This window comes from Hermetia illucens, chromosome 7 (genome assembly GCF_905115235.1).
Source record: "Hermetia illucens chromosome 7, iHerIll2.2.curated.20191125, whole genome shotgun sequence".
Classification (NCBI taxonomy): Eukaryota; Metazoa; Arthropoda; class Insecta; order Diptera; family Stratiomyidae; genus Hermetia; species Hermetia illucens.
Window position 1 is genome coordinate 13,350,510 of NC_051855.1, and position 144,179 is coordinate 13,494,688.

The following is a 144,179-nucleotide window of genomic DNA, read 5'->3' on the forward strand; positions in this document are numbered from 1 at the left end:
GATGTGGATTTACTCGGACTTGTATTGAGCAATGAACAATGACTCTCGCTCGCTAGCTCATCATCAACGGCGCAACAACAGGTATCCGGTCTAGGCCTGCCTTAATAAGGAACTCCGGGTTTGCGCCGAGGTCCACCAATTCCTAAAAGCTGTCTGGTGTCCTGACCTACGCCATCGCTCCATCTCAGGCAGGGCCTGCCTCGTCTTCTTTTTCTACCATAGATATAGACTTTCCGGGCTGGATCATCCTCATCCATATGGATTAAGTGACCCGCCCACCGGAACCTGTTGAGTCGGATTTGATCCACTACCAGACGTTCGTGGTATCGCTCATAGATTTCGTCGTTATGTAGGCTACGGAAGGCAAGATAGTCTATCGCGTTGTCTATATCCTCGTTTGTTTTTAATCTAATTTTCGGGCAGAAAGTGTCATCGAAGCTGTTGCGATATTTGACCCAATTTGTCCTAGTGCTCACTAGCCTTGGAGTCGCATAGGTGAGCGCAGGGGCATCGCTCAGAGTTATTATTGCTGGTGAGTGGTCTAATGAGAGATCGTTGGTTGTTACAATCTTGATTAGGTGTGAATTGATTTTTTTGCAATTCCAAAGTCGATGATATCGGGAATTTTGTTGGGGTCAGAAGGGCAGTAGGTGGGCGAGCCCCTTGATCTACAATGTAAGTTGTTCTTAAATACCGATTTAAGTAACTCTTCCCCTTTAGGGGGATGGGGATTTGAAAGCCTCGAGATTGCACCCAGATCAGGCATTCGATAGAGCCAAATGGCGAAGCCGATCACGACGAGCCGACCCCGCTTGTGAACGGGACACAGGCTGAAGAAAAAGAAGAAGAAGAGTCGGGAGCCCCTGTTGGGAGGACTTACCGTTATAGTCTCCTGCTGCAATGAATCTGGCTCCTAGTGAGCTAAACAGTTCATCGAATTGTTCCGGTGATATTTTGTGCTTGAGCAGGGGGAGCGATCTTGAATGTTAATTGCTGTGTAATGGATATTTTGCAGCTGTTTTTGCAGACAATGGGGAAATATTAGGTGAAGCGGCTTTACGCTTTCTTACCATGGCAGAGGCAAATCTTCAGACGCTGCCTCACCTTTGCCTTGGGAGCAGCGTAACCGAAGGGGCTCGCAGATGTTAAATGCTCCTTTATATAATTCGCAGAATACGACTAAATTGATCGTAAATCCGCCCATACTTTGGCGTAAAGCTTGACCAGAGGGAGTTGAGATTGCATCCAGATCAGGCATTCGATAGAGCCAAATGGCGAAACCGATCACGACGAGCCGATCCCGCTTGTAAACGGGACAAAGGCTGAAGAAAAAGAAAGATCGGAGTAAAACTGACGAAGTTATGAGTATTTGAACGTCTGTCGTTCTTGGTCGGAGTTTTTAGTCTTCAAAATTGTAAATCGCTTTTTTGAAACTTTTTTTAAGTCCGTGTACGCCATAACTCAAAATCGACGGTAGCAATCGTTTTGAAAGAAATTGCAAAAATAGTTTGAAGCACAGTTTATTGGTGGCAACCGAAGCATATTATTACAGATGATATAGGGCTTTTACTCGTATTTTAGTTGGGCCACACGTTGCCCTTAGTTAACTGCTTACTATTGATGTTTAGGGTAGGTAGGTATTAGCGGCCGCTCCAAGGAGCCCAACTAGCGCTTTGGTGCGCCGTTTTGAAACCACAAATTCCTAAGACCGTGACTGTTGTTATGGGAGCAGGGAGGCAGAGTCCAGCCGGCTCGGATCTTCAGAGCCAGCCCCTAGCGTTCACGAAGGAAAGAAGCGCTCCCACCCTGCAGCTAGCAATTTTTCTGAGGTCCCCAAAGAATGGTTTACCCAGTGTCCGCAGCCTGACTCTAGCCATAGCTGGGCAACCGCAGAGAAAGTGCATAAGGGTTTCCCTTCCTTCTCCGCAGCTTCGGCAATGCGAGTTGTAGGGTGTGCCGAGCCTAGCGGCATGGTCCTCTATGGGCCAGTGACCTATGCAGACTGCTGTAATCTTGAATGCATTTGCACGCGTCTGGCACAGGAGCTCTCGTGCTCGGCATAGAACATATTGATGTTTGCTTTGCACAATTTGCACAGCTATAGGCTTGCACTTTCAGTGATGGCTGCTGGAATGCAAATGGTTGCTTATCATGGTATCCAATTTTTTTTTGTACTGCTAGGTTGATTTTAAGGGGGCTTTTCAGGGTAAATTGGAATTGGAGGTATTTTGAGGCTTAAATTTCATACAGCACCATTATGACATTTTTTTCAGATTTTTCGGTTGGATAGGTTCTGAGAAGGAGACCTGTTATACTTTTCGGGAACCACATTTTGAACCTTCACTCCCCTATGTATCACTCAGTATCAGAAATAAGATCTGTTTCGAAAATTACTTACTGAGCCCTTTTATTTGCTACTCTACATGACCATATCCTGTGGAAGAAAAAAATTAACACCTCCCTTTCACACATATGGGGAACCTCCCTTAAATCCAACACAAAATGGCGCCACCTGCTGTATGTAAAGGGATTCACAGACCACATACTCCGAATTTTTCTTTGAATTTGTCTCAAATTCGTTATCCGATGTAACCCCCTACTCCAACTCGATGTTTTCTATCGAAGAACTACCTTTAAGTTTCTTTTTTAAGGTTTTGTGTAAACACAAAATCTTATTAAAATCGGTTTACTGTCTGTCTGTCGTTTTTTTTTTTTTTTTTTTTTTTTTTTTATATGGATGGAGGTGGAAATCTTAGAAAGACACTGCCGCGCCAGGTTGCAGCAGCGTGTGGGATTCTCACCCACTAAAACCACCCCCACTTTCTCCTTTTTCCTTCCCCGCGGGACCGCCGCAAAGCATTACTTCGCGGGGTGGACTGCGCTTTACGCGACCACGCCTTCCGTCCTCCTTGCGCGCTCCGCTCTTGCCAGTTCCTCTTGTATTCGTTTGATGGCGGTGTTCACCGCACACCAGTTTCCCTCCGATTTCAACATTTCCCCGACGATGTTCTGCGGGCTTAGAGTGGTTTTCAGGGAGTCTTCCAGACTCCTCCTTTCTGGGAGAAATCGTGGACAGTGGAACATAACATGCTCCGGGTCCTCAGGTGTGCAACTACATTCAGGACACAAGGGAGAATCATCCAGCCTGAATTGGTGCAGATACTTCCTGTAACCGCCATGTCCTGACAGGAATTGCGTCAGATGGTAGTTAATCTCACCGTGTCGTCGCTGGATCCACTCTTCAATACGGGGAATCAAAGTGTGGGTCCAGCGACCCCTCTGCGAGTTATCCCACCGTTTCTGCCACTTCTCCAGCGACTCCCGCCTTGCCGCCTTTCGGCATTCTGCATCCTTTTCAAGAGGATTCATCTTCCTTGTCTCGTACAGGCAGCGTGTCTCACTTGCCAGAATGTCTATCGGGATCATTCCCGCAATAACACACGCTGCCTCGCCTGATATTGTTCTGAAGGCGCTGCACACCCTTAGCGCCACTAAGCGGTAAGTCATATTCACTCTCCTACGATTACTCTCACACGCTAATGCTTCCTCCCAAACTGGTGCCGCGTATAATAGTGTGGAGCGAACCACTCCGGCTACAAGTAATCTGCGACTGTACCTTGGACCTCCAATGTTAGGCATCATCCGCGCTAATGATACGCTGGTATTTGCCGCTTTCTCACAGGCATAGTCCAGATGTCCCTTGAAATTGATTTTAGCGTCAATCATCACCCCTAGGTATTTGATAACCGGCTTCGAAGTGGTGACGTGACCACCAACGCGAATATTAATCGTATTCCTCTTCCTACGATTGGTAATCAAGACCGCCTCCATCTTCTGTTCCGCAAGGTCAAGCTGAACCATCTCCAGCCACGCTTTTATGGCGCTAATGGTTTCGTTAGCGTACATTTCAACGTCTTCAGGTTCTTTCGCGACGACAACCACAGCTAGATCATCTGCGAAACCGATTATCGTGGCCTCCTTTGGCACGGGAAGGACAAGGACCCCATTGTACATAACGTTCCACAGGAGAGGACCCAACACTGAGCCCTGTGGTACTCCTGCGGTGACGGTATACTGCTTGGATCCCTCATCCGTGTCGTACCACAGTGTCCTCTCCGAAAGGTAATTGTTGAGGAGCTTAGTCAAGTAACTGTCTGTCTGTCTGTCTGTCCGTCTGTCTGTCTGTCTGTCCGTCACACGCATTTTTCTCGAAGACGGTTATAGCGATTGACACCAAATTTGGTAGAAAGGTGGGAACTGTGAACGCTCACGCATACAGTGAACTACATCCTCTTATGTCGAATTTAAGGGGGGGGTTCCCATACATGGAAAAGGGGGATGTAAAATTTTTTTTTCATCAAATATAGTCACGTGGGGTATCAAATTAAAGGTCTCGATTAGTACTTTTCAAAGCCGATCTTAGTTTTGACATTCGTTGAAAGGGTGGGGAGCGCGGGGGGTTGAAAGTGGTCACTTCTTTAAGGGGGCCATTCTCAGAAACTACCAAACCGAAAAATCTGAAAAAAATCAGGAGGCTGCCACTATATGGTGTCTGGGCTCCGAAATACCTTCCATGCCGATATCTGTTTAAGTAAAGTTGATAATAGTGTATCACTATAATTTTTTGTAATTGTTTAGAAACCCCCCTTAAGTTTACCCTAGTACCATGAAATTTTGCAGTGATATAGGCCATAATATAGAGCATGATCTTACCAAGTTTGGTGGAAATTGGACTATTACTAACAAAGTTATAATACCTCAAATTTGTTGCTTCGTTGAAAATTGAAGACTATGAATGTCAATATCACCCGAAAGTGGATACTCTCACATAATATATGGATATATTACGTGCTACGTACTAAGAAATACACAAAACCTTTCGTACCTGAAGCGTCCAGCTTCCGGTTTCCCGACTTGTTTGCATATAATGGTCTTCCCAATTATCGGGGGGGGGGGAGCGTTATTTGGTGATAGTAAACCTAAACCTATGCTAGCTTGTAAAAATGAGAGGGGACCAATAAAAAAACTACCACTCCAATCCTCTTGGTTAATTTTATGAAAGATTTGTGAGTCGCAGTTGATAATACTTACATTAGGTACCAGCTGAACGTAGATATTGCTCAAGGGTATTCGACGGACCTGGAGGAGAACAATGATGAAAGAAAACAGTTTGTTTTTTTATTTTTCAATAAATTTATTATTTTTTCAGATTTTTTTTTTCTCATTTTCTCATTTTTAAGTTATTTTTTTCGTTCAATTATTTTATTTTGTTTTTTTTTTCTTTCTCTCATTATTTTTATTTATTTTAATACATGACTGCATTTACAGTTGAAGAGTTTGTCTTAGTGTGTTTTTCAAATTTTACAGGTATATTATAGTGAGTTTGTTTTTTATGACATATCTTTTTCTCTTTATTATATATATATATATTGTATATACATATATATATATATAGTTTGATGTAAGGTGCATTTTAGGACTTTCTTACCAATTATAGTGTACGATTTGTATGGCAGAAAAAACTCTTTAGATTCCATTTTTGAACCTGTTCGTAGTGAATTTCTTTTGAATTTTCAGATACATAATTTTTAAAGCTGATTTCTGATATTCTTTTATTTTATTTTATTTATCCCCCCTCCCCTGCCTGCTTTTATGGACTTAGATTATTCCTTTTCTCCTGCCGAATATATCATACAAAAATGTTAATCAAACTTTAAAATAATTTAGTTATTGGAATGGTTTCAACCGCACTCTCATTGCATCCATGAATAACGTAAATGGCAGGTATCGAGGGATGAACTGATTTGAATTGTGTTTATCTATTTTCCATAAATAGTAACACGATTTTTTCTTTTAAATAAATTAAATATATTATTATACTTCGCAATTCAATCAAACATATTTCAGAGCTATTATTTTTTTTAATTGTCAACTCAACTATAATTTCAATTTTAAATTTATGACGCTTTAGAATGTGTGGCGAAATTCGTGTTAAATTTATTATTTTTATCAGCTATGAGATATGTACATATATTTTTTTTTTCTAGAATACACACAAGTTAAAAACGAAATCGAATATTATTTAAAGGAATTAATTAGCTATTATTCGTAATTATATAGCATAACTATATTATACCATATAACATATATAATTTATATAATTTATCAATTATATTTGAGTCCTTTATGTTTTTTTCTTATCTCGGTGGCGTCGTAGACCATGTCGAACCTTAGCCTCCTATTTTTGAGTATTAATTGTAACTAAGCAATCTGAAAAGCATTCGAAACCAAACGAATAGTTTGAAGTTTAAGGACCATTCGGCTTATCCTTTTCAGAAAAACATATATTTATTATTGATAATTAATCTATATGGGATATAGATAAAACTAAATTTATCTATATAGAATATAGAATGTCGATATCTACGCAGAACTCTCAGATGCAACATATACACAAACTTGGGAAAATTTTAAAAATTTAGTCATTATAACACTTACAAATTGAAAAATGTATCTGTCGGTCTAAAGGTATATAATTTAGCTGCCTCAACGCGAATTTTTTTCATTTATGAAAAATTAATTAATTAAATTAAATTAAAAAAAAAAATTAAAAGTGGAAAATGAATTAGGAAAGATGGAAAAAAAAATTAAATAAAAATATTTAAATAAAGCAAACGTAATAAAATTAAAATCCCGAAATAATAATAAACAAATCTGGAAAAAAACTATATTTCAACTGCATCTCATACACACTATTATTATCATTTAAATTTTCTGATTCACTGAAATATATTTGACACTCATATCTTACCGTACAGGCTTTTAAAATATAAAAAAAAAATAGAAAAAAACATAAAAAACAATAAAAGGGGGATGTTATTTATTTAAATAAAATAAAATAAAATAAAATAAAAATAATAAAAGCAGCATCTGATAGACAATATTTTTTTAATCATTCAAATAATTTGACTCATATTAAATATATTCGACACATATCTTATTATATAGACTTTCAAGACTTCAAATATAATTTTTCAAATCTTATCAAAATTTTCCATAATAAACCGATAGCATTTTATTTTATTTAATCTTTTTTTTTTATATATACCGTTTCACTAATATTTGATTTATTTATTTAATTTTGTGCAAATATTTCCCTGGAAAATAAGATAAAATAAATATTCTTTCAAGTCTTTGTTTTCCAATTATTATTATTTTTTTTCATAGCTCTCAATTAATTATATATTAAGTTTAAATTTTAACACCAATGTCACTGAAGCCGAGACCAATATTGTGACGACATATCTGGAGGTTGGCCAGGGACAGCTATTGGAACAGACACTCCTGGTGATATTAAACCTAAATAATGCAACCCCATAGAAAGATGAGGGAGTAGAAAAGTATAAAAAAAAAGATATTCTTGTTTATTTTTCCCCGAAAGTTAATTAGTAACAAACTACACTACTAAAATAAAAACCAAATTCCTTTCTTACCTGCGCCACTATTATTATTTGAATATGCACCGGCAGTACTGCTACCAATCATTTGATAAGTTTGATGTGGACTGCATGGTGAATGTCGTGTCGGAGTCCCTGATACAGAAAGAGATCCCGGTGCTGAGGGTAGAGACGGCCCGTACTGACCTAAATTTAAGGACTCATAGGTGCTATGTGTGTGTGATGCTGCACCAAGTGGTCCAGAACCTGCAGAAGATGTATGATGGCTCAATGCAGCTGAGCTACCACTACCGGTTAAAGATCCTCCAACAGGTGTCAATGCACTCCTTGCTGCCATATGGCATTGATATGGTGATGGAGGTGTTAGGTTGCGTTGCTGTTGTAAACAACCTACGCTAGTAACGCCTGCTGGTACTACACCGATATTAGGAGATGATGGCATTGATGTTATTGACGGATGGGAAAATGAAGACATTGATGTCATAGGGCTAGGCGAGATGAAGAAAATAACAGGGGGTTGATCATTATCATGTTTAACTAAGCTGAGAAGCTATAAAAGCGTTGAACTGACTTTTTTAAAACTTAGAAAAGAGTAAAAAGAACCTTCAAAGTATCACTTGCAATGCAGAAATCCTGGCAACGAAAATCACCCTTTGCTGCACATTTAATTAAATACTAAAAACCCTATAATTTAAAAAATATAAATTACCTGTAAGAATCGCTCATTGGCATGGGCGGATGATGTATCGATGGATACATGCTACTCATGGTTGTACCAAAACCACTATTCAAATTCAAACGTGGTGACAATGATGGTATAGTTGGTAAATTATGATGATGATGATGGTGATGATGATGATGTCCCGGAATACCAGCACCCAATAGTCCGCTACTACCTGATTGTAAGTCAACACCACCAACTGCAAGTGGTGGCGGAGTTAAACCTGTTATTGCTGAACTACCACCAATTGAAGAGAGTCCTGTTGAATAAACCATAAAACTTTTAACAGATATTGCCTTGAAGCGCCTGGAAGACGCTCTTTGTTTTTTGATGTGTATCTAGGAGGCCCCTCTATATGATGGGGTACTCCGTTAGAAATTCAATAACGACCACTTTGTCTCCTCTGTCAACTTGAATCAACTTTTAGTCATGTTTCCTTAATTTTATATGAATTTTGAATAATTTTATACATGTGGAATGGGGAGAGTATTCTCTCAACATAGTTGGCGGGATACAAGCCATTGCAATCAGATTGACACCATGTTTCACAGCTGCCGAATGAACTCTATCAAAACTTGACACCATGTTTCACAGCTGCCGAATGAACTCTATCAAAACGTTTATTTGGACTGTCGAAGTGGACATATATTCGCCATCTGAAGAATTCTTGGCGGTCCAGCATTTAAGGAATTATTCATTCCATTTTTGAGCAGAATATCCTGCACTAAAGAAGAAGAAGACACATGGGTCCCGTGTACATATAGGTTTTTCAAGTCAAATTCAGAAATTTCCAAACTAACTTCAGACTTTTCCAAGTCAATTTAAGAATTTTCCATTTCATATTCAAAATTTTCCATTCCCAATTCAGGTTTTTACACAATATCCTTCCGTCAAGTTTTCTACCAACCTTTCACCACTGGATACGGGTTCTTTGAAAAAAATCTGGGCTGTCCATTAATTCCCTATCATCACTTGCTTCACTGAACTGGTCTGAGAATATAATGGTCCAATGGGGTCCTCTAGGAAGGACAAGTGTTTGAAGTAATAGTCGCGCCACAATTTAAACTCCTTGGGAAGTCCTCTCGGTTTTCTGTGGACATTAATGAGGTTCTATAGATCCTCCCACAGTTAATTGCAGTCACTACTACACGATTTTATATCTAGAGGTCATGAAAAAAAATAGCAGACCCTGCCTGAGATGGAGCGATGGTGTAGGTCAGGATGCCAGACGGCTTTTGGGGATATCGAATTAGTGGACCTCGGGGCAAAACCGGGGTGTCTGGAGTTCCTTACTAAGGCTGGGTTGCGTCGGTTATTGCGCCGTTGATGATGATGATTGATGATTTTCTCACAGACCGGACACCATGGTTCATTAAAATAAATAATGATAGAAAGTTGATGAGCTGTTCAGATTTTTTCCAAAGAACCCCAGCTCAGAAACTTGACAGAAGAGAACCGACAAAAATCGGAATTAGAAATGAAAAATTCTGAATTTGAAATGGGAAATTCTGAAATTGACTTGGAAGAGTCTGAAATTAGTGTAGAAATTTCTGAAATTGGTTTGGAAAAATCTGAATTGGTTGGGAAAATTGTAAATTTCACTTGCAAAACCTAAATACACACCCAAAATAGTGTATTTCGGCGACCATTTGTTCACTTCTTCAGCAGAAAAAGGTGCACTGAAGAAGGGATTAACAGGCAGGAGACTTGCTTCTTGGGGAAAAAGGTGTGAGACCTAAAGCTTGAAAAATGAGGACAAGTGTACGTGGAACCTAGCCGGGAGCAATGTTCAGACTCTATTGATTCTCTTATCCGGCACACCAAAATGAAGTGGTGAGCCGGAATAGGCTATCTTCCATTGATTCAAGTTATTAGAAGCTAGGAAATTTCGGACCCCACGTTGGGCGCCATTTGTAATGACAAAAATGGGATTGCGTTGGTCATGCGACCATCCTGAGTGGCCGGAGATGATCTAGAGGGAGGACCTAGGAGAAGGACCTAGAAGGCGCGTAGGTACGCACCGGAAGGCTCGACCACGCGCGAGGAGTCGTAAATTTTCCGACTCGAGGGTCGCGATTGAAAGGAAGGATCCACGATGGATCACATCCTCGATCATTGTTTCTTCTGCCTCAGATGTTCAGTGAGGGGCAGTCTTAGTTATTATAGGGGCGAACTTTCTTTGAACAGATTCGATTGCAAGGGGATGACCATGGAGATAATTGGGGTTTGTTAGATACAACGGGGTCCTTACAATGTAAATCGGGTGCTTTATGGGGCATTTATAGGCATGAAAAAAGAATTTATACATTACCTCCTCCACCTAATGATCCACCACTACTGCCTCCACTACCATCTGGGCCACCTCCACTTCCACCTGTACTATTCGTTCCATTACCGGTTACGGCAACCGTATTTGTACCATTACTCGATGTATTCGGTGTACGTCGTTGATTGCGTAATTTTTCTTCACGACGCCATTTAGCGCGACGATTTGAAAACCATACCTGTATACGTGCTTCGGGTAGACCGATTTTAGCGGCCAAACGTTCCCGTGCAAAGACATCTGGATAATGAGTACGTTCAAATTCTGAATTTAAACCCAGAAACATCGCCAGCCATCATAATTAAGAAAGTAGAGAAATTTTGGGGTAGGAAAAACGAAGAAAGGAAGGGAGGGTTGGAAAAAAAAATGAAATGAGGATGAGTATTGGCATTTAGTGAGGGGAAATAGCGGGGGAGGAGGGGAAAAAGTAAAAAAAAATATTGAAATTAGTAACGTTGCTGCATTTTTATATGTTTTTCTCTTATTGACTAAAATTTTAAGTAAATATTTAATTTTAACTTATCTCTATTAATCTTTTTAATTATCTAAAAAGTCTCCTTAAAAAATTGAACTATTTTCGTGACTTACAACCTGCAAATACCGATATTTCAGGAACCACTTGTTCCCTCCATCAGTGCTGACAAGCGCTATATAACAAGTTTGAAGGACTTGCAACTGGCAAATACCGATATTTCGGGAACCACTTGTTCCCTTGATCAGTGCTACCAAGTGCTATCTAACAAGTCTGAAGGACTTGCAGCTTGCAAATACCGATATTTCGGGAACCACTTGTTCCCTTGATCAGTGCTACCAAGTGCTATCTAACAAGTCTGAAGGACTTGCAGCCTGCAAATACCAATATTTCGGGAACCACTTGTTCCCTCCATCAGTGATGACAAGTGCTATATAACAAATCTGGAGGACTTGCAGCTTGCAAATACCAATATTTCGGGAACCACTTGTTCCCTTGATCAATGCTACCAAATGCTAGCTAACAAGGCTGGAGGACTTGTTAGCATCGATGAAGAGAACACGTGACTTAGATTTAATTCTAAGACCACATATTTTACTTAATTAGTTGCTGATATTACTTTAAATAATTTTAATTACCTTTTTCTAAGCTATCTATTTGATCATTTGTAAATGATGTTCTATTTCTTTGCAGTTTCCTTTTTAATCGTAAACGTGCCTGATCATCATCAGTTATACCAATATTTGATCCTGTATTGGAATTATCACCTTCACCTGATCCAGTTTCATCCGAATGATGACCGTCCAATTCTGTAAAGACACATAAACGTGAGTACGAATTAGAATTATTTCGAAATATGTAAAAAAAATATATATTTAGGTTAATACAGAAGAAGTGAAAGACTAATGGGGACCAGGGTCAGCTATTACTTTGTCTGACCTCACCTTTGGTCATCATATTGTAGTAACTCTAGCAGAAGTCACTTCGATTATATGAACTGGGCTTTGAAAACCTTCCACAAATATCAGCCCTCTGGGCTGCGGATCTCGGACAATGATTTAAAACGTGGTCTGCGTCCTCTGCAATATTGGGGCACTTTGGGGATCATCATGCCCAAGTCGATAGAAATATGCTCGATAACCTCCGCGTCCTCTCTAGAACTGGGTTAGGTCTACCTTGCCGTGAGGTCGCTCGATCCATTCCCGGATATTCCATATGATTCTGTGGGTCTAGCGGCCTTTTTCTGATCTGTCCCACTTCTCTGGCCATTCCTCGATAGTTTCACTTTGTACGAACTGCCGTTGTCCTACTCTCGCCAGAATCTCAATGGAGATCATTCCTGCTATCACACAGGCTGGTTCATCAGATATTGTCCTGTAGGCGCAATATGTTCGTAGTCCACTTACTCGATACGCATCCCCCACTGGGGCTGCATACAGTAGGATCGAAATAAGGAGTCGATGGCTCGGCCTTGGGCCACCTATGTTTGGTAGCATTCTCGCAATCAGTGCTCCAATATTCTATGCTTTGGCTGCTGCACACTTCACATGTGATTTGAAGTTTAGCCTCTGGTCCATGATTACGCCTAAGTGCATACTTGAGTGTAGGCTTGGAATGAATGGCTTGTGTTCCAACTTTTATCTTCATGGACCTGCACTTTCTCCGCTTGATAATAAGTACTACTTCTGTCTTATGTCCTGCGAGAAGTAGACCAGTGTTCTCTAGCCAGGACTTAATGTTATAGACTGCTTCATTAGCATAAAGCTCCACTTCTTCGAGTAGGCCTGCAACAAGCGTCACGCCAATGTCGTCCGCGAAACAAATGGAGGTCACACCAGTAGGGAGGTCTAGCATCAGTAATCCACAAGAGTGGGCCTAGGACGGACACTTGTGGAACATGCTGGCACATACTGTTTGATATAATTTCATTCCTTCATCTGATTCGCAGCACAGAAGTCTGTCGATCAAGAAGTCGGCAAAGATACACACAAGGTACCTCGGCCTGCTTAAGTTGATTAGGGACTCAATAATCTTGCTCACGGAATTGAAGGCGTTCTTCACATCAAATGTGATCACTGCACAGCTTTGTGCTCGTCAAGTGCGGTGTTAGCTGCGTTAGCCACTACCGGCTGACCAAATCCATTGTTGACCTTCCCAGTATCCAGGATCCCTTCCTCGTTTACCATTGGGATTTCGACAAGATCTACTTGGACGATAGGAAAGCTAGTGGTAAACACGTTTTGTGGACAAAGGTTCCGCATTATCCCTGTCTAGCAAGTTAGGGCAATTAATCAATGGAGAACGTTTGCCTTTGATTTTTTACATCATTGTTTTGTAGGGGCCACCCCGGAGTCCGAACCAGCTTCTTTACACAGCCGCTTGAAGTGTTTCACTTTACTCCTTACTAGAGCCACATGTAATTTTTCCCGTGCCTCTTTGTATAGTCATGTAGCTGCTCGTATTCAGATTGGTTTCTGTTTCATTCACTGCGTCTCCTGGCCTTGAGGCAGGTCTTGGAGTATTCTTCGATTTTAGGGTTCCACCAGAAGTTCGGTAAATACGAAAATGATGGTCTGATGGTCGCTGTGTGTGAAACTTTCACTAACGTGCCACTGAAGACCCTTCGCTAAGATGTCACTAACAAATGTGGTATCTATCACTGACCCCAGTTACCTTCTTCGGGAAGTCGTTTGTTGACGCATCAAAGAACAAGATTCAGACCAGAAAGAACTTCTAGTAATATACGTCTTCTTGCGTTCGTTTCTCGGTTGTCCCATTCTACAGGCTATCGGCTAAAGTCGCCGGATTTTAGGGTTATGGTCGCTTGTATCGCTCGCTAGCCTCTCCATCCTCGATTGGAACTCCTCTTCGGTAAGTCTTGGTGCCGCATAGCGGCTGTAGATGGAAATAAGACCTACTTTTGCTCGCGTGAAGCCACTCTCGAGAATCTTCATTGTTCCTTCTATGGCGCGATTTCCGCATGACCATATCATTGTTTTCCCACTTTTATCTGCAACCTAAATTCCATTGTGTAGGTCTTTGTACTATTCGCAGACAATGGTGCCGTCAATTTTACTGTCAATTATCGTTTGAAAGAGCAGGTTCTAAGCAGTGATTAAAATGTAGTTGTAAGAACGTCATTTGCGAATAGTGTTGACCACTTTTTCAACACCGGACATGTGCTACTGCTTGTGATGCGAGCGCTATTGATGCCCTTCATCGCAATTTTTAGCAATGTGACCTTCTTTCCAACATTTACGGCATAGCTCCGACCTGAGACCATTTGTACAATTTTGGCTATGGGCTCAAACTCTAGACACCTCAAACATTTTCCAATGAAATCTGCCCTCTTAACCGGCAGACGACCCAACCTATCCGGACTTTACTGGCAATAATAGCTCTTTTCGCCGCTTAAAAAGGTAAAGCTATCGCGCAGTCTGCGGGTCGCCATACGCCTCCCGTAGGTATAGAATTGACGATATACCTAGCTAGGACCGTGAAACTTGGCAAATTTCTTCCTTCATAGTAATCTCGTCTTTGTCTTTACATTTAATGACTACTTGATTTCTACGCATTTTGACTTCTGCCGTTTTCCCCAGTGATGCCTATCTGCTCGTCCGTCTGTCTGTCTGTCACACCATTCCCCTCAGAAACGGTCACTCCTATTGATACGAAGTTTGGTAGAAAGATGTGACCTGTGAATACCATTGCATGTAGTGCGCAACATGGTTCCAGGTTGAGTTTAAGGGGGAGAAGGTCCCCACATGTGCAAAAGAGGGTGTGTAAAATTTTTTTCATCGAGTATAGTCATGTGGGGTATCAAACGGAAGGTCTAGATTAGCGTTTGGCGGTTTTCCGACTTGTTATGATTTTTTGGATTTTCCAGATATTCGGAAAGTCTCCACAGTTTTCGAATCCTTCTGTAATTTTTGACATTCCATAGTTGTCGAAACTCTGTTCAATTTTAGAAGGACTTCACAATTTTTGAAATTCTCTGAAGTTTTTGAAGGTTATTACGAAATTCTCCACACTTTGTTAAGCTGACCTGAGATTTCTAAACTCTCCAAAGTTTTGATAGTCTACGAATTTCGTCAAATTTGGATTACTTATTTTAAAAATCACTAAATTCTCAAAACAATGTAGCCAACAGGCAAATTAGATAAACATCTAATTTTCAAAAGATCTTAAAAACATAAGTATCGCATAACACAATTTCTTAAACTCTCCACAATGGATACAATCCTGTGAAGAGGTTTCTCTTTTTAAATCGACATAAAATAAAACTAAGAAGCTTTAAAAATAGATTTCCACCAGTTGTAAGGGCAAAAGTTGAAAGCATTATATCTATAAGGGTGTGTAGAGATTTTTATACATCCCTCGCTTATACGGGAAAAGTGCAAAAAAATCATTCAAGCAGAAACTTGTGATAAGGAAAATTCTTCAGCAACAAATAAGAACCATATATAGAGACAGGAGTCATATAAATGGTATAACAGGAGGTAGATAGGAGCACAGGCAAAGCGAAGTGGAAGTTTCGTAAACGCGATAGGCGAGGCAATCCTTATGTATGTATAATAACCGAAGCGCAGTCTAAAATAATCTTAAATCTCTATACAGAGATGTAAGAAAGTATCAAGAAGCGTGTTTTCATAGCAGGGATATATGTATGTAAATATACAGCTCCTACATGGACTTTTTGCGTAGATTTTAAAATTCAGATATATGGAGACAGAAAGATATGTTAGACAGGGTGGGACCAGCAGAAGTAGTAAAGTATACAAGATTTTAGATATAAAACAACTAAGCTAGCCTAAATGGCAGCAATATATGTAAAATAACTTAAAATTTAATGCCTTGGGAGTCTTCCCTGCTTCTTTCGTTCTCTCTATCTCTTGATCATTAGAAACAAAGAGAGAGCCCACGAACACTAGATTGAATTCAAGCCTAGGTGGTTGCAATTTTCCATTATTAAGAGCTCTTCTTGCAGGACGCAGATATAACTTTAAAATATTTTAGCAGCATAATTAGGATTACTTAGAATAGTCAAGCCTGGCGAGAGGGGGGTGGATTCCCTGGGTTCGGAGTTTTCCCGGTGGCCAGTTGGGTAGTTTCTGAGACAGGGTCCGTTAAAGAAATCATAATTTTCGATCTCCAGCATTCCCCGTCTTTCCAGTAAATTTCAAAACTAAGGTTTCGAAAAGTACTAACTTAGACCTTTTATTTGATACCCAACATGGCTATATTCGGCGAAAAAAATGTACACCCACCTTTTGCATGTATGAGGACCCCCACAGGGGGACAGGTTTTCCGAAGGACCATGTATTTTATACGAGTGCATTTCAACTCATTGACTTTGATCTTCCAGTTGATCAGCCATTCCTTGATTCGATTTAAATGTCGCTGTTGAGTGCAAGATACTAATCGACTAATCATTATTGCTAGTTGGCATGTCTGATATGTAGATAAGGTACAGCATCGGTCCTAGTACGCTTCCTTGCGGTACACCAGCATTGATGTTGTGGTCACGCGCGATAAAACTTTTGTACCGAAATCTAAACTTCGGCCCAAGTAGATAGGATTCAAGAATCCTGTGAACATTAGCAGGAAACAGCTTCTTCATTTTGTGTGCCAGACCTTCGAATGCCTGTGTTATCTCCACCGCAGAACACTTCTTCTACTTCCTCTCCTCCAGTGCTCCGCTAATTTCCGTCAAAATTCTTTGAACTTGTTCCGTCGTACTATGCCTTTTACAGAAGCCAAATTGATATTGGGGAATCACTTTTTTGTCGATGAGAAAAGGTGAGAGTTTTGCCAGGAGGAGGCCTTCAAAAAGCGTTCACTGGCTGATATGAGCTTCATCATCATCATCGTCATCAACGGCGCAACAACCGGTATCCGGTCTAGGCCTGCCTTAATAAGGAACTCCAGACATCCCGGTTTTGCGCCGAGGTCCACCAATATGATATGAGCTTGCTAGCGTTAAATTCTTTCCAGTCTTGGGGGTCATTTTAACCAGCGATAGGATTGAATAGCAGATACTTGATAGCGTTAGGTGGTAACTCTTTAACCATTTTGCCGGTAATGTTGTCAAAGTCAGGAGCGTTTTTCCAATAGACTTTCTGCAGTTCGCAATTGAGGACGTCTTTCATTCTTATCCAAAATCTGCTTACTGGCCTAGCAGGGGGTAGCCTGGGTTTAAGTGGATCACTGCCCGAGAAATTTTTTTGAAAAATACCCTGCAGATAAGTCGCAAACACTGCTCCTTGGTGAACATCTCTCCTCGCCCGGTTTCCCTTAGCAAGCCTTAGTGATGGGTCAGCCTGCACAGGTTGCTTCAGTGTTTTTGGTTGCACTCTGTGCAGAATAGTCAGTTGCTGCGATAGGGACTGAGACTGCTCGCGAAGTGCTAGAAGTCACTTTTTGTTTCTGCTTTCAGAGGACTTCTTAGCTTCTTTGTGGCATTTGCGAGCTCTTGCTTTAGTCTCGAGTATCGGTGTTCCTGCCATTCCAGCCTCAAATTTGTTTAAATTGGTCGACAGCATTGTCGATGTCGTGGCAAGTTTGCCGTGGAACTCTGATGCGGGGATGAGCGCTGATGTATTTCTTGTACTTCAGTCAATTTGTTTCCAAGAGTACTGAAGGAATCAGTAAACTGTTGTGCCGTAATTTTAAACCTTGCAGGGCGTATATTACGCTGAAAAGATGATTTCGTCCCTAGATTCGGCACTGAACCCCCTTTCATGGATACTAAATGATGCCACGGAGCATGGTTTTGCAATAAAATATGGTCTACGTGCTAAGTGCGAGCTGACCTACTTGATATACTTAGATGACATCAAGTTGTATGCTGGTAGACGACCACCTCAGAAATCTGTTCCGAATAAAAGACATGTTCATCCGTGATATTCGGATGGAATTTAGATTAGACAAATGTCGAATATGTTCGCTATTCTTCACTGGCTTATGCATTCGGAATATTGCCGTGAACGAAAACTGATCTGGGAAACGTCCAGTGGCGGATACGGACTACTATGTCCAAATTCCGAATGCATCATCCAAACTCTGCCGTGGAGCCGATGAACCTGCTTCGCGACATCGGAGGTAGGGGCGTGGTTTACGTGGTGGCACAACATCACCGACAAGGTGACTCACTAAGCGCTTATTTTTACAGCAAAAAGCAGGCGAGTCCCTTGCATACGGCTGTTTGTAAGGCAGACTGTGGGCTGACTCCATTTAACTTGAAGGATCGATCTTTCAATCCTCTGAGTGGGGTCAAATCGGACCGCGGCAAGGTGCAAATAATGTTGGTGATATTTAAATATTCCCCATTTGCAGCGCCTTAAATTTATAAGGAGGCTGATTGCTGCGATGTTCCAACCACCACGAGCTTTCAGTAGGTTTGAAGCTGGGAGCCTCCATCTCCTCATTACCATAAAGTGTACTCCCTGCAGGGATGGGGCTGGAATTCTGAAAATTATTGAAAATGCCACCCTAAAAAACCGAACATGCACGGCAACTGTCAACCAGTAGAGTTGCTGAAATATCTGAAGAACATCTGGACAAACATGGAAAAAGTAAGATGAATGATTCAACAACCTGCGAGTTTGGGATTTCACTTTAAACGGTGTGGAAACATCGCTACAACATTATGTATGAGCTACGAAGCTTCGAAAAAAAGTGTCTACTTTCAGGGATGCTGCAATTCCCAAGAACAAGACACACAACGTAGTGAAGTTGAACGCTCATGACAGGTTCGATCAATATTGAGAAACGATCCTCATAAAGCAGTATTCAATTACAATGAAGGCTAAGATACAATTACAAAATGCACTGAAATGTCCTTATTGATTATATTGTCTATAAATTGAAAGAAGCGCAACAGTCCTCTGAAGGAAGTAAACGTAATGTTCCCCATCTACCTTTGTATAAATTAGCATATTTTCCTTCTAAGGATACACCCAAGACAGGAAGCCCTTTGTCCTTTGCCTCCCACACAACGTTTCTTCAGTTCCTCCTTGATAAGTTGTTCCCAAAATTTCTTGAAATTGCAACCCAAAAGATGGATTTTCCTTTTACCTTTTTCTGGGAAGTGCTTGGACTCATTGCCAGATTTAAGCTTAACCAATAAGAAATGGAGCAATAGGACATGCTATCCTATTCGCTAGTGCGGCTACGTCATATTAATTCAATTCTTGATTAATCGCTAGAGACACGGCAAAGATACAATTAGTTGCTTTTTCCCATCATAGATTTCCCTCGTTTCCCTTTCCCTTTAATTTTTCCAGCGGCAAATTTCTAATTAATCGGATTACATCGGTGATTACCACGTCAAAAGAGGGTTTACCTAAAGGATTAAGTGCGCTTATTTTACCACTTGGGCATTCCCTGTGGGTTTCTATTCTTGTTCATCACTTTTTCCAAAGTATCTTTTTCTTTACGTTTTTTTTTTTTTTTGCGATACTTTCATGTTTGTCGTGATTTTGCTTTTCGTCTAATTTTGTTATATTGGTTTTAGGGTTTCGAATTTCTGGTATTCAATGGCGGGGATGATGCGATAGCGTGACAATTCAGGATCCAAGGTGCAATTGCAAATATTATTGGTAATTTCTAGTTCGGAATCTGTGTTTTCTGTCGCTCCTTATTCTTTGAATTTGGGATCAAAATGCACTTTTCTTGAGCATGACATTGGCTGTATGACAGCCTATCCTCCATACTTCCTGTTCTCAATCATTACCATCGTTATCATCACCATCATCATCCCCTTGATTTTCCCCTTAACTAAATACATTAAGGCCCCCTCGGGAATACTTTGTGGGAGAATTTCAACGTCTAATCTGGAAGTCCTGATGTTGACACCGACGATTTTCAGGCGTTCATTCAAATTGTGAGTCCTTTTCGCTTCTGATATCCTTGAATTGTGGTTTATGCTCCCAAAGGGCATATTAGGTGGTTGGGTGGGCAGGGGTTGTAAGATATCTGGGAATAGAACTTTGTAACCGTTTGTAACAAATTAAAGCAAAGAAAATGTCACAGACAGATTTGTAGTGATTTTTGCAACAGGCAGCTATTTTTTAGGTTGAAAGGGGGAGGGGGAGGGATCCAGTACCGGATGAAAAAAAAGTTGGTATGTAGCAGGAGCATAGTTATAGAATGAGTAGGTTTGCGGCTGGAGTATGACTACTATAACTGGTCTACCCTTGTTAATTTATGTAGCCGGGAATATGAATGACACTGACCGCTCGTTAATCCTACCCTCCCCGCTGTAGGACTATTAGTCTAAGGGTTCATATGCACTTGTGGTGAACCGTCAGACGCGGTTGGGTACCGCGGCTAGCCACAAGATATAGTTGAAATGACTGGCGTTTGTCCAACCCCGTAACAGAGCGGTTATATTGGACAAACTCCAGTCATTTCAGAGCGGTAAGTTTACCGAACAAATTAAAATTAACTCCCAAATGAAGTGGACACCATCATCATATGTATATCATCCCGTTAAGGACAAGGTTGTTTTACCTGTGCTATGCTGATTAGTGATATACGCGGATATCAAGTTCCCTCTCTCCATTTTGGACATCATATCTTTTTAAAGGGGGCTGACCGTCAAGATTTTCAACGGAGCGTGAGAGAGGGGGTCCTCTGTTTCTTCATTGCCTCCTTTACCCTTGCAGGAATGGGGTTCGAAGTTAAACCCAACCGTTTTGACATGAAAATAGCGCCGATTTGAATTGCAATGACTTAGGAGTAGTAAGTGGGGACCTTCTTTTTTCTTCTTTACATCCTCCTTATCCCCTCTTCTCCCCCGGCTAGGGTTAAAAATTTAAGCCTTACCATGATTTCAAAAACCCCACCTTCAGAGGCCATTACCAACCCTTGAAAAGGTTGGTTGCCCCGGGTAGCAGCGAATCGCGGTTGAAATGATTGGTGGTTGTTCAACCGCTTAAATAGACCGGTTGGTCTACCAAACAGTCGACATCCTGTTCACAAAGGAACTGGACGCCCTTGAGTTAGCCGAAATTAAACAATTTGGAATTGAAAAAATAGGGAAGGTTTCGTCCAAGGCAGAGGCAACTCATCAGACGCTGCCTCACCTCTGTCCTGGGAGCAGAGATTCAAACTTTCGTAGGTGTATCGACTATAAATTACTCCGTGTCGAAATTCATCACTGTGAAGTACACCTGTACACTATTAACTGGTGGTTAGCCCGGACTGTCAGAAGGGCCGTTGAAAGACTATGGCGTGGTCGGGCTTGTCAAACCTGTCAAATTTTCGTCAAGAACAAACTGACTGTTGCACGGCTGAATTTTTGCATAGATATCCAGCAAAGACCTACAACTACGGGGACTATTGTGGTAATTAAAAGCTATTTGGCCTTCGTACCAGGGCAGAGGGAACTCATCAGATGCTGCCTCACCTCTGTCCTGGGAGAAGCGTGACCTAAGCGGCTCGCAGGTGTTATACCACCCCCTTTTATAATTCAACACAACAAGAGTGCGAATTATATCCAAAGTAAATCTACCTAGAGTTTGGACCAAAGCTTGACCGGAGCTAGACAATTTTTGCTTAGGGATTAAGGAGTCCTAAGTCCTTGATGTCGGACCGGACCAAATGGAGAGCAACTTACTCCCATTCTTTATGGTCCACAGACTCCTCATTTTGGGTTTATTAATCCCCAAAATTTTAAAATTAAAAGAGGGAGGGTTACGGTTTCGTACCAGGCCAGAGGCAACTCACCAGACGCTGCGAATTATAAAAGGAAGCGTATAACACCTACGAGCTGCTTCGGTCACGCTGTTGAGGCAACTCACCAGACGCTGCTAATTAGAAAAGGAAGCGTATAACACCTACGAACCGCTTCGGTCACGCTGCTCCCAGGGCAGAGACGAGGCAGCGTCTAATGAGTTGCGTGCAACTACTGAATGAATCAACGCGAGCTAGATTGGAAAGCGGGAATAAATGAATAATAGCTCGACCGCGTGGGTGAAGCCGTAAAACTCCGGATTCGAGTGTCGCAATCGAGAGTGAAGATCGCATCCTCAATCTATGCTTTTCCTGCCTCAGATGTGCGATGAAGTGCGGCTTTTGAGGTTCCCTTCCTATCTTGGCATCCTCAGGCCATCATATTGGAGGATGCCCCTTCTTTTGATGAAAATTTGACAGGTCCTATTCTTCCAGTCGGCCTTCTGACTGCCAGGCGGCACAAGGTCTAACTGACTATGGGTCGATGAACATGAGGATCAATTTCGAGAAAGCTTCCGACAGGGTCAAAAAGGAGTGCATCTGGAATACTTTACGTAGAAGGGGCAAGTAATAACTGTTATCAGAGTGACATATGACCACACAAAATGTCACGAATAGCATTGAGGTAAGATTTCAAAGGAATCGCTTTGTCGCCCTCCTTGTTGCTATGTTACAAGTGGGGCGAAAATACCACTTTTAAATTCGGAGAACTTCGCATATTGGAGATTTAATATTGAATGGAAAAAGTTCGTCTTCCTAACCCCATCGGTATTAACCGCTTTCAAGTGTCCCTATGATACAAGCCTTCCCCGCGGTTAGAACTGTTGAGAGGGGGATAATTTCTCACGGGTCTGGTGAGACTTTAACAAAAAGCGGCTGATTGTATTATGATGGTCTGGGCGATGGTTAAATGCCTGTCAGAGTCCATAACGATGAGCTCCCGGCCTTCCTTAAACATTTTGTGCCACTCAAAAACTCTTGTGCGGCTTAAAGTGTCATCCCCATAAGCCTGTTTAATGAGTTCAAGGGTCTTCGACGCAGGTTTCCCGAGTTTAACGCAAAACTTCACAGAGTAGCGTAGCTCAACGGTGCGCTCCATACTGGCGCGATGGCACCACAAAAAATCACACACTACCTGTCTGAACTAAAGCACGCCTGAGTGGCGGAGACCCCTCTACCGCGCTGACCGGTCGGACCCCCATTCATTGCTTTGTTGAGACTACAGCGAACCAGTCTCAATACTTATTGAACGGACCCTGTAGATTGCCTATGGTATGCAGTAAAGCATTTCAAACTGGGCAAGTATAGGACAGTTTGGAGCTAGCTACTCCACTTTTAAGCAGCGACCCAGTATGCCCCGGGCTTCTTATATTTACTGTCATCCTTGTCAGAGCCATACGCTGGGTAGGCCTTAGCACTAGCATGTTGCAAATGCTGCTGGTGTCTGATTTTAATATCCTCTGATGTGCACAGGTGGTGCCTTACATCTTGCCCTTTCCTCGTGTGGACTATCCCCCCCCCCCCCAGCTTCTAAATTTTATTTAAAGATGTGCGGGAGTCCTGAGCTAGCTTTTCCTAAATTGACTTAATTTTCTCTGGTGGGAGTGCGCGGTGTACGTAAAGTACTAAAGGTTTGAATTGACCTTAGTAAGGAACTCCACACATCCTGGTTTTGGGCCGAGATCCACCAATTCGATATGCCTAAAAGCTGTCTGACGTCCTGGGCTACGCCATCGCTCCATCTGAGGCAGGGTCTGCCACGTCAAAGGGTAGTGTAGGTTCCAGGACGAAACGTGGATTGGCATCCAAGATAGAGCATAAAACCTGGGAAGCACCTGCTGAACCCTATCTCCGCCTCGACCTGGTGATCGTTGGGAGTTCCTTTTTAATGAAAATCTGCAGACTGAGAAGGATGAAGGTGAGTCTTCCGTGCCTAAAAACGGGACAAATTGTACCAACTGGTCCTCCAGGTTGGGGGTTGGGTAGGACTTCTTACACGGAAGCCACAAAAGGAGCCTTGTACAGGATGGATTTCACAATGTCCCTCATTACCCAGGGAAAATATAACACCTCCAGAGTATCTTGCATTCACAAAGGACATTTCAGGCTCAAAAGCGAAGACCCTGCTCCCAAAACTATCACACAATTGGTTGGACATAAAAGAGAGCATAAACGTGAAAATTAGATCCGCTAATCACATCTCATTAATTAACTTCTAATAAACCTCCCTTATTTCTTACCCTTCTGCTCCTTTTCGCCACTTTTTCTGGCGTTCCCCCAACAGAGAATCATGTGAAAAGAATCCTCCAGACACTACGAGTAAATCTACTTTGTGGTGTTGTCTATTTAGTGGTGTTACTTGGGGGTAGCTACACGGTTTATTCCAAATCTGAGCAAATGACATTGTTAGGTTTTAGGTACGATAACAAATTTAGGCGCAAGTTTGCTCATCAGTCCACTAACAAAATTCGAATCTCACGTACTTAATCCTGTGTTAAATTTCTGTCATTCATTCTAAATCTTTTTTGAACTCCCGTTTCCCAAAATCCCACTCCACCTGCTGGCTTTCCACTCTGGTATCCCTTCCGCCTATTGATAACACTTTCGGTTAAAATCCAACCCTCTCTTTGACCCCGGTACAAATCATCCTTCGACCCCTTTTTGCGTTTTGAGAAATTTGAATTTCAATACGCTAGAATAAATGCTGTAATGCGTAGCGATACCGAAGAACAGGGATGGGGGGGGGGGGGGGGGTAGGATGTGGACAAATAGGGGAGGAGAGAAATTTCAAGGAATAAAATCGCGCTTCCTTCTTAATCTCGGTTCTTTCGTGAAAATAAACTGAAACAGAGCGGAAAACTTTTACTTGAATAGATGCAAAAATGGAAGGGTTAAAAGGATATTATGAAGGAGTGTATCGTCTTAGATTATTTCAATGACATAATCAATGTTATTTGCTCTAGTGGTTTGGAAGTTTATTTAAAAGTGGAGAGACGGTTATCGCGCAAGTTATAGTAAAACTGTTAATCGATTCTATTTCCTTTTCGTATTTTAATTTGACTCTAAAGGGATTTCATGGGGCTGGAAAACTCTTGGAAATCAGCACCGTTGATGGTAGGTTTATGAAATTATTATTGAGGAAACTTTGATCCTTGAAGGGAGACCAGTTAGTCCAAAAACACACGAAGTGCTAGTCTAATAAAAGAAGCCATTTTTTCGGGGCCATACTCTCGATGAATTCAGACAAATCCAGTCTATAATGCACCGAGGCGACGGCCGAGTTTATTGGAGTGTCAGCTTCACGGTCTTGGACTCGTCCCCCGGGTTCGATTCCTGCATAGTCATGTCAATTTCTGAAGCGCTCTCAGAAGATGGCCTTACGATTAAATCGGTATATAACATTAAGAACCAATTCAGAGTGGGATGATAGCAGGATAGCAGAAGGATGAAACGAAAAGGGCCTATACAATGCCTTAATTGTCAACAGTTTGGTCATACCAAATCATACTGGACACTTCAAAGTCTATGTGTCATATGCGGCGGCCTCCACCTCCAGCAAAATGCCCATTAGACAAAGAAGACCCCTTTCTCAAAAATGTGGTAACTGCGGGAAGAACCACACTGCCAATTACAAGGGATGTCCGTTGTACGTTGAAGTGAGTCATAGATTTCGACCACCAACCAAAAGAGCCTTAAAGGGTGATCTAAACCCAAATACTGTTTCCTGCGCTTCGAACAGACTTGTGCCTATTAAAACCCAGTGGACCTTGTGAAATGCTGTGAATTTCAATCGTCCCGAATCAACGCAGCGAACCGAAGTACATCATCATAAGCAGGGAGGGTAGCGCAAGCTGCCGAAGATTGTTGGAGGCGTTTGCCCAGTTGGATATAGTTTTGACCAGTGAAAGTGATACCAGCACCTTTCCCAAAGGGAGATCTTCCTTAATCGTAGACCTGACATTTGTCAGCCTTGCATAATTACGTGGTATGTTCTGGTACGTTTGTGAGGACTACACCAACAGCGATCACCAGACAATCGTTTTTGAAGAGGGAGCCAAAGACCAGGGAAACAGGATACCTAAATCCGAGAAGGGGAGAAGCTTCTTGGAAGTGTGGCTAGGCCAACCTACTAAGGCAGGTGGTCCCAGGGAGAGAGTTCCCCATGTCACACAACGACCATGACTAGGAGGTGCTCACTCCCCAATAAAAGACCCAACCACTGGTGGAGTAGTGAATTGGACAGCCTTCGATCAGCCTGCCACCGAGCCTAACGAACGGCTCAGAAGGCGTAAGTTAGAGTGATCAGAGACAAAAGAAGCAAGGTAGCCGACAAAAACGTCAACTTCCCATCTAGCGGAGCAAAGGGGTAGTTTGAAGGAAGCTACCCCTTGTCTATTAATTTTAGGCTAGACTAAAAATAGCTGACGAAGGGGAATGTTTTAAGGAGCTCTGCTTGGAAGCGAATGGAAATTCGTTGGGAAGCCCCCATAGAATTGAGGTTGAGAGACCGGTCATTCGCATAGATCAAGTGCCTTACTCTCTTGCTGAAAATCATCCAGGGGTTATTCCTCCAACAAGAGCGGAGCATTGACATATTTCAGTGATATCTGAATGTGACGGCAATTCTGACGAGCTGTTGGAGATCTGCAGCAGAACTGGTGACAACAAAGCTCCGGGCATGAACGTCATACTGAACGGAGCCCTTAAGCTTGCCGTAAAATCCAGACCAGTTCGAAGCGTGCATGTTCGAGGGGATTTTCTCGATAGCATGGAAAGCTGGTAAACCTCCAGGTGAACCATCCTCCTATAGACCCATATGTCTTCTAGACACCATGGGGAGAATATTGGAGTGAGTATTTTACAACAGATTACTCCCGATCGTCGAAAGCCAAGGGGGCATTTCCGGTTGGCCGTTTGGGTTCCGTAAAGCCTGATCAACCATTGATGCCATCAAAATAGTTACTGACTTAGCCGAAAATGCAGTTCACAGAAGGGGTTGTACCAGCAAATATTGCGTGGAATTGAGGAATGGATTTAATTCCGCCAATTAGAACCTACCTACCTCGCAGCTATTGTCGATAGCTACCTGCGAGAACGGATGCTCTGGTATGGCAACGATGATGGACCGAAGGAGTACGCTGCCTCCGCGGGTGTCCCACAGAGTTCCGTACTAGGCCCACTACAACACATCATCATTATGCACAATGATGTACTTAACCTTCCGATTTTGGAGAAGGCCACGGTTGGTTGGTTGTACTCGCAAAGCATCTAGAGGATGCTGAGTTATACTCTTGCGAAGCAATCAGTGCTGTTAAGGTTTGGTTAGAGAGCGCTGGACTGACACTTGCGGAGGGAAAAAAGGAAGCAGCCCTCATCACAAAGCGCACGAGGCGAAATTGTGCCCGAATTTGAATCGGAAATCGTAACACCGCTTGCAAGCCGATCATCAAATACTTGAGAGTGATGATAGATACAAAATTATGCTTGGGACAAGGGATCAACGAGAAGTGGCTTGGCAAAGATAATGTCGAACGTGGTAAGTCCATGGTATACTTGTTGGCTACTTATTGTCAGGGCGGTGAGCTCGATTTTGCGTTATGCCACCCTTATTTGGGGAAAGGCAGGTCGCATATCGTGTAATGCTCATAAACTAAGTGCGATCTATAGGAGGACAGCCCTAAGGGTGTGTTCTGTCTGCAGAACCGTCTCAGATGAGGCTGCATTCGTCATCTCCGGAATGATTCCAATAGACATCTTGGTAGATGCGATGACGAGTATATACAATCTGAAGTCAGTCTCTCCTTTGTTGCAGACGAAGAACGCCGAAAGGAAGAGATCTGTAAATAGATGACGGGAGTGTGGGGACGACTCGGGAAAGGGCCGGTGGACACATAGGTTGCTCCCAACTATCAAGGAGTGGCTGGGGAGACAATATGGGCTGGTTAATTATAATCTCATCTAGTTTCTGGCGGGACATGGAGGATATCGCCAGTACCTGTACAGGTTCAAATGGGACAATTCGCCCCGACCCTACAACTCGCATTGCCAAAGCTGCGGAGAAGAAAGGGAAACCCTCATGCACTTTCTCTGCGACTGCCCAGCTCTGCCTAGAGTCAGGCTGCGGACTTTGGGTAAACCATTCTTTGGGGAATTCAGATAGATTTCTAGCTGCAAGGTGGGAGAGTTGCTTTCCTTCGTGAATGCTACGGGCTGGCTCTGAAGATCCGAGCCGGCTCGACTCGGCCTCCCTGCTCCCATAATGACAGTCACGGTCTTAGGAGTTTGTGGCATCAAAACGGCGCACCAAAGCGCTAATTGGGCTCCTCGGGGCGGCCATTGATACCTACCTACCTACCTACCTACCGTAGAGGATCAGGTTGAAGAGTGTTTGGAGCGGTCTTCGTTTTTGAAAATGTTCCCGCAGTGGCGAAGGATTCTGCGCTCTTTCAGGCGGAGTCGTTCCATTTGGGATGGGGAGCTATTGGATCAGAAAATGACGCCGAAAATGAAGAGTGGTCGGATAAGCTATTTATAACAAAATAGCTTAATTTTTTTTTTTTTGGGAGTAGGGATATTGTATTTTAAGATAGGATATAGCGATCTGAAGGCATCAGTTGCACGGCTTAGTGCCTTCTCTCCCACGTCCTATGACAGGAATTCATTTTCACGCCGAGATATGTGACTTCTTTCACAGTAAGGATAGGATCGTTGTGGATGTTGGGTAGCGTCATCTTCATCATCATCATCATCAATGGCGCAACAACCGGTATCTGGTCTAGGCCCGCCTCAATAAGGAACTCCAGACATCCCGGTTTTGCGGCGAGGTCCACCAATTCGATATCCCTAAAAGCTGCCTGGCGTCCTGGCCTACGCCGTCGCTCCATCTTAGGCACGGTCTGCCTCGTCTTCTTTTTCTACCATAGATATTGCCCTTATAGACTTTCCGGGCTGGATCATCCTCATCCATACGGATTAAGTGACCCGCCCACCGTAACCTGTTCAACCGGATTTTATCCACAACCGGACGGTCATAGTATCGCTCATAGATTTCGTCATTGTGTAGGCTACGGAATCGTCCATCCTCATGTAGGGGGCCAAAAATTCTTCGGAGGATTCTTCTCTCGAACCAGGTTAAGGGCCAGGTTAAAGAGGACGCATGATAGGGCAAGGGGGTGCCCTATCATGCGTCGTAGACCGTTGTTGATGTCGAATGGTCTTGAGAGTTATCCTGCTGCTTTTATCTGGCCTCGCCCATTGGTCAGGGTCAGCGCAGTCAGTCTTATTAATTTCGTCAGGATACCGAACTCTCTCATGGATGTGTACAGTTTTACCCTGGCTATGCTATTATAGGCGGCTTTAAAGTCGATGAATAGATGGTGCAACTGTTGTCCATATTCCAATAGTTTTTCCATCGCTTGCCGCAGAGGGAAAATCTGATCTGTCGCTGATTGACCTGCAGTGAAGCCTCTTTGGTATGGGCCAATGATGTTCTGGGCGTATGGGACTATCCGGCCTAGCAAGATAGAGGAGAACTGTGATATCACCTGTGTGTGATATCTCCCTGTGTGATATCTCCCTTCTTATGTATGAGACAGATACGCTCCTGGTGACTTATGATTTTTAAGCCTTCTATGCTTGGTGGTGGCAGTATTTGTCCGTCGTCTTCAGTTGGCGGGACCTGCAACTCGCCAATGTTCTGTTTGTTCAGTAGCTTCATGCTTGCATGAAAGACGATGGTCTTGCATTTGTCGTGATATAAGGAAAGTTTCCAAGAATTCAGACGAGTTTCATCGTGGAAGAAGTATAAAGGATAAAGTCACCCGCGTATTGAAGGAGTCGGATAGGACACGGTTGTGGAGGAATGAACCCTGAGCAACTCGGCGACGGGGCAAGTATAGGATGGGGACAGGTGCTATTAGATATTTACTAAAGATTTCGGGAAGTAGCTTACATAGGTGTGAATGGAATTGAGGATCTCGGAAAGGTTATACCCGAGTCCGTATTGCCATACGGAGTCGAAAGCTTTTCTAGGTTAAGGAGACCCACTAAGATGGGTGTCCTTCTATTGATACCTAGAAGGATATCAGTCTTCAGGACGAGAACTGTGTTCTCAACCGAGTGTTTAGTTCGGTTGGCGAATTGGAACTCGAGAAGAGTGTCGTTGGAGTGCTCGTCGATGAGAGATTTTAATGGTCCGTTCGACCCCAAGGACCCAGGGCACATACTGTTGCTCCTTCAGGTTCTATATGGTTTTGGATCAGATTCAACGGCATAGATTGCAACTAGGATAAGCTAGCGTACTATGTAGAATACACACACCAGGCAATATCCTGGTACCACCCGGCTTGGCCTATTACCCCAGGTATACCTCCTGCAATTGTTCCGACCACACTTTGCTTTCCTAGCAAATTCACGCTTACCAGCAACCGAAGCTCCAATTTACTGTCCATTTAGCAGAGAAAAAAAATGATTCAACCCAAATCGGTCACGTAGGAACCTTAGGATGGTTTTTGGATCACCATCCAATATATCCTTAGAGAAGATATCTATGCACAGACACAGAGGTAGTATCAGACTGAAAATTAAGCAAGAGAAAACGAATGGGTGACTCAGTGAAATCGTAGAAGGCTAAACAAAAAATAAAAGGAAGAAACAGGAATAAAACGTGACTCCATTAGGATGTGAATAAATAAAATTTTCGTCCTTTCGTTACCGGTCGGTTAATTGTATTTCCATACAGGACACGTTTTGACTTTTCACCCTGATTCCCCTCTGTTAAGCTTTAAGTTGTCGTATCGAAACACAGGCGATGAGAGGACAAAAACAAAAGGATATCATACATCCTTGGTGACATATTACACCAAATCCTAGTCACTATTGAGCGAAATGTGGGAAGGAAACAATTCTTTTGCATTACCTTCACCATAAAATAAATCAAAAAAGATACAACAAAACATGGAGGCAATGCTGGCAACTTGGCTACAGAGGGAAGAACATCCTTCCTTCTCTCCAGGAAGATTCAATTCAATCTTCTATCAAACTGTATTATTGGAAAACACAATTCTGCCATGCTATGCTCGTTAGAATTCAAAAGAATACGTGAGTATGTATCTTGTGGAGATGTCCTTTTGACACTGACAATGGCGAAGTTACGAGGTTTTCCTGGAGAATGGAACTAACATTTTACTTTAGATTTTGCTTCCTGTATGTGAGCAGGGCATTGATTGAATAAAACATGAGAAGCGATTTTCCGAAAACATCAATTCTTTGCCTCGTTTATTGTGGTAAAGTCCTGAGCGAGGAAGAAGGTATTCGCAGGATATACATATATACACAGCTTTGGCTAAAAGCAGTAGGCACCCTGTACTTTCATTTTTTCTTTCTTGTTCAGCGTATATAATGAAACTTATCTAGTGACTTAAAAGATTGCATTATCTAATTCATACCACATTACTTCGTCCTTATGGCATCTCGTCCTGGCTTAAAACGTTTTAAGGCTTTGTCGAAAAGGAAACCTTATTAAACTCGGTTCACTGTCTGTCTGTTTGGCACACGGACTTCTCCCAGAAATGCTTGGTATTGGAAACTCATAAGCCTGCAGTGAATGATATCAGTCTATGTTGAGCTTAGCCCGGGGGGGCTTTACATCCAAAGAGGGGGTGTAAACCGTTTTTTTTCTCAGTAAATGTAGGCTTGCGTGGTATCAAATGAAAGGTCTAAATTCGTACATCCCGTCTTATTTTTCATGGTAGTTCCAAATTGGAGGAGTGAGGGGGTCAGAAAGGGGTCACCTAAATCAGGGAATCCTTCTCAAAACACCACAAAATCTCATATGGCTTAACAAAACAGGCTTCAGTCTCCCCCATGCCGGAAACGGAACCAACGTTTGGAGTGTCAGCAGCACTGGTTAATTCTGCTATCAAAAACTGGGAACAGGCTTCCTATAAGGCCAAATGGTGGAGCTTATATTCCGCTAGACGAATCAGACTTTTTCTGTCAGGACCAAACTACTTCTAAGTTTGTCGTGTTGAAAAGCGTCAAGATTTCTAACTGAGAGACTACGCCTCTTCTTCATCCTACATATACACAAAATCAGGCTTGACCAAATAGGGAGGGAAAGGGGATGATTACCCTTGGTCCGGATTTTTTTTCAGGCGCCAGGACTGGAGGCATACAACGAAATAGCTAAAGCTAAAAGGATTTTTATCCGAAAGCAATAAAACAATGAGATCGGCGAAAGCAACAGGAATTAACGACTTCGCATCTGAGTTCTGGAAAGTGAAGGACTGGGACCCAACAATGTGGCCATGATCGGGTTATTGAGGAAGATAGAACACCATTTGACTGGCGAAAACATCTACCATTCCAAAAAGAAAGGTAGTCCAGCAGAGTGTTCTCATCACCGTCCGATCCGGTTGCTGTCCCATACCATGAAAAGTTTTGAACTCGTTCTTGACAACCGTATTCCTGACGTCGTTGAAATAACCGGGAATCAAGCCGGATTTGTCAAGAACTGCTTACTCATGGAGAAACACCGTGAACAGCATCGCCCTCTTCACATTACATTTCTGGACCTAGAGAAAGCGTTTGACCGAACTCATCTGGTAAGCTCCACAGGAGTACCTAGTGGCAGGCGAACTCGTGCGCTGGGTTCAATTGGTCTACCACGAATCGAAAAGCAAAATTCGAGGTGTTCATCAAGGAAGCGCCCTCTCACCACTCCTCTTTGTTCTTGTTATGGACACTGTCACACGGGACATCCAACGTCCAGCGCTCTATACACTGCTTTATGCAAACGATGTTTTCCTGGTCTCAGACCTTGTTCAAAAATGGAATGATCGCCTCATCGCCGGTCTCAGATTGATTCTGAATAAAACAGAATTTTTGTCGACCGATACCCATGAAACAGGCACTTCCAGTGGCATTGTCAACAAGATTTCTCATTTAGAAATTGGTCGTAAACCCCGAAAATGAGAGAAGAAGACAGAAAAGCGAAGGCCACTGTACAGTGGAAGGTTCGTTATTTTTTTCAGATTTATTGGTTGCGTAGTTTCTGAAAATGGGTCCGTGAAAGAAATTATCCCTTTCTAGTCCCCATACTCCCTCCTTCTGCATCAAGTGTCAAATATGTTTGGAAGGTATTAATCGAGATCTTTCATTTGATACCCCACATAACTATATTAGGTAACAAACATTTGACGGACCCCAGGAGTACGTTGCCTCCACAGGTGTTCCACAAGGCTCCTTACTGGGCCCTCTACTGTGGGTCATCATGTGCAATGACGTACTTAATCTTCCGTTTCCTGAGGCGGCTATGAAAGTGGGTTACGCCGCTGACATAGCACTGGTTGTAGTTACAAAGCATCCCCAAAATGCTAAGTTGTAGTTATGAGAAGCAATCTCAGTGTTGTTAAGGAATGGTTAGAGAAAGACACCCCCCCCCCCCCCCCCGCCGCTTTGTCTAAAATTGGGAATCATATCTTCACTGGAAAGCGGGTCATCAAATGCTTGGGAGCGATGATGGATGCTGAACTCAATTTGAAGCAGCACGTAGAGCAGACTTGGGAGAAACCATTGACCACGGGTATGGTCCTAGCAAGACTGATGCTGCATATAGGAGGGCCGCGGCATATTTGCAGGATTGCAGGCTGCTTTTAGGTGGTGAGTTCATCATGCTGAACCCAGTGCCAGTTTGGGCAGCAACGTTGCATAGTTTATGTAACGCTCATAAATTGAGTGCGCTCTAGAGAAAAACAGCCTTAAAGGTGTGTTCTGCCGTCAGGACCATCTCAGGTGATGCCACATTCGTCATCTTGACAGATGAAATGGTGAATATATACAGCATGAATTTCATCTCTCCTTCATCGGAGGCAAAAAAAGAAATTTATTATTAATTGGAGAAGAAATGGAATCAATCAAAAAGGGGTCAGTAGACACAAAGGTTGACCCCTGTCATCGGGGAGTAGTGACTAGTCGTACTTAGTTTCTCACCCACCATGGAGGATAGCGGCAGTACCTGTACAGTTTTAAATTGGACGCACAATCCAATTGTTCAAACTGCGATGGGTTCCCGGATTCCGAACGTAGGTATTCTTCCAATGACCGAGGTTCGTGGAAGAAAGAAAAAACTCAAGTCGAGCCAACCTCGGTTGATACCCGGTGTTACCTAGGACTAAGACGAAATGCTAAGTGGATGGGCCCAGATCATCAGAAGTAATGGTTGGGCTTTGGTGACGACGACCAGTGGTAGATTCCTAGGGAGATCTGCCGAGCAATCCCGCCACAATGAGCACGTTTGCGGAATGGTGTGCTTTAGCATGGCTTGAACCAAATTATTTGACAGTGTCCCGACATTAAGGGAGGCCGAGAAGAATTTAGGCACTATACATGTAGCTGGCTGTATTATTGGACCGCCCTCTCAGGATACCGAATTTCTTTGATTTCCCGAACGAGCAGTTCATAGCTGACTTTCTTCTCCATGGATTTGTCGAACCTCCTCTAAACTCTACCTCAATATTCGTTTACTTCCGCTTGCGAAAACCGTGCTGTCTGAACGATCTGATGTGATTCCTTTAGTGACCTGACAAGGTTTAGCTTGTTTCTTGTGTGCTTTGAACTCTCAACCCATCTGGATTGATTCTTGCTATATCTGGCTTATACCATGAATCTATTTCCGGAAATTATATTCATGATTCTTAGAGTCCGTTCTGAGCCTCAGCGGAGGATTCAGTCTGACGGTGAAGGACAGTGCTTCAAAGAGTACTAAAAATATTGGCTGGAGTATGACGTGGTGTCGTTGATGCCGTCGCTTCATAGGGCAGGATTTCGGGGGTGAGGGATTTGAGGTTTAAGGTGGTAACTACAGAGTACTATGGGTTGCCAGGTAACCCCGCTGAGGTTGGATTCGTGGAGGTTGTGGTTGCGGAGAATCAGGTCCAGCAGTTATACTGAGGGGACCAACATCCTTTCATAAGTTGTCAACCCAGCATACGTTCTGCTGCAAGGCGAATGGCTTTATTCAAAGAGGATGCTATCCTGCGGGTCGTCTAACTTCAGTCCCAGTCCCAGGATGTTAGGCTCCTTTTTCTTCCTTCTATTAAAGTCATGGTAAGTTGTATTCCTATTTTGCAATAGTTACAATGCAGTAATGGCAAAAGGACATAACCGGATGTGAATTTTCTACCTCTACCTCCTTCTATCCTATCCCTGACCATTTTTAACTTCAAGGACTCTCAAATTCCTTTGCTGGCTATTCTCATCTTACAATCTATGTACTCGCACCTCGTCTGACAAAGTATCTATGATAGAATGAGCACTAACTATTAGAGACTTCTATTTTCGTTTTGAATGACCTTCATGGGGTGTTTGAGTGGAAGGAAGTTGTACAACACCAAATTTTTCAGTAAACCTCCCCAAAGTGCTTGCTTGCTCATTGTCGTCGTTAATTGTGTTTTGTGGTTTTGACTTGGATGACTATCTAGGAAAAGCTGTGAACATAATTCGGAAGAGGTAGGCGAGGGAGGAAGCCTAGAAGCAAAACATCACACATTTTACAGGTAGAAGGGGGGGGGGGGGTTGGAAAAGAATGAAGAAACTTAATAGACTCAACGAATATACAAAGTATGAATACCTAACCATTCATAGGTGGGCGCTAAACCATAATTTGCAATGTTTCACGAGAGGATTTTTGCCGCACTTAAATGGTTTGCCTCTTAGTGCGTGTATTTATTGTTGCAGGGCTGTTGAAGGGTTGTTAATAGATGGTCATACAAACCAACTTAGAAGACCTGAAATCGGATTTGTTAATGATTTCGTTTGCTTCGTGTAACGCGAAAGGTTTCAGGTCGACTTTAGGTGAAAAAATGTTTATGACACTTGAACTTTTCATCACTAACTCGATAAGGAAGGGTAAACTCTCAATCAACGTGCCTGCTCATCACGTCCCATTGCTTTCTCAGTGGTATGTCATTCTGCTCTGAGACCTATTTAAAAAGCTTCACTCACCTTTCTTGGCACTGAGGTCATCCGATAATATCGTACAAGTTGCTGCCGATGCAGATGGGCTAAGTGATTGCATTGGAAAGGGTGAGCCGCTACTATTCAACGGGGTGGAATACCAGGCATTAGGTGCACGAGGCCAACAAGATCCGGCCCCTGATGGCCCAGTTGATTGGTGATGATGATGATGATGGTGATGGTGTCCATTTAGCAGACGTAGTTTATCATAGACAGAATCACTAGAGTTACCTCCGGCACTTCCACCGCTACCAAGGGGTGCGGCTATTTGAGAATTTGGAACGGATGTTTGTGATTGTTGCTGTTGCTGTTGTTGCTCCTTTTGGGCAGCTAAATTTCGTAGAACTCGATTAATTGATGAAACCTGTAAAGATATGAGAGAAATGGGAGTTAGTTACTCAAAATTGTTTTCTAACTAAAGTAAGTGGAAATTTATATGTAAACTCAATGGTATAACAGAAGCCTACACTAAACATGGAGAACCTAAACAGTTCGTATTTTCGCTCAGGAAGCTGGTGGAATGCGATTTCGACCATTACCTTGATTTTGACTTCCTATAGATGGGCAAAACTAGGGACAAAACAACGGAAGTGTCTGAAAGGGGTATGTATAAGGGCAAAGCTGACGTTATTTAAAGTACTTAACAATCTAGGGGTCTATAAGTGCTCATTCGACAGAAATATATATGGATATATAGTTGCCATTCACCCCTTGGTGGGGTATAGCGCGTCAACCATACCTGCGCATCATCGGTAGCGGCTTCCTGAAATGCGCTTCAGCTTCCCCCATGACTTCCCGAGACGTTCGCACTCCTCCTCTACATTTCTCCGATAAGCGTTCTTGGGGCGACCCACCCGTCGGCCATCTTGAGAGAATGGATTCCACTCTATGACAAAGCCCACAATGCAATTGTCGCCCCTCCTTAAAGTGTAACCTATCGACTGCCACTTCCGTGTTCCAATCACAGTGCGTACGAGTGGCAAACCTGTGCACCGACCAATTTCTTCGTTTGAGATAGTGTTTGCCCAGCATAGTCCAACTGCATGACGCAGACAGGTATTGACGAAAGCTTGGAACTTTTTGGTAACAGTAGAGTTCACTTTCCATGTGCTACTCCCATATAGCAGCACATAACAGTCTCAACTTGATCTTAGTGTTGAGATAACTGAATTTCCAGATGTTAGACAGGGCAGCGAAAGCGAATCTAGCGCTGTTAATTCGTCGGGCAACATGCAGTTCGTTGCACCATTGGCAGAAACCACGTTCCCTAGATATACAAATTGGTCGACGGTTTCGATGCTCTTCCCATTAATGCAGATAGGAAGAGTGCGTTGACGCCTTAGGCTGAGAACTTTGATTTTGTTGGTGCTTATCTTCAGTCCAACATACTTGCTTCTCTTTCCGATTCCCTTGGTCAAAGTACATGACCGCGAAGAGCAAGGAGATGTCATCAGCATAGTCGAGGTGTTTGCGAAAAGATGTCATTATCCATTGAATTCCTCTACGTTCTCCGGATAAGGTGGCATGAAGAACGTTACCGACAACAATAACAAATTATGTCGGTGACAGGATACAACTCTGGGGGGACTCCGTTTTGGACCTCCAAATCCTTTGAGATTTTACCTCGGTACAGTACGTGACATTTTACAACATCGTATGTCGCTCTGATAATGGCTATTCATTTTTTCGGAATGCCCCCTGCTTAGAGCACTCCAGATACAGTTCCTGTTGACGCTATCGGAAGCTCTCTCGAAATCGATGAAGAGCACGTGCAGCAGAGATCTAGACTCCACGCACTGTTCCCAAATGATCGGCAGGGTATCGATGTGGTCAAAGCAGGAGGATCCCGAGCGGAAACCAGCCTGCTCTATGTCGATCAAGCTTTCGAGCAGTTCTTTGATGCTTTCCAGAATTATTTTAGCTATTATCTACGCAACGGCAGCGAACACGCAGATACTCCTCCAATTACCACACTCAAAACGGGTTCTCTTTTTGGGATCTTGATGATCATCCCTTTTTTCCACCTTCTAGAGAAGGTCTCGGATTCCCGAGATTTCCGTTCGAGTGGAAGCAGCAGACCAGCAGTAACTGCAGGTGCAGCGATAAATAACTCTGCTGGGAGACCTTCAAGCCCAGCAGCTTTAGTCCGTTTGTGTGCATTGATGGCCGAAATAATTTCCCTTCTGCATGAAGGAACAGTCCGTATCCGCATGTTACGACAAGCCATTTCATCCAGAAGAGGAGGAACTTCACCGGATGTGATATGGTGTTCTTCGTGAATGAGAATTCGATCGTTGACGTCCTTCACAGGACGATCGCAAGATTTCCAGTCACATGAAAAACCTTGTTGTACAGCGCAACTTCACGCTTGAGCTCCAAGGAACTCTGCCCGCGATGGAGGGTTAACCACAACCACCATGAACTCCCACAATGGAGCCAACCGCAAAGAACCGGGCCGAGAGCACATCCTCCAGGAATTCTCCTGGAGCATATGATCTCAGAGGGCCAGATCCACTTCAGATGGGCCCTTGCAGACTTGGGGTTTGATCGCTCTCCTCGACTACGTGGGGACGGGACTGATCAGCGCAATAGCAAATTCTTTCTTGTCATGGCGTACAATACGCAGAATTTCTTGGAATTTCGCTTGATATTGAAGTTCGAACGTATCACGCCCGCCATAGCTCGCAGCGGTCAGTAGAGCCTTCAATCCCTACCGTTTATCAACCCGGTTCCACCATTCCGCAGCCAGCTAGATCTTATGACGTCCCTTCGGGACATGTCCGATGACGTGTGTAGTACCCGAGAAAAGACCACTTTTTATGGTGGCCCAATATTCATCGGTATTCTCGATTAGCAAGATAGCACTCCCACTGCCGAGCGACACCTGGTTCATTCAAACGGTCGATGTTGAACTTAGAGGGTTGTAGCTCTCCAATCCTGCGAGAAGTAGCTGACGTGATCCTTTTCGAGGCCGATGTTAGCGCTTCTCTTGTTATGCACATCAAGCAGACAACTCCTAAATCTACTGCTGATCGCAAAGTGGTCGATCTTGTTGCTCGTAAGGCGTCAAAACAGTTGAAATTTAGCTGACTTTATGGCAGACTCTGTGCTCAAACAATGTGCCACCAATAACGAGGCAGTGGGAGTTGCAGAGACCCACGAGCCTCCTACCATTACTATTGCGGTTGCCGAGACCGTGCTTCCCCATCACATATCAGGGTTTTGTCGGATCCTACCTTGGCATTCAGATCAGCCATAACGATTACAATGTCACCTGTAGGAAGCCTCCTCTGAACTGCGTTTTCACCCTCAAACTCAACAGCAATTGAGTTTGAGTAGCGAAGTATAAAATGTGATTCAAGAAGTAGTCAATAAACTTGGTAGGAAAACCCCTTTAACTCCAGCATGGACATTAACTAAAACTTAATTGAAAAATATTATATATGTCTATATTCTGCGCCGTAGCCGGTCCCAAGCCCGGTTATGAAAGGAGGAGGGGTGGATAGCTTCAGCCTGAATGGCTGTACACCACCATAGCGTCTCAGGGGGTAGGTGAGGAAAGTGCAGGAACCTTTTGCAGTCTTGCAGATTACTCACTGAGGAAGCTATCACTGCACCTGGCAGTTAAGTCGCATGCAGTCGGTTACGGCGGAATGGCGAAAGTTACTCCAGATGTCTCCAAAATGCAAAGTACGCTAGGAACCAGGGGATTTTTTGCAGATCGCTCAATGAATCACAACAGTGTGTCCAAACAGTACAGTTTTCGGTCACGGAAGTGAAAGGATATAGGGATGGACTTTGGGGTTTCCCGCTCAGCATGCTGAGTGGATCATCGCCGAAGGCACCCCCCATGCCAATACGCCGAAGAGGCTTTTCGAAGAGCCATAAATAGCTCGAAGAACTGGAGGGGCGCAGGTCTGGAGTATACACAGTCGGTTGGCACATGGCATAAATCAGGTCATGAGCCGGCCGGAGGAATTTCTTTACTTCGGGAATTACCTACCTTGCCCCTAAAAAGGACACTGTGCAGGACCCCGCAAACCCAAGATCGATTACATGCTTACCATCTACAAATTCTTAGGTCCATTAATAGTGGAAGGGTCAATGCGAACCTCGAGACCAATAACGTTCTGTCCGAGGAGCAGAAGGGCTGCCGAGTCGTGTCGAGTGCTTAAATAGAGCCACTCATTATCGACTCGGTAGTTGTAGGACAAGCAACTAGAGGCCAAAGAAACCTCCTCAGTTGCTATACCAATTATGCCAAGTCTGTATCCCATTGATCCGTAACTAATAAACTTTTTGACGACAGTCATGGAATGCCACTATCAATGGGTTCATCTAAGGGTGCCAATACCTCAGAGTCTCTCTATAGACGGAGGGGCATCTTCCAGGGCATTCGTTGGGCCCCGTTTGGTTTTGCATGGCACCGAACTCCTTTCATGGCTACTGAAGGATGCTAGACGACATGGTTTTGCAAAAAGTATGGCCTACGTGCTAAGTGTGAGCTGATTAAGAAATTTGGCGTGTCGAGAAAGTGGTTGTAGTTTCCAGCTACAGGTATTGTGCCTAAATCTCTCACGGCTTCCCTTGATGTCCTGGGACTATCACACAGTCACCAGCGCCCCTTTATCTTTTGAAGAGGGTAGGATCGTCCGAGCCTAAATCCTTGGCACTTAGTGCTAGTATTAGGCATCTGCCGAGACTGTGGCAACTCGGAAAATAATTAATAATTAATAAATCAATTTTTTAATTAATTTAATTTTTTTTTTTTTAATTTTTAAAGGAATAATCCCATATTATACAATAATAATCATCAATTACTATCTGCTGCCTTCACGTACATAAAATAAAATATTGTAAATAGAATACAATCAGCTTCCATCGGTTTTTGATCCCCCAATTCTTCTGGTCGTAATTTTTCTTATATTCCCAACAAGAAGGGACGAAAGGACCCAAAATAGTATAGCAAATGCTTTGTTTTGACCTTGAAATTATTTTAATGGCTGGCACGAATCGCACGTCGATACTCCCAACAATAGGCTATCTATTCACCATTTTTCTTCGCTTCGTTTAAGAAATGGCACCTTTCCTCCCTAGCCTCAACCCCTCCTTTCCCCCACCCCCCATAATATACAATAAGAACATGATAATAACCTTACACTCCGTTGACGGAAATATTTTTCCTGAAGGGTGTAAAGTGTATTTAAGAAAAAATCACAGACATACAATGGCCAGGATACTTAATGGATATTAAAGGAAAAAGGGAGAGCACAATCCTGGCAGAAGAAGAAGAGTGAAAAGACGTTGAAAAGAACAAGGACACGGTTCATTGTGAAAGAAAGCTACGTCCCCACATGGTGAATTTTCTTTTACTTCGCTCCGATTTCTTTCTTTTACTATACGTCCACCATTATCATTCAGGACACCCATCAATTTTTCTTTCTTTATTATTATTCACCGTTTAATGTCACAGCACACCCTCCCGGAAGCATATCCTTCCTACTTCTCCCTCTTGTTAACCGCCATCCTTTTTCCCGACTCTAGAATAGATACGACAACGAGAAGTGATTCCTATCATTTTTATTTCCTTCCAACACCAACACCTCCATTTCTTGCACTGAAAGATATCTGAAGCTGCCCCGGCTTCGCCCCCTCTTCCTTGGCCCTTTTTATTTTCATCTTTTTTGTGCTATTTGGATAGTATATATGCGGAAAATCTTTCTTCATGGCTCGCATTTGAGTAAGAAGAAAACTAAAAAAAAAGGCGACAGAAACCAATGGCAAGTGGGTGGGGGCAAGGGGAGTTATTATTACAATAATGGTCACCCAGAAAATAAGTTATTCAAATATTTTTCGGCGTGAATAGGAAATAGAAAAAGAGATGAAAAAAAGGGAGGGATTTTTCCAGGGAATTGAGCCGCACACTGGATTTAAAATGTTTTAAATTTTTTTCTGGTACGATTGGTGACGAGGTCTTTCTATGCTTCTTCTTAGTTATTTTGTTGCTTTGTCTACTCGGTTTTTGGGATTTTTTTTTATCGTGCTCATCCTGGCAGGAAAAATTATTGATTATTAACGCTAAGTAAGATGAATTAAGTTATATTATTTACTGAAAAAACGGCGATGAAATGCGAGGGGAGGAAAGGGAAGGAAGGGTATGGAATGGGTAGAGGTTGATAGCTTAGATTTAAGGTAATTAGGTTCCAAGCCATGACTCATAACGCTCAGGCTTCCTCAGGAGTTCTCCTAGAGTTTTTAATAAAAAGTTAAGACTGAAATGCCCTTCAGCTTCCCCCACGACTTTCCGAGATCCTCGCATATAGCTCGCTTTTCATTGAAGAAAAATCGTCCTCCTCTCCGTTGATATTCAGGATGGCTTGAGGGTAGGTTAGACGCGTTTGTCGGTCAACCGCTGTTGCACTGTCTGTACTATGTAAGGGAACATCTTCAAATCTTCCACCATAATTCTGTATAGGGACCGCTGGCTAATGCCTAATTGCGTGGCACGTCTTCTGGTCGATATTCCGGGCTCCTCTTCGACATCTTGGGAAACAGTAGTCATATTTTTAGCAGAATGGCTGCTCCGGGGCCGGCCAGTCTTGGGAGCACCTTATGTTGTCCCAGTCTCAAGGCGAGTGGGCGAACGCCACCCTTGGTGTCCAGTTGGTATCAGACGGCCAGGACATCTGCGACGAAATTCACGCTGGCCAATACAACCGACGATTTGTTGCGCAAAAAATTCAAAACATTTATTCCGCCAAAAGAGGGAGGAAGGCGGCTACGATTTCGTAGCAAGGCAGAGACAACTCATAAGATGCTGCCTCACCTCTGGCCTGAGAGCAGCGTGACCGAAGCAGCTCGCAGGGGTTATATGCTCCCTTGTTTAGTTTGCAGAACACGACAAAGGTGTAAATTATATCCAACGTAGATCCGCCCACACTTTGGACCAAAGCTTGGCCGGAACTAGACAATTTTTGTTTAGGGATTGAGGATATACTTGTCGGATCGGACCAAGTGGAGAGCAACTTACTCCCATTCTTTATGGTCCACGAACTGATCTTTTTGGGTTTGACACTCAAAGTTCAGAAATCAAAAGAGGAACGAAGACGGCTGATGAGTTGCCTCTGCCGTGGTAAAAACCGTAGCTGTAGCGATGATGCATGTTAGCAGATTTAGTCGTTATCCAGTTAAATGAATGACCAATATTTTTTTGAGGTTTTAGTGCATAGTCGATGAGATCCGGAACAGAGGATGTATTCTAATAGTTCTCCGTGACCCTACTCGCCACAGCGAACCATTGGAAATGGTATCATAATCTGACTCTAGCCTCTTAAAAAAAATATAAAAGGTCATCAGTCATGCAAGGATCCCTACTCAACAGGATTTGTTGAAGGTTAAAATACTCCTCCAACTCCTTGTATGAGTATCCCTGAACAGCCTTCAGAACATCAATAGAGGAAGGCTCGACTAATCTCGTGGGATACGAACCCAGAGACTTGATTGCCTCTACATGGCCAAGTTTATTTAATGGGTGCCCCGTATGAGCCGGACACCACAGAATTTTCAGTGACTTAAAACAGGGGTCAGAAGTCAGGATACGTATTTTGCCCACTAGGTAATGCGCTCGCGAAGTTTGCTTGAGTAATTTACAAGTCTGAAGAGAGTCTGTAATGTTGGCAACCTTCTTCTCACCCATCCTGAGGTTTCCCTTAATGGCCTGAAGCACAGCAAAAAGTTCAGCTGCCAAAATTGACCTAACATTTAAGGAAAAGCATAAGACCTGGGTGAATCAACCACCGCACAGGGCGAACCATCACTGCAGAAGGCAGCATCCGACGCCAGGACCGGAAAACCTCTAAATTTAAGGCCATCGGCCAATCTACCATAAGCAGCCGCCACGTGGGCCCTGCTACAGGTTCCTCCCAAATCATAAAACTAGATGACTTGAAGAAGTTCTTTGACCGCCAAGAGGGGCCTTCTGAAACGGATCAGTGGCTCCTTAGCCAAAGCAAAAATCTGGAGCAAGAGGATGGTTCTGGTTAGCCCCAGGCATCTTTTCATCTTCAGAAATTGGTGGCATTCTGGGGTGTGAGGCTTCAAGAAAACCCAGTTGCAAAATTAATCAGCATGCTGGCCTTTAAGGTTTTCGGGATGATAGAGTTCAAATGATCTCTAACGGAACAAGTCCTCGTTATTTCCATGCCTAAGAAGGTGATGGACTTAACATGAGCAAGCGTGTGATTATTAACTTTAATGAGCAGGGGTGTGGCCCTGCTTATTTTAAAGGCTATACACTGGGATTTGGTTGTGTTGATTGGTAGCCCTAATCTATGGGATTCATCCAGAAAAATATTAACCTGTCTTTGCAGACGTTAGAGGAGGAGGTCGAACTCAAATTATTTCCGGTTGCCAAAATAAGAAAATTGTCCGTATATTGGAAGATTTCAATACTATCAGAATATCTATTGTGTAGGGAGGCTGTATAAAGGTTGAACAACATTGGACTTAAAACGCATCCTTGGGGGATGCCATAGCCAACTTGAACACTGTCCACCCCTAGTTGAAGGCGTCGATTGGACATTATCCCTGATACCCATAAGACAATTTCAGCAGGAAAACGGAAACGTAACATTATATTACACAGAGTCGTAAGATCCACCTTCTTGTAGGCATTCTTTAAATCCAGCACTGCAGCCAAAACCTGCTAACCCTTCCCTTTAGCTATCAAGATGTACAGCAGAACATCATTAATGCAAGCGGACTGAGGGGCAGCGACACGGTGGAATATCTTAGGACATCAAGAAGGGAGGTAGGGGGGCTGTACTGCCCAGAGCTAGGTAATCAAGATATTCCAAATTCTTCCTAGGATCGCAAGTTGGAAGGTCTGTCACTAAGATAGCCACGAAATCCCTTCATGGATTCCCAGAAGGACATAACATTTTTTTGTCTCAGAAAAATCAGACCAAATTTCACGCCAAATTTCTGCTTCGCATTCGTAACCACAGTCGTTTGGCCTCCTCAACAAGAAGAGAATCTGTAGTTTTGGGCCTAGTCCTAAAACGTCGCGTATAGGCGCAGTTTCCTTTTAAAGTAGAAATTAAGCTCTGGGGCCCACCACATCTTTGGCTAGTAAAGTCTAGTTGTATCAGCAATTTCCCTTTTCAGAAGGTTCGTTACAGTGGGAATATCCTCTTGTGGCGCTAAGTTGCTGACCTGCCACTTTATCCTACTCGAATCCATCTTGAATTTAGGAGAGACATTGAGCATCTCTGCGTCGCTATGCAGATGAGAGTTTGGTGACTATTAGATATTTTGTCCGTAATCGAATTTCACTGCTAACATTGACTGGCAAAATTATCAAGAGCAATGTCCAGAACCGAGCCCTAGACATCTGACTTCACCATTGCTGAGGTAATCCGTCCTTTCATAGGTTTCTTCAGTTTTGAGGACATTCATCACTAGATATGACCCTTTTGAGCATATCTGGATCGTCGTTGACGCCATTCAGCACCTCCTGAGCAATACTCATGCGACGGTTTTTTGGTCAAAATTTAGCAGTTTTGGAACAAACTCCACTGCCACACGTCTCATGCCCAAAATATCCGAAAAAAATTTATGACATGAGCCGGCTGATATGCCTACATCCTCAGTGAGTTCACGTATGGTAATTCGTCGATTTTTCAATCTTGTCAGCCATCTTGGAAGAGCTTGTATCATTTGTAAAGACGTTTTGTACTTAGAGCAGATTCATCGTATGCCATTGTCAACATCTTAAGTATGCCAGAGCACTTGATACTATTTTTTACACAAAATTTGATGCAAATTCCTTGCTCCATTTTTTGTAATAATGGGAAAATCGCCGAGCACACTAAAATACGTCTTTTCTATCTGTCAAAAACAAACTAAGTGTGCTATATACTTGTAACTGTGCACATATGTTGGGGACATGTTCAATATTCGAATGTATGTTGCCCGCGAAATTTAAAAATTCACCTTACATTTTGAACACACCTTGTATATTTAGATTGAGGACATTTCTGGGCTTATTCCGCTGAAGAAGGCAGCAATAGGAGAATTTAAGGAACATTATTGACTTAAAATGAATTTGTTTGTTTATTTTTTCGGCCATAAACTAACATCCTTTATTAAACATTTCCCTAATCCTTCCGACTCGAAAATTCGAAAGTTAAGACTAAAGCTAAGTTTGGTTAAGACCAATGTATCGAATGTCACCGATTTGATTTTGAATTTCAATGAAAAGATGCCTTAGGATTAGATACACATAGTCTAAGCGACAGAACCCCACTCCCCCTTCCCCTATTCTCCTGCCACAAGGCCATAGGCGTCAACAAAAGATCCAAGTGAATTAATTAACCATCATGCATTGTCACAGTTCCTTTGGAGCTCATATGAAAAAAAACCTCCCTAACTTTGTCTGCTCAAGATGCTACCACAAAATCTCTTAAAACAGCGCCTCTGTTCCTCCCTCTGTTCCTCCCTCTGCATATATTATCATACTTTCATTAACACTTTTTGGCAATCTTAAGACACATTCAAGATGACGAACAATGTTTTCACGACATTTTCCTGTCACTTCAGAGAAAATAAAACAAGGATGCTGAGGGTGCATAAATTAATACCTACCCTCCTTAATTTTTTCCTTGATTTTCGATGCCGCTTTATTTTTCAGCTTACCTATGGAAGTTTTATTCAAGATATGTCCTCTTCGTCCGTTTGTGCCTTTGCTAGGGCTGCGTCTACCATTTCCTCTTTACTAGTCGCTACTTGCGGACGTAGTATGTTTGCCAAAGAATATTATGAACACAATCTTGAATTGAATACAGACAACAAAAAAAAAGTCACAATAACAGTTTGCCTGCTACTTGAGGATTCTGAGCCACGTCTCGGAAATCAAGAAGGAATTGAACATAAAAAAAGAGAATACAACAACAAACTCTGCTAATGTTCATACCGACCTTCCATTTCGTCTGTTCAGCAGTAGCAGTAGCTGGCTTCGCCTAGCTGACTTTTTTTGGGAAATTTGAATTTTTATTAAAAAATATTCAAATTGTAAATTTTCGTTTAGAACGTGAAATGGACGAAGATGACGAGAGGTTAAGGATTTAAAAAGGCGATGGTTCATACCACCGCCCACTCATCTTGAGGGTTGTTTAAGCTTCCGCTAAAACATCAAGGAAAAAAGTGCAATAAGAACTTTATTCGGTGGAAAAATGGAATAGAGTGATAATGACTATCAAGGGATATTCCAATCGGGTTTTTTCTTTAGCTTGCCTGGGCTTACCAAACATTAGTTTAGTTTGCTGGGGGTGAGTCGCAGCTCCGAGCACTCAGACCGCTGTTCCATCCGGATCATGGGCTCCCTCCAATGCGGCCAGGAATGCCTCCTCGTTGAAAGCTCCGATAGACCAGCCAACTGCCTTAGCCTTTCCACCTCCAGAACGTCGTTGACTGCTTCCCCGGTTCCCAATGCGGAGGAAGATGGCCTGGTGGTCACTGTGGGTGTAGTTGTCACTTACTTGCCAAGCCATCTCCCTCACCAGTGAAGTGCTAACAAATGTCAAGTCAACAATCGAGCCCGACCCTCTTCCTCGAAAGGTGGGCACGCATCCAACGTTGGCCAGCACGATGTCCAGCTCCGCAAATGACTCCAACAGAATTTGACCTCTGGTTGAAATCGCCCGCAATGATTTTAGGGCTGCGGTCTCTAGCGTCCAACACCAGACTGTCTAACATCTCCTCATATTGCGCTCAGGTTGCACTAGGAGGAGCGTAGTAGCTGTAAATATGGACACCATTGACCTTCGTCCTTATAAAACCGGCTGCCGGGGGGGGGGGGGCCATGACTTCCTGAATGGCCTGTCTTCCGCACGCCCAGATTGCCGCGTTGCCAGACGCATCCACCGCCCAAGTTGCACCGCCGTAGTTTCTGTACGGCTCGCAAATAACCGCGACATCGACATTCGACTCTCGAATGGTTTGCGAGAGCAGATCCTGAGCTGCCTCACAGTGATTGAGATTGATACAAGTGCAGTTCAGCTCCCTCCTATATACCGGACATCTGCTGCTTCCCGCAATATGCCGGCCGTCCACGCCCTCTTTCCTACTACATAACATACACCGTGGATCTCTGGTGCAATCTTTGATGAGGTGGCCCTCTTCCCCACACTTCCTGCAACTCCTCGACCTATCATGCTGGCTAGTGCATGGCGCCGCAAAATGGCCGAAATCGAGGCATCTGAAGCATCTCTTTAGAGATATTTGCTCCCTGAGCCTGCACACGACCCAACCTACTCTTACCTTGCCCGCGGTAATTAACTTAATAGCTGATTCCGCCGGCAAACTAATAATAGCGGTCTGTGTGCCACCATATGCCTTCTTCATCCTTTTTATGGCACTCTGGCCTATATCGCCAAGGTTGAACTGCTGCTTTAACGCAGCACAGATGTTCTCCCGCGAGGTGACTTCATCTAGGTCCTTGCATTCAACCACTATCTCCTGTTTCCGAGCTCTTACCTCAGCTTCCTCTCCAAGTACACTTTCCACCTTCCCGCGGAAGTTATCAGCATCAGATCCCCTCTCTGTGTTCGCCTGATACGGCTCACACTATCCCCCAAATCCTTCAATTCCGGGTCTGACTTCACCTTTCGGAGGATGTCGGCATAGGACATATTTCCCTTCTTGGAAATAATTATTATTTCCGGGCGGAACTTCTTTTTGTCCTTTTTTCTCTTGTTGCTCACCTTAGTCCATTGTTCGGGCCTCCGGGCGTTGGTTCCTTCCACTTTTGTAGGTGTTGTGGTTGCAATCGTGAGATTACCGACTTTCGCGGGTACCCTCGCCGGCTCCGCCTTCTTTGGTGAAGAGGCTTTTTTTCTTCTTCGGGACTTGCTGTGGTCCAAGAGGCTCGCTGGTACCGTCTCTAGCCCGTTTTCCTGTCTTCCCGCCTGCTGTATCACGGGGAGGCGTCACCTGCGTTTCCCTTGTGACCTTGCCAACTGACGCTTGGGAATGCTTTTCTTCGAGGGCCTTGATATAAGACAATTTAATGCCTCTTATCAAGGCTCGAATATTTTGGTGGATATTCCGCCTCTCCTTGATGAACTCGCACAGTTCATTTATTCGTACCCCAAGTGTAACGAACGCCATTCCGGTATGTTCCCGTTTGCTTTCGCGCCTTGCGCCACAAGGAATGATCTCGATTAAGGGACTGTTCGTATTTCTTTCAGAGTCCCGCGACGAATCTCGGCTACCAAAAAGAACCATTGTTCTCGGTGGTGATCTCTCAAGCTTCGAACTCCTCCTAAAAGGATCCGGTGTGGACCTAATTTCCACTCCACCATTATCTCTTGTAGCATTAGATGCCACAGTCGCAAAGTTTCCCACTACTGAGGCACTGTACTATCCTCGTAGCTTGCCTATTCAATGGCTTCCCGCCTACGGCGTTCGCAGCCTTTAGCGAATCTGAGAACATTCTCCAGAGGCAGAGAGAGTGCAGATTCTCCATTGAAGAGAGCCTTGCCAAGGTGTCTTCGTCTGAGATCTATAGAGGCCGGGCAGCTGCATAAAAAGTGCAGGGTCGTCTCCTCCTCTTCCCCACATTGTCTGCACATAGCCGAAACCACCACCCCAATCCTTTCTATATGGTAGTTTAAAGAGCAGTGTCCCGTTAAAAGCCCTACTAGGGTTTTCATGTCCCACTTCTTAAGGGACAACAAAAATGCCGCTCTACTGACCCCAGGGTCTTTCACAAGGATTTTCGCCTGCCGGCAAGAGTTCAAATTTCTCCACTCGGCTGCGTGAATCCTTCAGAGTAGACTTGACAGTGGATGGCCGGATTCCAAAAGCTGGTTCTGGATCCAGACCCACGGCGAGCGAGTCTATTTCAGCAGCACCTGATGACAACTCCACACCAACTGGCTTGATACGTTGTTGCTGTTTAGTGCTGATAATGCCCGCCGACTGTCGGAACAAATTCGAATGGTGCGACCCCTCCATTTTTGTCTGGTCCTGGAATATGGTCATCATTTTTTCGAGGGGTCGGGCTAGTTCTATAATCGAATTCCCATACTGTGTCCGCAAACTCGCCGGTAATTATTACGACTAGGTCGTCCGCAAATGCTTGCGTGAAGACTTTTTTGTCCTCCAGGGTATCCATTACCAAGAGCCATAACAGCGGAGAGAGAACCCCTCCCTGTAGGTAGCCCCTAAGATATCCTGCTTCAATAGACTTTTGGCCGACCAATATGTGGATTTTTCTCCACTCTAGAATCTGAATGGCCCAAGGCATACTTCAGCAATAAAATAGACCTGGTACTGTCAGAGTTGGACAAAAATAAAAGTAAATTTTGTATTGTTTCTTCGAAAATATACTCACACTAGGAATGTTATCGTTGGAACAAACACCATCCTGAAGCAGTCGATCCCGTATTTCCCAAGCAAATATGCTAGGACATTCACGCTTGTATTGTGAAATTTTGCTAACAACTTCAGCGGTAGCCACACGTGGTTTTGATCCGCCAATCGCTCTTGGTCGTATACTCCCTGTTTCGTAATATCTGTAAAAATTAAACCAGTGTCAACCGAGAGAAACAGGAATTTCTTTGATGAAATGATATGACCTAAGGGTTTAAATATGAAAGGATTGATTCAATTTCAAGTTGGGTACATACCTTCCAAGGATTTTGCTAACACAACCATTGGAGACTTGGAGTATACGAGATATATCACAGGGTCGAGCGCCACTATGTGCCAATTCAACGATTTTTTGTCGTGTAGAATCAGGTAATGGACGACCGCCTACAAATACACCACCAAGTTGATTTACCCCACTGTGACCTGTAATATAAATAAAATTTGATAATAGGGTTTTAGATTGTGGAGGGATGACTTTGAAATAAAAGTAAACAAGTAGGAAAGCTGGAAGCTCGTAGAGATCGCTACCGAACGTCGAAGGTGAAAATGACCTCCGATGGGCCTTTCATCTACGTTGATAGCTTCACTGAAAAATCCCCGATGGCTAGTGACGAAGACCTATTCAAAAAAACACGAGGATAATAAGATCACCATCAACAACCTGCAGAGAAGCAACTCAAAAGAACCGACACCAGGAAAAAGGGAATAACCTGGCCAACATACGACAGCATAACCAACACCACCGCGAATTCAACCAAAATTTCCAGTCACGCTTTTATGTCACTAATGGTTTCGTCAGCGTATACTGCAACGTTTTCAGATTGTTTTAGGGCAACAAGCACGGCTAGATAATCTGTGAAACCGATTATCGTGGCCTCCTTTGACACGGGAAGTGCAAGCACCCCCATTACACATCACGTTCCACAGGAGCGGGAACCAACAGTGAGCCCTGTGGTCCTCCTCCTGTGACGTGTACTGCTTGTATCTCTCATACCAAAGTGTCCTTTGCAAGAGGTAATTTTCGAGCAGCTTAGTCAAATAACTAGGGACACTCGTTTTAGCCACTCCCAGCTGGCTGAATTGAGCGCATTTTTGACGTCTAACGTCACCATGGTGTATCATTTATTGGATGATATCCGGTCTCGAGTCATCTTCAAGACAACTCTATGGCCTTGATCGTTGAGTAGGCTTGTCGAAATCCAAATTGTCACTTTGATAGTCCCTCCTTATATTCTATGATAGGGAGAAGGCTATCAATCCATCCTTCCTACCTTGTCGACAAGGCAAATCGGGCGGTATGTTGAATTAAGTCCTTGCTTTTTGCTTGCTTATTGGACTTCGGGAGCAAAAATAGTTTTTGCCTCCTCGCTCGCGTCGGGTAACGTCCAGTTCGGTGCCGGCGTCTGCAGAAACCACGCTTCCTAAATATACAAATTGATCGACTCCTTCAATGCTCTGCCCACTAATGCAGATAGGGAGAGTGCGATGACTTGTCAGACTAAGAACCTTGGTTTTGTTGGTATTTGTCTTCAGTCCAATTCTACTTGCCTCTCTTTCCAAATCCACAGCCATTTGTCGTTTGGTCACGGCATAACTTCTCGGGATTTCGCTCGGTATCGGATTTCGAGTGCGTTCACTCGCAGTGGTCAGTAAAGCCTTCAACCCCTTTTGTTCATCGATCGGCTTCCACGACCTCGTGATCAGCCAGATCTTATGAAGGTCGAACACAAACCATTCATGCCAAGCCTCAAGTACTTTGGCCTAATGATTGACCAGAAACTAAACTTCAGATTGCGTGTGGAGGTTGCAGCAATCAAGGTATATAACTTCGGAGGGCTGATTGCGAGAATGCTACCAAATATAGGTGGCTCAAAGCCGAGCAATCGTCTCCTTATTTCGAGGGTAGTCAGTTCGATCCTAAGAGAAAGATTGGAGCTGCATATTGTATAAATGCACTCCGAACATGTTGCACTTACAGAACAATATCCAATGAAGCAACTTCTGTGAAAGCAGGGATGATCCCGATTAAGATTCTGGCGAAAGGAAGGACGACGACTTTACGATCGGACGTATCTCACCGGAGAATCTACTGCTCGTCGTCTGCGAAGTGGTTGGAGATGTGGGACGAGTCAGAAAAAGGACTCGAAGAATCATACGGGATATCCGGAAATAAGTCGAGCGACCTCACGACGAAGTAGGTTTCGACCTAACTTAATTCTGGAGCGGATACGGAGGTCATCGAGCAAATCTGCATCGAGGACACAGAACACGTTTTTTTCATTGTCCGAGCTTCGGAACGCAGAGGGCTGCATTGGAAGCTACAACCGGGGACCACTTGACACCCGAAAAAATAATGGAACATATGATGAAAGCAAAGGGGATATGGACCGGGGCCGAAAAGGTGATTGCGGCCATCGCTAAGCTTAGACAGGAAGAAGTCAGCTGGAAGAATGAGTCCTAGAGAAACACGAATGTTAACACGAGCGCAGGATAAATTCTGATCCAGCCCCGCGACGTAATACCATATGGAAGTCCAGCGGAGAAAATGGATGGAGGTGGCCTTAGTGGGTGGGAGTCAAACATAACCGTGTTTCACAAAAAACCTTAAAAAAGATGGCTCCCCGGAACCGAGTGTCGCGATCGAAAGGGAGGATCCACGACGGATCAAATCCTCGATCATTGTTCCTCCTGTGCAAGATGTTTAGTGAGGTGTGCGCTGGACGGTCAATTCAGCCAATTTTTTTTAGGTGTTTGGGTTAACCACTCAGGGTGGCCTTTTAACTATCTTATTCTCACTTGAGTTATTACAAATGACAGCCAACGTGGGACCATTTGTAATGATGCCCTACGTTGGGCGCAATTTGTAATAAACGACGTATTCTTGTTAGATCATTACAATAGGTTGCACAGGATGAGAAAGGACGACAACAATGGAATCAGTGCGCTCCTTAGTTCATTTTTTGAGTCTGTGCTTCAGAATGAAGTGGTTCCATTAAGAATAAGGCATTCGAGCTCATACTAAATTGCAGCTAAAACTCAAGTGTGAACTGTCTTGTTATAAAAATAAATGGATCTGAGCACACCAGTATGTGGGATTTTCATCCACTAAAACTACCCCCGACTCCCTTCCTGCCCCGCAGAACCACCATAAGGTATTACATCACGGGGCGGAGTCACCTCATTCCAGCTTACTCCTGTTTTTTCTAGACGCGGCACACGTGACCGCGCTTTTTTAACTTTAATATTAATTTCTTTGCAAACCACACTTTTAGGTACACCGGAACATAGACTGGGTTTTTACAATCAATACTCGATAGATTTAACCATTAGACTTTATTAAATAATTTGTGTGACTGTAACTGTTTGCTCGTTATAGGCAGAAGAGAGTCTCTCGCTTCATGTGTTTCTTTTCTGCCCCTAACTCATGGCACACTTTTCTCGCCGGTCCTCCACTCCCGTGGCGAGCTCCGCGAAGTGGATAGATCCGCGCCATCTATTCGTTCGCATTCGCAACATTCGAAATAAATTTCGAATGCTGCGAATCCTGCCGCGCCACATCACTCCGCCCCCAGATGAAACCTAGGGGTTTCGGCGACTGATCCCGGAACTTCGTTCGCCGTCAATCCACAAAACGGACACGACGTTGCTTCGGGGCGGACACGGGTTTCAGCCTGGACAGAGAGACCGCCTTCCTGCGTCCACCGATCTCGGGCTGGAAGAAATGTTCTCCCCGCTCGAGAACGCGGTACGGGCCCTCATATGGAGGCTGCAGCGGCTTCCGGACGGCATCCGTCCTGATCAGCACGTGCGTGCATGTGTCCAGTTCCTTGGGCGAACAATCAGGTATGGACGAGTGTCGAGTGGGTGGTGGCGCTTTGATGCGTCGGAGATTGTCCCTCAGCAGACGCACCAACCCCGACTCCGTGAGACCCGATCTCTTGTCGAAGACCGGATCGCTTGGGAGTCTTGGGTTCTCCCCATATACCAGCTCTGCGGGGCTGGCAGCAAATTCCTCTCGTCGGGTTGTACGTAGGCCGAGTAGGACGAGAGGCAAGACTTGGGACCAGGGAGGATCGTCACGTGCCATAATGGCGGCTTTCAGCGTCCAGTGCCAACGTTCTAGCATCCCATTGGATTGCGGGTGGTATGCAGTAGTCCGCTGGCGTTTAAAACCAAGGAGTTTGCCTAACTCGGAGAAAAGGGTGGACTCAAATTGCATTCCCTGGTCAGTGATGACCACTGCAGGGACGCCAAAGCGAGGTATCCACACTCGACAGAGGGCTTCGACACATGATTGCGCCGTAATGTCTTTCAGAGGTATTGCCTCAGGCCACCGCGTAAACCTGTCGATGATTGTGAGACAATATCTATAACCGTGCGAGTCTCGCAAAGGCCCTACTATGTCGAGGTGTATCGTGTGGAAACGCTTGGTAGTGCGGGGGAATGAGCCCAATTCTTTCCTTACATGCCTGGAGACTTTACACTTTTGGCATGCGATGCACTCTCTGGCCCAGGAATTGATATCTTTGTTCATGGAGGGCCAGAAGTATTTTCCGGTGACTAACCGGTTTGTGTTTGTGAACTGCGTGGAACACTTCCTTGCGAAATGTGGCCGGAATGTATGGCCGAGGTCCCTTTTCCGAGTCTTCGCAGCAGAGAGAGAGGTTTGAGCCGAAGATGGACAACTCCCGAAATTTGTATTTGGGGTTGGATTTGAGGCTCTGAAGTGCTGCGTCATCCTCCTGCGCCTTGGCAATAGCCGAGAAATCGAGTGAGGCGGGGATGTTAGCCTCGGAGACACGAGACAAAGCGTCAGCAACTAGGTTGTCCTTGCCGGACACGTACTGGATGTCTGACGTAAACTGGCTTATAAAGCTCAGATGACGAAGCTGACGAGGGGACGCTTTGTCGGGCTTCTGTTTGAAAGCATACGTGAGAGGCTTATGGTCCGTGAACACTGTGAACGGCCTGCCTTCTAGGGAGAAACGGAAGTATTTGATGCTCAAATACGCGGCGAGCAGTTCGCGATCGTAGGTACTGTAGTTCCGTTGAGCGGAATTCAACTGCTTCGAGAAGAAGCTCAACGGCTGCCAAACTTGATCCACCTTTTGGTGAAGGGCAGCACCTACTGCGATGTCAGAGGCATCAACAAAAACGGCTAGGGGTGCATCGTGCAGAGGGAATGCCAAGAGTGTAGCGTCGGCCAATTATTGACGGGATTTGTCAAACGCGCAGATAGCCTCTTCAGACCACACGATCTCTCGTGTGTCCTTAGTTTTGCGGCCAGACAAGTATGCGTTCAAAATGGACTGGTGATGGGCGGCCTTGGGCAGGAAACGACGGTAGAAGTTCAGCATGCCCAAGAACCTCCTCAACTCCCTCACTGTCTTTGGACGCGGGAAGCTTGTTATCGCTTGCACCTTGTCTGGGTCGGGGTGTATTCCTTCAGGAGAAATGAAATGGCCGAGGAATCTCACTTGTTTTTGGAGAAATTTGCATTTCTCAACGTTTAGGACTAAACCGGCCTCAAGGAGACGTTGAAAAATGCACTCGAGATGGGCTAAGTGCTCAGACTCAGTGGAAGAAGCGACCAAAACATCATCCAAATATACGAAACAGAACTCGAGGTTTCGCAGGACTGAGTGAATGAACCTTTGAAAGGTTTGCGCCGCATTGCACAATCCGAAAGTCATCCGGGTGAACTCGAAGAGTCCAAAGGGTGTGCATATTGCCGTCTTTGGAATGTCTTCAGGAGCTACTGGGATTTGGTGATAAGCCTTGGTTAAGTCCAAGGTCGAAAAGATGCGACAATTCGCGAGGTGATGCGCAAAGTCGTGGATGAGTGGAATTGGATATCGGTCAGGAACAGTCTGTGCATTTAGCCTTCTGTAATCCCCACATGGGCGCCATTCGCCGTTTGGCTTAGGGACCATATGCAGTGGGGAAGACCAACAGCTGTTTGAGGGCCTGCAGATACCCTGTTGAACGAGTTGTTCAAACTCTTTCCGTGCAATAGCCAGTTTCTGGGATGGTAGAGGATGCACCGTCGAGAAGATCGGGGAACCAGTAGTGATAATGTGGTGCTGCACATTGTGCTTCACTGGTTTGGAGAGACTACACTTGGTAGTAATCTGGCTGAACTTTTGGAGAAGTGCCCGAACACGAGAGTCGATAATGTCTTCTAAAAGAACGGAAAGATTATTGCCTGGGTGAGATACCATTTGTCCCGACGAATTAAGGTTGGTCGTGGAATCTATAAGAGACTTGTTTTGCAAGTCCACCAGCAATCCATAGTTTTGAAGGCAGAGCATACCCTCAAGGCTGTTCTCCTGTAGACTGCATTCATGTTTGCTAGTGTTAAATGACATCCGCAACGCCTCCCTCCAAACTGGGGTCGCATAGAGTATGATTGAGGTCACCACCCTGGCTATAAGGTACCTCTAGGTTGGTTAGGTGGCTCTCCCAACATTTAACAGCACTGATTGCCTTGCTTGAGTATAACTCAGCATCTTCGAGATGCTTTGCGACAACGACCTGTACTATGTCGTCAGCGTAACCCAACACTGTGGCTTCCTCCGGAAGGGGAAGATTACGTACACCGTTGTACATAATGTTCCACAGTAGTGGGCCTAATGCGGAGCCCTGTGGGACACCCGCGGAAATAACGTACTACTGAGGCCTGACAACGCTGTCTAACCACTGCTTAAGTGAAAGTGTATCCCAGATTGGAGAGCATTCCAAATGTCCATTAATATTTGAGTTTCTCATACTCTGTTTCCCATAAATCTATTGCTAAAAACAAAACAAAAACAGGTACCAAAAAGATAAATCTATGCCCAAAGGTTCAAAAAAATTCCAATCTCGTCAACAGTCCGTGAAAAACGATCCCATTCAAAAATGAAACTAAAGAAATATCAATCGATCTATAAAAACTAATTACATCTAAGATACACACATTGGTATAAAGACATGAAATTTAGACCCCGTGTAATCATATCTTAGCCACTAATCCAATTTGGTTCGGTCCGGGTAGCGCTTTTGTCAAAGAACCAAAGATACAACAGACCTACATCCCATGCATGGGGACGACATTTGGGTGATATATCTATCAATCGTCACTGTCACTGAGATGATTGTCTGGCATGTTCCTGTATTTCAAAGCGGTATTCCCGGACTTGGATGGAAAGAGACCGGTGAAATTGCATTGAGATGTTCTGAATCAGATACAAAAAAAAATCTGCACAAATCGTTCAGGACCAAGTCAGCATCATCTGATCAAATGAGTCAACATATGACAGAACAACGAACGGACGAACTCGGGGGGTAACAAAATTGAGACTCATGAAAGAAAGCAAATTATCCTTAATCCGACTTGGAACTGGAAGTTTGTTTATGTCTGGCGGTGTTAAATTATGGAAAATCTTCATCTATTATTGGTTTTCCTTTTATCTTTGTATCTTTTTGTGCCGACTAGGCTACCAGCAGCGGAGGTACCTCGTCAACAATTGTTGACACCATCGATCGACATTGTTATCGAACGATATTGTTACCGCTGTTGAGAGGTCCTTTCAATGGATTCTATTCCCTGTTTTATTGAAAAAGGTAACCTTTTGACCGGACCGCTATGTCTCAGTCCGTCGCACATTGAAGTTGTTCCTGCAGACATGCCGTCGTCATCAGGTATTTCTCCTATTTCGTCCTAGCATGGAATTATTATTGACCGAGAAAATTATTGACAAGGATACACAATAGACAGAAAGGTAGAGTGTGTTAATCGAGGTTGCGGTCCGATTTGATATGGTCGCATTGAGCAGACATGCATGCTACCTATGATCATATTATCTACATTCGGACCTCGTCGATGCGGACAGAGCAAAAAGGATCATCTTGGGGTAGCCCAAACAGCAAAAAAATCGTATCGAACTAGAGGATTTTCACAAATAGAAAAATATACAAAGAAGTGACAAGGATGTTTTCATGAACGCGGTCATTGTGTGTTTGAAGTTGCTGAGGATTTGTTTTCTGGTCCCAGGATACTAGTCGCTCCTAATCTTAGAATTCCATTTTCCTATTGTTATTTTCAACGACAGGGAACGCTCACACATAGTGACAACACAATATTCCATTTGTAATAATAATCAAACAAAGTCGGTAATTTATCTCTGAACAAATAAGCCAGTGATCGAACAGAATATACCGAAAAAGGGACGAAAAAAATAGGACCCCAGATGGGAAAAAAAAATCAGGAAAATTGTAGAAATTGTATTGGATGAAATAACGCATGTTTGACCCGTGTTAATACTTAAAATTCTATTGATAGATGAATGGATTCAGGATCAGAGGATCAGGAGCGAGAATTTGTTAATATGTCCATGTAGTCCTTTTGCTGGAGTAGAGACTGCATGTCCTGAAGGTTGAATTGAATGCGATGAACACGGCATTCTGACATAATTCATGTCAAAATGTGTAATAATCAATGGACAATGGTAATAAGGATAATAAAAGACGGGTTGAATGGAATAAAGTCGGTAAATCATCCTTGATTTCAAGAGGGAGTCCATGCATGGTTGTTAGGTCTGCTACCTTCCTTTCAGCTTCGAATGCATGTGGGATATTTTGTATCAATACTGTCGAGTGTGATACACTTTTTTAAGGATCTCTTCCTTTTTTCATGTATCTTCTTCAAATTGTCAAAACCCCGCCAACCACGTTCAGTTCGGCCTGTTAGTTACGTCTGAACAATCCGCATGTGAGCGAGGACCAGAGCACGGACAGGACGCTCTGGCTTGTCAGTTTGGACTCTTCAAGTGCCTGTTGACAGACAAGTTGGTTTAGGGGTATCCTTATCGCTGATGAACATTTTTGATAAACGCTCACAAACAAAAGTATCTCAAATTCTTCTCTCCAAGGCCTTGGCCTTTCAGGTCCAGGAGTTGAACTAATGATGTTACGGCTTGCCGGTACGTGGCGGGAGTTTCCAGCTCAACTGACGGTCGGGTGCATTGCGGGCTCTTCTAACCTAACAGGACGAACTGAACTCGGATGCTGGGCTTTAAAAAAAACACACTAAAAAATAGTTGGTTTCCAAATAGAACGTTGAAAAACAAACCCTTGGAAACGTCAGCTGAATTATAGTATAACCAATAGCCCTTATACCAAACCCTATCTCTATCTCCATGTGTAGGGATCGGTACTTGGTCTCCTGTTGTGGAATATCATGTATAATGGGGTGCTTGCTCTTCCCGTCCCAGAGGGGACTACGATTGTCGGCTTTGCTGATGACCTAGCTGTGGTTGTTGCAGCAAAACACCCAGAAGATGTGGAGGTTTACGCAACAGAAACAGTGAGAGCGGTAAAGTCCTGGCTAGAAAAGGCCGGTCTGACCTTGGCGGACGCGAAAACGGAAGCGGTCTTAATAACGAAACGCAGGAAAAATAACACTGTAAAAGTGGAGGTCGGTGGACATACGGTCGTATCAAAGCCGGCTATTAAATACCTGGGGGTAATAATTGACACCAAATTGAGTTTTAGGGAACACCTAGAGTATGCATGCCAAAAGGCAGCCAGTGCCACCACGGCACTTGCAAAAATGTTGCCAAATATTGGTGGGCCGAAACATTGCCGGAGGTTAGTGCTAGCCGGAGTGGTGCGCTCCATCCTGCTCTACTCGTCGCCTGTGTGGGCAGAGGCGCTTGCAAACTGTCAGAGAAGGAAGCAGATTTGCAGTGCTTTTAGAACCACATCAGATAAGGCAGTATTGGTGGTGGCAGGCATGATCCCGGTTGACATTCTGGCCAAAGAAATGAGTGTCCTGTACAATGCAAGACATATGGAGGGGCATGCACAGCGTAGAAGTGCGGCAAGGTCAGAGTCGCTTGATCTCTGGCAACGCAGATGGGACGAGTCTGCGAAAGGTTGGTGGACGCACGGGCTCATTCCCAACATTAGGGTGTGGCTTGAGCGAAAACATGGGGAGACCAACTATCACATTACCCAGTTCCTCATGGGACACGGTGGTTGCTACAGGCAGTATCTGCACCGCTTTGGGTTGGATGGTTCTCCGAACTGTCCCAGATGCGATGGCATACCGGAGGATCCAGAGCATGTGATGTTTCACTGCCCACAATTTGCGATGGAGAGAAGGAGCTTAAACCAGGTGCTGGGCAGGACCGGGACCCCGGAGAGCTTGGTTACTGAGATGCTGGAGTCCGAGGAGAAGTGGCTTGCGGTTGACTCCGCAATCATCCAAATGCAGGAGGAGTTGCTGAAGGAACAAAGGAGGAAAGCTGCAAATAGGAGAAGGATGAGTGCCTAAGAGCAAACCTACCCCGCGAAGTAATACCTCAATGGTGGTCCCGCGGGGCTGGGGCCGGAGAGACCGGGGGCGGTTTTTAGTGGGTGTGAATCCCACACGCGCCCGCTGTAGTTAGGGCGGCGGAACTGCGGCGGACGTGTCTTTCTAAGATTTTCCACCTCCGTGTACGCACAAAAAAAAAATAGAAAAAATCTCGATGGGTACTTTTTCTTAAGGAACTAATTATCATGAAGGCATGAAAGGAGCCTGGGGTTGAACTGGACACCCAACGCCAGATCCGGAAAAAATAGCCATTTTCTCATGGAGGATGTTCTGGTTGTACACGTCAAGAGCTGCTCAGCAACTAGACAACATTCTGTCCCAATAAAAGGCCAATATAAATACGTTACAAGAAACAGGCTAGACAGAGACCGACTTCCTGGAGAAGAGCGAATTCAGCATATATTAAAGCCAATATATCGCCACCTCAGAGCAGGCTTCCTAACCAGTTAAAAAAAAGTGAAATACTAGAAGTTGGATGCCTCCGCCATTCAGATTTTGTGTTTATCTTATTTAAAGAAATTTCTACGCACAAAAGAATTGACTGACGGTTTCGTCCCGGGCAGAGGCAACTCATCAGACGCTGCCTCACCTCTGTCTTGGAAGCAGCGTGACCGAAAGTAGTGACAGGTGGTAATCCTGCCTTACGATTATATATAAATGGAGCGATTACCACCTGTCGCTACTTTCGGTCACGCTCCTTCCAGGGCAGAGGTGAGGCAGTGTCTTATGAGATGCCTATGCCCTGGATGAGACCATTAGGCTACTTTTTTGATAATCTTGGGTGTTAAGCCCAAAAAAGAGGAGCCCCTGGACCACAAGAAAGGAAGTAAGTTGCTTCCCAAGTGGTTCGGTCCGTCATCAAGTGAATACGGACTCATGGTGCCCAGCATTCTCAGCAAACAAATTTCGATGCATGTTTTTCCATTCGTACATAGCTAAAAACTCATATATTTCCCAAATCCAAGATGCACATATACAGATTTTGATGACATGATCCGTATACTCATTTTAACAAGCAAAAATTGTCCCTTATCGGATACTGATTCATACATCGGCGGTCAAAGAGTAGTATAGGTCCCAGGGCGAAACGTGGATTGGTACCCACGATGGAGCATAAAACCTGGGAAACGTCTGCTGAACCAATACAAACAGCTCTACTACCAAACCCTATCTCCACCTCCACGTAGTGATCGCTGGGAGTTCTTTCTTTATGAAAAACTACAGACGAAGAAGGCGAGTCTCCCGTGCCTAAAAATGGGAAAAAATGTAGCAACTGGTCCTTCAGGTTAAGGGTTGGGTAGGGCTGATAACCTTACACGGAAATCCGATGTTATGAAGTCACGAAAGGAGCCTCGGACAGGATGGATCTTACAACGACGAACCCGATACATCAGTATCTAAATTTATCATACGCATTTGAATATTTTCGCTGGGGGGTATAGGTTACCTGAAATGCGCTTCAGCTCCCCCAACGACTTCCCGAGACGCTCGCACTCCCCCGTCCACTGGTCTCTGGCAAGTGCCCTTGGGACGACCCATTCGTCAGCCATCTTACAAGAATGGGTTGTAATGCATGGTATAGCTCGCAATGCGATTCCGCCACCCCTTAATGAGGGACCTATCTACTGCCACTTTCACCTTCCGATCACAGTGACGGAGAGTGGCAGGCCTGTGCGCCGACAAAGCTCTTCTTTTGGGATAGTGTCAACCCAGCGTTGATGAAGGCTTGGAGCTTGTCAATTACAGTAGGGTTTACATTCAATGTGCTACTCCCATATAGCAGCACAGAGCAGTTTCAACTTGATCTTGGTGCTGGGATAACTGCATTTCCAGATTTTAGACCGGACAAAGAAAGCGGATCTATCACTTCTAATACATCTGGTTACATCCAGTTCGGTGCCACCATCGGCAGAAACCACACCTCCTTGATACACAAAACTCCTCGATGCCTTTAATGCGCTACACATTAATGCAGATGGAGAGATTGCGATGACCCGTCAGACTGAGAACCTTAGTTTTGTTGGTATTTATCTTCAGTCCAATTCTATTTGCCTCTCTTTCAAAATCCAGAGTCATTTGGCCAAGGTCCATGAGCCAATGAGAGAGCAAAGAGATGCCATCAGCCTCGTCGAGGTGTTTGAAGCAAGACGTCATCGTCCATTGAATTCCTCCACGTCCTCCGGATAAGATAGCACGAAGGACATCACAGGCAACAAGAACAAATAATATCCGTGATAGGATGCAACCCTGGGAGACTCCGCTTTTGACCTCAGATTTCTCCGAGATTTTACCTTGGTGCAGGACATGACATTTTGTGCCATTATATGTCACTTTGATAAAGGTTTCGATAGGGTCAGCAGGGAGTGCATCTGGAGTGCAGGAGGGGCATTGTGGATAAATTAATAGCCATTATCAGAGCGGCATAGGTACAATACTCCCTCCCAAATTACGAGGATAGATTCAGCCTATCTCTAATAAACTGTGTACGACAAGCAATTACTGTCCTAACCTTACAGATAAAAGACACTCATCTGAAAACTAGTAACGCCCAATGAAGCTGAATCTCGATGATTTGACGGGGGCCCCTTTTCAGTTTATCCACCGTTCAGTTTACGAAAGTTGTTCAGTAATTATGATTGGAATGGAAGCTGGACCCTTCATGTATAAAGGCTTTGTGTGTGGCTTTTCCATTCGTACATAACTAAAAATTCAAAATAATCCTTGATATATCCAACTCAGCCATTCATATGAGCTCAAATTCACTTGAAAAACAAAATAACTTTGTTAATAATAGTTATATTTCCTACAAACTTTCCAAAATTGTGTATTGTATTATTATCCATCTTTAATGGTATTAAATTTTCTATTTCTAGGATACGCTCAAGGGAGCTTTCAGGTAAGTGCCTAGAATATGCTATTATTATATGTTATTAATTTTATTTGAGGAGGGTATCAGAATGAGATGTATTTTTACGCCTGGAGTTTGCATAGGTGAACCATTTTGATTTTTTTCACATTTTTCGGGTGGATAGAGGGCTTGTTACACTTTTAGGTTCATATATTTTGAGCCCCATCCCCCAAAATCAGAAATAAGACCAATTTTTTGAAAAGGACTAATTAACACCTTTCGCATGTACAGAGAGCCCCCCTTAAACTCAACAGAAAATGGCGGGGCTATATGTAAAGGGATTTACAGACGACATATTCCCACCAAATTTCGCGACAATCGGTTCAGCCGCTTCGGAATAAACCCGGTGAAACAGACAGACAGACAAACAGAGACAGGCAGTCGGACAGACAGACATTGAATTGATTATAATAAGGTTTTGTATCACTCAAACCCTTAAAAATGAAATGAAAGTTAATAATGTCATTAACTAGTCAAAAAATACATAAATTTAAGCACAAAATATTAGGCAAATTTGGCTTTACGGTTTCTTACCAGGGCAGAGGCAAATCGTCAGATGCTGCCTCACCACTGCCCTGAGAATTCACTGAGCCAGAGTGTTGGGTCCCAGCTCTTCGCTTTCCAGTGCCCGGATGCGATGTAGGTCAGGTCCTATGGCTTTCCCCGGTTTTATTCGTTTTATTGCTTCCTCGACTTCAGTTGCGCTGACAGTTATGTCTTTGTGGCTTTACGTGGTTTCCTGTCTCGGGGGACTTAATCCCACGATCTTCATAAGACACGGATTGAATTTGTGACCGCAATCAGAGCCCCACTGCGACAAGCTACAACGGTACCAGTCTATACCAAGTGCACGGCTTAGCATTCATACTGGTGGATGCAAGACCTACTTAATCTCTACTGAACTAAGGAGTACCACTCCCGTGTTGGAACGTAACACCACGTCGAGGCCCGAAGTTTTCCGTTTGTTTGAGCGTAACCAACAACCTCCATGAAGCTTCCGAACAACCGAGCTGAACGCACATACAACAGGAATTCTCTTGAAATATGTGAATTCAGTGGCTATCCCGGTTCCTATGGTACCGATATACCACTGGTAAGGTTTCGTGACCTATTACTACTGTAGATGAGTCCCCGTGCAGACCCGTCTTCCTCACCGCCACCTCTGAGCACCAGTTGCGCTCTCAGGTTGGTTGGGTGTCAGTTGAAATCTGCTCGAAATATTCTCGCCATCTATCCGTCACATCTTCGTATCGGCTTTTGGCAAATCAATACAAATCTCTCTTGCCATCCCGAGGGTCCAGTTTATCGTAAAGATTTTTGTAATGGGTCGCTCAGATGACAGCGATCGCTTTCTTTCTGCCAATTGGCCAGCGTTTTATCGTCGAGAAACTTGTGGTAGAGGCGTTTCTTTTTACGGACCTTCATTTCAACATCATCATTCCGAAGCCAAGTATCTTAGTTGATGCACCGCTTATCTGGGTTGGTGATCCCGAGAGTTGCAGAGGCCGCTTGGTTCCACGATCCTTTCATATTTGTAATGGTTGGTAATCGCTTAAGTGAGGTCATTTCTTCTTCTCACGAAATCGATCCCATTTAATGCGTGGCAGACCAGGGCATTCCTTACGTTGTTTTATCGCTGGCTTGGTTCGCAAGACGGCAATCAACGACCAATGTTGAGGTGCGATGGTCTCATAGGGAACGGTGGCGTTTTATGAGAATATAGTCGATTTGCTTTTCACTATTTCTACTATAAAATGTAGGAAGATGAGACAATTGTTAAATGAACCATGTATTCGTAAGTGCAAGGTCAATGGGTGTCCGCAAAATTGACCCTCGTTGCGCGCTCCACACCCCTTCCCCCATGGCATCTGTTACCGTCTGCCTTTTCACCCATATGGCCATTAAGGTCGCCTGCAGTTATGATATAGTTATCAGCAGACACATTGCAGGGGTTTTCATCGAGGCGTTGCCAGAAGGTATCTGGGTCTTTCCAGTGAGGGTGCCAATATTCAGTGTGCAGACACGTATTTATTTTGCTCGGGTCAACGCTATCAGCCAATGGAGAGCTGCGTTATGAAATTGCTTCACGCATTAACGCAACCTGGATGAAGTGGCGTTCCACAACTGGTGTCCTTTGTGATCGACGTATCAACGAACGTCTCAAATCTAAAATTTACCGCAATGTCATCCGCCCAGTCGCTCTCTATGGTTCTGAGTGTTGGCCGACCATAAAAGACAATGAACGACGTCTCGCGGTAATGGAGACGAAGATGCTACGTTGGACTAGTGGCGTCACACGTTTAGATCACATCCGAAATGAGGATATCCGGGGTCGTTATGGGGTTGCACTGATCGTGGAAAAGTTGCGAGAGAGGCGTCTTCGATGGTATGGTCACGCAATTCGTGCAAACGAGAATTCACTTGCAAAGATTGGTCTGAACATCGAAGTCGATGGTAAACGACCAAAAGGCAGACCTAAGCAACAGTGGCTTGATACGCTGGATGGGGATTTGAAAGCCTCGAGATTGCACCCAGATCAGGCATTCGATAGAGCCAAATGGCGAAGCCGATCACGACGAGCCGACCCCGCTTGTGAACGGGACAAAGGCTGAAGAAAAAGAAGAAGTTGGTATAATGGTGAGTTTCATTAGCTGGTCATCAAAATGTTCGACTTTTTTTACGGCATCACAGAAAGCCTCTGAGATGGCAATGCCAACATCGTATTGAGTGTGTGGGCTACCAAAATAGAGCAGTTTATAGCCATTTTTACCGCGTTCGGGTTCTATGTCGTAGCTTATGCTACCGTAGAGGGCGGATATTAATGCGCTTTTTCAGAAGAGCTCTTGTAAGTCCCTGGGTCTTTCCATTGAGAGTGCCAACATTTGGTATGCAGACACGTATTTATTTTGCTTGGACTAACTTACTTATATCCTGACGCTGTCTATGCGTCAAGAACCCTTGCCCATTTCTCCACAGGACCGGGGCCCGTCCTGCCGCATCGACACAGGACATAGGACCCCCTAGCATTTCTCCGAGGCTCATTGTGACTCAATCCGCTCATTTTTTTTTTGAGCGTCATTGGATCCATTTTTTGGTCGACCTGTCATCAAGACAGATCAGGTAGGATTTAGTGGAATAACTCCAACTATATATCTTCCTTATGAAAGGGAGAAATTTCACTATCCTATCTGCTCGCATATCCACTTGGTCATCAGACGAACCCGGGGCTGTAGAGAGAAAATGCGGCCCCGGGGTTCCCAAAGGTTCCCTGGTAACCGGGTTCCCATATTATCCTTTTTTTTTGCTTGAACTTTCTATTCTGGTCCCCAAAGAAAACTCCAGGCCCGGGAGGATTCCCCCCCCCCCCCCCCCCTGTCGTCAGGCCTGGACTAATCTGACCAACGGAGGTGACGTCTTGCACTTTTGATGATGAAGCGGCTTGGACTTTCCGTTTAAATGCTACTAAAGGAGACGAACACGTTCTCCTATTTTGGCGAAACCTATTTAGCTCCGCGGCTGAGAAGGATGTGTCCCGGGGAAAGCACAATAATTTCTTAACCCTCTCTGAATGCGCTGGTTGTACCGGTTCGTATTCACAAAAAAAACTTCGAATATTGAGGCCCTGCAAAAATATTGAATCTATCATCAAGGTACCCCGATAAGGATAATCCTTGCTATGCGATTACCATAAAATTTGAGCAATAAAACTCGAAATTGGCTAAATCAAATCTTTCACTCACTTCACATAGAAATTAGGGAGAATTTGATACCGGTCGACATTGAGTCAACCATCATCTGTCCACCGAAATTCTCAAGAGGTTTCACTCAATAACCCCCCAACAAAATAAGAAAAGAACTACTAAAAATTCAAATCTAACTCTGTTGTGAACGGAAAATCTTTTTAGTGTTCCACAGCATTCCTTGCGTGTCCCCACTGTGGTTTATTCGCATATTGAACCCTTGACCATTTCTTCACCACTCGTGTTTTTTTTTTTGTATCCCTCAGATGCTGTCGCAACTTGGAACTCGTAGATTACAAGTATCTGCATCCCTTCATATGCATATATCCACAGAGCGATCCTATAGAGATTAAGATATATCTGTATCTTTGGGAGCGTACATTATCTTGACCATAGTATGCGCGGCACGATGTCTTGTCGGGTGACTTGTTTCGCGTACCAAGGCTCCTCTCAACACGCCAAAAATGAAATGTTGTTCAATCAACCAGATAATCCGGTGAGACATTCTTCAAAAAATGTCAACACAAATTAGTTAACGGTCGACGATTATAACAAAATTCTTGGGAGATTTACCGACAACAAGGAGAATCGTGTTATGGATTCGAGATCTGCTGTAAGTGTAGGTTTTTTTTTCCCTTTATTTTCCCACTCGTTAGATGCATAGCGCTTTAATGGTGCTCTTTTGCTTACTATGCCGGGGACTATATAGGCTAGCCCAGTCACCTTAAGTTTCTTAAAGTGTGCTAGTCCCTTACTAATCTGCCGCCGTCATTCTCGTCATCGTCATTGTCGATATTGTTGTGGTCTCTTTGAATCTTTTTCAGCTAATCTATGGGGTGTTGTATTTCTTCGGATTTGGAGGCACCAGAGGAATCAGAGTAATGCCAAGGGTGAGTGTTGAGTGCGACTCCCAAAAATAATCCACAATTCCAAGATTTCTAAGTATCTTTGGCAAAGAGGGACCACAGGACTTTTCTATTCCTTTTCTTGCTCATTTTCCTCAACGTCTCCTACAGGACAATGGGTTCAGATACTGAAAAAGGAGCAAGGGAGAGGCAAAAAATTCAAGATTCACAAGAGGGGCAGAGGGGAGGTCCGTCTTCCCTTCTCGTGGTAAACAATGAAGAGTAATATGTGCTGGAAGTTCTCAGTGCAGTTAACGTGATAATATCCTTCATTGATTTCCTTGATTAAATGTGGGAGGTTAACGAAGCAAAGTAATTCGATAACATATTTTTTTTTTTCCAAGCTTCAACTATGTGGGTGGCCGAGGTGTCAATTTTTCACGGTTGCCTTGAATTAAAGGAGTTTCCTATGGTGTTCAGTCAGGCAGGAATGGGTATGGGAATTAGAATTTGTTTTATGGATCGTTTAACGTATATAAATATGGTTAACATATTGCCATTTACGCCTTCTGATTAACACGTTCACGGGTATCTCTAACCCGTACGACGATGGAGTAAAAAACCTTCCCAAACCTAGGCTGAACATACAAAGCAGTTGCCTGTCACATTTGAATGATAGTTAATGTGTCCGAAGACGTTGAAAAATAAAAGATACATAGATATATTTGGGTACAGAGTTGCAAAAAAAAATTTGAAATAGCTTCCACAATTAAAAGAAGGACAAAAACGGCTACGGTTTCTTACCAGGGCAGAGGCAACTCTTCAGACGCTGCCTCACCTCTGCCTTGGGAGCAGCGTGACTGAAGCGACTCGCAGATGTCATACGCTCCCTTCTATAATTCGTAAAACACGACAAGGGTGCGAATTATAATCAACGTAAATCCGCCTACAGTTCAGACCAAAGCTTAGCCGGAGCTAGACAATTTTTTTTAAGGATTTGGGAGTCCTAAGTCCGCATCCACTTGATGCCGGACCAGACCAGATCGGGAGCAACTTGCTCCCACTCTTGATGGTCCAAGGACTCCTCTTTTTGGGTTTAACACCTCAGTTTCCAAAATTAACAGAGGGACGAAGACGTCTACGGTTTCTACATCTGTGAGCCACTTCGATCACGCTGCTCCCAAGGCAGAGGTAAGGCAGCGTCTGAAGAGTTGCCTCTGCCCTGATAAGAAACCATAGCCGCCTCCGTCCCTCTTTTAATTTTGGAAACTGGGATGTTAAACCCAATAAGAGGAGTCCGTAGGCCATCAAGAGTATGAGCAAGTTGCTCCCCATCTGGTCTGGTCCGGCATCAAGTGGATGCGGACTTAGGTCTCCCAAATCCCTAAAAAAGTTGTTAAAATAGTTTTCATCCAGTGTGTTAGCATTTCATTATATTCTACTGGGGGTGGGGGCTAGGTTATCAAAAAGGACGTTAGAACCATTGTAAGTATGAGTTTCTTCCTAGATACTCCAGTTTATGGTCGCTTTAATACCTTGAAATTAGGGACGAAGTAATATTTTCTAGCCGTCACTTTCCCATGATTTCAACGCCTCTCATGTTAGTTTGGAGGAACCCTATTGCCCCCCAAATTAAAAGACAGAAATTGCTAATTATACCCGACTTTAGAGGATCCGTTTTCTATTTTCTGGCCTGCTCTGGCCTCCTCTGACCCTTCTGGCCGGCGGTCGAGACTTCAGTCTTTACTGTTTTTGGTAAATGTCCTCCTTGACATTTGTCCTCCAGTCTATGTCAGGCCGTCAGTTGTTTCTTGAGGCAATTGGATGCAGCGATGGAGGCGAATCCTTAATGGCGCCCAGGTTCGCGCCTCCAATGCACCGCCACATCACTCCACCCCTAGCTGAAACCAATGGGAGTTACCGGGCGAATCTGACGCTTCGTGAGCTTTTTTTCCGAGCCGTTGCCGGTTCGACGAAAGTCTACAACCTCGAACGTCGAGCTTGAACCAGTGCTCGTCTCGTTCTAGTACTCTGTGGAGGTAGCAGCGGCCTCCGAGGGGCATCCACTTTGATGAGGACCTGGTCACACGTCTCAAGATCACTGGGGGCGTTGACCACCGATGTCGCGTATCTGGACAGTGGAGTCGGCCGTATTTTCGAAGCCGCGTCTCTGAGCAGATGCAGCATACCTGATTCGATTAACCCTGCTCTGATGTCCAATACAGGGACGGCGGGGAGACGTAGATTCCCCCATAAGCCATCTCCGTGGGACTAAATTAAATAATAAACTATGGCGTCCCAATACCCCGAGGACGAGTGCCTTTGTGCCGAGCAGTTGTCTCAATTCACCATGACGTCTCGCGGGCTGGGTGCAGGGCAACCGCAGACGCCTACGAAGTTTCACCCTCAGCTAACCTGACTCGCTGAAACTTTCCAAATTCGACGTAAATTCTGCTTCTCTCTCACGCTCGCCTATCTAATTAACAGTCACTTTGGTGTATCAGGTGAATAACGAGCCCTGAAAGTTCGATCTGGTACTTGGATTATCATCCTAGTCTAACCAACAAGATGCGACTTTTCACGTAAATGATATTCGGTAGGACATGCAATAAACCAAAATCTACGAACTCGAGGAAACTTTTTCGTGATACCTCCACATTAGTGACCTCGCACAACGACTGTGAATGCCCCAGTTTGGTTCTTAAACCCCTAGCTTCATTGGCGACGGGAACGATGTGAAAAAGTAGAGTAAGGCTGTGTTCCGATTCGTAACCTGCTGAGGAGACTGCAGATATTGCCCCGTTGAAAACGCAATGCAACGAGACAGGATCGGAGGCTTGGTGGACAGGAAGGCATTGCAGATGAAATCAACTCAGATTGAGAGGCCTGGTGCACAGATTCCTGAGAAGATCTTGAGGCTAGACTGGTAGCCACAGTAGGAAGTGCCTTTTCAGAAGTCAAAGTTTCGTTGAATGATTTCCTAAGCCGCCGGGAACACCTTGATAGCGGATGGATACCCACCAAAATCGCCACAAAACCTTACACCGAGGCGTGGACTTCTAGATACGTAGTTCTCTTCTAACTCATTGATTGCTCTCGCAGTCGCTCTTTCCTGGCCTCTTTTGTCCTCCTCCGAATGTGCTTTACCGTGCTGTTGACCCCATTCCAGGAAAGAAAATATTCTGTGTTCCGGGAAATCATCGCAGTTGGGAGAGTTAAAAATTTGCCTCAGGTTAGTTGATGAATCTGCTAAAGCGGTGAATAGTAAGGCGAAGAGCAAGGCAATACACTGTCCCATCAGTAGTGTAATCTCCAGCTATGGAGTCACGAGTCACGCGCTGTCACAATGGACTCTGTGGTATAAAGGGCTCTCTCTGAGGGTGTGGCTCTATAATGTCCTCCAGTAAGGGAGTCTATTCCAACAAAAAAGAGGAACATATATGTTTCTAAAAGTGTCAGACCCAAAAGTGAAAATTATACCAAATTATACTCCCACAAAGATTATACAATCAATTTAATTTTCGGTCTCTTTTCTGACCTCCTCGAGATAACTCCATACCCGGAAGGAATCTCTATCTTTTCATCCCCTCTCTTGACGGGCCTGATCACAAGTGACCAAAGATGAATCCAATTAAACAATTTTAAGACTTATCTTTCAAACACATTGCCACTGAGTTAGGTGGCTTAAATTTACTTTTCTTTGACATACTTATCGAGTTCCATTTATCCTCCTGGATACATCCCTTTTATCCCTTTCGTAACTCACTTCAAAGCTGGTTTTTTATGAGTAAAAAAAGTAGCTAACCTCTTCAAACCACCTACAATGATCGGACATTCTTGTATACTGATACAGTCAATTGTCTGATATATTACCTGAAATTGAATCGAGAATCTATCATTCGGTTGATTTAGGATCGTCTATCATGAGGAATTATCGCCAAGTCAAATTCAATAGACTCGAAGACAAGATTAAGCTAAGACAGAACCAAAAAAAACACCCTTAACTGAAGAAGAATGCAGTGGACAAGATGACTTTTTGTTTGGGAATTAAAAAGCAGGTCCTATTATAATACGTCTTACCCGCGGATTAGGTTTCATAATCCGACATTTTTCTTTTTCACCCTCAACCGTCTGCAAACCCCTGACTCTGTTTACTGAAATTGCTTTTGCTTGGAATACTATATTTCCCAGTAATAAATTTTGGTATCTCTTTTTTTCGGATTTTTTTTGTTTTTTTTTTTATATTTTCATTCAGTTACTGTTGGTTTTCGGCATGTCGACGGGGCTATATATTAAATTTCAGGTGCCAATCGGATGGATACGTGTCAGATTTCAGAAAAGATACATTTTGTATCTACTGCATATATGGCAGATTTTTCCTTCGAAATCGGCCAGTGTGTGGCGCCAAAGATAGTCATATGGCTTTTGCATATTTTTTTGTAGTGTTTCACCGAATTTCTCAAGAATTAGGCATGTCAGGTTTTTTTTTTGAGGATGTAAGATGATAACAAAGGAAGAAAGTCATGGTTTATCTTTTAGAAAGTTTACAATGGATGATTTCAATGAATGCTGAAAATATTCAATGAATGACATTAAAAAATTAATATAGGATCCCCTCTCCACCTTCTCGGCTTCATTCTCAATAAGAGGTTTACAACTTTTCTGGTAAATACAATTTTTTTTTTTAAATAACTTTATTAGAAAATAAATCCCGTCGGCACTTGAAAAAAATATTTTCGCGTCCTTTTCTAATAGAATCATTATTTAAATTTACTATTTTAGATATAGTTTGATATAGGATATAAAAAGTACTTTATGTTAATATTTATAATAAGAAAACATACATTCATCATCAGTTAGATGGCGGTAGGCTGAAGTGAAATGGGATGATCCAGCAGTTTGCACAGCTAAGCCTGAATTTCTCACCGCAATGTCTACAAATTAAAAAAGAAAAAGAAAAAAGAAAACTTTGTATTTTGGTTTTAACTTTAATTTTTTTTATTTGAAATAAGTAACAGAAAAACTTTTAGTAATTTTTCGTGTTGAATTTATATTTACAACCTGTCAATAGGATAGATTGTTTATCTATCTATCTTTTATTCTTTATAAAGATTATTTTCAGAATATTTTATATATTTTTATGCAACTTCATTTTGCACAAAGTCTCAATATTAGACTTTATTTACAATAAAACGGAATTATCATAATTTTAAACATATAAAATTAATAGGCCCCAAGAAAAACCTTCAATTTCAATCGTGTTATCTATAAACATATAAATTGGTATATTTAATTTGTCAATCAAAAAAAGGATTTATGAACACTGCATCATTGTGGGACAATAATATCTCCCTCCTATTTACATTATCATATTCAGTAAACTAGGAAAGTTTTCCGTTCTTTGCTAAAATATGTTTTTATTTTATATATACCATTTCCACCACTAGTTAACGATATTCCAGATGAAATTAACAATTTTCCAATTCAAATTCATGACTTTCCAAATCAAATTCACGATTTGCCAAATGAAATTAATTTTTTTTCTGAAATCAAATCAACGATTTCCCAAATAAAATCAAATTATTGCATAATCTAAAAAAAATTATGTATTCAAGTGGACTATATCCCCACCTTTCACATATAGTTTTTCTGTTAGATAACTTAATAATTTGATATGGAAAAATGTTAATTTTATTTGATTTGGAACGACAGTGGACTGCCGTTAATTTGATTTGTAAAATTGTTAATTCCATCTGAAATGTCGTTAGCTTGATGTGGAAATGCTATATCAAGTATTTTCGAGACCAGCCATTGCTATTTTCACAGCATCTTTAGAAAAGATTTCGGCAACCAATTGTTTCAATTATTGAACGTATTTCGGAAACCAACTGTTCCCTTCTTCAATGTGACTATTTACCTTCTCCTTTCCTTCAATTACTAAGAAACGTGAAGAACCACCGAAAGAACTCATTTCAATCCAATAAAAAAAAAACGAGGATTTCATATATTTTGATATGAAAGATTGGACAGTATACCTTTCTGATTTTCTGATAATCCCTAGTCAACTCGGTAAAATGGTAATTGAACCAAGAATTGTTAATGTACTAGGTAGGCTCAATGAATTCTGTAAAGATTTATGGAATTCCAGCCGAAATCAGCGCCACCAGGTTTTCCAGTAGAGAAGACTGTTCTCAGGTAGCCATCTAGGTTGGTCCAGTAATGGGAGTCGGGCACTGTAACTAACTAACTCGTTCTGTGGTTACAGAACCAGTTGACGATATATCCAGTCAACATATCTGGACAGTTGCCAGCCCCTTCGGTGGGGGGCAGAAAGGTGTGGCAATGGCTAGAGAGGCGCACGCTGCATTTGCTGCGGGAGAACACAGCGAACCTGGAAGGCGAACAGCGGATCGAGAGGTTAGAAAAAGCGGATCGATGAGCTGAACGAGCAGCCAGCCTGTCGGGGCATTCGAAACTAACTGGTGCCGAGGGTTTAGAGGAGTCATACTTGACGAATGTGGATCCCCAGACCGTAGCTAGCAAGAAAGTCTTAAATGTACTGCTGCACTTTGGGAAAGAGCTAACAAGTTGCATGGTGGCGGTACATAACTTAGCATTAACAACCTCCTAGCCTTAGGATAGGTGCTTTGGCATTCCTACTAACTCGACGAGATCCTCTTATTACATTGAATTACATCAAAAAAATCAGAGAGCTATTCCTAATTAAAAAACTAACTTCAAATAGCAACCGAGGTGGGCAAAAATTGACTCTACGTTTCGTTTCCAAACGTGGGTTAGAGGGCATTGTATTGGGTCGATTTTTTCATTATTCTAGCCTGGTAGGCGTGAATAAGCTGATATAGCTAGTTTCTCTCAAAGTAGTTTTGACAGAGAAAGTAGAATTGACAATTAATTGTGTGAAAAATTCAGGCGAATGGAACATTGGTTAAGGATCCAAAATTGCATAAAATTTGTAGAAAAAAAATGATATAAATAAAATGGAAAAATAGGAAAATGATATTAATAAAATGGAATCTTGGTTTAAGATATAAATCATAAAGAGCGGAAACTGCTGCTAGTTAGTGTTGTTCTGTGTTGTAAACCTCTTATTAGAGTATCTTTTCGGAAAGAGGGCAGTTCAGATAAATGGTTTAATTGGATTGTTCTTAGTAAATATATCTATAGTAACTATTATGAAATTATATTCAAAAACTTAAATCAAATCAGAAATTTTAATAAAAATAATTAATTTGATCATTTGTATATTTATAGATTTTTAGTTCTATAATTAAAAGTGCATACCCAGGGGATACGGGGAATTTTTAAAAGATTTCTAGACTATTTTTAACCATTTTAATATTTATAAAGAAAAAAAAAGTGTTTGAACATTTTTAAAAAAAGGAAACATTCAAATAAAATATTTAAATATTTATTTTTTAAAATGATTAAATATTAAAAAAATATTTAATTGTTCAAATATTAAAAAACAGCTAAAATAGGGCCATTACCAAATATCTAAATCGCTGTCTATAGCGATAGCGACCAAAAAATGAAACAATGAAAGTTTTTCTTCACTAGAGTGACATTTTTCGTTGTTTTATTTTTTGAAAAACAATCATTTTCTAATTCTAATAAACTCTAAATTAAAAAAAAGACAAATTATAACAATATTTACCTTTATGGGGCATGTCATCCAGTGTTGAAACTCTGTCCATCATAGAACCGGACCAGGGAGTGACAGCCGCTCCCATGGTCGGTGTTGGTTGTAATGCAAAAATTTTGATATAATTCCCTAACACGGCTCGGAAACGATCCTTCTTTTTAGAAAAAATAAAACTTTTTGGTATGAATTAGATTCACAGATTTATAATTATTCTGATATTATTCCTGATTTCACTTTTTACACTTATAATAGTACACTTGAACACAGATAAGTTATGATGTCACCTTTTAATATTTTTTAAATAAGTTTATTATATTAAATTTATATTATTACACATTTTTTATATTTAATTAATATTTATAATCAAGGATCTCACTTGGTTTTGTATTTAAAAAAATGTCCTGAATGTTTTTTCATATAGAAAATTGCTAACCAATTTGTGATACATTGAACACTTATAACGATATTGTTGATCTAAAACTTCACTCTGAAAATGGATTTTATCTATGAAGAATGTAACTCAATAATAATAATATATCTATATGCAACTAAGCAAAGAAACAGGAAAATAATGCATGCAGGCTAACAAGTAAACGATATACAGTAACGAAACATATTTTATCCTAAACTACTTCATCCTAGGTTGTAGTTTTCAAATATGTCCGCAACACATCTATGCACCCTTAAACATGCATTTCCAAGCTGGCTTTACGTGATGCAGCCAATTTCCTTTCTCAACTTTCCGTTTCTTTTGTTCAGCCGAAGGACCCACGACGGTAAAGCTCTCCTACGCATATTTCTATATTATTCGCTCTGAGATGTTGACTCCGCATTGGAGAGCAACCATTGCAACCGCAATGAACCTCTCTCACAGTAATTTTTGCTAGTCAAATGTTTAGCCAAAATTCTGGCAACGACAGCAATAATTTTCTTAGTTGCCGAAAAAAATTTTAGTTTTCGGACCTTTAGCTCAGGTGTCGGGGAGAATAGGGGCATATTCCGTGAAACCAACTTGGAATGCGGTCAGAGCCTCATTATGAGCTAGCCAAGCATCCCCAGTTATGACCCTACACCGAGCTTAAGTGAAACTTCCTGAAAAATCTGTCGCCTAGTTGAAAAGGGAGCTCAATTATTTTTCACTATTACTCGGTACTGATTGCTAACGTTTTGTTCAGGAACATGACTGAGTCCCGGGGATGGGTTACAAACGCCTGAACCCTGCTGTGTGCTGGAAACCACTAGAATATAGTACAACGCCAGTGCAATTCACTTGATAGGCGCGTCGATCCCTTCGCGATTTTCCGAGAAGCTTGCACTCCGCTGTTCTTCGCCACGTAGCTCTAACCCACTCGTCGGCAAGCCTGGAACAGTGGGTTCTGTTTCATGGCATAACTCGGTATGGAGGTGCTTTCAAAACAATACGTCCCCGTGGGGTCCGGCGCTGATGAATTTCTTCATTAGTCGCTATCTGAAGCCGGAATACCCCGATGATACCATGCAGGCAGTACGAGTAACAGTGACGATCACTACTCATATGTTAGCGCAGAGAGAACATTGGCGCCTAACAACCTCAACTTAATGTTAGTGTTGAGATAGTTGCATTTATAGATGTTTTTACAAAACAGCGATGGCAAATCTAGCGGTGTTAATGCCGGTGCCGCCGTCTGCAAAACAGTAGGTCATCACCTTCGATTCTCTGTTCATTAATTCAAATAACATAAAAAAGTGCAATCGCAAGCCCCACTAAGAACCTTGACTTCGCTGAAGTTTATCTTCCGTCTGACCAAGGTCTTCTACTCGGCGAGAGAGCAAAGAGAAGACATTAGCCTATTCGAGGCATTTGAGGAAAGACGTCATGGTCCATTAAAACTTTCCGCATTCTCCAACCAATATATCATGAAAAACGTCACCAATTAAGAGAAGAAAACGTATCAGTGACAAGACACAACCTTGGTAGACTCCATTTTCCACTTCAAATTCCTCTGAGATTTTGCACCGTCACATGTCGCTCTGGCAATAACTAATAGTTGCTCTTCAATCCCCCTCCTGCGTAGAGTATTCCATGCTTGAAAAGCTCTTTCAAAATCAATGAAAAGCAGATCGAACGGTCACCTAACACCGCATACTGCTCGACAATCATCCGAATATGCTACTGTGGATGTGGTCAGTTCAGGAGAATCCAAAGCGGAAACCAGCCTGATCTTTGTTGATGAAGCTTGCAAAGTGTTCCTTGATGTATTCCAGGATGACTTCAGCTAATACCTTCACCACAACAGGAATCACGAAAATATTCTTCCAATTGTTGCACTCAAGACGGATGCCCTTCTTCGAAATTTTAACGGTCATCTCCTCCTTCAACTCATTGGAAAAAGTCTAAAATTCCCAGTTTTGACAAATGAGTGGAAGTAGCACCTCCGCAGAGACTACATAGGTTTCACGGGAAAATGCCTCAAGGGGATCGCCCGGGCCGACGGATTTACTCCATTGGGGTGCGCTTCATTTTAGTAGCGGCAGAGTTGCTATTGGAGGGCACGGGGCCTGAACCGGGAAAATTGGAGATGAAGAGGCTTTGCCAGGTGAAAGGCTGGCGCTGATTGCAGCGTTACAGAAGAAGATTAGGATTACTGGAGAACATACCATTACTGAACAGCATAGAACGTCTAAGACCAAATGGTTAAATAGTTAAACCGGGAACGCTACAAAAAACTCTTGGAATGCTACGTTATATTCGGTAGAACATACACAACCTGAGGTGGTTATACGGAGATAATGCTAGCCAGGATAATAGTTCTACTAAGATTCAATGGTTTAACGCAATTATTCCAAATGGAATCCCCAACTCTACTCAGCAAAATACCGTCCATTTAAAATGTGGAGTGGTCGAGATTATTTAGTGCCAGCCCCTCGATCTCATTGTCGCAGTTTATAGTCCCGGTGCATTATAGGCGTCGGTGCTCATTTTTTAAACTGTCCTACTGCTGTATCACCTGCACGTCTCATTGAAAACCAGTGTATGCCCTGTACCCCACAAAGGAGTGAACACGAGCCGTATTACTTACAGTGAATGGTCAAAACGCTAGAATACTAGCCATGAAACCAATCCTACTGAGGCAAGGCAAGGTCGTAAAACAGCCAAAATATGTAAGAGGCTTGAACAAAAAAAAACGCATCTACTGTCCACACCTTAGGGGAGTTCTGAGCCCGTATCCAGTTGATATAGGACAGGACCAATTGGGAAAAAACTTTCTGCCACATTTGTTGTCCACGGACTCCTCTTTTTTTGGCTAAATACCCAAAAATTCACATAATTCCATAAAGTGACTGAAGCTTCCGTCCAGAGCGGATTTAGGACTCTCTCAATCCCCCCCAACTCATCAGTCACTGCCTTACCTCTGCCCGACAGGTGCTAATCGGTCATTTCGTGCTTATACTATTTGCCTCCGGTCACTGAACCTCCGGAAAGGGATCTTGGATGAAAGTTCTATCCCTAAATGGCGGTTTCGTCCAGCAGTAAGGACACACTCATCAGATGTTGCCTTCCCCGTGGTGCAAACATCACAGAACCAGGATTATTTTACTTTTTTACTGAATCTGATGGGCAGGCTCTCGTCATAATCGGGTTATGAATACGTTATGGACTCGGTTTCTGTACCCTGATAGATTCCCTTCCAAATCCGTAACACGATAATAGGCGCGGACAATAAATTCGTTCAGTTGATTCGTCCAATCCATACGATGGCTAGGTCTGCCATCCCTGGTCGTTGACGGCATAACCGCTAAAACGTCCAAGGACGAAGAGCCGCTCTTATGTTGTTAAGCAACTTTTAACCGTCATCGTGTCCTTCGAGTCCCATTAAAAGATTGTAAAGTGTTGTCCCCAATTTTGTTTTCCCACGAGTAATGGGGAAATAGTCAGCTTTGCAACAGAGCCCCAAAGCCCCCAAAGATAGGGAAGGTATTCAGAGCGGAGCTGCTGAAATAAAGTGATTGGAAGGCTCGATTGCTTCACCGTGGATTACGGATTTTCTAAAGGAGTTTTGTTGAGGGTTTGAGGGGCCTCATGTCCGCATCCACTGGACTTCGGACCGGACCAAATGGGAAGCAAACGAGGGGTCCGTGGACCAAAAAAAGAAGGAGTAAGTTGCTTCCCATTTAGTCCAATCTGACATCAAGAGTGGATGCGGACTTAGGACCCCTTAATCCTTAAGCAAAATATGCTCAGCTCTGGCAAAGCGTTGGTCCAAAGCAGAGGTAGGACAGAGGTAAGGCAGCATCTAACCATTTACCTCTGCCCTGGTAAGAAACCGTAAAGCCGGGTTCGCCTAATATTTCTAAAGGAGGTTTACTCCCGCAAAAATGGAAGAATAGGCTAAGGAAGACAGATACAAATGGAAACGTTCTGTTTGCCCGCGGCTACTTATTTACAGGATTAACCCGCAATATTCGTAGCTGACGCGAGGGGTCATGTAATTATCCAGAACCCATGTCAGGCGCTTGGTCGCATGTAGTTCTGAATTTGCAACTCAAGTCGGTAGTCGCCATTAACACTTTTTCTCTGGTTCCTTCTCTGGTAGATCGAACAGATTTAACAGTTGGTGTCTTCCGTACATATAACTACTGATAAATTTGACCAGCCAGTAATATCCGTTGCCTTGGTATTAGTTGAGATAGGAGTTTTTTTTGGGTTTTATAAACCTCCTTTGGGCCATGTTTAATTTGCTTATTATGTCCTTTACTAATTTTACGTCTCCATTGGAAATGGTAAGGCTCACCGAGATGATGTGTTCTGCCGTACTCGATCCGAAATCTGTCAGTTCCTTTTTTCACCAACTCTGTCTCCTTAAGATGCACATTGAGGCAAGTTTCAACCTTTTTTCTAGTATGCCCGATGTACTTCTTGTTCCAGTGGGTACAGGAATTTTTTTTATATAATTTGGTCGATTGGCTCCTTGGTTGGCCACAGGAAAGTTTTGAGTTAGCTATTCCAAGCACTGCAGAGAACGTCCAAACCATGTTTGCGCAAATATTGTTTCAACGAAACCGAGATGTGGTTATAAATATCAATGCTATTCACCTTTTGGACTATTGATTTGAAGAAATCGTGGTGAGCCTTTGTCGTTGAAGGGACCTTCTGATTTTTTTGTTCAAACTGATGATGGACCGGTTGGTGTATCCATTAAGTCCGCCGATATCCAGAATATATTCGGTTTCTTTTAGGACACCCTTCGAAATAGAAATGTAGTTGAAAGGGGCGAACTAACCTCTGTGTTGAGGATGACCTAATGTTTCTCATTCCCTAATCATAGTCTAAAAAGGGTCGTTGTCACTCCTTTCCCATCGAAGTGCTAACTAAGTGAAAGTGAAGATGGTGCAATCGCCGAGATGACTGAGATATGAGCGTCGTGCCCCGGGTTCAAATCCAATAATTTGCTCATAAGAACGTAATCTTGCCCAAAAGTAGGATTTGAAGGGAACTACACCTTGAAATCTGGCATTGGATATTCAGGAAATCTTCTAGGAGATGTGGAGGAAAAAATGATAAATAATAGATAGAGATTTGTCAGTATCCTGATACTATCCCCCGATAGCTTTGGACCCAGGAAAAATCAGTTGAAATTAACGATCGGCCAGATATCTACAGTGAAGCAAGTTCTGGAGGAACACTGGGAGCAAAATGTGAACGAATAAAAAGAGCAGATTGTGCTTAAATTGGGGACAACCCTAAATATATTAGGGTGCACATATAGATATTTCGGGAGTCAGTTGCTCCCTTTCCGAGTGCTTATAGTCTGCAGTTGTAGATGCAATTAAACATATTAGAGTTGACCGTGCATCCAAATCAGGCACTTGATAGAACCAAATGGCGAAACCGATCACGACGAGCGCACCCCGCTTGTCAACGGGGCAAAGGCGGAAGAAAAAGAAGACCGCCCTAATTAAAAGAATAATCTGTTCTTTTTACTGGTATACTCAGGGCTACCGAAAAGTTCAACACAAAAATCACGGCCCCAAAAGTGAAAGTCTGTCAGACCGTGGACCGTATGACCGTATACGGCAGATGTCAGACTATTAACTTTCGTGTGATACTGACATTGAAAGCCTTAAATTGCAGTAAATTTGTACAACAGTCACAGCTTCGACCTAATATAACCTTGTTCGCAATAATGCAAACTTGGTGGTATTATCCTGGATGAATTTAAGGGAGGTTTCCAGTCAATTTTAAAAAAAAAAATTTAGTCTTTATTAACCTTTTTTTGGGTCTGAAAGGTATTTTGAGGGCTAAACACCGAATAGTGGCAGCTTCGTGATTTTTTCCAGATTTTTTCGATTGGGTAGCTTCTTAGAATTGGTCACTCGTTCCTCCCATTTGCATCAAATGTCAGAACTAAGGTCAGCTTTGGAAAGTACTAATCGAGATCTTTCATTTGATACCCCACGTGACTATATTCGGTTTGGTTCCCACCAAATTTCGTCTCAAAAGAGAATACCGTTTCTGAGAAAAGTGTGTGTCAGAGACAGGCAGACACAGAGCCAACCGATTTTAATAAAAATTTGTTTTACACAAAACATCGAGTTGGCTTACAAGAGAAACTATGAAATTACTCTTGTAAGCCAAGATTCACCATTGGGTCAGGTGAGACATATTTTTGGCTCTCGATGGGCGGCTTTGACCAGTTGATTTGTTACACCAAAATCTTGACTATGGCTTCACAAAGCGATGCAAGGACGATATAATTATAGCAAGTAAGAATATCAACGTTCAGATAAGCTTGGGTTAGAGATATGGGGTGGGCTGAGAATTTTGTTTTTGAATGGAGGGAATGCTGAATCCGCACCCAATGGATGACAGGAAGATTGGTACTTGCTGGACCTCTCAATCGACCTCCCTTTTTTTTGTAAAACACCGAGGACTGAGGATAGGTATAATTAAACAAGAAATTCGTACACAATAACGACCGTAAGCTAACTGGGGCCAGGTGAAAAAATAGTTACGAAGCGTGTCAACTGACAGCCTTATTATTGAGGAGCATTGAGCAGCATAAGGAAAATTGAAAGACGACCCAAAAAAGTGGCTTTAAGGCTATGCTATCAAGCTGACAGTGACTGACATTCTCGTCATTAAGGTCTGAATCCTTTTAGATATCTCTAAAATGAGGCTGAGTTTTTTAGGAGCTTTTCGTTTTATATTTACAAAGAGAAATAAATTTTATTAAAATTCGGATTCAAAGGACGTCTGTTTGTCTGTCAGAATTGATTTCTTCGAAAGGGGGCTAAGGATTGTGTAAAAAAGACCACTATATTAAAAAAATTGACAAACATTACAATTTTCCCACTTTTACATGATACCCCTGGGATTATTCTGTTGTTTTTCCTTTAATTTTTCATTTTACTATTTTAAAAATTAAAGTTTAATTTCGGATCTTTTGACAATCACAACATTTAGAGTGAACATTTGGATATTTGGATAGTAATTTCCCCCCAGTGTTTTGAGATGTTCCAAAGAAAACGATTTATTACATCCCTATACCATCTGGTTGGAAAATTACTTATTATTCAGAAAATTAATAGTGATAGTATTAAAAGTAGATAGGATCATGCAAAGGAAATGCTAAATTGACTATGTGAAGTTTAGTAAAATTGAAAATTAGAGAGGAAGCTAGAAACTATAAAATAAAATGCTATAAATTTACTAAATTAAGGTAATATGATAACTATAATCTAATTATATGGCGAAGGATTAAATATAAATTAATAATAATTCTTTTATATTATTTTAATATTTTTTATTATATTTTTTTTAAAATAATAATTAATATTTCTAACTACAAATAATATATAATTAATTAAATATCCAAAAAAAATCTATAAAATACTTTAAAAAATCAAAATTTGTCTGGATGTTTTGAATCTAAAATAAAACGTATCTATTTTGGAGGAAAAGACAAACCATTATCTTCAAACAAAACTCAATTGTTTCTCTATTACTTTTAGTTGTTATCCAATAAAAGTTCTCCGTATTTCCAAACCAGCACAATTTAAGATAAATCACATTTTGATAACATTATGATATCTCACTTTTTGCGGTTTATATTATACATTTTCCCTGGATCTCTTTAATTATAACTAAAACCACTTTTATTTAAACTCTAAACCATGGAGAATATCGATAAGGGACGAAAAAGGAAAACACTTATCACTAGATAAATAAGCACATAAGTATTTTTGCGCACTATTTAACCACACGCGCGGATATTAAGGGATTATTTTGAAATCTCGAAGGATTCTAACCGAAAATTTAGGTAAATTTTTGGTAATACGAATATTACATGAACATTTCCACAAGTTTTAGAAAAAGTGTTCCAAAGTAGGTTACGACGGGACACCTTTTTCAGTTTTAGGGGGCATTCCAAAGGTATTTGATGAATAAAATTTAATTAAAAATCCCCAAACGTTGACGAAGCTTAACCGAGCACCAGGAACTATAGAAGTATTTAATCCGCAAGGTCATACCTATTGGGTCACACTCAACCTTGTCATATACATTCGCGATTGCGTTAAATTTCACTATACAACGGACACTATAACCGAAAAACAATTAGAATTCTTTTTGAAGTGGCGATCATGAGGTCTTTTAGAATTTCCAAATTATACAAGACCATCCATTTGACACCATGAAAATAGCCTGCACTTTTATGTTTCTATACATAACTATCATCTCACGCACAACATTCACTTATCTTGCTACATCCGAATCCTTACAAGCTCAGGAACATGACTACGGGGGATTTTGTTCTGTTGGGGGGTCGCTTACTACTTAGTTCAAAATCAACTTTCTCGATTTGATTAACCGCACTAACTACCGGGAAAAAAAAACGAACGTACAAATTGTGTGTGACACTACACTATATTCACTGGCAAGGACATACAATATGTATGATAATTGTAGAATCCTAAAACACGTGTTTAGTCCTTACTCACAGTACTGTTGGACGTTTGCTTGCTTTATTCCTTAGAGTAGAACAGTTTATGGTATGACACTGTACATTTTACAGGATGCTCATTCGTTGTCCCGCGCACACCGGTGTAAAAATTGTTGGTTGCTCGTCCGAGAAGGGAAAGTTCACGCAACCGAAACGGACGCCCGGAAAATACGTATCTATTCTGTGTTATTTTGTATCTTTCACAATTTTTTTTTTTTCTTTTTAAAAATTTCAATCAATCCGAATCAATTGCATGCGCGAAATATTTGATGGTGCGAAAAAAAAACGACTACAATGCCTACACGATAAGTACGAGAGAGGTGTATTGTGTATGCATGTAACAAACAGTGAAATTGGCATACCCTCTATAATCTCGACCGTTCTGTGACTGGCTGAACTGTTCCGGTGGATATTCATGTTGCACGCGTTATACGCATTCGATTTGGAACCGGGGGTCCATGAGATCTGCTCGTTGTTTCGTTGGGACCATGTTCGTGACTCCGGGGAGCCGCTATTCACATTAGTTCGACTAATATCAGCAAAAAGACCAAATAGGACAAACAAAAAACCAACAACAACAACAACACAGCTCAACCAGCTAGCCCAACCCTTAGGTAGAGGTCGTGTCTATTAAAAACGCAAAATCCGATGACATCAACCAACCCAAATCACTCAACCCAACGTTTATGATGTGCTCATAATGTAATCGATCAATTACACACAAGCGAAACAGTGCATTTTACGGCTTCTCCCGAGTCAGGATGGTCGCAACTCACAAGGGTGCAGCATAATACCATGTGGGAGCACAAGACAGCGAATCGTGGACCGCCTCCCCTTCTTTCTCGTTGCCTCCTACCATTGCCTCGGCTAATACCTGGCATTCATTTCGCTTGAGAAACATTTTCAGTAACTTCTCTGCGCTCTACACTACAGAGCCTTCGCGTATTAATCATACCTTTTGTATCTCCTTTCCTCTTCAGTCTTGCCGGGAATCTAGCTCCCACAGTTCTAAGGACATTCCCAACCAAACTACCCTCACCCAAAAAAGTCACATTTCAGCTCGTCCGGAAATTGATTGGTTAGACATCAAATTAAATGGAAATCCCCGGAGTGTTTGTTTGTGAAGTCCCGCCCGACACGCAAATCGTCCTGACACGAGTAACCAACCTATGGTGCTCTCAACTGACTGTATCCTCTCCTGAATACGACACTTCACCACGCCACTGTGGAGTGCAACGCGCTATTGAAAATTTGAAATTAACCCAGGAATGTGTTCCCAACAGAACTCACAAACATTCAATATTTTAGCCACGCCTCAAAAGGAACATGGAAGGGAGAACGATGGGCGAGCCTCTTACATCGAAGTGGACCGAAGCTGGGAATTTGAAATCTCACTCACTCACACTGATGCATCCATCCCCTTTCCAATATTTTCATTTGAAACCAGCTCTCATGTGTTCAAGACGCATGTCCACGCCCATGGCCTCCCACTATTGATTTAGCCACATCCAATGAGCGGAGGATATGGAACTGATTCAGACGAACTGGTTTTTTCTCTCCCTTCAATGTTTCTTAGTTCAGTTCGGTGTGAACCGTGGCTAGCACCTGGTTGTGGTTTGTATGCGTCCTTCAGGCTTACATGGTTTTAAAAAAAAAATACCCATCATATGACGGACTAATTCTGTGGGTGAGAAATTCAGTTTCAGGAACAATTCTTTCATTTTTAGATGCCTATTTTCCCAGGCTTGGATTTAGGATGATGGCGTTCTGTATTTCGATGCGCGAATGAGTTTCGGTTTTTATGATTTTATTTGATATTTATGTTTCCAGTGAGGATTTCTCGTTTGATTCACACAAAGCTACTTTAATCTGTGAAAAAGTTCATATCTTCATACATATCTAGATGGATGTCTTATCAAGATACTGACATGTACTTTAAGATTGAAGCAAAAAACCCAGAAATCAAATTTTATAATCGCTTTGTATAGTTATTTTTTGCTAAATTGACTTATCAAACTAAATAATTACCATCGCGTATGGTAGACTATCTACAGAAAATAGATACAATCGAATCCGGATAGAATGTCTTTCAAGGGAGCCATGTAACCGAGTTTTATAAAAATAGTTCCTTAGTTTAGGTTTCCAATTTAACTATAGAATTTTATTTATTTTGAGGTAGCAAACACGTGTTTCGGACACAACATGTGTCCTTCATCAATGCTTATTTTGTACTTGTACAGTTTCTGCAGCCATTAAAGCTTTAAGCGCAGAAGGAGTCCAACCATTCTCCTAGGTTTCGTGATCATTAACGTCATTATCTTGTCTATTGGCGATGACATTTTGCACAATATCATTTTCTTCGCATCTGTCATGAGCGTCATCGATACACGCATGTTACAATGATAAATTCATTATAAGTCACGTTACACTGTCACGTGATGTAAATTGTAAGTTTTTAAATTTATTTATTTAGCTTGGAATGCAGAACCTTCACCTTCTTTTCGTGTGTTTGCATCAACAGAAGCTTTGCTCTGCTCCTTAAAAACTATTTTTAATTAAGGACGGTGAGATTGTAATTAGTGTCAATCAGATTGTGCTGTTTCAACTCTTATTAGTTCAAAAGAACAGAATACTTCCATTTTCGTTTTTCTCTAGAAAGAGATTTCGGAAAAAAGGGCAACGGCTTTTGACCAGCACTGAAATCTTCCTGAAAGCATCCCTTTATGTGCGATCAGTGGAAGGATCGTAACACGCATTTTGGTCAAGGTCCTCGTTTGTTATGGATAACTGATGGCCAATAGCCCCTGCTCAACCGCTCAGTAGTATGTCATCTAACTCATCTGCATTTGAGGTCATGGTACATGCTACCGTGGCTAGAACAAATCCAGCTTGTTTGTTACATAAAAGTCCTGGAGGTTTAACGTGAGTACCTGCCGGACACGGATTGATTTTGGGACCACAATCAGAGCCCCACCATGACTGGCACAGCGATACCGGTTTATACTGAGTGCAAGCTCAGCATTCATACCAGTTGATGCAAGGCCTATCTAACACCAAGAAGTACGGCACCCGAGTTGTACAGCGCAACTCCACGCTTGAGCTCCGAGGAGCTCTGCCCGCGGTAGGCATAACCACAACCACCATGAAACTCCCACTAGTGGCCAACCGCAACTAACCGGGCCGAGAACACATCCTCCAGGAATTCTTCTGGAGCATATGCTCTCAGAGGACCGTCCCGGTTTCCATGGTACCAGATAACCTCCGGTAAGGCTTCGTGGTCAAAGCCACTTCAGATGACTCCCTTGCAGACTCGGGTCTGATCGCCCTCCTCAAGTACAGCGTGTTTATTACAGTTAAAAATGGTCCTTTGCGTGAGTTTGGTCCGGACATCGTGAATCATCAAAGTAGCATCAAGAACCGTAATTTTTGGGTACTCGGTAATTTTAAGGACAAGAAAGTTTGATGTTAAAGCTCTAATAGAGGAGATCATTTTTGGCTCAGATTTCGGACTTGCAGGCATGAGTTAACAGTTGTGCTGTTCTTTGTGTCGACAAACGAGAAGGAGGATTTTGGCGGCGAGGAATCAGACTTGGAAATGGATCGAAATCGTTAGGGGGCTGTACTTCGGCCATAGCCTCTACGATTTTTGTCCACTTTGTAGTGTTGAACGCATTTTTTTACATCGAGAGTCACCACTATGTAGCATTTATCGTCTTGTATTGTAGCCCGAGCCAAGTCAGTCAAGGCCTCACGAACCCCGAATTGCTTGTCAGATAGGCCTCCTTCCTTTTCCGCAATAGCGAGCAGTCTTTTGTATATTACTCGTTCAAATAGTTTGCCAAGGAGGGGCCGCCGAATGGTTTACCTGACTTTGGAATAAGTATCAGCTTTTGTAGTTTTCATTGCACGGGGATTCTCCTTCTCTAAGGCATATCGTAAAAACTTCGGCATACCTGGTGATGTTCTGGCTGCCACTTTCAGGGCGAGATTCCATCTGGTCCTAGGGTATTATTTTCAACGATCCTGGCTGCATCTAGCACTTTCTGTTCTACCCTATAGGAATTTTGTTGGGGTTTACATGGATTGCAGGCAAATAAGTATAGTTCACATCCTCTGGGAGAGTGCCCACTAAGTTTGGTAATAATTTAGAACAAGTAATCGTTGGGGGCCGTCTGCTTTTCGGTGATGACATCTCCGACCTGTGGGTCGCCCCCATGGATTAGAGTCAGCCTCAGTTCGGATTTGCTCTTCGTGATAGCTATTTGTATTTTTTTCTTCGCGTAGCTTCACGATTTTGGGTCGATTTCTTCGGCGCTAGGAACAACTCCTAACGTTAAGGCAGTTTTTCCGACATTCCTCGATTTCTAAAGTCAACCAGAAATTTAGATTTCGTCTTCGAAAAGCATAGCAACACATGTCGGCTGCAATTTTTCCGCGACCTGTAAAACGTTTGTCCGTCTGTCTGTCTGTCACACCTGATTTTGCTTGGAAACGGCTGAACCAATTGTTACAAAATTTGGTGAAAACGTGTGGTCTGCAAATACCTTTAAGGGAGGGGGGGGGGGGGGGTTCCAAACATGAGGCGTAGGACAATGAGGCGATTGATCTAGACCGAACCTAAAGAAATAATTCTTGTATCCACCGTGTCCGGCTAAGAACTGAGTCAGATCGTAACTCGTCTCACTGTGATTCCGCATAGTCCACATACTTATGTCTGGGAGAAGCCTGTGTGTCCTCCGGCCATTCTCCGCCTTTTCCCATGCTGTCTGCCATGCAGCCAACGACCGTAAACGCTCACTTTGCTTGTTTAGACTCGCGTCCTGATTCTCGTATAGACAACTTGCCTCATCGGTTAGAATATCTACCGGGATCATCCCCGCAATCACTCATGTCACCTCATAAGATGTTGTTCAGTAGGTGCAACATGTTCGGAGAACGCTTGATCGATGTGCAGCTTGAAGCTGTCTGCGATTTTCTCCGATTTTTATTACCCACGTCCACCCTGGTACCGCGTATGAAAGTACAGAGCTGACGACTCGCGATAAGAGTAATAATCGACTGTGCTTCAGGCCGCCTACATTTGGAAGCATTCTTGCCAGTGTTGAGCTGATTGTTGCCGCTTTCTGCCAAGTAAGCGGCGTTTAAAGTTCAGCTTGGAGTAGAATATTACTCCCAGGTATTTCAGCGATGGTTGAGAGCCAATAACATGCTCCTGATGCCCCTGTGCATCTGTCTGTCTTTTTTTTTTGAAGATGTGGAAATCTTCAAAAGACACTGGTCTGGATACACCAGCGTGTGGGATTTTTTCTCACTAAACCCACCCTCGACTCCCTCCCTGCCCCGCGGAACCACCATAAAGTATTACATCATCACGGGTCGGAGTCTGCTTACTCTAGCTTAGTCACTTTTCTTCTATACGCAGCACACGTGACCGCACTTTTCTTCTCTCCTCTGAATTTCGCAGTTTGGTTTGGATAGATGCGATCATGCAGTTGACCGCATCCCAATTCTCTTAATATGCTACCATTTTCGGCCAGAAAATCTGGTACCAGTACCTCTCCTAGAGTCTCCTCTTGATGCCTCCATTCTTTCACAAATCTCGGACAGTGGAAGAATACATGTTCTGGGTCCTCTGGGACTCCATCGCTATTTGGACAGTCGGTTGAGGTCTCCAATTTAAACCTGTGCAGATATTGGCGATATCCTCCGTGCCCCGTGAGAAACTGGGTGAGATTCTCTCCAACCACTCCTTGATGGCAGGAATTAGCCTGCGAGTCCACCGACCCTTTCCCGAGCGGTCCCACGGCTTTTGCCATCTATTTATAGATCTCTCCCTCTCAGCCTTCTTCGTCTGCGATGAGGGAGAGATTGGCTTCGCATTGCATATGTTCGCCATCTCATCTGCCAAGATGTCAATTAGCATCATTCCAGAGATGACGAATGCTGCATCATCTGAGACAGTCCTGAAGGCAGAGCATACATTCAGGGCTGTCAGTTTGTTAGTTTTAACTGACATCCACAACGCATAGAACATGATTGAAGTCGTCACCCTGGCTATAAGGAACCTAGAGGTATGCCGTGGTTCTCCCACGTTCGGCATCATCCTTGCCAGGGCCATACTTGCAGTTGAAGATTTGTCGCAAACATACTGCACGTGTTGCTTATAGGTGAGCTTCCTGTCTATCACCACTCCCAAGTATTTGATGGTCGGCTTGGAAGTGATGATGTGGTTTCCGCTTCTAATATAGGCGTAATTTCTCTTTCGGCGCATAGTGATGAGGACCGCTTCTGTTTTTTCCTCCGCGAATGTCAGACCAGAGCTCTCTAGCCAAATTTTAACAGCATCGATTGCCTCGCCTGAGTATAACTCCGTGACCTTGCAATGATTGAGGTTTATTTGAATCGAAACCTCATTTTCGCACTGCAGTGAGCCTTCCTAAATTCTGGACATTTACCACTTCCCTCATTCACCTGGCACAATAGGCATTTGTGGTCCTTATTGCACTCCCTGGCAATATGGCCCTTCCTCTCACACCTTCTACATCGATCGGGTCGATCAATGCTGCTGGTGCGTACGTTTGCGAGGTGCGCAAACATGAGGCATTTAAAGCACCACTTTAGTGAAGTTGGTTCTCTTAAACGGCAGACAAGCCATCCAATCCGAACTCTCTGTCTGTCCGTCACGCACATTCATCCTCATCTTCTTCTTTTTCTTCAGCCTTTGTCCCATTCACAAGCGGGGTCGGCTCGGGGATCATCCTCATCCATACGGATTAAGTGATCGGCCCATCGTAACCTTTTGAGCTGGATTTTATCTACAGCCTGACGGTCATGGTATCGTTCAAAGATTTCATCGTTATGTATGGTTTAGACCTCCCAAACTGCTACATATGCTTCTTCAGCCTTTATCCCTTTCAGAGGCTGGGTCAACTCGCCTGAAGGTCCTACACCACTACTTTTTAATTTCTCAGGAACCTGATGGAATTTCGTCCCAGGTAAGGATCAGGCTTGTGCTTGAGATGGCGATTGCTTCAGAGCGAATCATCTCCTCTTTTTCTCAACCTCTTTTGGCACAACCTTGATCCAACTGACCGCTCCTTTTTTGACGTCGGATGGCTTTGTTTCGACACCTGTAGTTTGCCTGATTTGGGTGTATAAAAGACGTCTCCCGTTTCGTCCACCACATGGAGAGAGCAGAGGTCCTTTCCAGTCATTGGTTAGGATATAAAACATTCAACTAAATTACAAATAATCAACTTGGGGTTATTATCTTCCCTAAATTCAAAATAAACTTTCCCTAAAGTGCAACAACGAACTCGTTTCCCATATCTAAATGAAAAAGGAATACATGCATGGAAAACTTTCAGTGTTTAAGCCGCAACCCTTAAAACTTTATGTAAAACGATGTGATAACTTTTGGGAAAGTTTCAAATTTACCCTCTTGCGATCATAATGTACTGCGACAGGGCTCGCATTATTCACATTAACTTAAGATACAAACTGGTAAACTAAACGGAAACTAAATTATTGGAATCTGTGAACACTTTATTATGTAGATAACGTATCGTGGAGATACCCTGGAAAAGTCCCATTCATGATCAAAGAACGCAGAAAAGGATATGACGTCATGGAGTCAGGCTCTTAGAGAGACCAAAATATGACCCCATGCATCCGCAGTCATATACTTAGCTCCACTTGAAGAACACAATTTTCTTTAAAAAGGACGACCATTGTCCTTGAAATCAAAGCATCTTCCTTCAATAATAGTCAACGCCTTTTCGCAAGGACTTACAATAAAAATATCTTTTCCGAAAGGATTTGTGTGAAACTCATGTCAAGCAATCCAATAGAAATCGTCATCAATTAACTGCCCCGAGCCCAAGGGAAAATTGGTGGCAGGCTGTGGTCTTGGTTAGGGTAAAGCAGGGTCAATTGGGTAAGTTGGTTCGCCGAGTTGGTTTGATTGCTGAGCAGCGTGCAAGAGGTGGATGTGTGGCTGCTTTGTAGTTGTACATACGCTAGTCACCCCTTGTGAAAATTCACATCCCTGCAAATGCTTAGTACATTCCCTCTCCCTATTAGGCAGGGATTTATATTTCCATTTTTTTTTTTTATTTCATCAATACCGAGGAAAATATGTAGTTGCCAAAAAATACGAAGAGGTGCGGCCGCGCTGCATCTGATTTAGCTTGAACGCAGCTGGAGGCAGAAGCAGCCCCGGTGACTGCAAAAAAAGGCTACTGTCTGCTATTTATGCACAATTTGGTGTTCATTTGACTGGAAATTTCTTTCTGGTATCTGAATAGAAGTATAGTCGTTTGGACGGTCGTATGTACGTGCCATGTTGATGGTGCTTGTGTATTGAAAACAGGATGAAAGGAAAAGGTTTAATGCCGAGTGGAAGTTAGTTGCATTACATACGGACGCCAATAGTTTGCTACCCATTATTAACAACAAGCGAGAAATCATTTCACTACAGTTCTCCTTGCATTGAGGTATGGGAATTGAGACGTCACTTCATGCGCTTCACCCTTTCTATAAAATGAAGGAGGAATCAGGGAAGAAATATCCATTCATTCGTCGTTTTGTCTTTGTGGAACTCTTAACTAGGCGTTTATTAGTGGTAAAGTAGGTCAATTTTGAGAGAGTAGAGGATGGCTTGGTACATAAGGAAAAATTGAAGGTTTAGAAACTCATTCAATTTTATTCACAGATCGCGGCGTGACCCCTAAGTGTAGATCTGCTGGGGCCAGATAGCACTTCTTATCTTCTCGTTTTTTCAGCCTTTGTCCCGTTCACAAGCGGGGTCGAGTCGTCGTAATCGGTTTCGCCATTTGGCTCTATCAAATGCCTGATCTGGATGCAACCACGAGGCTGCAAAACCCCCGTCCAGCGTATCAAACCACCGTTGTTTCGGTTGGCCTTTTGCCCGCTTACCATCGGGTTCGATGTTCAAACCAATCTTGGCAGGTGAATTCTCGTCGGCCCGAATTACGTGGCCATCCCATCGAAGACACCCCTCTCGCAGTTAGTGGATATCCTCATCCTCCAACGCAACATCTTCGTCGCCATTACCGCAAGCCGCCGTTCATTGTCTTTTATAGTCGGCCAACACTCAGAACCATCGAGAGCGAGAGGATGGACGACACTGTGCAGCACTTCTTATAACACCTATAAATATCTTGTTTAGTTTCTCAACCAAACTGGCGGCGAAATTCATGCTTCAGGCACTACTGTTCGCCAGATCGAGATACAAAGCTTTCATTTATTTTCATTCCACTTTCCAAGGTAGCAAGGTAAGTGAGGCAAGTCCTTCCATTTGACTTTTCATTACATTAGTTTAATACATCATTGAGTAGACTTTAAATCTAGCAAAATTTTTGTTGTCGACCCGTTGCCAACCTGTTGCCGAAAAAGAATTCCGTGGGATCTGTTATGTCCCTTCTTCTCCTACTTGTCTTTCTTCCTATCCAACTTGCTTCATCACTGAGATCCTTAATAAGATCCGCCTGAAACATGCTTTTTTATCTCCAAAGAATGACGCCGACTTCACTCATTTCAAGGCTCTGCATTCCACTGTGAAGTCGATGACTAAAATAGCGCACAAAAGATACTTTTTGGACGTCGATGCCGTCCTTGCTCGCAGTAGCTTGAAACCACCCCCGCCACCCAATCTTTCTCTTCTTCCAACAACCCCGCAACAATCCTGCGACCTATTTTGCTCTTACTTTTCTTCCGTGTTTACTCCCTCAATCACTGCGCCGTCTATGCCTCTTTCTGAACGAACTTGCTCCAAATCTACCGCCATTTCTCTTCTCATGCTTTGCTTAGTTGAGTTTCGCAGTTGTACTTTTGACATCCATGTCGGAACCTCGCTCCGAAGGGCTTCGTAACCTCTTCGTGCTTACTTGTAGAAAACACATTTCCCTCCTCCTGTGTATAATCTACAACGGAGTCTAGAAAAATGCTACTTTCCCCGTCTCTAAAAAGGGGCCCTTATCATTCCTATCCTCAAGAGCGGAGACCCTTCTCTTGCTATGAAATACTGCCTCATCTCTCTTTTTTCCTGTTGCTCCAACTGTAAGCAACACATTTCCCCCCTTTGTGTATTATCTTCAAAAAAAGTTCGGAAAAATGCTACTTTTCTCATCTTCGGAAAGAGCCCCTTTTCATCCCTATCCACAAGACTAGAGATCCTTCACTACCTGTGAACTACCATCTCATCTCTCTTCTTTCGTCTTGCTCCAAAATCCTCGAGAGATACGTCTACGACTGGCTGACCGGGCATTTCGGTCACATCATTGTGAAAGAACAACATGGTTTCGTGAAACATCGATCTATTGCGATCTTTGTCAACTGTGTTGCTAAATGCCTTATTTCATGGCAGGAGGTACACGGTATTTATACCGATTTTTCCAAAGCCTTTGATATCGTTGACCACAATGTTCTCCTATTCAAACTCTCTCTACTCAAATTCCCCCCCCCCCCCCCCCCCCCTCAGGTATCATCTCTTGGATTTTCTCCTACTTCTCATACCGTACCTGCTAAGTTCCTTTTCATGGACACTCGTCCCCTTCCTTCTCTCTTTACTCTAGTTTTCCCAGGGTTCCATACTTATATATTATATATGGTTGCCTTTCACCCCTTAGTAGAGTATAACGCGTCAATCACACCTATGCGCTATCGCCCGCGGTTGCTTGAAATGCGCTTCAGCTCCACCTCGATCCCCCTACTCCTCGATATGCTCGCACTCCTCCTCTACTGTTCTAGGTCAAGTGCCCTTGGGGCGACCCACTCGTCGGCCACCTTGGAATAGCTCGCAATGCAATTGTCACCCCTCCTTAATGTGTGACCTATCCACTGCCACTTCCGTCTTCCTATCACATCCCATACGACTGCAAAGCCTGTGTGTCGACCAAGTTGTCCATTACGTTCAGGCCAACGCACTTCGATGATGAGACGCGGAAAGGTATTGACGAAAACTTGGAGCTTTTGAGCAACACTGGTGTTCAGGTTCCATGTGCTATTCCCATATAGCAAAACCGAAAGAACACTAGCACAGATCAGTCTCATCTTGATCTTAGTGTATAGATAACTGCATTTCCAGATTTTAGTCAGGGCAGTGGATCTAGCGCTATTAATGCGCTGGGTGACATCTAGTTTGGTCCCGCCGTCGATAGAAACCACACTTCCCAGATATAAAAATTAATCGACGCCCTCGATGATCTGCCTGCACTAATGCAAATATGGAAAGTGCGTCAGACCGAGAACCTTGGTTTTGTTGGTTTTTATCTTCAGCCCAACTCTGCTTGCCTCTCTTTGCAAATCCAAAGCCATTTGGCTAAGGTCCGTGACCCGGTGAAAGAGCAAACAGATGTCAATTCAGAATCCCTCCACGTCCTCCGGATCACGGATATTCACGGTCTTCAGACGATCCTAACTTCTCAACTGTTCCTAAAGCAGATATTGGAAAGGTTCAGGAACAAAGAGGCTGCGGTTCTACTACGGGTATGGAAACATCACGTCAAACATCGGTTCCAAAAACCATCGGAGATAGTACAATGGGCCTAACAAAGGTCCGAGTGCTTGGAGCTGCGTCTACCCCACTGTACTAAATTAACTTTCTGTCAAACAAGGGGAGCAAATGGTTCCCGAAATACTGCACATGCAACTGGGATATATTGATTAGAGACACGGGAAAAGAACTGAACGATCATGCCCCCTTTCTTTTTCTTGGTGTCCTAGCTGATCATGGAATATTGGAGAGTCGAGTTGCGAAGAGGTCTGAATATTCCAATCCAGCGCAGGGTGGAATTGGGCGGTTCTGCGTTCCTTTGATGTTGGGTTTGTCACTTTTCTGAGTGAAAAAGGTGTTTACTCCTCTGGCGACGAAAGCAAATAAGGTTCCTTAAACAACGCAAGTGATTATAAGCTGCAAATTGCTGTCAGGGATACATTCTGACCCAGAGGATATTCAATTTACTCATCCTAGATACTGGCCAATCAATTAATCCTACCAAGGACCCAGAACAACAGGCCGTTCGTGGTGCAATCCTATTTGACACCAAAGAGAACGTTAATTTACAAGTCTAGACTTATAAATCTTGTAAGGACATTCTTACAAGGACAAAGCCTATTCTGGTCCATAGACCAGGGGAACGTTCCCCAATCATATTCAGCCAGTTGGCTATGCTGCTTGGATATCAAACAAAAGCAAAATATCCTTAAACATATTTATGACATTCAAGAGGGACCAAGGACAATAACAATGTCGATGACAATGATAAGCGACAAACATACAAAATATCCCTGACTGACCGGAAGGGAATACTTCATTAAATAAATCTTTTCGCGCCGTTAACTAATTTACTGCGACATTTACGAGTACTTTTACACATATTTACTCGTCCTTTGACTGTCTATCGATAGGGTGAGCTTCGTGAACATTTCAAACATGTTTAAACATTTCCGAGGGTCGAAACAAGATTCCAAGTTCGTACAGTGTTAAAAGGTGGGGGAAGGGGGATTGTTAGAGGGTGAGTTGGATGGCGGAAATTCTGAATAACAGATAACAAAGAAACCATCCGCATACCTGCACAGATAGCGGATGCAGTTATAGTTTTATTTCAAGAGGTTCAATAGATCCTTGAGTCCTTTTAAACACAAACTATCCAGAAACCGGAAGCTCGTCGCGTAAGGTATAAAATGTTTTGTGTATTCCTTGTGTAAGGATATTTGAATGTGGAGCTTTTAAACGTAGCTTTAGCTATTAGATTACACACCTTTTTGGGTGGGAGGGGGGTCACCATCGTGAGAGAGCTAACCTGGAACCGTTTGTCAAATTACTTCGAGCTAGTCCCCAAACTCTCCCGCCTTGCGGAGCCTTTCTTTTCACCAACGGGAGGGGAAAGGAGGAAGGGAACTGTCAGTTCAAGTAACTCCCTCCCATTCGGCTCATTCACCGGTCGAGCTCTTATCTTCTTAGCAATGAGAAGGACCCGAACGTAATGGGCAACGCGGCTCCACCTGTCAACGCTCCTCAGCATCTCTTCGAAAATGTTGTCTGGCGAGAGATCCCCTGTGTTTCAATAGAGCTGCTGACGGATCCCATCCCACCTTTCACAAGAAAAAAACTGTGATAGGCGCCGTCCACAACTCCATTGCAAAAAACACAATTCGGAGATCGCGCCTTTCCAACACTGAAAACCTCCATACCCACTTAGAAATTGGGTAAGGACATAGTCAGTCTCACCATGTTTCCGATTCAGCCACGCACCTAAGTTGCCGATGAGCCGCGCAGTCTATCTGCCTCTATTTTAATTTTGCCAAGAGAGCTGCCACTCCTCTAGAGTGCGTTGCCCTTCTTCATGAGCAACTTCTGCACTTGTTTTGACCAGGTAGTTGCGCCCAAGGGGTCGTAGATTGTGAGGTGACATGGTGCTGCATTTTGGGTAGCAGTCACCAGCACTCCCAGCAAGTATGATTTATTTGGTGAAAAATTGCAGGGGCTGTTACACTTTCAGCAAACCTACGGTGGTACCAGCATGCCCCGGTACTTGCCGAAGGTCCTGACGACATATTAACCGATCGTCGGCGGCAGATCTTGACCTTGATCTAGTCCTACTTCCGAACGCAAAGAACCAACGACCTCTGCCAACTAAGAGACGGTGGCTGTTAATGCTGCCACCGTCTGCTACAGCTAAGCCACCTTACCTAAGTTGTCGCGGGACACCTGACCAACCGTGGGTTGTACGTAGACCTTATAGATTTTGTCCACGATGGCAGCCAATGTATCCAGAGACCCCACACGCCAGAATGGCCTATGTAGTCTCCGGAAGCCTCTGCCCACAAAGACTGTAACAACCCGTAATGGCTACTTCCAAATATTTCAAGATGGCATCTGGTATTAAGCATTCTCTCTCTTGCACACATGCCAAACCCAGACGATGCATGAAAATTTCGGCACACTCCGCACAGAACAGGTGCAGGTAGTGTCCGTAGATATCTCTAGATTCCCCAGGTGATAATTTAGTAGGCAGTGATCAGTGAGTGTTCCCACTATGATTCGGAGGTTCTTCTTGGTGATGTTTAAGCAGTCCTCTGTACGCTTGGGTTCATATCCCCCCAAAAGCACCCTTGACCGCTCGATTCTTGGTAGACCCGCCCGGTATAATTCCATCAGCCCTTCCTTCATAGCATTTGAACCTGTTTCCAATTCCACAGAAGGGTTCTAGCCCGTGTAGAGGCATCCTTGCTCCCTTCTTGACCAGTTCGTCCGCTGCCTCATACCTTTCAACCCAACATGGCCTGGAACCCAGAGAATTCAGATCTTACTCAGGGGCGTTACATAGGAGTCCCAATCCTTTGCCCTGGAATTCTCCGGAGTTCCTCCAATGGTAGATCTAATCATTCTGTGATCCGAGATAGAAACCTCAACTAACATCCTCCAATCCCCAGATCAGAGTATTTCCTAGAGTTGTGTCTACTATCTCTGGTCTAGTGCGGGTTTCGAATATTGGAGTGTTCCCTATGTTATATATATCTAACTTCTTGCTGAGAACAAATTCAAGAAGGTGCTCATGGGTGGCTGCTTCCACAGACTTCGTGATGGACGTTGACACCGCAGCCGAGGGGCAGTAATAGCGCCCTTCTCTCACAGTACTTTGCCGGTCTAGCGACTAGCTCTGGTGGGTTCTGGATGTCATCTCCTGGGATGTAGCCCGATGCTTCGACTGCCTCTCGAGTGCTTCCCCCGGCTTCCAGTGCGACTTGGATAGGAACTTCGAAAGGCATATATATTTTAAATTTCGTTTAAGAATGCTGCAAGCTCTTGGTTTTTCGAGTATTCTGCCTCCTTGTTGACCCCCGGTACACCCAGGGCTCCTGAGCTAGCGCTATTCCAATGTTATCTGTGGAACTTGCCCTTACAATTAGTGCAGATGCAGATTTTGTATCAGAGTACACCCTCCTCCTCCTCCTTCTGACGAGGCGTTTTCTTGCACGTCGTTGTCTACTCTAAGGCCTAGAGGATCTAGGTATAGGTCATCGAGCCTCTTCTCTTCACTGAGCAGCAGGCCCCCTACTTGATCTAGTCCTTTCTGTCTCTATGGCCTCCGAAGTTTCTTCGGGGACCTAGGTAGGGTAGGGGTGTCTCCTCTGAAGTGTCTTTCCTCGGCCACAAGAAACCAGAAGACAACAATGGACAAGAGTGAAAGGCTAACTATGGCATTGGAAAGTATTAATCGGGACCCTTAATTTGATACGTCACTTGCCTATATTTGGTGAGGAAAAATTTTGCAATTTGTCTTAAAAAGAACCTTAAAAAGGAGACAGACAATTTTATATTCAGAAATAGTAATGAATGGGTCTGGGAGACATTCAATCGTCCAGGATAACTTAGTGGATATTCCGGAGAAAACCCTTCCGACATTGAGTCAGTTTTCAATTCTGCCTCGTTACAACTCATTTTCCATCGTCCCAAAGACAACATTCAAATTCTAAACTTCGTTTATTAACGAAATCTCCTTTGTCCTTGCCTGGGGATTTTCGTTTTAATATAAAACGATAGCAACTGTACGTGTGTTAAATTTTTTCTTTTTTAACGTCCGCTCCTGGAAACCATTCACGCAGAAAAACCCGATAACATGCATCAAACAATATAATGTGGTGACTGAAAATTGGAAATATGAGAACTGAGGGGGAGGGCGCCTGCTGTATGGCCGGATTGGAACAGTGGCTGCAAAATTTGGAGTGAGATGATTGCAAATGGAGAGCGACGTAAGTTGATACATGGGAATGAGGAAAAATGAGCCCACTTGTCCCTGAAATCCTCCGAAATAGCAGCCACACACTTCATTTAGTATGTATGAAGAGAGTATGTGCGGTTACGCCTTCGTTTGTGTCCAATACCTATACGATTGGCTCCTTACATCATAACGATCGTTTAACATTTTTACCAACATGGCACGAATGCAGATGACGGGTAAAAATTTCATAATAGGGGTGAAAAAAAAGCCAATTCGGAGAAGGTACATTCTAGACGGGATATTTCATTGATTCACTGAAGAAACTCTCAGATCGATATGTGAAAGTATTTAATTGAATTTTTATGTGGTGGTGGGAAGAGAGAGGTCGGAGGGAAGGACGGGAACGGCTGCAGTTTCTTCGATGTTGGTCCCTTGCTTCAAAAAGAAGGAACCCGTAAAAAGGGTCCTTGTAGAATTCACCTTTCTCCTGTGGAAATTACAAATTCAATTTTGCTTCCACCAGCCCAGCATTGCAGATCCTCGAAGCCATCAGAGGGTAAATCGACCTCAGCTGTTCCTATCCCATCCCCCCACATAAATGCCCCGGAATGCACCACTCCCAATATCAGCAATCTTAGATCATCGGCCGGGTGTTTCGGCCCACCAGCATTCGGTAACATCCTTTGAAGTACCGCGGTATATTTCGATAAGCATCCTCTAGATGGTCCTAGCTCCTGCTGAATTATCACCCCCCTTTGACACGACTGTATGCTCTATTGGGGGTTGCAATCAAGGCACCACTTTCACTGTCTCCGTCTCCTAGACCTACAACATCCCTGTGATGATCAGGCAAACAACATGCTAAACTATTCAAATACAACAATCACAAACTCTTCGAGACGGAAAGCATGAGCACTCCCACTACATTCCACAATAAAGGGCCCAGTACCAAGCGCTGTGGTGCCTCCGCTATGACGACATACTTTTTGGCATCCTCTTCCGTCCCGAAAGGTAATTTTCAGTCAACCCCGCCAATCATCCAGGAGTTTAGTTAGTTTAGTTTAGTGGGGGATCTTCTTCTATAATACTATCCCCAAAAATCGCCTTTTCAATGGCCTCCCGCCTACGGGGGATCTAGTCTTAGTCTATGAGCTGCCCTCATTGCAGTGCTCTGGACAAACAAATCCAAGGGCTGCAAATTGAGTAATGGCACCGGTAATACCCAGACGCACAGTTCTTTGCAGTGTGACTAGTTTACAGCGAAAACTCTTCTATTTCATCCCCACTTGAGACACCAACTTTCAATCCAATCAACGGCGCGTTGTGTATTTCTACACACCATTCCGAGATCTCGATCAACAGCCAGCAGAGCCATGTTATCCGCATAAGCTTGAACGTGTATTGGCAGATTTTGCAGTTCGCATAGTAGTGAGTTGATCAGCATACTCCACAGAAGTGGCGATAGTACCCCTCTTAGAAATTGCTCTAAGTGCTCTATACGTTCCTTCAACATCGCTGGGTAGATGTCATCCATGCAAGGTGCTTTGAGGTGTTCAAGTGATTGTTTTCTAAGAGAGTCCAACTTGGCCCACTCCTCCTTATTAAGCCCGTTTGTCCCCGAACCTCCTTAATATCCGGTTCAAAAACACCGATCGTGAGGAAAGTTCTCTGGTTCCAGGACCACAGCATCATTACATTCCTCTTCTGGAAGCCAAAGAAAGCACTTTTTGAACGGTGGTAGCTCGGAAACCTTCTTCGCAAGCTCCCACACATCGCTGAAGGAGGAGCAGTATTGTCTAAACCAATCATGTGCTTTCGTCGGTAAAGCTTATTCGTAACATTTTACGGTATGCATCGATTGACTCGAAGCGTAGTATGATCCCTTGCGAAGATGCAGTAATTTCTCCCAAGCTCCTCGCGCTGCTCAGTATCCTAACCAGATGGATTGGCGTCGTCATACAAGACTCATCCATGCCCGAAGGCTTTCTGCCCGGGGCATTGTTCTGCCAGAAGACGGTTTGCCCGGGGTTCCCCAGAGGCAGATGCGTACCGGTAGACAAGACGTTGGCCTCAGCAGGGAGCGCCGATTGAAGCGTGAGATCAAAAGTGCTGACCAAAGGCGACTGCTTCAGGCCATCCGTTAAGGACTGGGTGCCAATTGGGTTGGTTGAATAAGTGGAGAATCTGAGTTTGGACTCATGTTCTCCATTGATGAGCTCGGAGTTGCCCCTTCGCTAACCGGGGAAAATAAATCGATCTCGGGAGAACCCATTTTTGCCGAGACAAGGGTCCTTGTTTCAAGTACAAGGGGTCGCCTGGTACCAATAGTTCACCGTTCACGGTCACATCTTAACCCCGGTGACCATTCAGCCCTTGGCACGATAGTCACATCTTGGCATAGGATTTTGATTACCACTTAGCTTCCGGTGTCACCTCTGTTTCCCGGAGGATCCTTTTTACTGAGCTCCCTCACCACGACAAGGTAGAAAAGTAGAGGAGAAGTGCGAGGGTCTTGAGAAGTCGTGGGAAGTGCTGAAGGGCATTTCAGGTAAGCGTGAACGATGGTGCGTAGCTTTGGTTTACGCGTTATTCCCTACCAAGGGGTACATGGCAACCATATATATATGTAATTATGTATATAATTATATATACATAATTGATTTCCCTAATTTTCACCCCTTGCCTGTTTTTTTCTTTCTATGACCTGCCAAGCTCTATCTTCTCTGCAACGAGAAAAGGTGTAAGGCGCAGCATGACTCCACCTGTCCCATTCAACTTATACTCAAAGCAAGAAGACTATACACAGAAGGAGCAACTTCAGCGGCAAAGGGGCACGGAATCTCATTGTGCACTTTTCGGGTAGGGATGAGGTAGGTAAGTGGTACTAGTATGTCGATGTTGCCTGGGTGGTTTCCTTCTGTGTGCTTCTCCAGCAAGAAACGGATGCACCCGAAGGATTGATCTTGGAAGAATCTACTTATTTCCTCCTCACTTCCTTGGAGAGCAAATATGGATTAATTGCGCGTGTTTGCTTCCACCAAACTTCCCATATAGGAAGTTTGAAGCATCATTCACTCAGTGATTCCATTAAGATCCATTACCATTAATCCAAAATGAAACTGCTCCGCCAAATTCACCAAGAGGCTGGTCGCTGATATACACCATAACTACCACCTTGACAGAGCTAGGCTCAAATCACCCCAACGACGGCCCCGGGGACTCCAAGTGTGTTCCAGCGTGTATCGGTCAGTAGCAGTTCGCTCTTCACCGAGAAACTGTCTCGAGACTACTACCTAAGATGCAGGTATTATGCCTGCCACGGGGCCCAAATTACTTAATCGGACGCCTCGGGGGCGCCACTCCCCGTATAGTAAGCGATCCGTGCCAGGTTGCTGACGATCCCTGAGGACGAGATATCTTGTTGTTTGATCAGCACGTGGATGAAGTTTACCAGATAACCCTAGGTCTTTGACGGCATCAGGTTTGTTTAGTGATCTAAGATTCCAGGATCCAATAGCGGAGTCATTCTTCCGTTTGCGCGGTTATTTCCGTTGTATCAACCCTGCCCGAGGGGGCTCAACCTGGTTCTGTACATGATGTTTGGTTTTTTTGGTGAATGACGGCTTGTAGGCCGAGGGCAATTGCATTAGACTCCGTTGACGTAGGGTGGGATCAGGTAGAATGTAGTATGGTGAAGTTATCCCAACTAAGCTGGGCGTCCACTTTTACTCTTTCCCTACTTTCCACGATCGCTGGTTCTTTTACTGAGGATTGTACGTTACCTCAAACCCCCCTCCTTTACCTGGGCTTGGGACGTGGTGGAGTCACCGCTGGAGTGGAAGTTACACTTTTGTGCTCTTCCTGCTTCAAATAATGCTCTGCCTCTGAATGTTGTTAACCTAGATCCCCAGAATCAATTTTTTCCATTAAAGTCCAACCCTAAAATGAAGGCGTCTGATATCCTCTTTCCCCCTCCAGCTTGCCGGCTGGGATGTCTTGCATGATATGAAAAGCCACGGAGGGCTGAACTGAGGCAAAGTCGGTAGAATAACGAAGATAAAACCGGACATTTCGGAAACTCTGTTGTTGATGTCAATGGAGTGGGAATTGAAACGGAGTTTGTCATCGAATATTGCTCCCAGGTCTTGAAAGGGGGTCAGTAGTGAAAGAGGTTGTCCACTGAGAAAATAGTAAAAGGATATTGGGGACGGTTTAAACGAATAGCACATCCAAAAACGGACCAGAGTATCAAGGTTGGACTCCAAGAGAGTACAGTCAACCGGAGATGAAGCAGAAGCAAATAATTTAAGGTCATCTGCGTAAGGCAAGCTGGGGCAGGTGAGGGTGGAGGCGAGGTTATTGATTAAAAACAGGACGAGTAGGGGGCGAAGTATAGAACGTGATGAGTAATCATGAAAAGAAACTCTGCTGGAACGGTATGAGAAATAGGAGGAAAACCAGGAGCTGATTGAAGGGGGGAAGTTGAGTAGAGAGAGTTTGGAGAGTAGAATATTATGGTCAACGGTATCAAAGGCTTTGGAGAAATCCCTATAAATAGCATGTACTTCCTGTCCTAAATTAAAGCATTTATTAACGAGGTTGGTAAAGACCAGGAAAGACCATGTTGCTCTATGATAATGAGATGACTGAAGCGCGCGGTCAACCAGTTGTTGATGTATCTCTCGGGGATTTTGGAGCAAGAGATGGGGCGGTAGTTCACAGCAAGAGCAAGGTCTCCACTCTTGAGGATAGGGATGATAAGACCCCTGAAAATAGCATTCTTCTAGACTACGTTCTGGATTATACAAATGGGGAGGAAAATGTGTTTGCTACAGTTAAGAAGGAAAAGATTAGGAAGCCCACCAAGGCCAGGTTCGACATTGGTGTCAAGATTATCAGTGAGGAACTCAACTAAGGAGCGCGTAAGGAGAGGAATTTTGACAGATTAAGAGGCGTAGAGGGTGGAGAGGTCGAGGGAAAATACACGGAAGAGAATTAGGAGGATTGTTGTGGCGAGTTAGCAGTAGAGTCAGCAAACCTGATAGAAAAATGGAAAAATTGGGTGGAATTACGGGAATAGCGGGTGTGGGACCAAAACAACAAGTATCTTTTATGCGCTTTTTTTATCACCAACTGGAGCGCATAGAGATAAAGTGAGCAAGGTCTCACTGCTGCATGTTTCAGGCGAATGTTATTAAGGATCTCCGTTGTGAACCAAGTTGGGTACAAACGCATGCAAGTAGGGGAAGAAGGGACATCCAGGAGATGGGATTGGACAGGATGTTGTAAAAGATGCTAAGAGCTCGATCACACGTTGAGTTGCATAATATGTGTACCCAATTGATAGACGCTAAGTTGAGTTGAGACCATGAAAGTCGCGGAGTGTACGTTTTATTGCAATTAGGACCCCACCGCCGGTGGACTTACATGGTGCATCCTGGTCCCTGTGACAACGGAGAGCCAGCTTTCGGAGATACAGATGGCCTAGTATTGCTGAGCCAGCGCGGATAAGTTGAAGGTCCTCGACTTGGTTCTTGAGCCCCTAACTTCTCTATCTAGTGTGTCCCCACGTACTCGAGGAGGGCGATCAGACCCGAGTCTGCAAGGAACTCATCTGAAGTCGCTCTGCCACGAAGCCTCACCGGAGGTTATCTGGTACCATGGGAACCGGGATGGCCCTCTGAGAGCGTATGCTCCAGGAGAAATCCTGGAGGATGTACTCTCGGCCCGGTTATTTGCGGTTGGCCCCCTAGTGGGAGTTTCATGGTGGTTGTGGTTATGCCTATATCGCGGGCAGAGCTCCTCGGAGCTCACGCGTGGAGTAGCGTTTTACAACTCGGGCGCCGTACCCCTTAGTTGCGGCAGAGGTGTTAGATAGGCCTCGCATCCACTGGTATGGATGCTGAGCCTGCACTCAGTATAAACCAGGACCGCTGTGCTTGCATGGCGGGGCTCTGATTGTAGTCCCAAAATCAATCCGTGTCCGAAGAGGACCGTGGGATTAAGCCTTTACGGCAGGTACTCACGTTAAACCCCCCAGGACTTTCTATCTAGTGTGTGTTGTGTGGGTTGTCCTAAGATTTACCCGCGAGTTGGTACCCTTGTATGGCTCGATAAGCACACTTTCAGACCAGAAAGAAGCATTGCCGATGACGCCAAATTTGTGAGGTTAAGTTGCGTTGGCTTTTGTCAGTTTGACACAGGACAGAGAGGAAAGTAAATTGCAAATGAAACAACTCAGATTTTGAGACCTGTTGCATAGACTCCTGAGGTAGTAGGGAGCGAATTTTCAGAAGCCAAAGTCTCATTGAACGAATAGACCTAAGCCACCGGGAACTGGTAGATAGCGATGACTTGGTACATAGATAGTGGCATTTTTGGCACTGATCCACTAATGCAGTTCACGTTTTCGAGGGTATTTAGTGATTGTGCTGAATCGATAGAAGGAAAAGTAGTAATAGCTGAAGCCGTCGTAGCAGGAGAGATAGTTGGGTCTGACAGCGTGGAGTCATGACAGGTGTTGCAGCGATAGGATATGTTGTTGGTAAATTTTGTTGGAATCTCCAAAAATACTGCAGGGGGATGCCTAGGTTCGTTATAGTGCGCGCATCGGATATCATAAATTGGAGAAGACCAACGTAAGCATGAACAGTGTGAGTTGAGTCCTCGGGTACTAGTTATTGCTTCTCCCTTTTCATTGGTTTTTTTCTTTAGGTCTTCTAAAATGTCGTCTTTTTGGCACGTTGTATGGAGTCCCCTAGGCATAACCTTGATATGCCAGTTGTTTTTGCCTTCATATGTGTTCCATGTTTGACTTTTTCGAGGGGGCCCTGTAGTCATCCGCGTTTTCAGTATGTACTTTCCAAACATTGTTGTTCAGAGCAATTATTGGATACTCCTTTATCATGGCTACCGAAGGCTTTTGACTTTCGGCGGATTTTTCGATTTATCGCTTTTCGTGGGACTTTGTCTAATGATTTCCAGTGACGAGCCTGCCTTTCTTTTCTTAGACGCTCTTCTTGTTTGCAGTCAGTTTCCCCTGCCAATTCTTATTCATCAGTGTGGGATACCCGTAGGACCTTTTACACGTACTACAGTCTCCCACTTGGTTCCTTTCAAGTGTTCGACTACAAAACAAGAGAACGCCGCCCGACCGCCAGGCGTCTAGCTTGCACTACTACAATGTGTAATCAGCTCTTTTTTCGGAATAGGTCACAAATGTTGTCATATTTTGTGCTCTTATCATTTTCGAAGCAGCCTCTCAGCTTTTTGAGCTTTTAGCATAGACTCCAGTCGTTTCTAAGTTGGAGGTTTTGTGTTACGATGTTTTTCGGTTTAGAAAAAAATCCCATTATTCGACGATAGTGCGACGGATTTGTAAACCGATTCAGCACTTTCGGGAAGAATATGCCTTCGAATGAGCTGAAAATATTTAAGCTAAGTAAATGCGAAAGGACATAGCTGAAAATATGTGTAAAGAAGGGTTTTCCGAGTTTTCCAAATCTAGGATGCCCCTTGATTTGTTGCTATTTCTGAACGAAGTTTGCCTACTATCTAGAGCGGAGAGAGACGTTCGGAGCTCTCTCCCTTCTGAGCTACACGAAATATATGAATCATACGAAACCGATAATAATATCTTGTTCTCGCCAAGAGGCTAACCCACACTATGCCTTCACTCTGATCCTAATTCGCCTATTAACACGTGGTGGCGTTGTTTGGTCCAAGTAGCTCTTTCAAGTGTCCATTCCCGTGATATGCTAGGATATATCGCTTCCAAACACGATTAGGAGTCACTTCATAGTTTGCTGGCGATCCCTTTGTATCGGACGAGTCCCTTTTTGTGCGTTATCCAGTCAATTGTGATAGTGGGAAACTGCGTACTTACTTGAACCCCGGCATTAGTAGTGACTTAGAAACACAGACTCTGTTAGCACATTGCATCGCCGGCCCAAGTCGTATGGTCTTCCCCTGGGCTAACCACGTGAAATTGTGTACTTAGTTAATTTGCTGTGATTGTAGTGACTTAAATTCATTGGGAAGAATGCAAAATCATTTAGGAGCATCCAATTTAAAGGATGGCCTGTCGTGCGATGAGTTGTTCCTATCCAGCGAAGGACTTACATACAAGTGAGTAGCTTCTGATGTTTTTAGCTTGTTCTCACCGATGTTGACTGGGAGACTGTAATTTTATCCACTATATGTCCTTCCAGTGATTTCCTCATCCTTCCTGGATACATAGACTTTGCGGCCGAAGCGGTAGATCTATCCTCGCCATTGACTAAGAATATCACATTGAAAGCGCCCCTGGTTTCGTCGCCTATGGATACAGTTACAGAAGCGGACATGGCTATTGCCATGGCGGTAAGTTGATGTGGAATCCTTTTTTGAGGGGGGGCGTGCGTTTCTATGGTGTTTTGTTGTTAAACAATAGATAACAATAGACGCGTGAGAGTACAAATAGTAGGCACTTTCGGCAATATGAAGCGAAGTTTGCTTAGCCGCACTACAATTAATTGTCAAAATATCGAAATGTTTTGAAGTGTTCTTTCTGTCCAAATCCAACCCCTCCTGCAAAATTGCTGTCTTTAAGTCCATTCCTGCTAAATACTGCCGACGATTTGCGTAAACAGCTCTTGCTGAAATGCCTCAAAACATTTTCGATTGGACTAAGGCCTGAACATCTGGCTTTCCAGTAAAGAAAAAATCGTATTGAAGGAGAGGGAAATTTTTTTTTGACGTTTGTCCTACATGGACTCTGTCATTGTCCACATCCATGTTCAACAACTTGGCGTTACTCTGTTTAAATATTTCCAGACTTTCTGCGATGTCTAGTTTATGGACTTTATGTATTTTTTGTATAATATCCACGTTGTTCCATGAAATATTATGGTCGCTGTCTACTATGTGTTTTGCGACTGCAGACCGTGCCGTAGTTGTTTTTTTTTTGTCGCTAGTTGCGCTTGTTTCGTATGTTCCCCGAATCGTGTCGGTGCTGTACCCGTTTTTTTTTCGCGGTGTCTTTTATATAAGCCAGTTCTTTGATATATCTCGATCTGGTTAGGGGGATGTTTAGCATTCTATGTATCATGCTGTGGAAGACCGTGAATTATGCTGGAATAAATGGAAAGAACTGCTAGGAATCGCTCGTTTGGTGGATGTGGGCGCCCTGAATATACCGAACTCCCAGTTTCTAATTATTTTGATGTCCAGGAAAGGTATTTCTTCCATTTGTTCAGTCTCCATGGTGAATATAATATTTTCATGAAACTGATTGACTTTTTCTAGCAATCCATTCAACAGCGATTTGTCCACGGTGGTTAGTACATCATCAACAAATCTAACCCAAAAAGAGGGCATTATCCCACCTTGCTCCATTAGTTCCTCTGGACCTGTCTTAAATGTTTCGCTTAGTAGAGGGGAAAGTCGGCTACCTATTGCCGTGCCTGCGGTGGCTTTGTAGTATTCATTCCGGAAGGTGAAGCCCATAGTGTTTTACGTAGGCACCTGTCGTGAGACTTAATCCTTAATGACCACAATCAGAGCCCCGCTGAGACAAGTCACAACGGTACCAGTCTATACCAAGTGCATGGCTTAGCATTCATACTGGTGGATGCAGGAATTACCTAAATTTCTACCGAACTATGGAGTACGGCAGCCGTGTTGATACGCAACACCACGTCGAGGCCCGAAGGTCTCTTCTCGCTTGAGCACAACCACCATGAAACTCCCACTAGGGGGGCCAACCGCAAATAACCGAGCTGTCCTCACATACAACAGGAGTTCACCCGAAGTATGTGAGTCCAGGGGCTTTCCCGGTTCCCATGGTACCAGTATACCCCTGGTAAGGTTTCGTGACCAATTTGCCACTTCAGATGAGTCCCCGTGCAGACTCGGGTCTGATCGCCCTAATTAGGTCTTTGGAGCATTCGCCTACTGAATCACGGCAGGCAAACCAAAGTAATTACAGCGTCTCCCGGTGCCACCACTATGGAGGTTCTCCTCGACCACTTGGTTTTGGTTTGGCCGATAGGGTTGCCGCCCCATCTTCCTCACCGCCACCTCTGCGCACCTCATTCCGGAAGGTGAAAATTTTTCATTCAGATTTTATCTAATACTAGCATTAAGTCATCATCTCCAACGGTGCAACAACCAGTATCCGGTCTAGGCCTGCCCTAATAAAGAAATTCAGACTCTCCGATTTTGCACCGCAGTCCACAAATTCGATATCCCTAAAAGCTGTCTGGCGTCCTGACCTACGCCATCGCTCCATCTCATGTAGGATCTGCTTCGGCTTCTTTTTCTACCATCGATACTGTTCGTGTAGACTTTCCGGGCTGGATCATCCTCCTTTATACGGATTAGCTGACCCGCTCACCGCAACCTATTGGGCCGGATTTTATCTACAACCAGACGGTCGTGGTATCCCTCATAGATTTCGTCATTACAAAGGCTACGGAATCGTCCATCCTCATGTATGGGGGGCCAAAAATTCTTCGGAGGATTTTTCTCTTGAACGCAGACAAAAGTTCGCAATTTTTTTTGCTATGAACCCAAATCACCGAGGAATACATAAGGACTGGCATACACAAGGTAAGGTTTTGAGCGAAACAGTTTTTATCTATCTATTGATAGCCAACAACCGTGCGCGGATTTCATCGTCATAGCTGTTATCGGTTGTGGTATTCCACCCTATATAGGAGAAATTTTCAACAGTCTCAAAGTTGTAGTCTGCTATCTTCATTGTTTTCGTTTGACCAGTGGGATTTTGTTGGTTCTTTGTTCTTCGGACGCCTGCTCGATCTAGATGAAGGTAGACTCTACATCTCGGGTTGTTGTTAGTTTAGGCCAGTAGTGGACTTGAAGAGGATGGTGCCTTTCGTATTTACATCTGCATTGCGAATCACTTTCTCCAGGGCCAAGTAGAAGAGGACGCATGATAGGGCATGCCCCTGTCTTAGACCGTGGTTGATGTTGTATGGTCTCGGGAGTGATCCTGCTGTTTTCATCTAACCTCGCACATTAGTCAGGGTGATTGGACAGATAATGCCTCGTTGCCAGTTGTCAGGTATTAATTCGCTGTCCCACACTTTGAGCATCAGTTGATGAATCGCTTGGTGTATTTGGTCGCCTCCATATTTAACCATTTCGGCTGTAATTCCATCCGCTCCTGGTGACTTATGGTTTTTAAGCCGGTGGATTGCGCGGACTTTTTCTTCTATGCTTGAGGTTGGTAGCATTTGGACGTTGTCTTCAGTTGGCGGGACCTCCAACTCGCCGATGTTCTGGTTATTCAACATGCCTTCCGACTTCTTTTCGCTCTCAAAAATTGTTTCTCGATGTCATGGCCACCGGGATTCGCACTTGCAAGTTGCTCCGCCACAACACTCCATCCCGAAATGAAACCAAAGGGGGTTTCAGCAGGGAATCAGACGCACGGCTCCCTTAACTCGGCTGCCGCAAGTCAAAACGAATACGTCGTGCGCCTCTCGTCCTGGTTGCATTTTCTTTGTGGACGAAGGGCTTTAGTGGAGCCAGTTTGACCGTGCCTCCGATGTTGAGAGTATAATAATGTCGGCCTCGCTCGAGGACTTCGAGGGGGCCCTCATAAGGTGGCTGCAGCAGCTTTCGAGGAGCGTCCGTCCTAATTAGGACATGCGCACAGGATTCGGGATCCCTGGGCACGTCAATTAGGTTTTTCGTATGGTTGGGGGCTGGTGGCAGCTTCAGCATTGGCATTGCGTCATTGAGTAGACACAATAGAACGGTAGCGTTGAATACCGAGCTAATGTCGAGAACAGGGTCGCTGGGGAGTCTCAGGATGCCCCCATGTACCAGCTCCGCGGAACTTGCAAAATTCTTCTCTTCTGGCTGCCCGAAGGCCAAGTAGAATAAGTGGCAGGACCTGGGACCATTATAGTAGCCTTCAGCGTCCTGTGTCACCTTTCGCATCCCATTGGACTGCGGGTGGTATGCGGTTGCCCGTAGACCTAAGTCCCTCCCAGGCTAGTGATGGGATGGCGACACCGCCACTGAGATTCCTGTAGCCAAGGGTGCGTTGTGGAATTAGCTCATCGCATAGAGTTTGCATGAACTGGTCGATTGCGGCTTTGAAGTGGTGGGTGGGAGCTGGGGAAATGGATATTATTTAGTTGTCTGCTTAGGTGCTGCTTGATAAGTTTCCAATTTGGCCTAATGGGCCTAGCTGGGTAGTTGTTTAGGATATGCGGAATCCTAAGTCCACATGCACATGAAGGCGGACCGGACCTAAACAACTACCCAGCTGGCGATGGTAGCCGACCAAAAAGGAAGCCAAGGACACGTTGACAGGACTCAGTGGACGCAGATCCCAGATTCTAAGATTTTCTGATTGAAGGACGCGCCGTTTGGATCGAGATAACTGGAAGCGATGCATCCGGGAGGCCAGGGCTCGATTTGGGCGGTAGCGCCTTTGAGGAATCTGCTTTGATATTTGGATAAGCTCTGCTTTAGTCTTACTGCGCCATCTTCTCTTCTCTCTCACTATCTTTCCTTTTTAGGGGGAGTTCTCTCCTTTGTTTTCTCATCTCTTATTTCTTTAACCACCGCCTGTGTTTTTAGCAACTTGTCCTTCCTTGGAAACTGCCAATTTTCGAACACTTCATTTATTGGTAATGCCGAGCACGGGGCCTGAGAGCTCCCTTTTCTAAGAGAGGGTATAGTATACCAAATGGTACCTACATTGCGATAACTCCTTGCTTCAGATATTTTGACGATTCGAACTAATGTGGAAACCATGGTTATTTGAGCCTTTTTCTGATCCGCTACAAAAAAGTCAATATCAACTTTCATCATCTTTCGTCAACCTTCCATTCTAGCTCTGTGGTGGCATTGGTATTATCCATCACAACTGCACCCCTGAATATCAGGCTAATGAAGTACATAAAGTAAAAAAGTACAAGCATGGTTTCATCCGTGATCCCTCGGTTCTTTCACCCGACAACACAGTAGCCGATGTCCTTATGGCGAAAAGTAAAAACGGCTTTACTGGCTATCCAATTACAGCCAATGGAAAATTAGGTGGCGTTCTCTTAGGCATTGTAACCTCACGTGATATTGATTTTCGTGAAAATCAACCCCAATTGAAATTGGGTGAAATCATGACAAAAGTTGATGAACTAATCACAGCACCAAGTGGTGTAACATTACAAGAAGCCAATCATATCCTTGAGAAAAGTAAAAAAGGAAAACTGCCAATTGTTAACGATGCAGGTGAGCTTGTTGCATTGATTGCCCGAACTGACTTGAAGAAGGCTCGAAGCTATCCAAATGCTTCAAAGGATAGCAATAAACAGTTGTTGGTGGGTGCAGCGGTGGGAACACGAGAAGAGGATAAAGAACGTCTTGCACTTCTTGTCGAGAACGGAGTTGATGTAATTGTCCTAGATTCATCCCAGGGAAACTCAATATATCAGATCAAGATGATCAAGTACATAAAGAAGACTTATCCTTTATTACAAGTTATTGGTGGCAACAGTAAGTATTCCTTCCAGGTGACCATTTATATATTCTGAGCCTATATTTCGTTGCAGTTGTGACACGTGCCCAAGCGAAAAACCTCATCGACGCCGGAGTAGATGGCTTGAGAGTTGGCATGGGAAGCGGATCAATTTGTATTACCCAAGAAGTCATGGCCTGCGGGTGTCCTCAAGCCACAGCCGTCTATCAAGTGAGTAACTATGCTAGACAATTCGGTGTCCCTGTAATCGCGGACGGTGGTATCCAATCGGTGGGGCATATCATGAAAGCTCTGGCGCTTGGTGCATCAACTGTGATGATGGGATCACTGTTGGCAGGGACATCTGAATCCCCCGGGGAATATTTCTTCTCAGACGGTATTCGTCTGAAGAAATACCGCGGTATGGGCAGCTTAGAGGCCATGGAACGCAGAGATGCTAAAGGATCGGCTATGAGCCGATACTACCATACGGATATGGATAAATTGCGTGTTGCTCAGGGAGTTAGTGGTAGCATTGTTGATAAAGGATCAGCACTACGATTCCTACCATATATTGAATGTGGATTACAACACAGCTGTCAGGATATCGGAGCAAAAAGTATAGATGAATTGAAGTAAGTCCAATTTGATCCTCTGTTGCTGGTATTTTCATTTTAATCAACTCTTCTTGTTTTTTTTTATTGTTCCTAATTTCAGGAAAATGATCTATTCTGGTGAACTCCGTTTCGTTAAGCGTACACATTCCGCCCAAATTGAGGGAAATGTTCATGGTCTATTCTCGTATGAGAAGCGTCTTTTCTAACAGTCGGCGCTTGCATCATCCACTGCACTCCCTAATGCCAGCGCTATAAGACGACAGAATAATACCATAGAAAAAAGGACATCGGCATCCCAATCGATCTACAGTGCTGGTCGTTATCAATATTTGTAAATCTACTATTTTAGGGGGTCTTGCTTCCTTTTTTTTTTCGTTCCTTTCAGTGGATGCAATTATGGACTGTATATAACTACTATGATAAATGATAAAGATACGGAAATGGTCATGTACAACCTAGCAATAGTGTAGGCAATTTTTTCACACTCTCTTTCCGCCGTTTCATTCCTTGCTTCGGTATTTGTTAAAGGCTTCCCTTTTCCCATACTTTATTTTCTCCTTTCATTCTATTTATCACATTTTTATAACTTCATTTCTCCAACACTTACCTCCGATTCCCCCGTCCATCTTTTTTTCAGCTCTCATTATTCACTCGAACTGCCTCTGTAAAAGACCCTTACCTATCTTCCAAACGTCCTCAACTATCCTCCCCTGACCTTTATCTCCAAGAAGCTAGAAGCAACATAAAAGGGAGTATAGGAAGCATTGTCGAGATCCAGTGTTCCCTGATTTCTACGTTCCCCTAGGTCTAAGGTGTTAATTAGTTCCCTCTAAGGGTCTATGCATTTCTTAGTTATTTGGAAAAGAGAAAAAAGAAGAAGAAAATTACAATCTAAGGTAGTTTATATAAATAAATGTTCTTACTATGCTGAAGGACTCTGGTGTCCGGAAGCAAGCTGTGAATGAAAAGATGTTGACATCTTTGATAGTATGTCTTTTTCGGTTGTAAAAAATTGATATAATTTTGTTTTGCGTGAAAGAAGGACCAGTATTTGATAAAGCTCGCTTTCAGCAATTTAGGCTTTGTTTTACTTGGAAAATTTCTTATGATTTGCTTCCAGGACATGCTTTTCGGGTAGGAAATTAACAGGGAAGAATGGTAGGTGGGTAGGTGAATGCATACAGTGTTGGGACCCCCGGTTCGGTACGTCGTGGGTCTACCAACTAAACACCTCCCCATCGTCAAAGAGCTAGCCTGGAAACCGTTTGTCACATTACTTCGGGCTAATCCCTGAACTCTCCTGCCTTGCGGAGCCTTCAAATCAGGGAATTCCTTTCACCAACGGGAGGGGAGAGGAGGAAAGGAACTGTCAATTCACCGGTCGAGCTCTATCTTCTTAGCAACGAGAAGGACCCAAACGTAACGGGCAACACGGCTTCACCTGTCAGCAATCCTCAGCATCTCTTCGACAATGTTGTCTGGAAAGAGATCTCCTGTGTTTAAAAAGAGGTACTGACGAACCCCATCCCATCTTCCGTAAAAAAAAAGTATGATAGGGGGGTCGTCTACAACTACATTGCAAAACACACAATCCGGAGATCGCGCCTTTCCCAATCTTGTGTAGGTAAGACTGAAAACTTTCATGTCCACTTAAAAATTGGGTAAGGAAATAGTCAGTCTCACCATGTTTGCGATTTAGCCACGCACCAAGTTGCCAATGAGCCGCGCAGTCCATCTGCGTCTAGTTTCATTTTGCAAAGAAAGCTGCCACTCGTCTAGAGTGCGTTGTCGTTCTTCACAAGCAACTACCTCCCTTGCCCTTGCATATGGTTTGACGCTCCTTAGCAAAAAGGGCAACGGAGATCACTCCGACGATCACCATCACGGCCGGTTCAGAGACAGTGGGGTACGCACACGCCATCCAGAAAGCTCCCCGTCTCTGTACCTGCGTGAGACGTTTACGATATACCTCCTTGCCAAGAGCGTCAGCCTGTACCTCTGCGCCATTGAGCAGGACAGACTGCGTTTGACTCATTAGCGGACGTCGACTGCTAGACGTAGGACAACCAATATATGCCATTACTTAACACCGAAACTGCACCTGCAGCCTTGTTCGCTGCTGCTTTGATTTGCTAAAAAAAACTCATCTTTGAGTCAAGAGCCAGCCCGAGGTACTTTACCGCTGGTTTTGAATCGATTATCGACTCGCCGAACGATATGGGATGCAGGGTCGGAATTCTCTTTTTAGTCAGGATGGCTACTTCGGTTTTTTTCCAGTGCAAGGTTGAAACCGTGAGTAGTCATCCATCCGCTTACTCGTCGCATTAATCTACTTTGTGCCTGTTTGACAGTGCGTCCAGCAACAAGCGCCGCCTCATCATCTTCATAACTGACCAGGCGTGACTCTTCTGGTATCGCTCATAGATTTCGTCGCTACGGAATAGTCCATCCTCATGTGTAGGGGGCCAAAAATTCTTCGGAGGACTCTTCTCTCGAACGCGGCCAAGGGTTCGTTATCCTTGATACTGCGACAAATACACTTGGCCCCGGCCACAAAAATAGTCGGAATGGCTGGTTTGACGATGAATGTAAGCTAGCAACGGGACGGAAGGACCCTTCATATCGGGCAATGCTGCACTCTCAAAGACCCCGGGCACGCGCGGAAACTTATCATGAGTTCCATCGAGCGGAGAAGCGACATCACAGACGGGAAAAGGAAACCTGGAAAAACCAACAAGTAGTACAAGGAACAATCGCACCAGGCGTGGAAGTTTTACCAACAAGTCGGCAGGATGAGCCTTATACATCTCAATGCTCATCCTGCCGAGACAAAGAGGGAAATCTGGTTTACGACAGATTGGATTTATTGGATCGATGGATTGAGTACTTTGATGGACTGCTCAACCAGCAAGCATGGAAGAAACAGTCCGCGCAATTCATCGGCTTAAAAATCATAAGTCGCCAGTAGCCGATGGGATTACAGCTGAATTAGTTAAATATGGACGTGACTAACTGCACCAAGCGGTTCATCATCTGATGCTCAATGTGTGGAATAGCGAATCAAACCCTGACGACTGGCAATGAAGCTGCAATTATAGAGGTATCACGTTGCTGCTATTTTGCTAGGGCGGACAGCCTCATATGCCCAGACCATCATCGACCCTCATACCAAAGAGGCTTCACTCCAGGCAAATAAGCAACAGATCAGATTTTCTCTCTGGGGCAATCGATGGAAAAACTGTTGGCATATGACCATCAGTTGCACCATCGACTTTAAGATCGTCTGTACACGACCAGGGAGAGAATTCGGTATCCCGATGAAATTGATAAGGCTGATTAGGCTGACCCCGACTAATGTGTGATGCCAGATAAAAGCAGCAGGATCCCTCTCGAGACCATTCAACATCAACAACGGTCTAAGACAAGGCGATGCCCTATCATGCGACCTCTTTAACCTGACCCTGGAAAAGTGATCTGCGATGCAGATGTTAATGCAAGATGCATCATCCTCTTCAAGTCCAACCAACTACTGGCCTACGGTAGGGCTCCCAGCCGATGACAATTGAAGGCGCTGTCAGAGAATGGAATATGGACATGGGCGTTTCCACAAGTGTAGCGAAATCCAGAGAAATTGGACGCAGGAAAGCAGAACTTTCGGTGGGAGGTGAGGACAAGCTGGTAATCCCACTGGGATCCACACTGAACGCTGGAGACTTTTTAGTTCACGGCGGTTTTAGCCTGCAGCATGCCGAAGCTTCTTCCTATCTCCTACCGGCAAGGGTGGCGAAGTTGCAGGGCTGTCTTTATATATTTCTGATTGAAGACCCATACGGACATGCTGCAAATTTTATCCTGATGAAAAGCAGGAAGACTTGTAGAAGTATTGTGGGACATTCTGACTGGCCATAATTCCCTAGCGGGGCGTATGTTCAGTATGGGAATCATCCTGTAATGACGACGCCTACGGACACATCTGACATCAGATTCTTAGTGCCGATGTGCTTCAACTGCTGGGGGTAGCACCACATCCGCTAACGGAAATCCTGTGATACATAAACTAATCCGGGGTATACCGTTAGACAAGAGAATCGAGTACAATGGACCACTAAGGTTTGAGTGCTGAGAGGCTTTGTCTCCCCCCGCTGAGGTCTGTGTGAGACCCAGATTTTTAAAGAGGCAAACGAGGTGACTATTTTTTTTTTATTGAATACCTGGCAATGCGGTAACTTGTATATCTGAATGTTTCGAAAAACAATTTACAGGAATCTGTCAATGAAATGGGTCTGGGTCCGAATTATATTTTCCAACAGGACAACGGCCCCAAACTTACAGCTCATATGGTACGTCAGTGGCTACTGTATAACGTTCCAAAGCAGCTGTATTCACTTCTGTTTTTTTTACGGGTTATTCTGAGTTCATTCAAATAAGTGCAGTTTATAACGTTTTGAAACGTCATACGATGAAGTATGTCGCCTAGTGCAGGTACTCAAGATGGAAAAAAAGGAGGAGATGGCCTTCCGCTCCATGTGCCGCCGTCGCTTGGCCTTCTCAGATCTCAGACGAAGATACTTTAGAAAGGTTTTCTCCAATAAAGAATCTCGGGCCATTAAATAGGGGATTTTAGGCAACAGTGCATGGGGTTTAACAAAAGATCAGGATACATGGAGCTATGGCTCCTCCCTCAATTCGAACTGAACTAACACGCTAACTGGCCATTTTAAGTGGAATCCAAAGGATATTTTCCAATAAAATCAAACACGTTGATTAATTGAAAGGTGTTCTCCAGTCAAAATTAGCCATGATTCAAACCATGGTTTATTCAAAACTGTAGATGTCACTGTCAACTAATAAACGGTACTTCGCCATTATATACATACCGGTTTATGTCGGTAATGCAGTACCGTTATAAGCGGTTTGAACACCCGCTATATAACGGGAATTTACTGAATCATGGCGATATTGCTGGGAAACTGCTCAATAAACGTGAATCGGGTCCTCCATCAGAGAAACGAGCACAATGACAGGGAAAGAGTTTAAGTTACTTTTCGTTGTAGTGGAAATATCTTCTGTATAATAAAAGGTACCGTAGACGAGGAGACATGGTTGCTTAACTGTAATTTATTTTGTTCCACAGCGTATGCGGTTTGTTTGACATTAAATTTTGAGGTCTTGGATAGTTCTGGTGCTTTTAGTGCGAGCGCATTTTGGTTTTTTTTAAAAAATTAATGTTTGGTAACTAAGAAAATGTCAGGATTTATGTATGTATAGGAAATACACAGGAAAGGTCGGGTGGGCCAAACAAAGGTAATAGCCATCCGTTGAAATAAAATTAGGATGGGAAAGTTAGCCTTAAGTTAGAAGTAAGCTACCAATGTTGAGTTGTAAGTCACTATTGGAAGAAAGAAATTTCGAATAGTAGAGATTGTGGGACAGATTGTCCCAGCACAGATTGTGCTGTTCCTTTATCATACTGGAGTTGCAAACATTGGTACCAAAATTAAAAATTTGACTGACGGTTTCGTCCAGGGCAGAGGCAACTCATCAGACGCTGCCTCACCTCTGGTACCAAGTCCACTTTGTTGCCGACCTGAGGTTTAGCTTAGGAATGTCCTAATTTTTTATGTTCTTCTAACCGTTGCTGTAGCTTGAACTTCGCTGGAACCTGCAAATCAGTGGACAGCAGTTTGCCCGTCTATGACCACTATAACTCGTTTTCTCTCACCTGCTTCATATCACAGCTGGCCGACCCACCGCCTATGTAGTGGTGGCCTAGCTGCACGATTTTTATTACCAGCGACATCTTTCGTGCACGGTAGTGCGCTGTGCCTGCTCGCCCGCTCTTCGTCACAGACTTCCACCCGCTACAAGGACTTGTACCCGTGTGTTTTGGGACTACACACACACATCTATATGCATATTGAGCTCTCACGAACCGGTTGGCAAGTTCAGCAACTGGTACGTTTGTATTGTGTGTGCTCTTATTCTTTGTGATCCCTTGGCCGTGGAAAAAGGACACGATTTCCTGGAAGCTTCACCGTGAATATTCGCTGACGAAAAATCACTTTTCATTCGTGCGGGTGGTCAAGATTTTGATTTTTTTTTTTATCGGAAGAGCGGAAGTGTAGATTTGAGTGCTGAGGAAAGCTGCTGAAAGGCTCGCCTCGTCATTGCGCTGAGTCGGGTAAACAGAGAAGCAGGTTCCGATTGATGTGAAGAAGAAAAAAAAGAAAAGTTTTCCTGCCAGTCACAAGTTTTGTGTACAGGGCATCCAAGAAGTCCACCCTCCGTTCAAGGGTGAAAAGGTGGTAGTGTGTGGTCGCGTGAGTGAGGTCATCGTGCATTGAAATCACTGCAGACAATGTCTCGGGTAACGCGGATCGCGGTCTGTTTAGCCTTAATCACCTTTTGCGTGCAAATCCAGCATGGATTCACCGAGAAGCAACAACATTCCCTACTCGATGGCGACAGCGCGGACGATTATCAAAAGCCCCGAAAAGGTGAGTGCGTGCTGAGCAGTCTTCTTTAGTGATAAAGTCAATAATTTCGGGGAGGCGTAGATACTGGTATTACTGGGGGCATCCTGGTCACCTGTATCGGCATTCAGCGGCCTCTCCGGCCATTACCAGATTCGATTCCGAAGAATCACTTCGAGAGCAATGAAATTCCATAGCAGATGGAAGGTGCTATTGCCGTGATTGTGTCATCCGGATCTGAAGTCAGATTTGATGTTGATGGTCATTTGTGCAAATACCGATTCTAGAAGACGTATCGTGGGAAATCTAGAGGTCTAATAGGAAGATTTCATCAGAGCTTGTTACATATCATTCAACCTGGCATTTCGAAGAATTAAATTCGATATCGAATTCCGAAATTCTGCAGCCCATGCGATATGGTCTTCTGGCCCCATGTGTGAAAGGGCACTGCGACTCTTGCGCAGGATGTTTTCAATTCTTCCTGCCCTGCCCGCAGTCCATACCTCATATGGTGGAGACAACTAGCTTTTATGTGTTGCTTTTGGATATTTCCCGCCGCATTTTTTTTTTCGGTTGCATGCCTGCTATCTTGTTGGCCCGCTGGAATAGATAGAATTTCCCAACGTATATATATATATATGTAGATACACAGATATATTCGGGTAAAGTATAAGCATCTAATCGATTTAGTACGAGCCCAAGATATTTTTGTGGCTCATGTGTGTCATACGCAAACAGTTGCAGCTATGCGGCGTGGAATTGGACACTCGGCCATACAGAATACTATGAAAGATACTTGTATCTGCCCAGCCAAGAGTAGAGATTTCAGTCGTCAGTTTTGTTTGTAAACAGTGTGGCAGATAAGAATGTCACAATTATAAATTAAGTAAATCTAAAATTGAGTATAAGCCAGACTGATAAGAAATCTGATCTGGACATAAGCAGTGGTAATATGAGTACTGCATCCGAGTATCTAGACAACAGGTAGATATCCGGTGTAGAACAATTAACTGACTCAGCGATAAGAAATACAAAAAGAATTCCAGTTAGCACAATTACAACTGGCTCTTACCATATCAGTTGGTATTTCAATAAAAAGACCAAAAATATCATACAAAGCTAATTAAATACTAAAGATTGCAGATATTGACTATACCCCGAGATCCTATAACAAATATTAGATAAAAGGTCAACGTATGCCAATTTCATCTATAGCTGCCAAAAAATTTGACAAGAATCACAGTCAGTCAATTCTTCCTTTCCTATATAATAACAATGGATTCTAAGTACTCCATAAAAAGATAAATTGCACATTAGATATTCTAACCTCGAATCGGTGACGCAACAAATGCGTCTATGTATGGCCTAATATAACCTGAAGAGTTAGATACATCATTTGATGAGAAAACCTAGTCAAATCAAGGTATCTCGTGCTGAATTTTATTGGCAATCATATTATAAATAAACGCTACGTAAGTGACCTCATCTATTGTCCAAAATTCTAAGTGCAGAAGCTCGAATTTTGTACTGATAATTATCAAGCAATAGAGGAATAACGATTTATTAAATTCATTATTTTTTTTTTATTATTTTAATTAGATTTTTAAAATAATAGCAGCAACAGTAAATTAGTAGAATGAACCTTCGCTAAATATTGAAAGTATCTCACATTCTTATTTGAACAGGACTCGATCTAGGACGTTTTTATATAACACATATCGCGGCTGAATGAACAGAGATTCGTTCTTTCCTCCCATTTAAAGTATCTGAGTGTAGGTAGCCGCTCCGAGGAGTCCAATTAGCGCTGTGGTGGACCGTTTTGCTTCCACAAACTCCCTAAGAGCGTGACTGCTCTTATGAGAGCAGGGAGACAGAGTCTAGCCGGCTCAGATCTTCAGAGTCAGCCCGTAGCATTCGAGGAGGAAAGCAGCTCTCCTACTCTGCAGCTAGGAATCTCTCTGGGGTCCCAAAAGAATTGTATACCCAATGTCCGTAGCCTGACTCTAGCTAGGGCTGGGCAATCCCAGAGGAAGTGCCAGAGGGCTTCAATTGTAGGGTATTCCGAACCTGGCAGCATGGTCCCCTATGGGCCAAAGTCCCGTGCAAACCGCCGTAATCTTGTGTGCATTTGAATGCGTCTGGCACAGGAGCTCTCCTGATAAGCGGGCCAAATCCTCCTTGACTTGGCACAGGTGGTAAGCCTTCGCCATCTAAAGCCCACGATTGCTAAGTTGTGCTAGTAGATTCCGGCTTGAGAGTCCCCTGCCAGACACCGTTTGTAGCCGGTAATGGGCTGCCAAGCGCAGAGCTCCGGATGGCCAGTAAGTCAACTCGCTCACTTCCTTATATGTTTCTATGATCGGGAACTCAGAGGAGATTGACCTTGAGCGTGCCGCACAGACCTCTTCAACGCGTTTCTGCATTGCACCGCCAACCTAGGCCATCGCCGAATATCAGGCCTTAATGACCGGTTGGTTTCGAATCATACCACAGCCATTGACAAGTTTCCAGTATCGCCAGTATTTCCGCTTAGAATGCACTGGCGAAACCTGGAAAACCGTACGGCATTGTGTGTATTCGAGAAAACTCCCGCACCGACTCCACATACCATCTTTGATCCATCGGTGAAGAATACTGCGTCATAGCCTTAAAACACACCGCCGGTTTTCACTTTGCCCTGGTTGAAAAGTTCACGGCAAAGTTTCTCGTGGCGTTCAGCTTGCTTCTGTCGTAGCCCGTGGGGGATGCCCAGATTTCCAGAGGTACTTCTAGGACGTGTAAGAGTACATTGCGAGCATCTGCCGGGCAGAGTCCCGGAGAACCTGTTTATAGTCCAACCGATCTTATCCTCGGTAATTACCGATTTGATAGTCTCGCACGACTGGGGTGGCCGCAAACCGTCCAAGCAAGGCTCTAACCCATAGTCCTCTTCGCTGGCGGGAAAGTGCATCTGAATCAGCAACTCCAAATTTCCACCAGAATATTCCGTCTAGGAGCCTTCTGACTTTTTAAGAAAGGATCGGCTCTTATGTTCCTTGGATAGAATCTTATTGAGCCTCGCGGATTACCTGATGCTTTCGATGTTCTGACAATAATCCAACCCCATCCAATAATCCAACCCCATCCAATAATCCAAGACCATCTCTTGGTGGTCTTAATGACCGACTTGCACTGCTTCGGGCAGTCCTTGTATGGCTACCAATATTTATGCCTGTAGCAGATACTGAAGATTTCCCTGGTCAGCATCTAGGGGCTGGAGAAATCTTCATTCCACCACGGTAGCAGTGTCTTCTTGCTGTATTTAGCAGGGCACGAGAATTTAAGGCGGTATCGAATGCGTTTTCCAGAGCCCCGACTTTTGACTACAGTTCGTCCGTCGTGGCAATATTGCCAATTTGCGCACCGGAGAGTTTGTTGTTAATTGCTCGACCAAACTTTTTCCAGTCGGTCCTCTTGAGGTCTCTGAAGGGTTTGGAGATCTCTGCATAGTCTTGAACTCTCTCTTTCGTCTTCCAGTTCTTCACAGAATGTTCTAAAGGGGTCTCGTTTCGAACACCTAACGAGCCTCTTATATTCACGCTGTGGGTTCCGGAAGATCGCCCGCTTTTGGAGTAGAACTTTATTACTAAGAAGTTCATTGAACTTTGTCCAATTCGTTTTCCAAGGATTCCGCCTTTGCTTTACAGACTCCACAATAGGCAGGCTGAATTCTAGGTATCGATAATCTGACAGTGGGACTCCGTCTAGCACCCGCCAGTCTGTAATCAACCTTTGAAGTGCAAATTGTTAAGTCAATTATTTTACTTCTTCTTGGTCCCATGGACGTAGGAGCGCATCTTTCGTTGGCAGTCATGATACGAAATGGAGATGATGCTCTACAGTTTTCTGATATGATGTGGTGATTGTCCCTGAGCACTTTCAGACTCTTTTGGTCCAGTTCGAATACCAATCTGAAACCCTACAGATTTATAGATTTTTCCTTGCTGGCATTCATGAACTTTACCCTTCCTTCGAGGGCCAGTGTTCGCAATAATGAACTTGGGCCGACCACCAGAACTCGAAACCGGGATTACCGGCTGGAATCACTTTAAGGCAGCCTCATCAGGGCATTCCAAATGGAGGAGCCCATCTCCGTTCCAGGCTTCAACTTAGGCGTTCCTGAAGGATGGTAAATCGCCCCTCTGACATTCTGCCAAGCCGCGAGCCGCGCGGGTGTAGACCCTGGTGCGAAGTGCAATAAAGCTTAGCCCACGACAGATGTGTTGGTCTTACACTTCTTGCGCTGACAAATTTCTCTGGACATCAACGCATCTAGTGGTGCAGCCATGTCCATGTGTCCTCATTCCCAAAGTGCTTCGCCTTCTTCCGCGGTGCCTTCTTCTGCCGCCAGCTTGGAACTTTCCCAGGTTGACGATCTCCGGGCCGTTTGGCTAAATTTCCACGTCCCCAGGTTTCTTTCTTTCACTCTTCCTGGTAGGGGTGAATGAGAAGTTTCTGACAGGCAGGATTGAGCCCCCCTAGTGGCTGAAGTTCGATTCTGTCGAGTCTTACTCTTTCGTTTGTCGGTATTTTTGGGCTGTAGTACCGCGGACGGCCTTGTTTAGTTGGATTTCCAATTTCTCCCAAGCTGAGAGTTTTCTTAGTTTCTTTCTGACTGGCTTCGTGGTAGGGAGGTGAAATGCATTTACGCATAAAGTCCTGGACTCCTCTCTTAGACGGACTGCTAGCTAAAAGGCCTCCCTGGACTGTTCAGGACTTTTACTCGGAACAGTTTGACACATTACCTCAAGCCAGGCCTATTCAGAATAGGAGCAAATCCCCGTGGATTCAGAGAACCTGAACTACCCTCGAATCTCTCCTATCCCTATCCCTCTTTTTCGTCTTAAGAATGCTTTGAGTGTAACATGCCACTCGGCTCCACGTGTCTTCACTTTGTAGCATGGCCTGAATTAGGGTGTCCGGGGACCGAAGACACCCTTCCATCGAAAGGTGATGGTGCTTCCACCTTCTGCAGAAGAAAAAGGTGTGGCAGGCATCATCCATCACGACCCTGCAATAAATGCAGTCGGGCGACCGTGCTTTATCGATTGTATGCAGGTAAGATTGAAAATACCCATGTCCGCTGAACAGCTGGGCTAGGTAATAGTCAACCTCACCATGCTTTTGATTAAACCACGGCTGCACGTTTTTTATGAGATGCGCGCTCCATCTACCTCTCGATTGCTGCCATGAACAGAGAGTACATGCTTTCTTTTCACAAGCGGCAACTTCCTTATTTCCTTCGCCTTTCCTGAGGTATATAAGCATCCGCCCCGCATCATGGAGAGCGACCGGAATAACTCCTGCTATCACCATTACAGTTGGCTCTGAGTCCGTACGATAGGCGGATGTAACTCGCAGAGCCCCTCGTCTTTGTATTTGCGTCGTTTACAGTACATCTTCCGGTGCTTCAAGCATGCTGCACCATCTCACAGAATTAAAGACGTTTCTTACGTCAAGGGTCACAAGGAGCACCACTCACCCACAGTGGCGACTGTGTACCTCACACAGTTTTACCGCTTGGACCACTTCCTCAATGGCATCAATTATAGATCGTGCCGCTCTAAAACCATATTGTCCTGGTGAGAAGTCTCTGTGACCTGTGAATCCCTGTACATGTTGGAAGTGCTACATATAAAGGGATTCTGCCATTTTGTGTTGAGTTTACGGGTTCTGCTCTATGGCGCGGAGGTATCGGCTAATGCCGTTGACAAAGAGGTGCATCGTAAACGCCATGCTCAAGTGCAGAGGCGGGAGCTTTGTGAGTAGCGTCTTCTTATCGCATTGTCTCCGAACCCGCCGTAATGGTGATCTCCGTTGTCATTCTTGCCAAGGAGCGGAAAACTACCGCCGTGAGGGCGATAGCTTAAGAGAGGTTATTGGCCGCTGAAGAACGTCAACGCCCCCTTACCGAGTGGCAACTCTCTTGGTAAAATGAGCCAAGGGGCAGATGGACTGTGTGGCTCATTGACAATTTAGACCTGTGGCTGAACCGAACGCACGGGGAGCCTGATTGATACAGTATTACCTGCACAGGATTGGGAAAGCGCGATCTCTTGAGTATGTGTTCTGCAATAGAGTGGCGGACGACGCTGAACACACCTTTTTCTCTTGCGAAAGGTGGGACGGCTTTGGTCAGCAGCTGTGCATGCCGACACAGGAGGCTCTCTCCAGGCAATATTGTCGGAGAAATTCTGAGGGGCACTGATAGCTGGAGTCGTGTTGCGCATTATGCTCGGGCTCTTTTTTGTGCAGAAGATTGAACTCAACCGGGGAAGGGACGGGATGGCGAGGGGTTCCCTGAATTAACAATTCCCTTCCTACCCTCCCCTCCCTTCCTTGACTTGAAGGCTCCCAAAGCCTGGAGAGCGGGCACTCAGTATGCTGGGCGCGTAATTCCCAAAATCCACCCCAATATTCTTTCGCTTCCGTCACCGAAAACTATACTGTCTGGACCCTCTGTTGGGATTGGTTGAGTGATCTGAAACAACTCCGCTGGTTCCTCGCGTATGTTGCATTTTGGACACGTCTAGAGTGACTTTCGCCATACCGTCGTAACCGATTGCATATGACAGAAAATTTCTGCTTTAGTGTGTCCAGAGTTTCAACTACGGGTGTGTCACTGGGGATGGCATAGTTCCTGTAAATCCTAATGTGAATCAGTCTAGCAATGGAGATGCATAGAGCCTGGGAATACCAGGTACTGAAACTGTTGCCTGCAGTGCGGCGTGGTGTTGTTGATGCCCCCACTTCTGTCCCCATCGACTCTTAGCCACCAGTTTCCGCGGTGACCTCAAGTCGAACACACTTCCTGATGATGACGGGGATTGTGTCACTGCGAGTAATAAAGCGGTACTGGTCTTCGACATGCTGCACAGTCACGTGCGGGAAACACTCGACGAATCTTTGGTGCAACAAGGGGTGGTAAGATGTTGCACCCGCGCCGCCGCTATTTCGTAGCAGGAGCGGATGATGAAGAGGTTCATTTCTTCAGTCCACTTCATCCGCTACCTACGCGAACCTGCTGAAGTGGTCGCCACAGATTGTGGTGAAACAGCTGCAGCAGGCGGAGTAATGCTCCTGGTCGTCGTCGTGGCACCTAGACGCCCCACGACTAGCAGTTTCGATGCCGTGCTGTCCATCACGGGAGCCCTACCCAGTCACCAAGTCAGACGACTCCCGCCGGTTATCCGTACCGGACCTCAAATTTCTTCTTCTCATTTTTGGTGGTGCATTTTAACCCTCGCTGCCAGGTGTGGGGATAGCTTCCTTAGTGAGTAATCTGCAAGGCTTGAAAGTTCGTGCGCTTTTCTCACCTACTCCCTGAGACGCTGCGGTGGCGTACAGCCATTCAGACTGAAGCTATCCATCCCTCCTGCTTTAACAACCGGGATTGGGACCGGCTACGGCGGAGTTTGGCGCCCCCGGGTGAGGGTGTGTTCAACAAAGTAAATATTTTTTAATTTTAATCTTCTTAAATTTAATTAAAATTGCATTAAATCAACAAAAAAAACCCTACAGCTTTCCATTTTTCTCGATTTTATCTACAGAAGTCCTGGAAAAATCATATCATGGGCTGATTCGTGAAAATGAGACTTTTGTTGAAATTACGCCACTAATTAAAGTCGATGAACGAAAAGTATGCATGTTTCGCATCCTGAAAAAGCAACATCATGAAATACCGTTCCAGGTAAGTTATTTAGGTCCTTTGAAGCTTTACTGACTGCAAAATTCAAAAGGACGAAAAGTCTTTTAGAAAGATCAACGTATTTTGACTTAACTCCAGTTAATTTATTTTTTTTTTACTTCTTCGTCCCTTTCGTCGTCCCATCTGTCCATCCGTGGTCCAGATTGAGTTAGTGAAAAACCTGGGAATACTGAAAGCCCGCCGTACCCTCAACTGTGAAAAACGGCGAAGCTATCGTTTTGAAATTGAAGCAATCTTTTGCGATGGATCCTATTCACTCCCAGCTAAAGTTCATATCTCGGTGATCGATATTAATGAATATGCCCCGACTTTTTTGCAACCATCCTATGTGACAGAAGTAGATGAAGGACGTTTGTATCAAGAAATTGTTCGTGTTGAGGCAACTGATAAAGATTGCACGCCACTTTTCGGAGACGTATGCAAATATGAACTTTTGAATAATGATCAACCGTTTACGATAGACAATGATGGATCCATTAAAAACACGGAACCCTTATCGCATAAACTATCACATAATCATATCCTGTCGGTGGTAGCGTATGATTGTGCGATGAAGCAATCTGCGCCGGTTATGGTTAATATCAAGGTGAAGAGGGTTTGCGAAGCTAAATTGACAGGAGTGCCAGAGCGAATTGACTACACGGTAAGTAATTCAGGAACAGGATTTGTACCATAGTCTTATGGCTATTTCTCTATAGGCTAACTCCATGGAGAGCCCTTCGCTGTTCCCGAATCTCCACCTGGATCTCTGTGACATTCATTACAGCCACGATGAGATGACTATTCGCTCATCAGTCATTTTGAAAGTAAGCGGTCCTTCTTCCCAACTTACCCCTGTACATGTCCTCATTCCTTTGCAATGTATTATTTGCAGACGAAACACATATCCTTTGGTTGCGATCGCGATGTTACAGAATGCTTCCGAGGTCATGCTCTTGTTGATCTTCTACAAAAAGGTACCGAGTGGACTAAGGATTTAAGCTATGATGAAGGTTTGGAGCCGGTATTCCACTTTGATGGTACCTTGGGTGCTATAATCCCAGAGGCTGTTATGCCTCACCATGACTTCGCATCGCATCCTTTCAGCATTGTGACCATGTTCCGTCATCTCAATTCATCCTCGACTAATAAACATGCCAAGGAACACATCATATGCAGTGCTGATGATCACAGTGAGTAGTACTTCATATCCCACCAGACCAAATATAGCGAAAGATGTCCCTTATATTCCTGATTCCAGAGATGAATCGACATCACATGGCCCTCTTTGTACGAAACTGCCGCTTGATCCTTCTGCTCCGCAAGAACTTCAATGAAGGCGACTTGAATATATTCAGTCCGGCCGAATGGCGCTGGAAGATTCCGCAGGTTTGCGACAATGAATGGCATCACTATGTCCTGAATATTGATCTCCCGAAAGTTGAGTTACATATCGATGGCGTGAAGTTTGAATCCCAAGCAGAAGATCATCACACCAACCCTGAAGTTATCGATGATTGGCCACTTCATGCCGCCCATGGGGTTAACACCACCCTAACCATCGGTTCATGCTATCAAGGATCTGAGAATCGTTTGAAACATGGATTCAACGGTGACATATCCGAAATTAAGTTATCACTCAATAAGCTGCTTACAACAGAAGATATCAAATGCAGTACGAATTGTGCGGAGAATTTGATCCCGCCCCCCGAGAAATACTTCGAATCCGACGAACTGGTACAGTTTAACACGCAACTGAACGAAATTTACATTGAGGGCACGAATCGGACGAGTATTGAGCTGCTTTTGCAAAAAATCCAGTATATCAATTTGAAGCCAAACCCGACAATTGGTCGTCGTAATATCGAAATTCGAACAACCCTCGCTTTTGCCAGTCACAGCCCAATTCGTCTACCAACTGTTGAGACCTACATAATGGTAAACGTTCCTTCTGTGTCCATGGAGGTAGCGCACTCAACCGTCTCAGCATCACCAATGAAGCTTGACGATCAGCAACAACAGAAGCTACTGGGTGATACCAAGAATTCCTTGAAAGGATCCCTGGAAGACATTGAGAAACCCAGGATTGAAATTATTGGGAATGTCAACCATTTGGTTTCGTATCCAGACATCAAGGACGGCGTAAGGATTCTTGCTAACATAAGCATCGTGGTTTATTCAGGAAGTGAAGCACCTAAAAAATTGCAAACCTTGGACTCGTGTACGGTGAGTGTATTCCCCAGCTTGAATCCGGATCATGAGGAGATCTTGCTGGATGGCGATGAGAGTCTTTCGTCAACTTTGGATATAAAAACGAATATCAATAAGGAAGGAGTTGAAATGATTGGATACGATACCACCGAGAACTACTTGGATGTGCTCAAGTCGCTCGTGTATACGAACAAGAAACCTGCTTACTACTTGAATCGGGTATTCAAGCTAATGTGCTCGCAGGCTAACGCACAGTTCAAGAGCTCCGAATATACTTTAACGTTGACTGTTTTGCATCCAAAGCAAACAATTACGACTACTTCGATTCCGGCCACTTATCAACAACATCATGGTAAGTTCGAAGGTCCTTGCATACCTTGACTCGCCTCTCGATAAAGGGTGACCTTAAATTTTCATGAAATGAACCCCAATCTAGGGTCCTAGATTTTCGATCCTCAGCAACTCAGTATGATTTTCTTTTCTTTTCTCAGAACAAATTGGCGGTGTTGTTGCACATGCCATGGTCCATACGCATGATGTTCAAGAGCCGAAATCTCGAGTTCATAACATTGTCCATAAAGGTAATTTGATCCTCTTAAATTTATCAAAGCTATTGACACTATAACTTATTCTGTCTGTTCCAGCGCAAAATTCTCATCCGACAATGTTGATCATTGTTATTTGCGTATTCTTCGTAATTTTACTATGCGGCGTGTCCGTTGCCCGACTACGTAATAACAATCACAAATACATGGAGAGGCACCAGCCTTGTCCAAAGGTAAAGATAACCTTTTTTCCGAAGCTTGCAAAAAATTAAACTAAATCAAAATGGAGAACTAAATTTCCTTTCGTTCCCCTATGACTTCACGCGATTTTTACCTTTTACCTTTTTGTCCTTACAGATTACAACCGAGCAATTGGACTGGGACGATTCAGCACTCACGATAACCATCAATCCAATGCAAAATGATGTTGTATCGGAGGAGAGTTCCGATTCCGAAAATTCTGATTCGGATGATGATGAATGTAAGTACCGTTTTTAAATCTATGCATGACAATAAATGATTCCAAGAGCCTACTAAATTGATGCATCTGGGGGTTATGTTAGATCTCGTTCTTTCTCTCCTTCCTTTGGCGTTCCCCAAGGCTCTATATTTGGCCCCCTACTCTTCCTGTTTCGTCTCCGTTGGACTGTGCTCTCTTGCAGTCCAACCTTGATAATTTGGTCCGTTGGTGCTAACACTTAAACCCTCCCAAACATCCTTTTCCTATCCTCTTAGTGGACAACCCCTTTCACTACTGACCTTCCAAGACCTGGATGTAATATTCGACGATAAACTTCGTTTTAATTCCTACTTCGCCGACATCATCAATAGACCTTCTAAAATGTCTGGTTTTATCCTACGTTCCTCCTCCCGACTTTACCTCAATTAAGCCCTCCTTAACACTCTTCAATTCCCTTGTCAGAAACATCCTTGAATATTGCTGTGTAGTCTGGTCCCCCTTCCGCATTCGTGACTGTCGGGCTCTTGATGTTGTACAACGCAAATTCACCCGGATCCCTGATGGACTGCTCTGCCAACTCGGATGTTACTTTCCGCATTGCCTCTCATAACACACGCGTGCTTGCATAGGTAATACACTGCGTCGATGATCTCACGCGACTCGTTTCCGTAGTTCGAGTAGATTGTCCTGAGGTAGAGTAAGGTGGACACTCGAGGACTGCTTGGGAAACATTCTCCGGTGGCGGTGGCAGATCGGTTTCCAGTTCCGCGAACGCTGGCTTGAGTTTCTCGGCGTCCGTTCACGTCGACTTCGTAAAGGATGTCCGACAGACGCTGAACGACTTTATGTCCAGAGTACGGCGGCGATAGAGGTTTCCGCGGGGCATCTAAGCTTTTTATTCACGAAGGTTTTCTGTCTATTTCGGTGGGTTGTCGATAACGAACTCGTAGGGGCCCGTTGACTCATTGCAGTACCCTACAGGAGGCAATGTGGTCAGCATTGCACTCGCCCGAGATTATTACCCTGATTTGACTCAGGTACTCATTCACAGCTGCGTCGACTCGTATCCGACGGCAAATCACGATACAAATTCCACTGCCACCAGTGAGATTTGAACCGTGACCTTCCGTACGATAGCCTTGTGCTCTAACCACTCAGTTATCCGGACAATTCATCTACTCGTCCTTAAGTGAGCAGGGTTTCTGCAGAGCGGGTTGCCATTTTGTAACCGAGTCTCTACGGGTCCCCATTCACCTCGTCCACCAAATCCTGCCACCGCTTCTGTTCCCTCCTCCTCCTCCTTTTGGCTGATCTGTTATCGTCGCACATGCTTCCTCCCGGTTGTTTAAATATTGTCATCTGCTCCACAAATTCCCCGGTGTTCACTTCCGCGATGTTGTACCCACAGGAAGAGCGCCAGGGTGGTGCACATCAACAGATTACGTCGACCACTTCGAAAGCGATGTATTGATGGTCATTTGCCGAGAAGTCTTCTAGAATTCGCCACCCCTCCATCAGGAATTCCGACGCGTAGGTTACGTCGGCAATGTTCCCCACATTGGGGTGGATCCGGTGTTTGAAATCACGAGTCCTGGTCTCGCCGCCACTGTGAGAATTCGTTTCCCTCTGGACTCTGGGTGAGGCATGCTCCCTTTCAAGCGCCCTGGCATTGAAGCCACCCCCGATCGGATCCACCTCTCCTTGCCCAGGATAACGTCCTACAGAGCATCAAGCCTGCGGAAAAGCCCATTATCATCTCATTCACTGAAAAACACTACTCCTAAGCCCCGAATTCAGACAAAACCTCAGTTTTAGCTGGACAACTGGCCTCATATGCGTTAATGACGACTGTGTTAAGGTGTTCTGCCACTGTTTCTAGTTCCAGTTCGATCTTGATGTCACCGCCCCCTTGAAGGCAATGTTGTTGCTCAAATGCGTTGCATAGGATTCCCAATCCGTTCTCTTGGAATTTCTTATTATTCTTTTTACTTCGGAGTTACCCTCAATGTCGAATCTGATTATCCTGCGAACAGACATAGAGGGTTAATCCGATACCCTCCAATTCCTGACCATCCCGTTCATTAGAGGATTTCCTAGAGTTGTGTCTAGTACCTCCTGTCTAGTGCAGGTCACAAGTGTTGGAAGTGTTCCCTAAGTTATATATTTCGAACTTATTGCTAAGAATAAATTCAAGAAGGTACTTCACCTCTTCGATCAGTGTCGCTGCTTCCCCAGACTTCGTAGTGGCCATTGGCATCGCAGCCGAGGAGAAGTGGTAACGCCCTCTTCTCACAATACTACATCAGTTTTGCGACTTGTTCCGGTGGAGCCCGGATTTCGTATCTTGGGAAGAATCCCAATACCACGACTGTCTCTCGGGTGCTTCTCCCGGCTTCCAATGAGACTTGGATAGCCACAAGGTCTCCGGTCAAGAACTCTGAAATACATATGTATTTTAAATTACGTTTAAGAATTATGCAAGCTCTTGGTTTTTCACAACAGGAGTCCCAAATTACCTGCATGCTTTCGCCTTGCAGACCGCGAATCTGCTCCGGTACACCCACGACCCCTGAGCCAGCACTATTCTAATGTTCTCGTCGGAACTTGCCCTTGCAATTACCGCAGATGCAGCTTTCGCATGGTGGAGGTTTATCTGGGCTATCTTAGTGCTGGACATTGGCTTCGTTATTGTTTGGAGCTCTTCTCCATTCTCGGAGTATCGCTCTCCTCCTCCAACGCTTTTCTGCGCATCGCTGTCCATCCTGAGCCCTAGGAGTCCTAGGTCTAAGTCGTTCAGCTTCTGCTCTTCACTCGGCAACAGGTCTACTTCCCTGGTTGATCCAGTCCTTTTCGCCTCTACGGCTTTCGAGACTACTTCGGGGACCTCGGTATGCTTTTCACACGGTGTCTCCTCCGAGGTGTCTTTCCTCGGTTTTTTCCTGTGCACATGCACGGGTATGTTGCCAAATCGATAGCTGATATGGCAATTCCGACGTTTGATTGTCTCCAGGGATCAGTCATCTACCCCGATCGTGAAGAGTTTACCCTTTCTCTCCACCTTGCTTCCGAAGACTCTCCTTAGTCGCGTATGGAGATTCTCATTCTGAGCGATTAGGAGACCCATAAGATCTTCCGTTTCTATTGCCGCGGCTTTTGGTAGAAAAACTGTCACCATGTGTGCTCTTGGTATATCATCCCCAGCTCATGTTGACAGTTTTGCCCCTTCCTAGCCTGGCAATTTAGGAACTATGGTTTTAATCCACTCTGCGGTGTCATCCGTCGCGCGGTCCATCAATATAAGACCTGGTCGAAAGCGTATCTCGGTGAACACAAATTTCGAAGTCCATTCCTTGCGCATTTGCCTGACGACATGGTCTTCGATGACCGCACTAGCATAGCTAATGGCGGGCTTCCTGAGTCCTGCCTTCACTTTTGACCTGCCCGGGTTTTCTCCCCACTTGGGTTCAGGTTTGGATTTTTTTTGGGAGCATTCCCTGCATGCGGGCTGATCTCTGCTGCTCCCCGCTTTCTCGGCCCCGGTGGAGATGGTTTAGGTCTATCCTGAGCCTTCTTTAGGACCTATTCTGGTTTCAGGCCTTCCTTCAGGTAGCGCAAGTAGTAGTAGTACCTGTGCCACTGAGACCTATCTTCTTTCTTTACGTCTGATATATAATATTTATCTCAGACGTGCTTTTGCTGGTCCCTGCTTTTTGAACAGTGGCGTTTGTTGGTTGTTGTCTTCTTGGGTGTAATTACTTGGCTCTCAGTATTTCGGAGGTGTGCCTCCACCTGATTAACCAGTTTGTGTGCGGTACGGGGCCCCGCTTTATTGGTTTTCGTTGACATGACACTCTGGATTAGGGGAGGTGTTTTTCGACTCTCCAGTCTAAATCGGTAGCGTTTTATTAATAGTGGGGTCACATCGTACAGGGTGTGATCATCACCACTCACTAACGGTTTCGGTAGACGAGAGGTTAGGCCCCTGGAAAGCCACTCATCGCCCTAGAGGAGAGAGAGCTTATTCTTAGAGAGAGATAGGTTGGCCTCAGTGAGCTATGTTCCGCGGACAAGTTTCATTCGCTAAAGGGATTGGATGAATTTATAGTTTCATGAATGGTCAATTTACACAGATTTGACTTTACTAGATGAACTAAAAACCATAGTTAAATTAGGACTAATTTTTTTTCTGCTACTTTTATCTTTCTTCCTACAGTGATCAATGGAAAATATAAGAATGTCAGTCAGTTAGAATGGGACAATTCAACAATGTAAATAGCTTCCCTGGTATTTATATTTTTTTCTTCTGTGTGTAAAGCACACATTACCACACATATACACACATACATTTTTATTTACTTTGTAAAATATATATAAAAGCAAAATTGATAAGAAAGAAGACGAGGCGTCCGGAACTATAAAGCGAACGATAAATAAAAAAAAAAACTGAATAGAAACATGATAAATTATAACTTAATTGATTTCTCCCAAAAGGAATGTTTCGAACAACAACAAAAAAAAATCTAAATTATACTTAAAAGTATTCCATTTAAGTAAATATAATTATAATAAAACAAAAAGAAAGATGAAATAATGAAAAACTAACATTTCTCATGTTGTAAGAACAAAAATGAAAATCATATATGTAAGTCTCTGTGTTATCAAGAAATAAAAAAATGAAATAAAAATACAAAAAAGATTAATAAGAAATGGAAAGATAGAAATAGTGTATTTAACATTAAAAATAATGAACATGAAACACAAGCAAGGATCCATTTAAGAAAAGAATGAATGTATGTAAAATGTACACAATTTATTTTATGTTAGCGACTTTTTTTTTTTAAGAAATAAAAATATAACAAAGGAATATGCTTAATGCATTTATGTAATAGTAAGAAAACAAATTGAAAATTAAGTGAAATAAAAACCCTATTTGTGATTTTTAGATGAAAAAACAAAAAAAAAAACAACAAACAAACTAAAAACAAATAACAAGCAAAGCGCTATAATCTTTGAAAAATAATCTCTAAATTGTGTATTGTTATTCAATGGTACATGCACATGCACACTTAGGTCCATTATGTTCACGACAAAAGGATATGTTATATGTTATTTTACATATAATTTTTGGCACACGTAAGTTTATTTATTTTTATATTTTTTTCTACCAATTTTTATTCAACTTTAACCTAGTGTTTTCCCGAATTTTTTTTCATATTTTTTTAATAGATATTTTCTATTTTTTTCAATTTTCCAAATTTATTTTTCAAACATTGATATACGGTTTATTACGCCCCTATGGCCGTCCAAACACATCATAAAGTTAATGAACATATTATCAGAAAGAGGGGTAGAAAATAATGAAAAAAAAAAGAAGAAATTAGTGGAAAAAGATCCACTTAACCTAGCGAGCAACAAATATATATAAAAAAAAAAGATAAATTCCAATAATAACACATAAGTCCTAAATTTCGTGTAATATTCTTGGAAAACTACAAAACGAGACAGGAGGGGAAAATCAAAAGAAAACAACAAGGAGTGTCAGAACACCAGGAGTATGAGCACATTTTTATTATATTCGTCTTTGGAGAATAGGAAAAAAAAAATATAAATGTAAAATGGTCGATTATTTGGAGCGAGCTAATCTACATATGCACACACACATATACACATACAAAGCTGTATTAATTGTTATTTATCGATAATTGAACTACAATTAATTCCTGCCCTCCTTCCTGTTCTCCTTGGCTCGAACCCAGGTTCTTCCGTGTTTTTGTTTTTTCAAAATATATATATGGTACCCCATCAGCTGAATATGCATCTATATATTAGATATATATACATATATATATATATATGAAAATGATTGAATAAAATAGATACCTTGAAATTTTCAACAAAACAGAAAAACTATAGAATTTTCCTTTAGATTTTCTTTTTTCGTGGATTATTCATTCGATAAACAGAAGGCTAATGGCGCAGATAGAAGATTAACAATTCTATCGGGTTCCTCCAGCTGGTGAATATGTGTGCGTGTGTATAACCCGGGGATGTTTTTAAAATTATATAGGATGAAAAGTAAGAATCAAATGTCCATGTCTTATGCAACGTAGGAAAATCGAGGTCGGACAATTGTTATTTCCTAAAAAGATGTCTGGGAAGTACCATCTTTATACCCTTTTTTTTGCTGGGCTTTTTTTTCCGAGCTAGAATTAAGTAATACATTGTAAATGTGTGAATATTGCCTGTTGGTTTGTGTTATCATCCTTCAATTTATTTCGAGAAACACTTGTCTGCCTTATCCTGAAAGAAACGATGTTGGGTCCTTATCGAATTTGCAATATTTCTATCATTTTTAACACTCTTATTTTTTCCACAGACGTTGCGAATTTGTGCCCCCTAAGAGGAGGGATATATGTTGAAATAAGTAGGATTCGGGCCCCTCCCACCTTCTGCAGTAAAACAAACTGTGGCAGACATTGTTAATAACCCCCCCCCCCCCCCCCCCGCGCTCATGCAACCAAACCCATATTCATAGTTGGGTTAGGTGTCTTCGGCTGAATGACGGTTACACGTCTATCCACTCCGAGGATCGCTAACATGCCCTTGACCCCGCCCCCTCGTCTTCCCCACTTTTACTGAGGTTAGGTCTGCGACGTCCAGAACAATCGGAATAACTCTTTTATTACCAATACTGCTGACTACGAGTCAGCTGGTCCTGTCTCTAAATTTGTCGCAGTCAGCTTACTGAGGACTCCATCCTACACTTCAGAGCCATCGAGAATGGCAGACTGATTCGCCTACCGTGTACAGGACCTCCGACATTACCATCAACCAGATAATTGCAAGCATTTCAGCTGTAGTCTTGCCCGTGAGAGAATAGCACTCTGATTCGCTTGCTAGGCACAGGACCGCTGACATTAACATCAATCATCTTGCTCGTGGTGTCCCGAAGCTTATTTTCGAGCCCATAATTATACTAAAGTATTTCACAGTCGTCTTGAACGTCTCTCTTGTATAGGAAGGACTGATTTGCAGATTTGCGCATGTCGGCCAACCTCGCCGAATTGACCACGTTCCTTACTTAGAGCGTTACAAGAAGCTCTAGTAATGGCTTAAATCACTTCTTCAATCGCATCCCTTTCGGCGACAAGTCACCCTCAAAATGCATTCTATCAAAAAGCGTTAGTTTGAAGCACGCCTCAGCCACCTTTTTCTGCCATGTCCAAAGTACTAAAAGGACGTTAGGTCAATAGCGACTCAGTATATCTCCTTTGCCTTTACTTATCAGTACGACCCTCGCAACCTTCTGGTGTGAGGGAAAAACAGCCACTGCTTAATACACAGTCTGAGCTTCAAGAAGAATTTTGTGGAGGGTTTTCTAAGGGAGAGTGGAAAACCGACAATGGGTTGTGGGCTTACGACCTGCTATTCTTTACCGACGGGTGAGGCATGGTCTTGCGGGAGTATTTTCAGACACGCACAGTGGGAGTCGAGCCAAACTTTTTTCAAGGATACGCCAGTGTTTTCCAAGTGGCAATACTGACGATTATGGAAACCTATTGGGTGGTTTGGGGCATGATCTGGTCCTCAGGCATACCATAGTCATTATGGCCAGCTATGACAGCTAAATCCCTACTAAGGCCTTGTACTGCTCTTCTTTTTCTTCAGCCTTTGTCCACAAGCGGGATCGACATTGCCGGAAGACGTCGTTCATTGTCTTTTATAGTCGGTTAGCGCTCAGATCCATAGAGGGTGATAGGGCGGATGACACTGCAGTGAATTTTAGATTTGAGACGTTTGTTGATACGTTGTGAAATGCCAATTGCACTCATTGAAGAAAATCACCAACTGGGACAGTGCAGTGCGTGTACAAATCAGTATGTGTGATGCCCTTAAACTTGCGATCAACCATAGCGTCAATTGTGCTCAACAGAGCCGGTACCTACTCTTATCCTTCCCCTTGTTCAAGACTCTGTATTCTGCGTAATTTATGGGTTATCCCTTCTTGGCCTCTCATGCTGTGTGTTCTGCTAAAGTCTGATGGAGTTACTTGGTGAACTGACCATTTCAGTTGTCTGTAAATATACAGACGGGGTTTTCTTTTGGGCACTGAGACAATCCAAGCTGCTGCAATAAGGGTCATCTTTGAATCCACTATTGACTCGGTGATGGCTTTTCTATTTATGTGCAGGTTTTTCGACTGATTGACTCACTTTGAGCTGGGTGTAGAAACCCCCCCCCCCCCTCCCCTCCCTCTTGCAAAGTCAAGACGGTGAGAGGATTTTACCACTGGAAGTGGTGGCTGTGATATCTTAGTAGTGGATCGCTGCCCATCTTATCTTCAAGTATCGTCCGGACTCCGTACCAAGGTCATATAGGGGATAGTTCCCTGCAACTAGAACGAAAAAATCCTACTGATATTTAGGCCAATGAGTCCCTTTGAACTATTTCTAAAACTTTAAAGAGCTCTGGCGGTGGCATTTCCCCCAAATAGGACTCTCTCTTCCGATCTAAGACGCCAAGCAATTCCTGAAAAGTAAGCATAGGATTGTTTAGTGTAAGAAATACGTTCAAAAATGTTGTTTGCGCACAACAAGCAGGGATTAAATTATCTCCCTGGCCGGATGGTGCGTGATAGCTGAGATAGCTTAAGCGTCAGTTTCACGATCTCGATTTCGCGCTTCGGGTTCGAATCTCGCCCACATTCATGGATGTTTGCTATTGCTGCTTAGCTTTTCACTTTCTGCAGCTCATTTTTGGAGCCTTGGCATCGTCCCGAAACAGGAACGTGATTCACGCCTTTTTTCTGCATACCAGGTTTCCTGCAGACCATACAGTTTTATCGCAACGCTCCAATCTTTCCTCAATGGCCTGGTTCGTCAAACTTGCTCCTATCCCGACTCTATCCTGTTCGTTTCATACCCCGGCTATATGCCTATAGGTTCAGCATTTAATATACTGGGATTCAGAAAGGTCGCTTTTGTGGTCAGGGGGGAATGCAATAAGATCTTGGTGTACGCAGGAGTAGCGTACTTTTGGTAGCAAGTCCAAATTGAAGAGCATAAGGCCAAGGCGTCCCCTACGTAAAACCATTTCAGATTCAGTCAAATTGTTTTCAGTTGGTATCTTCAGGGTTGTCCGGATGGCTCAAGCGGTTACTGGTGTCAGAGGTGGCCAGTTGACTCAGCTGTGAATGAGTGCCTGAGTCAAATCAGGGTAATAGTCTCGGACGAGCACAATGCTGACCATATTGCCTCCTACAGGGTACTGCAATGTACCCTTACCGTCTTGAATGAAGTGCCCTGACACACTTCAATGCCCTGATCCAATATGGGTTGTTGCGTCAATGATTATTCTTATCTTCGAGATTGGAGTTTGGAGGTTGCTTTGTCTGGTATTTCTTGAGCGCCTTTTCCATGGTCAGTGGTTGATCCAGGTCTGAAGTCACTCTGGTACTCTCCGTTTTGTGGTGAATACTTTGTAGGGTAAGAAGTCGAGGAATTAATTGCAGGAATGAAGTGCTCATGTTCCTCAAAGGATTAGGAAGGGTCCTGGGGTTCTGTGAAGTAGGACTACATCTTTTGTTAACCAAGTGACATCCTTCTGATTACGCTTACATCGCTCGTTTTTGCTTGAAAGCCATCTTCAAATGAGGATATTAATCACTTCTTATTCTGATTGTGGTGTCCTGACAAAGTCTAAGAATGCAACTTCAGTAGGAATACCATTTCAACAAGGCTATGGTCATGGTTTTATTGATGCTTTATAATAAAAATGTGTGTCCTTCAAAGATTTGGCGACGACATAAAATTAAACGATTTCTTATAGTTGAAAAAAAAGGTACACAGATTGACCACAACTGATATTTTTTTTTTAAAATAAATACACAAGTAATAACACAGAAAAAGGAGCTAAAATCATGCACGTAGTTACAGGGTAATAATAAAAATATACAGAAATATAAAGTTAAATTTTCCCCATGATTATTAAGTTAAAGGTATGCATAAAATTTGTAGGTACCGCTTTAAAATTGGAGACCCTTAAATTTTTGTTTTTATAAATAATTTCTGGTTTTTTTGGTAACTGCCATCTTCCCATTTTCGGTTGATAGGAAAAACAAAGGTCGTTTTTTGGAAACACTGACAAATGAAGACCACAATTGAGATCATAGGATCCTTTACACGACTCTTTTCTTTTCATTATTAAAAATAACACCTAAGAACAAGCACACTTCCATAAATCCTTAACCTCTTAAGGAAGAAGTGTATGAATTATTTAAAAAAAAAAAACATTTAAAGGAAAAGCATGATATATTCCGGTAGCATGTATGACGGACAAAAGGAAGATAATAAAAAAAATAAAAAAAACCAACACTACATAAAACTATATTAACGAATAAAAAAGGTAAAATGCGGAAACCATTTTAATAGCGAGAATATGTATTTTTATATCAACTATCAGCATTTATAATAAAAACGCACACCTCCTAGATAAAATAAAAATAATGAAAACCGAAAGAGAAAGAGATAGAAAAAAAAAATGGAAAATTTATTCACACAAATTGCTATTACGTTTTCGTAACTTATAGGATACAAATTGAGCTTATGTTTAATGAAATGTTAAAAAAAAAAAATTAATGAGGAACCATAGAAATACTATTCGTTATTATTTCACATTTCACACGTAATTGGAATAATAAATAGAAATGTCCAATAAAATTCTATAATTCAAAATCAAAGTTAAGTTGGACTGTCGAACTTTCATTGGTTTAACTAATTATATTTTTCTTAGTTTTATGACTGCGGCGTATATATATATATATAAATCCCCGATCTAAAGACTTTTTCTATTTGATATAAAATTCTGCAAAAAAATTCATTCATAATTTAAATTATTTTGTGAAGATAAAACGCGTAACATTTAGCACAGTATTATTGGTATTATAATATAATATGATATTACTCTATTAAAACTATTATTCTAATCGTGAATAGAAAAATTATCTAAATATTTTTCTAAAGTTTGATGCCGTCGTCTTTATGTAGGTGAAAGAATAAAGAAATTTTCAAACAATCAGTTTAAATACAAAACACTTTCATATTATCGACGTCCAACTAACATATTTTATTATAAAAGGCATCCATATAAAAATAGTAAAAAATATATTTTTAAATATCTTTTGACCTGAGATTAGATTCAAATATATTTTTGAATATCCTTTGGCATTACTCTGAATTCTGTTCTTATTTTATCTGCAACCTTACGTTCTGTTTGTATCCCTGAATGTTTTCTCTATTTACTACTAATTATTTATGATTTATAACTATTTTTATTGGTGATTATGTACTACAATTACTAATTATTCTTGACAATATGGATCTATTATTACAGCAATAATTTGTTTAAAAAATTGCGCATATGCAAACTCCAAAAGAGGTTGAACCTCTTTTGATTAAATGCGAAATCATCTGATTTTTGCTCATTTTTATAATTCCCATTAATTAATTCTGTTTATTGTTGTTATAACATGATGACATGATTGCATTTATTTGATGGAAAGTTAAGGAAAATGATTGGTAATATTCTAGAAATAATTTCTATTTCTTACGATTATCATTGATTATTGTAAGCATTTTGAAATAGAAATCACTGAGACAAATACAGTTTTAGAGCGAAACGTAAGAGCTGAGCAATACAATTTAGGAAATAGGTATATTACAAGAAGTAATAAAACCAATTGATATGCAGAGTTTAAAAGCAAATGTATTAACATGAAACATCGTAATAAATAATAAAAACAGAAAAGACACACACAAAAAAAAGAAAAAACAATTTAGAATAGTAAAAGTAACCATAGATGTACCAAGGGTAAAAAAATAGCATAGAAATGAAATGATAAGTGAATAATAAAACAAGAAAAAAAAGCAAATAAGTTTGAAAGCATAAAATAAAAACAAAACAACCTGGCATGTGGGCTAAATAAAAAAATATATAGATATTATATATAATGGATATTTTATAGCTGTAATCAGTTATCCTCTAAACACAAGACAAAAATCATATGCGTATGATATTCATTGGAATGAAATAAATAAATAAAATAAATAAACAAATTTGTTGAAATAAAAGACACGAAAATTTTGAACGTGTGTGTGTGTGAGTTGTATAATACATAAAGAAGACAAAGGAGACAAAAGAAAAAATATACATATAACGATGCAGCTGAGACCACCCGCGATGGTGGTGATCACGAATTTCGCTCGTTTTCTGGAAA

The 144,179-nt window shown here is 43.4% G+C and overlaps 3 protein-coding genes across 4 annotated transcripts; 2 read left to right on the forward strand and 1 right to left on the reverse strand.

Annotated features, from left to right (window-relative positions):
* Positions 1-7,150: 7,150 nt before the first annotated feature.
* On the reverse strand, positions 7,151-85,851 carry LOC119660998 (paired box protein Pax-6-like). Of its 2 annotated transcripts, XM_038070094.1 has the most exons (13): positions 85,609-85,851; positions 83,621-85,542; positions 76,049-76,159; positions 75,685-75,956; positions 72,854-72,943; positions 50,417-50,582; positions 50,122-50,302; positions 35,715-36,090; positions 11,612-11,782; positions 10,490-10,765; positions 8,167-8,437; positions 7,494-7,945; positions 7,151-7,359 (listed from the first exon to the last, which is right to left on the reverse strand). In XM_038070094.1, the coding sequence occupies exons 4-13, from the start codon at positions 75,758-75,760 to the stop codon at positions 7,271-7,273; spliced, it is 2,148 nt and encodes a 715-aa protein (XP_037926022.1). In that variant the 5' UTR covers positions 75,761-75,956; positions 76,049-76,159; positions 83,621-85,542; positions 85,609-85,851; the 3' UTR covers positions 7,151-7,270. The 2 variants fall into 2 exon arrangements, with proteins under 2 accessions (XP_037926022.1, XP_037926023.1); XM_038070095.1 differs by lacking the exon at positions 83,621-85,542 and having other exon boundaries at positions 75,685-76,159.
* A 22,176-nt stretch (positions 85,852-108,027) lies between these two features.
* LOC119660834 (inosine-5'-monophosphate dehydrogenase) lies at positions 108,028-115,565 on the forward strand. Its single transcript, XM_038069703.1, has 5 exons — positions 108,028-108,526; positions 108,610-108,760; positions 113,254-113,911; positions 113,968-114,508; positions 114,591-115,565. The coding sequence occupies exons 1-5, from the start codon at positions 108,441-108,443 to the stop codon at positions 114,694-114,696; spliced, it is 1,542 nt and encodes a 513-aa protein (XP_037925631.1). The 5' UTR covers positions 108,028-108,440; the 3' UTR covers positions 114,697-115,565.
* A 4,728-nt stretch (positions 115,566-120,293) lies between these two features.
* LOC119660948 (calsyntenin-1) lies at positions 120,294-137,367 on the forward strand. Its single transcript, XM_038069960.1, has 10 exons — positions 120,294-120,987; positions 128,553-128,692; positions 128,853-129,353; positions 129,409-129,516; positions 129,585-129,882; positions 129,951-131,252; positions 131,392-131,481; positions 131,545-131,678; positions 131,803-131,926; positions 136,119-137,367. The coding sequence occupies exons 1-10, from the start codon at positions 120,849-120,851 to the stop codon at positions 136,175-136,177; spliced, it is 2,895 nt and encodes a 964-aa protein (XP_037925888.1). The 5' UTR covers positions 120,294-120,848; the 3' UTR covers positions 136,178-137,367.
* Positions 137,368-144,179: the final 6,812 nt, after the last annotated feature.

Bases quoted from the DNA above. Each gene is read 5' to 3' on its own strand.
- LOC119660948 (XM_038069960.1), top strand. From the start codon at position 120,849: ATGTCTCGGGTAACGCGGATCGCGGTCTGTTTAGCCTTAATCACCTTT. The intron at 129,883-129,950 runs GTGAGTAGTACT...TCCTGATTCCAG, and splicing joins ATGCAGTGCTGATGATCACA to AGATGAATCGACATCACATG. The intron at 131,482-131,544 runs GTAATTTGATCC...TGTCTGTTCCAG, and splicing joins TCATAACATTGTCCATAAAG to CGCAAAATTCTCATCCGACA.
- LOC119660834 (XM_038069703.1), top strand. From the start codon at position 108,441: ATGCAAAATCATTTAGGAGCATCCAATTTAAAGGATGGCCTGTCGTGC. The intron at 108,527-108,609 runs GTGAGTAGCTTC...ATGTCCTTCCAG, and splicing joins AGCGAAGGACTTACATACAA to TGATTTCCTCATCCTTCCTG. The intron at 114,509-114,590 runs GTAAGTCCAATT...TCCTAATTTCAG, and splicing joins AAAAGTATAGATGAATTGAA to GAAAATGATCTATTCTGGTG.
- LOC119660998 (XM_038070095.1), bottom strand. From the start codon at position 75,760: ATGGGAGCGGCTGTCACTCCCTGGTCCGGTTCTATGATGGACAGAGTT. The intron at 36,091-50,121 runs GTGAGTATATTT...ATATCTTTACAG, and splicing joins CCAACGATAACATTCCTAGT to GTTTCATCAATTAATCGAGT. The intron at 10,766-11,611 runs GTAATTAAAATT...GTTTAAATTCAG, and splicing joins AATAGATAGCTTAGAAAAAG to AATTTGAACGTACTCATTAT.